Below are 126,999 nucleotides of genomic sequence, written 5' to 3'. Positions count from 1 at the left end.
GGCAACTTCTAGTAACACAGAACTGAGGTTGGAAGTGACTACATATCCTTAGGCTGGCTGATGTGCACCATTGATTTGGGCAATACATTGATCCCTCTTCATCAAGAAAGATAATACTGGCTGGAGTACTTGTATTTTTCACTGATCACCAATTTATGTCCCATTACTTTCAGGTCAGGGACTATGAAATGTTGTCTGGCATTTCTCAGTGTATTCTTACCTGTAGTATGGTTTCTCTAATACTTCCATTACATTGACATAAGGGCATAAATTACCTATGCCATGTTTATGTAAATACACAGAAGATGCTTCTTCTCTTCTGTCTCTTCTGCCTTAAACTCTGAGATTAAGATGAACCCCTACTTCACCTTTTTTTTTTTTTTTTTTTTTTTTTTTGCTTGCGTGGTTCTTTCCTGTAAAACTTAGAAGTATGTGTGCCAAAAATTGCCAAGCATTCTTTCTGTTTTACTATGATAGAGAAGTCCAGATAGGCTTTATTAATTAATTTCAAGCCTTACTCAAGAGCTTGAGTGATACAACTCACTCTCCAGAAGGGCAGCTCACAGGACATGTGTGCATGGAGAAATATTGCTGTGGGTGAAAAATGTGCTCTGCAAACAGGGGTGAACCACCCGTTGGACCGTGGCTCCTTGGCCTTCAGAAAGTTTGAAGACCTGTGGCCACTTTGTCCATTCTTGCCAGTTAGTTATTCACATGCTCTGGATATTTTATTTCTTTTGCTCCTCTGAATATTGTGAGCATAAAGCAGTTATTTCTGGTGTACTGTACTAAGTTGTTCAGTAGAAAAATTCCATTCCAGAACCACTAAAAGCAAACAGGAGACATGACTTGAAACTGCTTCAACCAAACAGCTCAGCAGCACCTGTCAAAACATATCGTGCAGGCATCTCATTTAATGCTGGATGACTAAGCCATGGAAAAGCAATTGCCTAAGCAGTGGTCCTCCATAGGAAGTACTGTGCTTTTTAAATAAAAATAAAAGCAAATCCTGGCTTCAGACCACTCTGTGGTAGAGCATGCACAGCTTGATATTTGGGGTGTTTAGTGTTTTTCAATTGCTCCTCTGCTCTTACTACAATTCAGTAACACTTGGCTGCATTTTAATGGGAGCTGATAAAGGAATACACTGCTCTGAGTATTTACTGCATGTCTAAGGACTGTTTTGTCAGCAGTTGCCATTTCTCTGACATGAATCATTACAAGAAGCTACCTCTGAAAGAGCCTCCCCTTCCTAATTTTCTAGATACTTCTCATGCAGAGAAGCTAGAATATATAAGAACAGAATTAAAAACATTTTTAGTTTGATGAAAAGCAATTTATTTTTGGGCTTCTTTTCTGCAGCAAAATGGTGGCTGGTTCAGAACTGTTTGACTAATTTGATGGAAGAAAGTCTCTACCACATCACCTCTCTTGCACAGTTCTAGGTTAACATAGGTCATTCCTCTGGGTAGTTCAGGGTTTGTTACTAATCATAGTTTGCTGCATTTCTGTTGTTTTATTCTGTTTCAAACAAGACCACAGTGCTGAAGTCCTGTTTATCCAGTATATTTGTACTTCAGGTTCAGAGGTTTTATGTATTTTATTTTATTAAACCAGGACAGATGTTGGTTAAGTATAAGATAGCACATCACAGTAACTGCCTCTGTATCAAGAACACGGCAGTAGCTCTATGAACACAAGTTACATGATGAAAGATATTTGGGGTAGGGTGGATGTGTGTAGGAATAAAAACAGAGGTAGAAGAAAATGCCATTTTGACATACAGGATCTGAGACTTGGACCCAATTCCCTGACACCAAGCTATGAAAGGCTAGTGGGATTTCTTGTAACAAAGACAAGAGCAATTTTTTTTGGAATTGCTGAGAGGAGCACAGAAAATTGGTGCTAACCTATAAAAATGTTTCAGTTTGAATTTCGTTAAACAAAGATGTCAGGTTTTAATTTTTTTTTTTGTACCTTTTAAATACAAACCAATTTTTTGTGTTCTCATGTTGGTTTCTTTTGAAAAAGCAAATGGCATATTTTAACAGCAGGGTTCTCTACACCAGCATGTTTTTAAATTTCAAGATACTGGGAAAAGGAAAGTGCTTTCCATTTAGCATAAATTATCTACTGAGGAATACAACTGACCTTCCCCCGTTACCAAGCCCCATGTCCTGCTGCAGACACAGAATTGTGCTATGGATTCATCCTACATAGCACCTTACTCATAATTAGGCTGCTTTTCCTATCTCATTTCAAAGATGAATTAAAATGCAGACAAAATTAAAGAGTAAATTCACAAGTGATTTCAAAAGTATGGGTGCTTCCATTTCTTTTTTGGAGCTCTAGATCCTTTTTCTAACAGATTTTCTGTTTTCCTTTCTAACAGGGCTCAAAAGTGCTAAAACTCATTACATCCATTCATTTTATCTTTTTAAAGTACAACATTTACATAGGGGTAATGTATGCCAATGACACAAAACCTATGTGTATTTCCTGAGTCTTGAGGCCAGAAGCTCTTTGGGTAGAGTCAGAGTAAGTGACCATAGTCTGTAACATTCCTCCAGCATTTCAGTTCTTGCTGAGCTAAATGACACACACTGTGTCTTGAAATCCCTTTATGTAACACTTAAGAGTAGAATTATTAGCAACCCACAGAAATATTTTGCCCTAATCTACAGATTAGGACCAAGAAAAACTAAACCAGCTTTACAAGTAGCATCTGGGGAGACATCTTAGAGATGATTCCAGCAACTGATGATGGAAGTTGCCCCACATGTCAGGGAATTCATCTGGTCTCTTCAAAATCTGAGCAGCACAGGGCCTGAGCCTTGGGTACATTCCCTGCAAAGGGCAGCAGCACCATGGGGCTTGTAGCCCTGAGCCCTCTGTGCCTCAGTCTTTTCAGCCAAGCACCAAGATGGGGATAAACCTCTGCCTTGCAGATAATGGAATTACAGAATGTCCTTAGAAAGGGAAACAAGAGTGCCAACGCCTCCCAAAATTCTATGAGATGCTTGGAGTAACTCATGTTACTGGCTTATTTCAAAATGATTGCCCAGTCCTGACTTAATGCATGGGGCGTTCAGATGTTACAATAAGTAACTATTTGCAAACCTCCAGCTGACAAGCAGAAGGTGTCTTTCATGGTTATCTTATTTTTCCTTGTTACCACATTAATTAACTTCCATAAACCTCCCTTAGACTGGCTCATTATTGAGGAGTATGTCCATTTATGGCATCCACATATGAAGAGCTTAAAAAAAGTAATAATCATGCTGTATAACAAGCTGGACACCTTCAAAAGCCTGTTAGACTGGCAGCTTTAGGAGCCTCATTACATAGTAATCAGTTGCATCTGGATATTCCTCACAAGCAAATTAACAAAGCATTTTAAAAAGTAGTGCTCAAGATGAATTCATCCCTTTTGGCAGCTGCATAATCATCATCTGTAAGGGATATAATCCTTTCCTTGCACCTCATGAATGGCATCCACTGAGCCAATGTTGAAACACATTGGCAGACCCATGAACATGACCAGGAGAAACTGATATTTCTGCATCAGCCATGATGTGCAGCTTGTGTGGTGGTTTTTAGTTTTGGTTTAGTGCTATTCTGTTTTTAAAAGAACAAGGCTTGTCATATTGCACACCCCAGGAGAGGCACAAAAGGCATAAGCAAGCTGAATTGATCAGCATGTGGCAGTTCTGCTCCAGTCAAAAAGCATAAATATACTGAAACGTACCTAGGATAAGTCAAATATATACCACAATTATATGGCTCATGGTAGGCAGGCTCCAGAAGTGTGTTTTTGCATTGTAACATTTCCTTTATTCTAAAAGCAAATTCTTTTCTTATGATTGCATTTTTGAGATGTAATTAGATGGCTTCAAATTTATTTTTTTCTGTAACAATCCTCTTTTGAAAGTCAGGTATCTTTTTTTTTTTTGTAATTGGCTTATGGAGGAACTGAGCAGTATTACCATCAAAATACAGTAACAACACTTGATATTCCCTGTCCAGTAGGTAAGGAAGCAGAAGGATAGGGAGACTGTACAATGAAATGAGATTCTAATACTATTAACAGGTGAATTTGGTGCAGTCTTGAGTAGTGCACATGGTTAATTTTGTCTTTTAAAATCTGTTTGCATTTTTAAAAAATAACATTTAATCAGTATTAGATAAACCACAACACCCCTGCTCACACACACACACACAAACCCTGCCTTTTTGTTCAAAACTGATGGCAAACCAAAAGTGAGACCAAGAGTGGGAGCCAAGTGCCTTGGCCATGCTGCCCTTGCAACTCTGCTCCCTCCACCTTTGGGGGTCCCTGCTGGCTGGAGAGAGCAGCACTGCTGCACAGCAGGAGCTTGGGAAGAAACACTTGAGATAAAATCTGCAGGTGACTCAAGTATACAAGGTGCTACAGGCAGTGACTGCAGGGCCACTTTCAGCTGCACAATCTGGTTTTTCAGTCCCAGAAGTCCTACAAATGCCCTTTTCCATGTATAGAAACAAAGCAACCACCTATCAACATAAGCTCTGGATCACAGAGGACTGGGGTTCCTGCAGCACCTCTGACAAATTATCACAGCTGGATGTTGTTGCAGATTAAATTTCAGTTGGTTTAAGGTGCAGTTACACAGCTCAGGAATCTCCTGGACAAGCAGATGCACAAACAGTAATTGTGTGACTATATGAGCCATGGATGGATATGCCACCTGATGCTTCAAATTCTACTGCACCATGTCCATTGCCACTTTCTACATGATTTCTGGATGCTGTTGGGAATCTTTTGGGTGAGATCCTGATGCTCCAGCCTTTGGGCTCAGTTGCCTCCCCAGGAAGCAGCTGCAGTGGCCAGCAGTGCCCCTGTCCTGTGGCTGGAGTGCCCAGGGTCAGAGGCATGAAGGGCACAGAGTGCCAGGGCTGTACCAGAAGAGCACAAGTGAAATGCAAACAGCTGAGTTGGCTGTTACTTGCTTCAAATAAGGATGGGGCTAAGAGTAATCTGACCTATGGAACAAGCTTCATGGCCTCTTTTTTCCCAGAAGGTACTATATTTTAAAAATCCTCTAGTGGTGCATTATAAGGGTCCGACACCAATGCAGACAGACCACAGTTCAACTTCAGAGAAGCCAGGTTGGCCTCAGAGTGTGCAGAGTAACAAAAAATAGAAATGAGAGCGTTGTGGCAAGATTCTGGAACTGTACCAACTGCTTGGAAAAAAAGAGATTCAGATTTCATCTAATGTCTAGAACAAGATTATCCCTCACCACAGCAATGTAAGCCTAGAGCAGATGTTGGAATTCAAAATTCTGCACCAGCTGAAAGCAGATCTAGGTCCCCAGCAGGTAAAATGCTGGACTTGCCAGCACTGTTTTCTTTTTCTGGCTTCTGCTGCTCCTGCCAGTAGCTGCAGTTGTGCTGAAAAGTTATTTTAAAAGGTCAGAGATAAAGATAGTTGGATATGGATTTGCAATCCTGAACACATGCGGTATCTGAGAAGATGATCTGATCTCATATTCTGGTTCAGTCCTTTTATAGTTAATCTCCCCATTTTCTAACTGTGTAGGAATTGTACATTTTGGCTAATCCTCGTATGCCTCTGGTGGTTGGAGTTTTTTCCATTGACAGCAGTTCATCAGTACAGCTAAACAAAATCACTGTAAGCTGTCAAACAGAAGACAAATGAGAGCTTAGAAAATAGAATACTCACTGAACTGAGACAACACTTCAGCACCGACAATGATGATGGCAGGGGAGCAGAGACTATCTAGTTATAATTGCCAATTTAGCAACAGCTGAGCCTGTACTTAACTGAATTAGAACTTCTGCTAAATTCATGATGTTTTTGTCCTGTGCTAAGCCTTGACGTTAGCAGACACAATGCAAATGCAGTGTTCCAGGGATAACCCCTCTCTCAAAAGCAGCAGGATGTTGTTAGTCTGATGACTGAGTCCTAAGTGAAGATCTTTTTTCCCTTATGTGGGTACCTGCTGTTGAGCTGAGATTTTTTGAATCTGCCTGAAAGCCTCAAGGTGATTAGGTTGCACTATTGTTTTTTTTCAGTATTAGTTTGTTCTAACCTTCATATTTTTCTATAAGCCCAAAATATGAATTAATTTTGTTTTAACTTGCATTTCAGGTTTGTGAAGTCTTGTCTCAGTAGCAGCTATCTTTGGATTGTATCTCATAAATCCAGCATTCTGTTCCATCATGAAGGGATTGCCACCAAACACTGGTGGCTTATTCTATGAAGGACAGGTGATTTGTGGGAGGTAATTACTGTTTAGCTTCTTGATATGCTCTCTCATCAAAAAATGCTTCAAATTAATGAAGTGTTAAAAGGATATATAAAAATATGCAAAGCCCATTTCTCAGAAATAAATTTTGCTCCAGTGCACCGAAGTGCAGATGAGTGGAGTAGCAAAACATGTGCCTGCCCTTTTAAATGAAGAACAGCATCTCAGGGAAATTTATACTGCAGCAATCATTCTCATAATTAAAAATAATCATCAACTATAATATTTGGTGCATTGATGATGTGAGTATATAACATGGCATATCTAAACCAGAAAGAATACAGAATCCTGAAATTAAAACTGGACTATTCAAGAACAGGAGATAGCAAGAAACTGTAAGAGAAAAATCTTTCCACTTTTCCTGTACAGACATCCATTTACTGCTACCCATTTTGGGACAAGAACCTTCTAAGAGTCTTCTAACTCCCATTACATACAAAAGGAACTGTGTCTTTTCTCCAAGCTGACAGTTACTTTAGTCTCATAAATAGCTTGCTGAAAATCATGCCACAGAACAATAAAATTGCACAGATGACACAAAAATTAGCTATATGATACAGAAAAACAACAGAGAAATTTGTCTTCAGCTGAAATTTGAATTGTTTCAAACCAATATACCACATCCCAAAAGGTTTTAACAGGCCTCTTACCAGCACAGCTGTAGTTTCCTTCCCTACCATGTATTGTCTAAGTCATGGCTGCAGGCCTTTCCTGTTTCAGTATGGGCAGCACGTTTGGTTTGCAGTGTGGATATGAGGCAGGTCATATGAAAGGGTCAGTGTGGTCTGAACAATGCCTGTGGTCTGAAGCATTAATATTTGATGCAGCTTGGACCAAATTTGCTGCACTGGAGCTACATGGTGGGTGTGAGGGGCAGGGGCTGGCAGCACAGTCTGTCTGTCAAAGGCCTGACTCAGGCAGCTGCCTAGTCCAGCTTCAAAAGCAGCTGTTTGTGTACAGATTTCACTCTCATATTGCTAAGTCATAGAAATCTTTACCATAATCATGTTCAGGATTGCAAATAGGGCTGTACATTCACAGCTAATGCTGTATGTAACTGCTACTTTAAAATTTAAAGGAGACTTTATATTTACAAGGTTGAATTTAAAAGTGAATGAAGAAAGATGCTGGAACAACAGAATCATCTACTCTTTTCATACTATGTGTAACATCATATTAGATTTCCAATATATCTGCATGGCAGGGGCATGGTTTAAGCTGAGCCAGGGTACTAATGGTTTGTACTGTCCTTCCTGGTAGGAGTTGTTTGAGTTGCCCATTCCCAACTCCTGAGGAATGTGAGGTGGGTGGCTGGAAAGGAGGATGGCAGATACAAACCTGATCCTCCCAATACAGCCATGAGACGGATGCAGTCACTCATGAAACCACCCTTCGGACTCGCCCCTTCTCACTTGTTCCTTTGCTGCCCCTTCGGACTCGCCCCTTCTCACTTGTTCCTTTGCTGCCAGATTTAGATTATTTATTACAGCTCTGTGAGTATGAATCTGACGTGTTTGCCATGACAGGCTGTAGCAGAGAAGGTCAGAACAAAGCTGAGCGAGGAAGCTTGAGCTTTCTCAGTCTTGCTCTTTAAGATGCAAGTAACTTCACTTCAGACTTGCATTTGGGTAGTCAGCGGGGATAAGCACAGGTCTAAGGCCATTCAAGCTGACAAATCTCTGACTCATCTCTCATCTCTACTGGGGTGATACACTTTGCCTATTACTGAGGCCTCTGAAATAAAAAGCGGACAAAGGAAAGACAAAAGGGAATTTAACAAAATGTCATAATTAATTCAACAACATTTTAAATCACCAACTTCAGTGTTATTCAATTTTGGTGAATGGAAAATTAAATAAGTAATTTTTTTTTTTCAAATCTCAAAGAGCAATTATTCAACTGAAAGCTCAAAAGTTCAGATCAATCTTCAGAGAGGTATATTTCTAATGGACAGGATTTCTCTCAAGCCAAGAACATTCATTATCTCTGCAATGTTCTTTTCAAGCTTACAGCTCTGGAGAGTGCAATTTATTCATCTGTCAGATTTTATGCACTTCTTGCCAGGGTATCATTTATATATTATTTCTCCAAACCAGAAAAAATATTTTTAGAAAGAGAGAGCAAGCAGAATAAAGCCTTTAAATACAAATCAGCTGATTCAAAGTCCCTTCTCCATTTTCTATCTCCTTCAACCACATTGCCTTGTATTTACCCTTAAGTTAAACCAGTCAGATGAGCTTTTGCTCCCTGTGACAGAATTACAGAAAACAGGATAAGCAGTTTATCCTTTCAATGTGCAAACCAGGCATCTCTTCCAAGCAGATGTATTAGCAAGTCACCACAGCAGGTGCAGCCCAGGGATGCTCACACCCAGCAGAAAAGTCTGACCCAGGGGGAAAAGGAAGGTCCTGCTGCATGGCAAAGCACAGAGGAAGGGGCCTGTGGCTCTGTAATTCTGTTCTTTGTTCACTGTGCAAAGTGTGCAGTTAATGAGATACTGCTGCCAGTTTCTCTTCTCGCACTCTGTCCTGAGGCTCATTCTGCTCCTCTTCCCTCAGCACTCACGTGCCTGCACACACCTACACGTTCTCACAGATCCCCCACTGAGCCAAGAGGAGGCTGTTCATACAGACTTTGGGAAGGCAGATGTGCAGGATCCATTCTATTCAACCCTTAAGTTACAGAGCTCTGCAAGGAGAGGTTTCCTCCTCCTCCTCTACTTCACCTGGCACAGGAATGCTGCTATCACCACCTGGTTGTCTGGTAATTCCTTTAAGACCATGTTTCCAATAGCTAAACTTCATAGTGAGCTTCAAACACCATGCTCTGTGGCCCCAGTGAGCAACTATGGAAGATTTCTTCTGTCATAGTTTGGACACTTGATGGGAAATGGTAGCAGATCTCTGACAGTCTTACAATTCTGAAGCAGGGAACTGAAAATGAGGTGGTAGGGAGGACTTGAGATTTACTGAGGTGGTGTGTTTTGTGAATTGTATGAGGAATATTCCAAACACCCTGAAAATTTGAATGGTGAAGCTGTTTAGCTGGGATTGGATGAAACTGAACTGCAATTTCCCAAGGGTTTGGGGTTTTTTTTTAAGGGCCACATTAAGATAAGATATTGATCTTAGCACCTTATCGCCACCTGCAGTGCTGTATGGCTGGATATGAAAGCAAAAAGGCTCTCGGTGACTTCCCTGCTTATCCTATCCTACTCCAAGGCAAAAGATAAAACGTGGCTTCAGCAACGTGTAATGAAGGAAGGACAAAGAGGTTGGGGACTGAGCAATCATTGAGAAAAGTGCATGAGAGGCGGTGGGCATTAATCTGTGACAGCCCGGAGCTGCAGGAGGGTGTGGGCTGGAGGGGCTGGAGATCACACATTCACACATGGGCTGAAGGAGGCAGGTGACAAATGGGTGAGGAGACGAGGACTGAGTCTGGCCAGAGGAGAAGGACGTGGGTCGGAGACGGGGAGGGGATGGTCGGGAAGAAAAGACACCATCCGAGCGGGGCTGGAGCGAATGCCCAGCCCTTTGCCTCGGCCCCTGGCTGCGCTCCCGCTTATCGCACGGCACACGCGTGACGCGCCCGCGCCTGGCCCAGCGAGATAACGCGCCTGGTGCCACCCGGTACCGGGAAAGAAACCTGTCCCGCACTGACCCTTTTCCCTTTCTCTCGCTCGAACACTGGGCAATTATCCATCCCAGTCTGTGCTACGAGCACGGTACCATCAAGGGTCCATTATGCCAAAGGCCGGGACAGACCAGAACAAACCTCCGACCCGCTCCGTAGGCAGAACTGCCGCTGTCCCATGCGTGTCCCTGCAGCGGCAGCTGTGGCAGTGCCCGGCACGGCCCCCTCGGGCGCCCTTAGGGGATGGCGGGGTCAGTCCTGCCCCCAGGGAAGGAGGCGCAGGGCAGAGCCGAGGCTGCGCTGCCTCACACGGCCCGGGAATTCCCGGGCACCCCGCACCCCTAAAGAGCAGCAGCCCCCGTAAGGAGAGAAGGCAGAGCCGGGGCTGGAAAACCCTGGAGAGCCCGGGCGGGGCGGGCACCCGCAGCGCCAGGTCCGGGGCTGGTGGAGACAAGGACGTCACCGGCTCCTTAGAAAATACACACCAGGACTAGTTCTGCCATTTAATTCTGTGATTTATTTTCTCTGATGAAGCATTTAAAGTTCCGTTTGGGATTTTTATCTGTAGAATCGTACAAACACGATTTTCCTCAGCGGAAGGAGGGAAATAATTTTCATGCATAACGGTGAGATGCACAACTATTCACATTGTTACAGGGAAGAACAGCAAACCTTGTATCGTATAGCACCAAGAATTTTAATTACAGTGTGAAAGAAAGGTACCACAAAAGCTTCTCGTTTCATGGTAGATCATTTAGGCTGACGTTTTTACTCTGAAGTGTATGCTGTTTTCCGAGCAAAGAAAATTAAGCTTCTCATTAAAAAATTAAAATATACCTGTTTAAAAACTTTACACTTTCTAAAAATTAAGATATTAAATTTTACTTATTATCTTGCATAGCGTATTTTGAACTTTGAAATGTATAAGAAAATCTAACAAAAAAACCTCCCAACGCCAAACAATTAACCCTTCCTTTCCTGGTCTTCCCTTACCCTCGCCTGGTCAAACAGCAGAAGTAATTATTGAATAAGTATGACTACATAATGAACGTGAACATTCCTCTGAAAATTTAAGCCTACAGTCCTGCTCCTTTATTACTATAAAAACGGCACTAAAGACTTCAAAATTTACTGTCCAGTAAGTCACTTCTACTTGACTTTCAAAAATATTTTCAGAAGTGCCAACTTTAAAGACTCAACAACCAACCCAAAAATTCATACTTCAGGTCTTTTCACTCTCTTGCATCACCATAAATAAAAGAGCCAGTTCTGTTGTTCATTTCAAAGATGAAGAACTAGATGTGACAAGCAATTTCAAATACTTACACACATCTGTTACCTGCAGGCACAGGTAACTGGCTGGAAACAGCACTAATTAATGCACTATAAGTATTGCAAAAGAGGAGAAATAATTAAACTACCTTTTAGACAAGAAAAAGGTAGTAACATGTAACATTAAATCAAACAAAACACCTGTTGAGTAAGGAGATTTAATGTGATGTAGTTGCTGCTCAAGAACAGAACTTTACACCTTGCTCAAAGCACCTGAGATGGCAAGGGGCCAATAAAGGCAGGATTGCTCTCCTCTCCTGATAGCTTTGGCCATTCTTACTTTCAGGACCAGGAACATCACAAATCTTGCTGAGCTGCTATGGATCTGTGGGCACTGTGGTGCTCTCCATTCTCAGTACAGCTCCCCAAAGTGGAGCTCCCCTGCAATACCAGAGCAGGGGGACTGTGCACGGTGTTGCCATTTCTGGTGTGGCTGCTGGGGACACCTTAGCATGTTCAGTGTACTAGAAATTACCACCTGCCTAAGTAGAATAGCTTTAGTGACTGTGCTATCCCTTACAGTCTTATTTATCATACACATAAATCGACACTCAGCTTTGATTTTGAGTTGCTGTCCATTTTCTAAACAATTGCTTGTGCTGAGCTGCTGGACAAGCAGATCTATTAAATCTTTCCACACAGTTCTGAGAAGGTATATATTATTTACTTGAGTTTAAGAAAAAGTGCCAGGTTCATTACACTACAAATGCATACTTCACAAAGGTAGACAGACATTATTGTTTTGCTTGCATGGTGTATGGTGGCTCTGGGGGATTAGCAAGGCAGCTCCTCTGGCATCTTTGTAACACATCTCTGTCACATATCTCTGTGACACCATCACCAAATTGAAGTCCAACAATCTATGAAACTATGGGACTCTGATTATTTCTATCCAATAAATAATGTGTCTATCTACATAGATATTTGTGTAATATTTCTATCCTGTATGGGGAGCTCAGATCAAAACAAAGACATCAATGTTCCAAGACTTCCAGGACTATTAGCTATTCCAAAAGTATTTAAGATTATTTTAAATGACTAGCCAAGAGTGTATGCCAAAACCATTGTTAAGATATATTCATTTCATAATCTAGGGCTATCAGTATTCTACAAGGCAATACATTTACTCCAGTTGTCAGGCCAGCTCAAGGATATAGTTATCAATAATCTCAACTGCCTTTATTTTTTTGGTGTCTGTTGGGTAGAGAATGCAGAGCTTATAAAGTCAATGAGAAATTCTGATAATTTTATTCTATTGCTTTCAAAGAAACTTAGGACTGTTTAGACACTACAAGTTGTCCTGAAATTAAGGTCTTCACACTAAATTACTCAATTCAACATTTAAAAAAGCCTAACACACATTATTAGCTGTACAGCACCACAGTTGTGCATTGGTAGTTCACACAGTAATACATGACCTCTTCCCAGGAATTTATACTTTTTATACAATGACGTGACAGACAGACATGATTATCAGACAAGAAGTGCAAAATGGCATGCAATTTATATGCATTATCTTCCATTTCAACATCATTTTTATGAAGTGGCTCACAGTGTGGGCCGGCACCCCAGCTCACACTTACACTTTGTATACATTGAGCTTAATACAATCTTTTGCATTTTCACATTCATAATACCTTTAAACCAACAATTACTGACATTTAAATTCAAGTGGACAATCCAAACTACAAGCATTCTTTATATATGCATTCTTCAAGTTACACAGATCCTATGAGCTATTCCACTCTTAAATATTGTACTCTTCCTATTCCAGGAAAAGGCTGCATAAGGTACATTTTTCTTAGCTTATTCACAGCAATAGAATCATGTTGTGCATACATCAGCAGATGTCTCCTGCTGCAGTTGAGTAGCACCTGGTTTCAAATTACTTCTGCAATAGTTTTACTTGCTTAAACTTCCCACTTTGCTGAGCTCCAGCAGCAGTCCAGGGTGGCTCTCCAGGCTTGGACATACTGTAGGTGCCATCTTTGTTTAATTTCATGGGCAAAGCTTTCCAGGATTAGAAGCTGAGCTCTAATCACAGAAAAAATATCCTAGGGCATATGTGTGCTGCCTGCACACAGTGTGTGCCAGTGCTAAAGGGACACCAAGTGACACTTTGGGCTGGTGTGACAATGGCAGGATCTGCTCACCTCACCTTGGCAAGGCAAAGTGAGCAGCCCTGTCTCTGCCTTTGAAGGTGACACACAGAGTAACAGAACTAAACAATCAGCTGTGGAGATGACAGACCCAGTTATACAGACAGACTCTCACGTTCCTAAAATACATTTAATTCCCCAGAACTGTCACTAGTACTTTCTCTTCCTACAATCTTATCTGGAAATAATCTGTGAACAGAATTATTTACATAGATTTTTTTTCAGACTCTTGAAACTTCTCCCTTAATAGGTATCTCCCAGTAAAACAAATAACTTCACTTGGAATAATGGGTTTTAAGAAATTTGTTGTCAAAAACACTTCTCTTCCTCTGGCCCTGCAGAACTGTTAGCAGGCTCAAAGTTACTGTAATGACAATGGGATAAAGTGAGGACGTGTTCAACTTTTTGACAGCTGACTGACTCCAGAGCACTGATGGGCACTGAGCTTGTGAACTTCCCTGGCTTTCACATACATGCATAAATAATCATTTGGGTTGAAATTTGTCCTGCTAAACTTACTTCATTCCAAAGCCAGTTAGAAAGTTTAAAAAAGACTAACTGAACCATTTTTGAGCACTATTACTGTGAAATGTTTACGTATTTCTGGTGTTTTAAACTAGTTCCAACACTGCCTTGTCAAGTGCACCACTTTTAATACTATTCAGGAAATTTCTAAGATCTCTGTACACTAAAAAGCTCCACATCTAAAATTTACATCTTCTAAGGGCTGCCCCAGTTTTCACTGACATTTGCACACCCAGATTTTCTACATTCAATACCCCACAATACCATTTTTGCACATGCTCTGAAATGACTCAGCCTTAACCATGTAAAATGCATTAGTATTGGTCTCCTACATCTGCCTGGAATTCACAAATAGCTCTTCTTCTTTCTCTCCCATCACAGCAGTTCATCCTTTACAACTTCATATAAAACATATGCTCTTCTGTAGTTGAAGTTACCAAAACATCAACCTCATTTCCATTTTCTATTAGAATCGTTCCTAGCCTGTTCTTCCCACTTTGCAGGTTACTAACATAGGCTGAGGACCTCCTCATTCCCCTCTGTGGAACCTGTGCTGGTTTTTTAAGTGTTCCCCCGGCAGAGCAGATGTGTGTTTGAGCCCACACATACTACAGGACACCTCATTCTGTATATGGATGAAGAGGAGGGCTGGAAAGGGTCCTGAGTTCCAGCTGCTGCTCCAGTGAAATTTTACATGCCTTTGGTAGTCACTGGACAAGTACCACAATTCTTTGTTTCCCTTTCTGAAAAGGAAGCTGAGCAGACAGTGAAAATCTGTACTAGAAATCTGATGCAGAAGGAAACACACCTAACACCCAGTAAAGTGGTGGCAAATCCTCAGAAAGATGTAGGATTTAAACTCGGATGCTTCTCTCTGGAGTTTCCCAAAGGCTAAGTCACTTTCTTATACTTGGAGCTATGGATCTTCCCCCATCCATTGCACAGTCAAGGAATTCAATTGGGAATTCTGCACTGCACCACTAAAGACAGTCTTAAAAATTAACAGTGGCAAATGCTCATCAGTGTGATACCTACATCCTTTAATGCTGCACTTGGGCTTCAAAATGTTAATTTAGAAAGCCATAAATATTTTCAGTCTTAAATTCTGTTTAGATGCTTGAGTTCAAATACATTGATTTAACTGTGACAATCTCCCGGGCTTTTGGCCTTACATACTTTGTTCCTTTGAACTGCAATTCAAATTTCACCCACTATTACCATTATATTCCACCCACAGCACATACTGTAACTTATATTCTTTGAATGGTAAATAGTAATGTTTCAAATAAAAGCCTACATAGGCCAGCCTTCCTTTAAAATTACAAGGTACAAAAGGGGCCTGACTTTCTGATCTCTTCTGCCCTTAAAATACTCAGAGGTGCCTTGTATTAGCAACAATATTAAAAACTGACTTGCAAACCAAGTATTTCAGAGCTGGATTTGAATATCACATTAGGTATGAGCTCAAGCAACAGCCCCAGTGTCACTGTGGATGACCATGTCAGCTTAATGGTCACATACTAAAAAAACATGGGAAAAATGTACTAAAATGTAGAAGATAATGGTTTTTCACTTTACAGCAGGCCTACAGTAAAAGCATACTAACCAGTTAAGTAGGAGAGAAAAGGTAAAGTAAAATTCTGCTGATCCTGCTTTAAAACAAGAGCTAGATAATAATAAATGAAGTTAAGGTGTGTAATGCTTTCCCCAGATGTTACAATTACACTGTGGAACACATTATCAATAAGGGCTGCCCACATCCAAGCACTTAAATAATCTGAACAAGGTCAACCATTTTTTTAATGGCTAATAGTATTAGTTAGAGTACATTTGGATAACTTGATTTTTTGCAAGACAGTAAAGTCAATAAGTCAAGATCTACACCAACCCCTAACACGTGGGAGTCAACAAAGCCCTGACGTTGGGGACAAGTAATTTTCCAGGTGGACTGTTGGCATTTTCTTTCTCCCCAAAGTACCAGCCACTCTTTCCAATGCCAAGGACAAAACCTCTCTCTTAATGCTGCTCACTGTCATGCATTACTTCAAGGAGCCCCCTCAGGAGAGCAGGAGGACCTGCTGACTTGTATCTTTATGCTGTCAGAACTGACATGATTTACTACTATAACAATCAAACACTCCTGACCTTTTGAAACGTAGTCTTTTGGTGTGCATAGAATAAAGAAAATGACCAGGCAAAGTAATTTCTCAAAAGCAACACTTTAAAGCTGCACTAGGCAAGATTCAGTCTGGCTGCAGCCACGCCCTAAATGTACAGTTTCAGATTTGATAATTAAAATTCTGTCTTGTGCAAATATTTCTACCTTTATATTCTAAGTTTTCATACACTTAGAGGGCAACAGAGGTGGATCTACCTAAGAGGTGTGGGATGCCACAGGGGGAAGTCCTCTGAAACTTCCTGAGAAGTGCCTGAGAGCACTTCTGCAGCAATGTTATTTGGCCTAACTAGTCCAGCTGGATAGCAGAAAATCACATTTAACATGTCTAATAAAAAACATGCACAGACTGATAGATGTAACATTACCAGTATGCAAAAATTAAAATGAAACAAATTAAGAACTCCAAACATTAAATTCAGATTGTTTATTGTAAACAGAATAACTCTAGCACTCTGTCATACTGGCTGTGTCACATGCACCCAATTCCACATCAACTGCTTAAAATAGCACTTGCAAAAATTACAGTTATGTAATAATAATTTATGGTTTCTTACATAAACTAATTAACAAGCACTAAAATTGAATTACAGTGTATTCTAGGTAGTTCTTTATTGCTTGTAGACACTGCAGCTTTGGATCCATTAAAATGAACCCATTAGTATGCCTGAGTTTATCAAAATTTACTGCTATATCAAACTCAGAAACTGTAAAATGCTGGAGAACACTTAAAAGCAATTAAGAGTTGTTGGAAAACTACATGGGTTTCCACATCCAGTCACAGAACTTTCAAGGTATACATTTTTCCCTCTGGAAAACATGATTTGTGAGCCTGTGTTAGATACACTGCTATTCCAATTTATTTATATAATCTGTTAAAAGTTGATAGTATTTCCATGAATATATATATATATATTTTTACACACAATAGGAGCCATTTCATTGTATTCACCGTAAGAGTGGTATGTTTAAATACTAAATCCCAAAAAATATATTTTTATAATATGTTGTCAAAACTTTTAATATATATAATACAAATACTTTTACTAAAGGAAAACTATAAACAAAAGTGAAATGCAAAAGGGCAAAAAGCCTCATGTGAAGGATCCATGAAAAATATGAGCATGGACATCTTGTCTGGTTTTGTTTAGACTGTATTTTTTTTTCTTCATCAGGCTAAAAAAGATGCTAGTGGCCTTCCTTGGCCACAGGTTACATCACAAACCCTCACCAAACTTATTAAAAAGATACTGAAACATGTACCATTAACCTTTAAAACAGCTTTTAAATGCACCATATTTATTCAGTTAGAAAAGACTCTCAAATAAACCCAACTTAAGGCCCTTGCCCTGTCAAGCATTCATTTAATTTGGCCTCAGAGCCAATGTAAGAACCAACATTGATTCAATCACAGAACAGCCCTATTGACTATACCAGGATTCTTATCTTTGACACACATGCCTGTCACATCAGGGCACTGCTGATTCTGATCTTTGACACACATGCCTGTCACATCAGGGCATTACTTTCAGGCTCTTTTAGTAAGAAGCAAATTCTTACTAACACCTGATGAGCAGATTTTATATCTTCAGTTCTTTACATATCCTCTCCTGTCTGGGTAAGTGCCATCTCCTTTATGTATTACAGAGGTAGAACTCAATGCTCCTTTGCCTTTTCCTATTTGGGTGCTGTCCCAAGCACAAGACCACTCTGCAGAAGTCAGTAAAACTGGTGAGGACGAGTCACCTTATACTGTTTTATCATTTTACTACATTATGGAATATATATATCTATATATATAAACATTATTATCAACATAGTTATTGATCCTTCTGAGTTCTGCACAGCCTTCTTCCCAGAAGTAGGAGCAAACCCTTTGTGATGTAACCTGAAGCACAGGCCATGCTGTAGCACTGCTACCCCAGCACTGCACCATCCCAAACACCTTCCTGAAGGACAAGAAGGACCCATACAAATATCAAAATAATGATGTATCTGACTCATTGGAGAGCCCCTATTTGACATGCACCTGCTCTTGAGTAAAGAACTAGTGTGTGTTTAGTTATTTGCACTAAGGAGTGCTTTGCTGGACTGAGACCCAACAGAACCGGTGAGGCAAAATAGACTGAGTTCTCCATTAGCATTTATGCAACTGAAAACAAAAAATGACACCAAATAAAGTATTTGATATACCAAATGGACATTTCACAGTAATGCTGTAAAACTGAACAGGGTGTTGACAGTATCAAGAGACTGGGACAACACTTTTGGTGACAAAAATAAGACGCACTAATAGAGTGTTTCCAGCATTTTACTAGTTTTAATATAAAATGTCCCCCAATTTGTATAAAGATTAAAATCATGCCCTTATCTTCAATTATTCTCATTAAGACAATTCTCTCACCTATTACTGTGTTGTCAAATTTCCTTTTTTTCAGCCCCACTGGTCTTCATAAAACTTAAATAGAAAATATGTTGGTTACATTAAGGAGCAATTAAAAAAGTATCATTCAACATGTCACTTCAAAAAAATGTGAAAGTCTCTATTTTTAAGAAAAATTGTTGACCCCATCCCAAAAAGGACTTACTTATCTCACCCCCTCCAATTCCCAATAAAACAATTACTGGGATACTAAACAGTGTTTTTCAGGAGTAACACGCACATTTCAAGCAACTTTGTTTGCTCTGGAGGGTTATTTCATCAAAATGAAAATCTGAAGGGATATGTTATTTTAAAAATATACTGCATCTACAAGTTTTTTATTATTATTGTTTCAGTTGATTTTGGTTTTTATCAGGTTGTCTGTAATATAAATGACACATGACCACAACTGATTTTTATATACTCTCTATCCCTAACACACAGCTAATGTCAAATGAACCAAGAAGGAATTCGGGACTTTCATAATGAACAGAACCATCTATCCCAATGATCTTTAATAATTTTGTTCATCACAAAGTCCCCTGAAACCATGTCAGTACTGATCATTTGCATTTCTTCATCCATTGGGGTTCTTCACAGTTTTGCAGCCATGAAATTGATATGTGGTTTCACCAGTGGGAAGAGCGGCAGACTGCGCTTGAATTCTGTCATGTTTTCAATCACACTTGGCTGCAAAGAAGTGCATGCAAGAAAAAGTCTGCTCAGTATCTTCAATCAGAAAAGTGACAAATTCCTTGCTTTTCATTTTAACTGTTGCTACAGCTACATATAAATATACCTGTCCTGCTCTTTTCTACAATATTAGTGATTCACACTTCATTATTACAGGAACCTCCAAAATGCAATGTTATTTCTTATGAAACAACTGGTTTCATATTTACATCATTTCAAACAGATAAAAGGCAGTAACTGCATTGGTAATAATGTCAGAATCTCCAATAAAAGCAGAGCTGACCTTTTAATTTTCATTCTACTTCAGAGCACCCCACCCGTCCTTTGAATATCAGAGTGAAATGATAAGCACAACAGCTATTCTATGCACTATTATTTTTAGATGTAGTAACAAAGTAAGCTTCTAATATTTCAGTCATCATGGCTCATATATCCCCCTACCATTCATACAGAAATTTCTACCCATTCTAAAGGCAATTATTTCACCTGGAAGGTTTGATGAAGAACACAGACCTACCACACTGTGTAAGGTTAATCACCTTTTGGGACAAACACTACAATCCTTCAAGAAAATTCACTGAAGGTCCAGTAAGGGCCCAGTGCTGTCCTATCTAACCACAGTGAAATCTGTAATAGCTGTATGAACAGAATTCACCAAATTGTTTCCTCCACAACTAAACACATTGACAGAAATGTACATCATTATTTTAAGCTTTAAGATAATGACCAAGTAGTTGGTTTCGTTGTTACTTTGGGGTTGGTGAGTTGCTTGGATATTTTAAATAAAGATGATGAATTTGTTGATGCATATGCATCTCTCTCAATACCCCATTTATCTGATCATATAGAATCAATACTTTCAGACAATAATCATCTGTATTTACTCCACAGTGCAGTTTACATACCCAATGCAGTTTACTACTACTAATTCAGTGAATTTTCATTTCAGAGAACGAAAAAAACCAGAGGTAAACGGACAAATTGATAAAAAGAAAAATCAGGAAAATCCCCACTGTTAGTGAGGACAAAAATACATGTAGAAAAGAGCTAAAACATCAGCCCCATGACAGCAGGAATTTCCAAAGGTCTGTTTCTCCCTATAAACTCGTATTTAATGATACAAAACCTCTAGATTAAGCAGGCTAGGATTTTTTTGTGTTGTTTCTTTTTACCTGTGGTAATGGTGGTGCTGGTGCCAGGTTCACATCGTTTTGGCATGGAAATTCTCCAACAACAGGGCCTATTCAATATCAGCAAAATTAATTTGAGACCATAATTTAATGACTATCTTTTACATAACTGATTAACTGTTTTCTCTTATATGACAGGTCTCTAAATAAAGCACCTTTATTTAAACATTTAAAATTAATTTTTTTAAATATTTAAAGTACCTCTAAATAAAGTTTTATAAACATATTGCTTTTATATTCCACATCTGTCTTTAGAAATACTGATATTAATCCATTATTTTATCTGAAACCATGAGCTGAGACAGAGGCTTTTATTTATTTTACTTACACATAAAGAGAATGTCGAAATAAAAATTGCTAATCTGTTGATCAATCAATACTTAAAATCACTTCTCAGTACCAATGATGAGAACAGCAGCAAATGCCAGTGGTACATACAAGAGCAGTGCAAAAACAGCACATCACTTGATGAAGACACGCCTATAGAAGTGTAGAGGTTTCTACAAGTACCAAAAATCTGGACAGCAACCCCAAGTATTCCCTGCCTATCACCATGCATGTCCTACTCCAATTACCCCAAAACTTATTTTTGCATTTCTAATATCTTCTTTTTTTAAATGGCAATTTCTACACTACAATAAAAATCAATCCTACTGAGGCAGAGGGGCGTTTCATGACATGCACACAGTATCTGCTTCTCTCTGTAATGCAGACAAGCCTTCAACGTTTTGATTTTGCAAACAAATGGATGTTGGAATTTAAGGCCAATATAAAATGGTGAAAGATTTGCAAATAAAACCTTAGAAGTTTTCCTCTCAGTTTACTCATATTAACCAGAAACACTTCTAGCCTTTTCCTTCCTGAATTCTAAAATGGAACAATACAGTTTAGAATGCACAACTGATCTATATTACTTCAAAATAAAACCTAAATAAAAGCTGATCTACTAAAGTTTGAATAAAATGTTTGACATTCCCAGAGGATTTGGGTTTTGTTTTCCCTTTTGAGAGTGCTTGACTACTATTGTGGACATTCATTGCTAGTCTGGCAAAAAAATGCTCACACTGGATTGATAACTGCAAATTCTAATTTTAGGCTGGCTGGGCTTCTTTTCCCCTGTAGGACTATCACAAAGTTTAATATTTGTTTTAAAATATCCTGTTAAAAACAGACGTGCTATTTTAGGATATACTGTTTTATTATCAATATACTTCAGAATATTGATAAGCTGAAAAACTTGTCTAAATATCAACAAAAAACGTGAAGCACCCATGTGAAGTAAACCTGAGAAAAACCACATCTTTTTCCTCTGAAAGGTCTACCAACTCCAAAGCTGAGTTTTTCTTACAGTGGATACATATGATATAACATGGCTATCTGTAACTATGACTTGTTGGAACAGGAATTGATTAAATATTATATTCAGCACAATACTTACAGGAATCCATTTCCCTTGCAAGGACATGTACTGATACCTTGTGTCTTCTGGGAGCATCTATTGCCAACAGCACCTACAGTAAAAAATATCAAGTCCTTCAGGTGTAGGAAATATTCCTTAGACATTATAAAATAGTAAAAAGAATGAGAGCATTTAAGTTTTAATTTAAGCCTTAAAATGAGTGATGAATTTTGGGATGTGCCTTCAAATATTACTAAGTCATCCATACAGTACTCCTGAATTTTTTTACAATCAAGTTAAGCAATTCATGTCTTGCTTGGAACTCAGAAAAACCGTAAGTAACAGAAATTCACCCACTATCATAGTATCAGGAATGCAACCTAAAATCTCTGCAGGATTTTCAATTCCTAGCAGCCTTCTGGAAGCACATCACCCTGAACACAATCATTAAATTCAGCTGGACTATCACACCAATCTAGCCTGTTATTTATGCTCTGGAATGTTGGATAATCATGTATTGAGCAATGGTGTAAGCAAAATAGTATTGATTCCTACCAACCCAGAATATGCATACTTGTTCAAGTTACCATTTATTAAACAACAGGTACTGAAATTCCATTTACTAACTTTGCATTTGCTGCGTAACTTCACATATGCTATCATACTATTAAAAAAATTACAAGTAAACAACTCCCTCTGCCCAAGAGAGGAAAAAAGAAGACAGACAGACACGTGCCATACTTCTTCATGGGCAGAAGTTTTTCCATCCAATAATAAATTCTGAAGACATTAAGTTGATCTTATTTTCCAAAGAACTCCCTGAGCTACCAGCTGCTCCGTAAGTAATAAAACTCCATGAGCACTTTGCAATATAGAGAAATACCACTGTCTATTACACATCACAAAACAGAAAGAATGACAGCCATTTTATTTTAATACTGGTTGGGGGTGACAGGGACAGGACAGGCACACATTTCAACCACTTATACTGGATATCCATCCGAGTTAAAAATGTACAATTACATCATTATGCTGTTCCTTTGCTCTGCCTAACCATTAGAAGAAGAAAAATCCCTATTGATTTACAGTGAACAAAGCTTTAAAAATATCTGTTTCATTCACAATTTATGCCCATAAAATAAACTGAATCACTGACTGGTTGAAGAAAAAGACAGAAGAACAAAGGTGCAATTTTGGCCAAGCTTGGTCATAGAGCAGCACATTTCATATCCATAAAGAAAAGATAAATGAAACAAGAAGAGCCAGCAAGGAAAAACCAACAAAAGCCCATCATTCTGTGCAATTTTTACAGCTGCTGTTAAACTAAGTAGTATTCAGAAAATAAAAGATACCTGCATCCACTTTATCATCTACCTAAAACAGGTGTCAGTATACCCCTTCAGAGCATGCACAATTAAGATCCAGTTGTACCTCCATCTCATTCTAAGTAACGTTTTAGCTGCATGAGTAACTTACCTTGTAGAATTGTATAATGTCATCCTTGGTCAGGGTCTTTAGATAAGCCACTTCAATGTTATCTGCACAACAATAGCACAAATTAGAGTAAGTCTGCAGATCACAGCTGGTTATTATTAGCACATTGCTTATACAAAGTATGCTTCTTTTCAATTCAGATGCTGTAACTGACTGCAAATGAAAAGCTTTTCATTGTTATCTTTCAAGTTAATACTCGCTTCACTAAAAGTGTCAGTAGAACCTTGGCAGAAAATTATACTTCAATAAGTCTATTTGATTTGACTTACTAAAAAATGCACGTTTGAAGAATACTGATTGCACAGTGGGATATTCAGTAGCTAAAATGGGTATGCCTACTCTTGTATATTATCTTCAAATCAGTTACACATTTCTAATGCAGACTAGTTATAGATGGCTTTTATTCAGAGTTAGGAAACAGGATGGCAGGACACACTTTTACAGAAATGTTAAGGAATGGTGCCTACATACCCCTTAAGAAGTAGTCACAGCTAAAAGATATCTGGGGACGTGTTTCAGTTGCTACATTCCTTCATATTAATTAAATTGTCATGGACTAATCACCTAATATCATTGCTGTTAAAGCAGAAAGGTTTCTTGTAGATGTGCTTGCTTTTCTCAGGATTAGCAAGAAGATGAAGGAAGAAACACATGCAAGAGAACAGGCAGTGAACAAGCCTGTGATGCAGGTGGTAAGTAACAGGAAGTTCTACAGGGATGAAATAAAAATCAACAATACAGCTCGGAAAACTAGGTAAGATTTCGGAGAAAACAGTAAAAGTAGTAATATTAAATATGCACAAACAAAAAAAATCCTTCCACTTCTTAAGGCTAGAATATGAATTTCTGATTTTGACAATTCTAGTCATATTAAAACCATTAATGACAAAGTTACTAGTGGGCAGAGGGGAATTAAAGATATAAAAGTCAAGGGAAATAATAAGTGGGATTTAGATATGAAAAATAGGGCTACACTTAGCAGTAAGAAATTCCAGAGAGATAATATTGATCCAATTATGGTATAAACAGAACCACTTAAGGCAGAGAAAAATCAGCCTATTTCATCAGACACAAATAAAAAGTACTTGAAGTGGTAAGTTTCCATGCCATTTCTTATGCTCAGGCACGAAACCTCGTAAACAGCTCTTATTCTCTCTAGACCAAGCTAGAAGACAAGTCAAAACTCTTCATTATTAAACAGCTCAGTGAGTCATCATGAAGCAAGACTGTATTTGCTATCATGGAAAGCCAATACAGTGCACATAAAGCAGAAGAGAAGTCACAGAATACAGAATGAGTTTTATGGAGGAAGCATATTACGCATGAAGACAGAAAATTACAGCTGTGAATAAGAGTCGAGACATGAAAATGTCAGGAAAAACTGATCTGTAATTAAACTGATTTTTTTAATGCTAGAAACTGTATTATTTATGTGTTTAACTGTATTAGTCATGTATCTCAGTATTTTTAAAAAAAAATTGAAATACATTTTAAAAGTATTTTAAGAAATACAATTTAAATATTATGTAGGACCACACAGTAAATAACTGTCAGTCCATTTTCAGTAATAACACTAGAAGCTGGATCTCATTTGGTCTCCTACAAACCTATAACCTTCAAAGCATCATAGATGAAAAACACACAAAAAAATTAGTGTTTCTTCAAATCTAAGCTGAGACAGATTGCACATTAGTTAAGATACCTGCTGTTGCCTCTGCTAGCACTCCCTCAAAACAACTGCTCAATGCAAAGAGAAACAGGGTTCATATGAATGTGTGCCCTGTCAGGAATGTCAGCGTGTATCTAACTGCATCTCAGGGAAACAGACAGTAAATTATGGATAGGCTATGTAAAAGTTTAAGTTGTTCCCAAACGAATATGACACTCAACAGTCACAAATGCAGCCAAACTAGAGCATTCAGTTTGAAAGGAATTACCATTTGTCTTACCTCTGTCAAAGTTATACTGCTGGGAAATGATTTCTCCCCAGTATTTAGCACATTCCGCAGACAGCTTCTTTGGTTTGTCTAGACGACGAATTGCTAAAGCTTGGATGTGTTTTTGGAAGGCCTCTTCTGTCATGTCTTCTATGCATTTCTCCATGGTTTTTAAGAATGCTTCAACTCTGCTCTCTAAATAGTGTGGTGGCTTTTCAGATTGGATAATAAATCGCAGTCCTTGGATGCCATTAGCCCGACGTGGGCCACTGAACACAATGTAACCTTGGCAAAACAAGAAGAGCCACAAATTAAAAGAAATCCTTTGTCATAGCATTGAATTTTGCCAAATGTGGCATGTTTGGCAAGAATGCAATACTGTGCTAACTTAATTCTGTGTTATAAATAAAATAATGCAGGTTTTCAAAATGTGTCACTGCATTTTTTTAGAACATCTTTATTTCATTGAAGTGAGTATCAGTTTAGGGAAGGGGCAAGGAGGAGATGAGGCACAGTAAGACAAAACAAAAGTAATTCTGTCATCAAGATCAGGCTACCAGAAATGAAGCTGTACTCTAGTGTTTCATTAGACTCAGCATTAGAAACTATTTATTTTTTCCTAACATCTAATCTGAATTCTCTTCGCTGCAATATAAGACCACTATTTCCCATTTTATCGGTTAGAGAAAAAAGTATTATTCCCCTCCTTTTTGTTGCAGGATTTTCTAATCTGAACAACTAATCCTTTCTTCAGTCTTCCTCTATCTTTTTAATAATAATTCTACCACATTTCAGTCTTTTAAATGTTGTTTTGTAGTTTTTCTATAGTTTCATGAAATACTGGTCACAGTATTTCAGAGTTTTTATCTGAACAATTTAGGAATATTACTGTGAGTCCATCTTGAACGCTTCCATTTATATATCCCAGCATTTTACACAGCAGCATGACACTGCTGATTTATGTCCTACTTCTGATCCACTGTACCCTGCAGAGTTTTCAACAAAATTGCTACCTAGCCAGTTGCTTCCTGGCTTGTATCTGTGCCATTAGTTGTTCCTGCCAAACTGTTCCTAACAAATTGCATCTTATCTTCATTCAAGTCATGTTTCCAAAATGTCAAACTAATTTTAAATTCTAACTCCATCTTCCCACATACTTGCAGCCTCTCTCAAATTAGTATTATCTGAAGATTCAGTGAGTATCCTCACCCTTCTATCATCTAGAATTTTGATGAATATACCATGGAACACTGGATCACAGCAGAGCTCTGTAGAACAGTTTTCTAAATGAATTATTCTCTATTCTCCAATCATGACCTTCCCACGTCCTGTACCCAAATGTGTGTTTCTTCCACCTAGGTACTTCAGTAAAAGTCTATCAGTTACCTTCTATGAATTTAGAACAAGCTTGAAAATTTATTCCACATTTTCCTGGAATTGGAATTAAACTAACTGATCTGTATTTCCCCTTTTTCTCTTTCCTTTTATTTTTTAAGGAAAGACGTAACATTTAACTGTGTCTATCCTTCCAATACCCTATGATGCACAAATTTTCTATTATAGGACTTCTAATTTCAGGATTTCCTAATTTCATTCTTTGGAATGAATTCCAATCACACCTGGAACCCTTTAAAAGCTTCTAATTTAATCCAATTAATCTGTTATTTTCCTGTTCAAAGGTAAGACATGAACTTTGATCACCAGTGTTTATTTTGGAAGTCATCTGGCCACAGCTGAAGTTTAAGTGAAAACTAACTAAGCCATCCTGAATTTTCTGATGATTTGAACATTCTGATTTTAATGATTTGAACAGTGTTTTTCTCCATCATTGCCAACTTTTCTCCTCCACTTTCTCATACTGCTTAACCATTCATTAAAAGAATTCTTGTTACTACTTCTACTGTTTAGCAAACTTCTAATTCTTGAACTTCTTCCTCCTTAAGCTTTCTCAGAAATCTTACTAACGATTCCATGAAGTTTACTGGATTTTGATGGTATTTGTACTGTCTCCCCTCCTATGTCTTGTGAGCTCTATTATTTGGCAATTACGAAGTGCTGGACTAAACCAGTTCTCCCACAGTTTCCCCTTCTCTCTTTAGCTGTTACTTCCAACTTCTATACAAAACCTGCCACCAGCCCACTTCAAAAACCTGTTAAATAACTTGGGTTCTATCCTATTTTCAGCAGGTATACAGATAGCTGAAATCCCTCTGATGAATATTGTATGGTTGGTTCTGCCAGTTGCTCACGAAAAGCCTAATCTTGCCTGACATCCTTGGCAGCCATCACACTGAAATATTTGTCTGCTTCTCACTTTTGGAAAAACCTTACTCCCCCTCACCAGTATTTCAATCATGTGAGCTGTCATGCAGAGTCTCTGTCTCTCCTTTTTACTCTGTTTGGAATTCATTCGGTTCAGGTAACAATTATTTGTACTTATTGGTGAACAGGTATAGTCTTAAAAAGCCTGACATGTATTTAGGTTTTCACCAACACGTTATCTTACCATTATCCACACAGCAATATTTCTAAAATAGGGCTTATAATTTAACAGTTGGACTCAGTGATCTTAGAGGTCTTTTCCAACCTAAATGATTCTGTGATCCAATGAATCATGAAGTGCACCTAGAAGTAGGATCACAAGCAGGAAACATCAAATTCCTGATTCTTTAAGAAGATCTAGAAATATAGGGAACCGATCCAATCTCCTTTTGGTAAATTCTAATATGAAGTTTTCTGTAGAGTGATTACACTTTTTTGAGTTGATTTCACATATTTCAGACATCTTAAAAATCATGACTGCTTGTTCTTATTTTAGACTCTGTGCACAGTAAAATTTCTTTGAGTCATCAGCAGTTAGGATGATTTACATTCACCAAGTGCCCTTTAAATGGCATTCACTGAGCAGGGAGAGAAACACCTCCCCGGGTCTCGTGCGAGCGCGTGACTGTGACGGCTCCGCGTGTGCACAGACACAGCCACTTGCAGAACTCACCCAACTGCTCCTGCGTGCGCAGCGTGTTGAAGCACGGCTCCGAGATAATCTGGCAAAACAGCTCCAAAAACATATTCTCAGAAGTGCTCTGCATGTCTGTCTGGTAATATATTTCAATGCCACAGTTGTTATGAACTTCATTTCTCTGTTGATATACAAACCAACCTCCTAAAAGACAAAGTTAAAACACTGAAGTTCATGAGAGTGTACATTCTTACTGTCCACAATTAAAAGAATAATGGTCTAAGGTTTGTGGAATGGAATTATAGTAAGTGGTTTAGGACTGTTAAAGCAGAATTTCCACTAAAAGCTTACTTTTCATGAGACAAGAAAAGAATGTATTATTTCACCATCAAAATGTTGCCGCTTGGAAATATCAGCAAGTAAATTGAAACTGGCTGCTTCTCTTCAAACAAGTGTTTTTGGAACTGCACTGAAATTCTGCATTGCCTCTACTGTGTAAACAGTTTCTAAAGACAATCTGCCAGAAATTATGAACTTAAAAATAATTCAGCATTTAATACCAACAACTCCTTTTGTAGCTTCCACAGACAATCAACTACGGGTAATTTATTTTGTCTGTATAACTACATATGTCACCACTCCCAGGAATACCTTGAACCTCCTTTCTTATCAAAAACACTTTTTTCACCATGGAAGTAAAAGCATACAAGCTACAAGACCAAAAGAATTTGTGTAAGGAAAAAAAAAAGTTATTTCTGTAAGAGCTTTTCATTTTTTCAAAGAGTCATTACATGCAATTGTTAATGGTCAGTTAATATTCAGAAATGCTCAAAGAATGGTGTTTATTCAAATGTAAATACTATCTGTAGCAGAGAGTGGGACAGGGTTCTTATTTCCATGAATTATGACCAGTGACTTAGAACTGAAGTGCAGAATCCTATGATCATAGAAACGCTTTGGGTTGGCAGTCACCAAAAGATCATCCAAGTCATCCCAAAAAGTCCAATTTACACATAAAAATTAAAAATGAAGTCAAATTAATTATCAAGTATCCTAGAAAGGTCATGTATTAGTACATAATTTTATTAGTAAAACCACACTCTAACTATATTTCTGAATTTTATACTGAAAATAACTTGAAGTAAGATTGACTTCAAAACACACTCCTAGCAACACAGTAATATACATTTTAAAATGCTGTTAGCTAGGAGAATCTCAGTTTAATGTGCCTTAAATATCATAAATAAATGATTTAACTTACTGTCAGGAAGCTGCACTTCTCTGTACCTCACTAGCTGACTGGGAAGGAGTGGTTTTGTATGTGCATGCTCAATGAGAGTGTCCTCAACCATCTGTGTAATTCCTAATGCAGCCTGGGAAAGAAAACATAACATGATTTTAATGATCATTAGTTATTCTGTATTTAAAAGCAGCGTAAGACTTTCCAATTATTGACGGTGCTGTGAGAGAAAAGAAAAAAATCAGAAATAGGAAGTAGGGATATTGTAAAAAGAAAACACTTCTCTGACATAACTGCATCATCATGAAAATCTAAAAAAATCTGGGCATTCAGTTCTATTTCCAGAAGCAATTGACTTTTGTATACAAGCACATAAGACATAAGGAAAGGAAGAAGAGACGATTCTTTAATTTTTCAGCCAGAAGGACATTTTTTAAAGTATTTTTGATTTTTTATTTATAAATTTTTAACAAGTACTTTAGAGACATTCTTGACAAAGAAAAGTTTGTCTCTCCATGCTCTTAGCTCCTTCCAATCTTATTTTTTCCTTACAAATTAAATTTCTCCTCCATACATTCAGCAGTCAGTAGCACTGTCTAGAACAGCTCCTGCTAGTAAACTACCCCAGAGCTGTTCTAACCCAAAATACTGTGAATAAGCCTTACAATAAAAGAATGAAAAAGCACATAAGAATTTGTGTTGGTATACATATTCAAGTATTTCCTAAGATTTCATATGGAAATGCAAAATCTTACTATTTTAATGGAAGATAAAACAAATGTTTTCTGAGCTCTACTCTCCTGAGGGTTGACACTTGGCTTTTTATGGTCCACCATTTCCTGTTTAGCTATGTACAAACTACTTAATTTGGAAGAATACTGAATTCTTAATTCTTTGCTAGTTATTCTGAAAGTTTCCAATGGAAAAATGCAAGATCTGCAGCACATCATTCCTTCTGCAGCTTGATCACAGTAATGATATGCAACTTAGACTTTCAAATACTTAGATCCTAAGTTGTTTTTATTACATTTCCAAGAACAATATAGAGGCAGCACTTAGCCTAATAAAGCTAAAGTGGAAAAAATTACACTCTCCTACTCCTATAAAGATAAAAAAAGTACAAAGTTAAATTATGAAATCACATTTGGCAAAACTGCTTCAAGATCTGCAAAGATTAAACTAGTGCTCAATTTTCATGCTGTTTTTAAATGAAAAATGTTTTATTAAGAAAGTATCAGACCAACCTGTTTTGTTATATTGCCATGGAGAAGAGCTTCAATGTGTAACCGTGACAACAGCTGGGCTATGAAGGCCTTGAGACGGGGAAGGGTGACATCTACAATAGATATTTAGACAGTTAAATCACTCAAATGCATTTTTAAATTATGAAGGACCTAAGCCTAAGTCATCCTTAGATACAGTGCACTTCTCAGAGGAGAAGAAATTTGTCATTATGAAGAAGTGAATCTCTCCTTAAAAACGCAAGATTGGAATGCTTCCAGGTCTAAATAGCAGTACTCATCATACAGCTTATTTCACTTAGAATTCACATGCTGTCTTGACCCAGATTTAAAAAAAAAAAAAAAAAGCTGCTGCGTTTCCAATCATGCTGAACAAACACTCATCCTCCAGAGAAAACACTTGCAATCATTCAGGTGGTGTTCCAAGGAAAAGCCTTAGTTATTTACTAAACAAGCAGCATGTTGTTTATATTGCTCCAGAAAGACTCTACGCATTTACCATCCAGACTAAAACAAAGAACTTCAACTCAAATACAGTGTTTTGATATTAACTTTGGAACAAAGATACACAAGAAGAGTATTTTGGCAATATATGCTAGAGGACACATGCACAACACCTACACACACATTCTATCCAGCCTGTCCGTGCAAAGTAGTTTTCATACATATATATGCAAAATATACTTTAATATATAGAATCAATGGAGTAAGAGGAAGGATGGTTGGATGAGGTGTTCATGGATACAAGTTCACAATCAAACCCCTCAAATAAATACAAAAGCCAGGTATTCTTCTTCAAAAATGTCAGTGTATTCCAAGAAGATATCACAAGACATTGTGCAAACTGTCCTAGGAACCGACTTTTAATACAACACAGTAAAATGCAGGTAGGGAAAAGTTCTTCAGCTATTATTACAAACACAGAATTACCACAGAATGGCTTGGGTTGAAAGGGATCTTAACCATCATCTAGTTCTGACACCTCTGCCATGGGCAGGGACACCCTTCATTAGGCTGGCTGCTCAGAACCCCACTCCACCTAGACTTGAAAAATCACTTAAATCTCTTAATTTGAAACTTCTTTTTCCTTTAAATATACTGGGGTGCTTACTTTGTGTTAAAAGCTACAATGTTCTTTATTATTGTTGTCGTTATCTACAGAAAGAATTACCTACAGAAACATAGGCTAGGATTCCCCAATAATTGTAAAAAACCAAAATATTTTGCACATTGGGAAGCACAATGCAGATACACTCCAATCTGCCTGTAAGATGTCAAGGAGAGCCAAATGATTTTACTGATGTTGATTAAGTATTGGATTCACCATATCCAGGTTCATTTACCCCCAAAGTTAGTCAAGTTTTGCCAGAACTTTTACCTGCAAGTTTTGCTATTTGAGGCCTTTTCCATGAACTACTACTCTACTTTCTTGAAACTGGAGGGCAAGTGCAGCATGACCAGCATCAGCTCAGGCCTGGCACTGCAGGGGCTTCCCTTGAATAGTGACCAGAGTTCAACACACATACCCTCACTAGTTAAGTGACATAATTTAAAAAATAATAAAGTGGCAGAACATTACCATCTAGAGCTTCTTTTAATTCATCTTTGGTCCAAGCAACTTCTGTCATCAGGAGTCGGAGATAATACATTGCATGCTGGTGAGGCTGTTCAGCCCTGAAGTTGTTAAGTGATCTCATGTACTAAACCAAAATAATCATGTTCAAGTTAGAAATTTAGAAATAGAGTTCTGAACATATTATTAACATTGTAGTCTCAACTTTGTATCAATAAGATACAGTTCAGATATTGAGAACATTCTCTTGACTGTTAGAACTTTTATTGTGTTATATGTATGACCTCAGTACTAATGTGGGCCTCTGAGCTTTTGGATTAAGCAGAAACCATTAAGATGGTTGAAATGGGCATGAAATCAAACACGCTGATTAATGCCTAGAAATTAAATTATTGCAGTTAAAAAAGAGTTTAGATCAAGTTGCTCTACCCAGGAAATTTGCATTCTGTGATGACTGACCAGGGGTGAGGGAACACTGCTACGAGAAAATGTATTTTTCTGCCTCTTGACTCCTATGGCTGACTTGGTGAGACAAAATCTGGAGCATCTGGAAAATTCTCTGCATGTTTTGCATGGATGAAGGAGGTTTGTGAGAAGAACCAGAGAGCTCCTGCAAAAAACTTTCTTCTAGTCCAGCTGCACTTTTACAAAATAAGCAAAACCATTCTCTTCTACCAGAGAAATTGGAAAGTGCAAACTAATAGTTTTGGCAAGCTGGAAGCATTTCCAGTGCAGGGAAAAAGTAACTCATTTCAGGGCATGTGAGTGATCAACAGTGAGCCTCAGGCTGCTGAGGATATATCTCCTTCTGTCTGCTCCAAACAGAAGCCAGAAGTATCTGGCTTATCTGTTGGTATCTCCCTTATCTGTTTGGCATAGACATGGGGAAAAAAACGCAATTTCCCCAGCTGATGTAGCTTCTAGAAATCAGCACGTATAAACCACGTGGTTGCCTTTGCACCAAAGGAGCAGAGCCCAGGAGCGAATACAAATCTGGGGAAAAGAAATGTTGCAAACTTTTTCAACACTTCCTTTCCCCCCCTTCATCCATTTCCCACTTCTTCTATGGCTAGTCCTACTGAAGCCTTTCCAATTTGCAAAACAGGATATAAATTTAGGATTTTCCCCTCCATTCCCCTACTTAGATTTCTACTCCTACCAAAGCAAGCTGTGCTTCCTTGATACATCATAAGAAAGACTGACTAAAAAAAGATTCCAGGACCAATTACTTTTAACCAAAGAATGTTATATACACAGCTCTGAGGAACTCACAGCCACAAAAAAGAAAAAAGCATCTGAAGTCCCACTAACCCAGAATTTCACTCTTTATTTCCATGGACAGACAGCCCTCTGATCTCCTATCAGGTCAATGCATTCAATTTTCAATTACTCCAAAATGTGAGTTTCTCACGCAGCTTACCGCTTCCTTGATAATTTCAAATCGCTTTTCATCGATCTCAAAAGTTGCCATTTTCTCAATGATCTTCTTGAGCAAGATGTGCTGCTTGTCATTATAACCTTTTACGGAGAGCTACGGGAAAAGTGCATAAGTTGCTTTAAATGTGGAAGATAAACGAATAAAGCCATTACCAAGTCTTGTACAATTCAATGAGCAATGCACTTTTCAATACTTACGGAACTCACCATTAGGGAACATTTAATCATTCTTAAGTTAAATCCCTTTACCCATCAAAAGGTAACTGACTGACAAATACAATATTGCATATTTGCACAAGAGTTCTAAATGCACAGAATTAATGTTATTTCATGTTGGTGTGAGTAAACTGTACTCAGAACACAGATTTTTAATGATTACGGTGTTGAGTCTTGGAGTACTGAAACGGTTTTAATCTAGGTTTCTAACTTTATTAATGAAGTTTGGATTCACAACCCTCTAAAATACTCTCTCCAATTTACTTTTACCCTTGATTCATATCTATGTTGTTGATCAAAGAATATTTAAGTGGAAGTAAGCAAAACTAAAAAAGAAAGGTGCTATAAACAGAAGCACACTTTATAACCAGGATGCTGCTGAGCTGAAACATCAAGGGAGTCATCCTGGAACCATAATGATGTATTGATCTGATCATACATATTTTTGAAAGTATAAATGAAATAGACTTACTCATTTAAAAAATAACATGAAACTTAAAAATTACTGTATGAATTCATCAAGCTACAGAAAATTTCTCTGGCAAAAAAAGGCTTTAGAAGGTCTTTTTTGCAGGGAAAAACTTCAAAATTTGGTCTCTTGAACCAGGAATTTGATTGGACTTGTGCAGTTTAATTAGGAGTAAAACTAAACTATAGAACTCAAACCAACATACAGAATTCTTGCTTTTCAGCAGGAAGAATTTTTTTGTTCTGTAGTTGCTGAAACATAGCTGAACAACGAATTTGAAGAAAAACTTATCATAAATGGGTTTATGACAAAGGCTAGTATCCTAAATTAGCACAGGGACCTGAAGTGCTCAACAAGCACCACGGGTGACTTCTCAGAGTAGCATCTGCCCTTGCTCAAAGCATCACTATAGTCATTAATAAGTCACACTTATTAATTATAAAACTTCTCACAATATGGAAAATAATATTACAAAGTCTCAAGTAATATTTAAAATAACTGACTAAAAATGAAGAAAATTACACACTTTTTTTTTAAAAGAATTAACCCTGATCACACAAACACCAGCAAGCTCTGAAACTGAGGACAACCATGTTTGCAGTAAGTCAGGTGAATGCAACCAGGAAATTAGATTTGTGTTGGATAAAAAAAAAAAATGCAGCACTCTCTCACACAGAAAACATTAAGAAAATATACAGTACATTCTTCTACTTCGGAAAGTAACACTTCGGAAAGTAACACTTCCACAGGAAATTTCAAAACACATTCTGGCATATAAGGGTGGCTAATAAAAGCTTTTAACCAAACTTCAAGAGAGACTATTAAAATCTCCTATCATTAATCTCACAGGAGAAGCTGAATAAGAAATAAGCATTTATAACAATATCAAAATTTATCAAGTTAGCTCTTTATAACAGATTATAAAACACGTGTTAGAAACAAAAGAAAAAGCCATAAATATCCAGCACTGCATTCTAGTGAACACATGCACAATCCATCTCCACAGCTCACTACAGTAGAATTAGAGAATTATAACAAAATTTGTAAAGCTGAGGGTTCATTCAACAGAAAAGTTAATCTTTTTATATAGAAACCAGCAATAGTACTTTGCAGATTATCATGCAAGCAAGTAAAAATGTGAACCAGAATGCATCAATTGCACTACACGCATGTTCACAAGACACTGCAATCTTAAACAGGTCACTCAGTACTGATTAAAATACAGTCTTGCATTGTCTTTAATTCACGAGATATATGCAAGGAAAAATAAACATTAACCATCTCATTTAGAAATGCAGAAGTCAAATGTTTTCTCCAAGCTCAACAACTCCCAAGCTGTTTCATTTCCTCCTGCGTTCTTTTCTTACTTACAAGTATTGCATTCATTCCTGATGCAATGCCATAGACCAAACCTGAGAGGCGTGCTGCATATGTATACTCTTTTAAATCATCCTTCAATAACCTGATAAACAGGTATGTCATGTTGCAATGGAGAGGATCAGCATAAATGTAGCGACTAACAAAAAGAAAAACAAAAGAAATGCTTTGATACCTCAGGCAGTGACAAGGTAATGGATGAAGAAACATGACTGAAGAGTATGTATATGCAGCCTCATGATCAGTAGTTCTTGAACAGGAAAGCAGAAGTATACTATTTATTTAATAGCATGAAAAGGGGGTCTCTTACCCCACCAGTCAGAAAGTTTTTAGTAGATATCTGACCAATAAATACGTAAGCTTGGATTAGGGTTGCATTTTTTTTTAATGGAGGAAGAAATCTTACAAACTAATTAATTTCACGAATGATAAAAAAAAGAAGTAAATTTGCTTAATGAGAACTAAAAGACTGTTGAAGACTTTTAACAAAATTCAACTTAAAATTCAAATCAAAGAAAGGATGGCTAATAACCAAGATCAAAAGGACTAACAGCCTTTATTTTTTATTTGAAAGTCCTTCCATCAAATCAATATAAAAATGTTGATGAGTGGAAGTAGTTTTAAGGCTCTAAGCTTTTCCTTGATTTGGGTACTTACATACATCCCATAGATGGTATTTTGGAGATCATAGTTCAAGCCAGCTAGTTCTGCTGCATATGCATACTCGTTGAGGGAGTCTTTGAGTAGTTCAAGGTACAAATAGGCCATGTTACAATGCAAGGGATCCACGTAAGCAAATGGGCTGGAAGAAAATGTTGAAAGTAAAATATGCAGTTTAAAATTATTTCTATGTTTCTTTTGGCCTTTTAAGTTTGATCTGAAGGAAACAGTATTTTCAGTTTTTATGCTGATGGATCCCATTCTGAAGGACTCCTATTATGAAGACAAATATGAACACATCTGAAAAGAGTTATTTAGCTTGCATATGGTTTGACTAAACATACTCAAGATCCCAGAGATATTCTATGCGTGCTCATAAATCAAGACATGTTTTATTTACTTGGCTGCACAGTCAGAATACACCAGGAGTAAAAGCAACTAAATATACCAACATAATTTAACAGACCAAATTGAAAGTCCGTGTACTGAACATTAAAGTAATTAATACTCATACGCTATCAGTTTCTACTTCAAAAATTAGGAGATCAACAATTGGTGGTATGACAATTTGCAGTACATGCCACGGTCAGCTCAAGAGAGAAGTCTGGCATATCCATTTTCTCACTACCACAGTTGTGTTATATTTTAATGGCAACAACTCTCCAAAACCTACTGTTGCATTAGGAGCGCATGATCACACACAACACCATTGCAAATTTCTCAAAAAGAGAAATGCAACTCAAAGACTCAAGCCATGTTTCAACCATGCTAATTGTTAAACACCTGTTTGTTTTAAAGACTTGAGAAGACAAGTTTTCTGTACTATATGTATTGCTAAAATCTCTGAAGTGCATGTAAATTCATTACCAATTTCACAGAAATGATCAGCAGTATCTGAAGCATTTGCCGTCAGGATACGGCTTACAACTCAAACCTGACTTTTTCCTGAAGCAGTCAGATATTCAGGCTATTACTCATGTTTACACCTATACAGCAAGGTATTTCACTGTAGTAAAACATGACCACAACACACAGACTGATAACTAAAACACATCGCAAAGATATTTTTAAGAAAGTTCCTTGTAGGTTTTAACTTCTCCTTCCTTTTAGATTAAGAAAAGGAAGCACAGAACATATTTTAACAAACTAAATTAATAGTTTCAAATATACATATTTGAGAAGCAGAGGCTGCTATAGTCTGAAATCTTAGCCCAGATTAAACAAACAGGTCAGTAAAAAAGACAAAAGAATTGGTATTTGCATTTCTCCCTACAATGAGAATTTCCCAAACTGAGCAACTTCAATACACCAAACTATATAAATCCAATTACTGTTGTATTTTTAAATTAAGAGCAAATTCAAATCAAGATGTAGGTCAATCCCACAAACCTTCCTCCAAACTCATTATATTCTTTCCCATTTTGATACTAGAATACAGACTTAATCAGTTTTAGTGATTACTATGTCTGTATCAGTTTTAAATTCTGTATTCTCACATAGCTGGCAAAGGCCAACTGGGAGTTTTGAAAAAAAATCACAACTACTAGATCATTAATCCCCAAGTGAAAAATAACAGAAAACAATTATTACAACACTGTTCTGGGAGTTGCTTCCTATTACTGACAGTTTTGTAAACAAATGCTTATTTCTAGAATTAAAAAAGCTTATTTTTCAACTAAACTTGAAGAAGTAGAACAACTCAATCATCAATGGTGCATTAAAAAAAATTGTCAAGTCTAGTATTCTCCCCTTTCAAACACCTGTAAGTGACATAGCTGGAATCCAACGCTGAAGTTCTGAGTTGCTAACTACCTTGAAAGAACTTTCAAGGCATCATCACACTACATGGTTGTTTTACTTCCTTTTAAAAAAGGATACTTTTTGAGTTCTTAAGTTGCAATTCATACAAATGCAAAAGCTTATCATCCTCTTTTAGGCTGAGCAGTAAGTCAGATGTTTTTACTGTGATGTTTCTTTAACACAAGGATTCATAAGGATTTTCAGTTTTGGAACAAGGTGATTTCAAGAGGTTCACACACATATTGTTCCTGTGCAATTTGTATATTTAAGGGAGAAACCAACCTCAGCAATTTCCTCTTAATTTATCTACACATCAATTGCTGCTGTAACATCTGGACCAGAATTCTTTCTATGCTTCATGTTGATCAGGGCTGCAGGCAGAAGAAATCCTCCCAGTTTTTTTTTTTTTTATCAAACTGAAGCAGCCTGTAGTGTGAACAAACTTGTAATCCACTAAAAGGTAGTGCAGGCTTCATACTCTGATCTAGAACTGAGGCTTAGACTCTTTATGAACACCCCTGTCATAAAGACGGCTTTATTCAACAATTCACTTGGTCCCATGAGATATGAGTGATTCCATCAACTCTCATGAATAAACACTCCACATTCCACCATTTTCTTCGATGACCATCAGCACGATCAAATAGAGACAGATTCTCCAAGAACCTTTTTAAAGTATCAAAACTAGACAAACCTGCTTACATCTTTTAGAGATGATGCACCCAGTATTGTCAGAATTTCCTTGCTCCTGCTCACACACAATTACCATGTCATTTTTGAGGAAAAAGGAAAGAACCCTTGCTCCCAACCCTAAGAAAAAAGCCAGCTCTCACCTGGAACTGTTCCTAGGAAGAAAGAGGCAAATCATTCCACCACAATGGTCAGCAAAGCTCAACTACTTCTGGCTTTTTATAAGGGCTCACTGAGATGAAAACATAAATCTAACTGGGAAATACCATCCCCACAGATCTAGGTAAGATATCCCAGCTTGTTGCAGGAGAGCTGGACTAGATCTTTAAAGGTCGCTTCCAACACAAACAATTCTGTGATATTGTGTGTATTGCATACACATACACCTTTGTGTGCTCTGCCATCCTAGGGGGACTTTATGATGCTTGTATCCCCAATCACCTGTTCTGTTTGTGCTGGATATTAAATTCTGCACCTTTAAGACTGGTTCCAAGCAAAGAGGGGGAGAAGAAGCAGAAACTGCACTTGCTCCCCTGCATTCCTTCTCTTGGACTGATTTGTCTCCAGCAGGGACAGTGAGAGAGAGCTCTCCTTTCAGATAGTTTTTTAGTAAGCTGCACTGCCGGGACACCAGACCCGAGCCCCTGAGAGAATGAGAGAAAGTCGAGGACACACTCACGAAAAGGACTCAACTACAAGAGGACTTTCTGAAATTGCCATCTCGTCAGAACAACAAAAGATTTCATTGTTTAATATTATTTTTTTTTCTTTTCACATTTGTGAGTACTGTGCTTGTTAAATGAACAGGCTTCTTCCACTTTTCTCAAATGAGATTTATATCTCCCAAACTGGTGGGGGGAGGGGCCTCTTCAGAAGTTTTCTCCCGAAATCTGCCCTAAACCAGGACATCTACATAAATCCAATTATCTTTTATTCACTCACAAACTCTTAGAGATTGAACCACTTATAGTTCACCTGAATTGATTTTAAAAACCACCACAACTGTAAGCTCAGTGTCCATCAGTAAAATCCTATTTTGGATTTTGGCCAAACATAGTACAAGGGAAAGCCACCAAGAATGAAAAAGAAGGCAAAGCACTGCAATTGTGTTCTCTGAATAAGAGATGGAGAGTTCCCGTTTTGATCCTCCATTTCCTGACACATCCAAGTTGAAACAGTTGTAACATCTGGCCTGTGGTTTCAAAAAGCAAAGAGAAAATGCCCAGGTAACCAGTACCAAGACACAACACACACTGAAAAAAACCCCTGTATTATAATATCTTGCAAGAAAAATTTCAAGTGGTCTCCCAAAACAAGAATTCAACACTGCATCTATGCAAGCTCCTACAATGGCCCTTCCACAAATATCACCAAATAATTTAATTAGGCAAAAGGAGAGTCCCTGAATTTTTTCTAGCCTTCAATAGTTCAACACAGAAACAGCTGCACTTTAAAAACAGCAGTTTTTTTCATTCAAAAGCTAGAAATGTATTACTTGAAAGGAACATTATTAAGAAGGTCCATCATTGTCATGCTCACTTAAAAAATAAAGATTATCTTCCTACGATGAAAGTCATGCAAGACCAGAATTAACATTACATCATTTTATCATACATCTTGAGGTCAGAATCAAAGTTCATTGTTAATATAGACAATGCTCTTCTAAAAGAAGAGTACAATCAGTTATGGGCGTCAGTTAAGTAAAATCCCAAAATTTTAAGCACTTTTAAAACTAATTTGCATTACGCAAATGAAAAGAGAATTTGAGCCTAGAATTACTATCAGAAAAGCATTTCATAAAGAAAACACATCTTAAAATAGCTGTAATTTAGTAATTAATTTAAAAACACATAATTACTGTTAGAGACGGATATTTCAATATCTAGTGGGTTCTGTTGGCAGGTATATTTCAAGTATAGCAAATAAAATATCAAAGGAAATTTGGTTTAAGAGTATTGTTCAGTAAACTGTTCCTGTTAATAGAGAAGGAGCACATCAAATTTCTTGATACTAAATAACTGCATATTTTAGATGTGCCTTCCTGCATCTAAGCCTTATTATATATTCAAAGTAAGGACAAAGATTCTAAAGTGTCAATACATGCAAGAAAGCGTTTGCCACACAAACGCAGATTCCCAATAAAGTTTTGGAGCTGACTTTATGTGATATACTTAACATTGCATACCTGAAAAATTCAAAGTTGAGACAAGCTTTTGGCAAAAAAAATTTGTCATCTTGCTTGAACCATAGTTTGCTCATAGCAGTGTCCTGTGTCAAGAAAAGAGGTTTCATTAAGTCATCTAAATATGCTACTACTTTAAAAAAAAGTCTCTTCACCACTTAGAATTATCCCCTTAAATTCATATTGCATGAATTGCTATATTCAATACATACAGTGAATACAGATATATTCACTATGTTTAATATATATTCACTAGATTTTGAAATCACTGAATGACACTTCTCTTACTTTTTCCATGCAATCACAGGCATTTTCTATACACAGTTACAAAACAATAGCCTTGCCTATTGCCTACCCTTGACTTACTCAACAGTGATCAAAAAAATCTAAGTGGCAGTCACCCTTCTGCTGAATAAACAGCTTTACTGCTATTTTTATCAATTGTTGACACACTTTCAAAAGGGCAGAGAAAGTTCAAGCTGTATCTAGATTCACTTTCCTAGGAACACAAACTGTCATAATCCAAAGTTCAGCAAGAATTAACTCTTTACTCTCTTTGTAGCAAAATATTGAAGTTCTATACTTTTCTGTTAACTATACTTTGGAATATGAGATGATCTGTATTGTAAAAACCAGACGAATTAAATTCTAACTTCCCAGAAGGTTAGGCAGCAAACAGGACAAATACAGACAGTTTACCTTGATAAGGGCAGGGTACTGTGTCGCATCTTTTTCCAGTGGCAAAATCTCAAAGTTTGTAGGAATAAACTCATTCTTCATTGGAAGCTTGAATTTCCCATTCAGGTCAGCATTTTGCCATTTCTAGATCAATAGGAGAAACAATCAAGCTATGCCAGTTTCTGCTTAATTAAAGCATATATGGGCTTATTCATTTTACACTGAAACAAAAGATCTGAAAATGCATTCCACTACCTTATGTGTAAATATTATTAAGATAACAGGGCAAGAGAGAAATACCTGGGAAAACAAGCCAAAGTAGGCTATCAGCAGGATGAATCGCTCTTAGGAGGATGACAGATAAATAATTTTGGAAAGCTTATAGCAGAGAGAAGGGTGGGTTTATATCTTATATTTTCTGCAACCATGAACTGTAAATTAAGTATTAAACTAAACATTTAACCAAGAATTCTAATCAAGAACATGGGTATGGTCAAGCTAAAGGAAGTGTTCCTATGTAATGTCTGTCCAGAGCACTCTTAGAAGGTTCAATTTGGCCCTAAGGTAAATTTTACAGCCATCTCCTCTCAGAAGATTAGAACTATAATAACTTTCAGCAAGGACTTGCCTCCCTCCTTTTTTGGAATTTTGATTTTTACAATTTCATTTAACTGGCAAAACATACTTGCTTTCTATATTGAAAAAATCAACTTCAGAAACAGTTACACGTAACAGTTTTTAAAATTTCCTTTTTTAAGTACTGATCAATTCATTAACATATAATAGAGAGTTTAAATTTCATACAAGTTAATGCTTACATTTTTAGGCAGTCACTGCATATTAGGGATCTTCTACAGAAAAAATAGTGTAACATTCCCTGTACTTAACATGGTTTATAACCATTAAAATATATCCATCATATGTAATAAATATTTGAAATCTAAAAACTAACATAACATTTTTGCTTCCTTTAACATTAAACAGACTGATTGTATGATTTTCACGCTATGAAGAACATCTGATTTAAGTGCCCCTTTCAACTGCAGGGAAAATTACTACCAACTTTCATTTGCAGATATTAGAATGTTATAAATTTTAACATGCCTTAATAACTTCATCAGAAATTGCTTCTTGCTTGTACTGTGTTCCATACCATTCTTCTGTTCGATCAGTTTTTCCTTCAAAAGACTTGGAAACTATTGCAACTCTGAAAACAGAGAGACAAAGCACTTTGGCATGATTATGTCTGAGAAAAGACTGAGACACTATTCCAAGCACTGTTTCTGCTCCATCACCAGAATACCTTTATTTCTACACACAGTCCATAGATAGTTACAGGGTACAAGAGCACATATAAGTCCACTGAACTACATACTAAGGTTAAGCATGAAATCAGGTTGCCACAGTCATTTAATGTCACAGCTTTTCCTAAAGTGTTACAACCTGGGGTTACACCAGTAGTGTTGCATGCAATTTCTATTTTTAAGACTCTGTTTTTGTTCCAGGAAACAGAAAGCAGTTCTTGCAATCTTCTAGAAAACTGATGAAGCAATTATGTTTTATACACCACCTATATGAACATCCAAATACATGAAAATACTGATTATAGGAATCTTATTCCAGTCTTATCAAAGAATTGTAGATAACCTCAATTTGAAAGGGACTCAATGATCATCTCATGTTCAACTCTGTGCTTCTTGCAGGACAACCTAAAACTAAACCATGTGACTAAGAGAATCATTCAGGTGCTGCCTGTACTAAAGAACACACCTTAAAAAGAAGAAATCCAGAAAAAAGAAAATTACAAACTTATCAGTATTTTGTTAGTAGCCTAAGTGATAGGTATCAAGAAAATTCCTTTAATTCTGTTGAACAGTGTGCAACACAAGAGACTATTCAATGGAAGTGATTAGGTTTAAGAGTAATTAGATGTTTCTACGAAATCTGAAATGGTCAAAAAAAGGCAGCACAATCACCTGCTCTCCTGGACATGGCTGAATGCCTGCGTGCCCTCTGGAAGCAGCAAATTGATTCCTTGCTTTGCCTTTTTTTTTTTTTCTTTTGCTTTCCCTATTAAACTGTCTGTATCTCAACTCATGAGTTTTCCAGCTTTTACCCTTGTGATTCTCTCCATGACCCCACTGGTAGGTGGGTGAGCAAGAGGCTGTGTGGGGCTTGGCTGCTGGCTGGGGTTAAACCACAACACAGGTACAAAGTTGCGAAGAGACTACAAAAACAATAAAGTCTCCTAGAATTTCAGAGAAGCCTACCAGGTCTTTTTGTGCAGTAAATAAAGAAGAAAAAGAAGTAAGAGTCTTAAGCGAAAAAATTATCCTAATAAAATTCCAATAATCATATGGTTAGGGCAGCAAGACAAAGATCTATTATGCTAGAATATACTGTTAGGATATGTCTGTTATTCAACATTTCCTCCTCCTACCCTTCTCAAACATACTGATGCTCAAACAGTAGTCACAATCCAAGCACCCAAACATTTCCTGCAGGAACATACTAAAATTCAAGAGCTAAAAATAATCATCTACTCACTGTACAGGAAACAAAACTGTGGAAATCAACATTGTAATTCTTCAAGCAGTTCTCTTCCAAGAGATCCTCCTGCCTTCCTTTTATCTCAAATCACTACTGGAATGATTACTGACATTTTGAGCTGTCAGAAACATACCCACAACAATATAAAAAATCAAAAGGCATTTTGTCTGCCCAAGAATTACAACTTAAGACCAACAGGAAAGAAGATCAGGACAGAAAAAAAGAGAAGCACTGCAAGTAGAAATACTATGCTATGCAGGTATTTCAATATATTGTAATCCATCTCTAAAGTCACCAATTATATAACATTACTTCTGCTTTTATTTCTCTGTTGTGCTGTATTGCACTAGAACATCCATATGTTTTAAGACAGTGTGGGAATGCACTGGGAAAGCAAGACTGGCAATCAGCTGATCTTCAATAGGACTTGCTTGAAGTGTATTTAGGCTTGAGCCATTTATGGATATGGAACACAACAAACTATAAATGCTCTTTACTTCTGCATATACATTCTTGTACATGCAAACTGCTGTTTTCCCCAATTTCATTAACAACCACAGTTTTTATAATGTGATATATATTTATTAAACACTATCTTGTTTTTCACTCTCCTGAAATCAAAATTGAAGCTACAAGTGAGAAATCCACATGACAGTGTTACTTGGGAAGAGAATGTGTGCTTTAAAATGAATGTACTTCCACAAAAGATTATCAACTATTATACTCCAGATTTCCATAACAAAACTCAAGGTTCTAAAGGTGGAAAAGTAATAGGCTTAGAAAACTTAATCAGTATTTGTGACATTAGTAACAAACGTGTCAAAGCAAATTTATTCTTATAAAGGATTGATTTTTTTGGACCTAATTTAACCTTTGTCTTCCAAATTATGATATTGTCAAGCAATGGAAGAAATTACTTTTATCTCAAATGCATAACACAACATGCCTGAGACAAAAATAACAAAAGCCTATACTTACTCATAAGTTCCCTCACAACCATAAGTAAAACTTTACTCAAAGCCCCTCACATACAAATCCCCTCAGAAACCAGAGAAGGGGAAACTACACACAGAGATGCTGCTGGGGTGCAGCACTCTCATCACTGCAGAAACACAAGTTATTTCTTAGGGTTCAGTAAAACTAAGTTGCTACCAAGGATTTGTGGGGGGAAATAAGTGAACAAATTGTGATTTTAAAAATTGTTTGCTCAGATCCAAAAAAAACAAACACAAACATTTCTAGACTGTTTACCTTCAGGGTGAGCATCACTAACTGCACTGAGATAACTTCGTTGAGAGTCTGTGAAATTCCAGTAGTTAGAAATTTCTCTATCTATATTTTTGGCATTTATTTTATTTCTCTTCCCTCTAGGAAAGTACTAGTGCTGCACTTCTGCTACCAATAGACAAAAAAATCGCACTTACTATCCAGGGGAAAATGTTCTTTAGCTGCTTAATCTGGTGAGTCACTATCTTCTCAAATTTTAGTAAGAGCATTTATTCTGCAGATGTTGAAGGGAAAAAAATGCCTTGGAAATGATAGGAAAATTACATTTTTCAGCTAAGATTGTGACACATGCCAAGTCTATTCCCTTACCTTCACAGATGGCTGGTAAAACCCAATACAGTTTGAACAAGTAAAAATGAGACTTAAATTTTAAAAAGTTTCTCTCTCAGGGAAATTAAGGCACTAAATGCAACAAGTAGTGTGCGGGGGTGGGAGGGGAATATGAACACTTTCTGTTATGGCTCAATCAAATGGAAGCACATGCATACCTCCTACCATCTGTGAGTATGAATTTTTTTTCATGCTTTTTAAACTCAAAAGTTTGTTAAGAAAATAATAATTGAAAAACTATACTTATGAAAGAGACAATGAATGCAGTTACTAAAATACAGCTATGCCAAGAGTCCTTAGTATAGGTGAATGAAAAAGAAATTATAAACAAAACCACAATACAAAGAAAAAATTCAAATCAATGCCAACTAAAGCACCTCAAGACAGAATGTATGCAAGACATAAAATGAAAAAAAAAATCAATAAAAACAAGAAAACAATGCCAAACAACAGCCAAAGTTAGGATGTGGCACAAAATTCTTTGATGAAAAGGGGGAACAGAAAGGTAAATATGAGCATACGTATCACATGAGCATACACAGTAAATGGTGGACAACCAAACAACACAGATATTTAAAGCCAATGTGCAAAGGTTTTTTTATTAGTATATAAAATTGCTCAAGAAAAGACAAAAGGGAGCAGGCTACTGAATTGGTAATTCATTAAATTCACGTAGGTACAGATGCAATTTTAAAAAAATGTAACACAAAGGGACCCTTTTATTAACATCTGTAATCTCAAATCATTCTTTCAAGAGAGCCCACTAAAAATAAAATCCACAGTGGCTTTCTTGAATCTTTGTAATGTACCATGAAATCACTCTGAGTAATACTTCAGTTTCCCCTTCCCAAGAAAATGTATCCTGCCAACAATTTAAAATGAAAGATACTATAAATTATATTCCCTGTTATATTATACTATACTTTGATGGATCTTAGTTAAGTAAAAGATTTTTTTAAATTGCAGTTCATTTCATTCTACTTATTTCACAGGATAAATGCTTAAAATGTATCTAAAAGGAATCTAGTACTATACACAAGTATTTTCTTTCAGTCAAATGGAAGTAGGAAAGTGTGATTAGCTCAGGTCTTTAACCATCTGATGCGAAATTGACTTATACTTTTAAATCTAAGAAAAAAGAAATTGACTTATACTTTTAAATCTAAGAAAAATCAGATTCCAGTATTATTACAGAAAGTATATGGAAGCATAACCATGACTTTTTAGTCTAAACTGAAAAAAAGGCATCATCTAGGGCAGTAGGAAAAAGCTACATGACATCTGGGAACCCTAAATTCGGGTTGATGTTTTGCATTTATTTTTGTAAGTTATACTTTTTGAGAATACAAACAGTCAGAACGTGGAGAGAACTAAGATGTACAGTTGTTGTGGCAAATACAAACACTGTCTTAGTCCACACGTAATAAGCAATACAGTTCCCATTATTCTGCTCCAAACTCAAAGCATGCCTGCTGCTACATCACTACAGACCTCCTGCAGGCCTCATTCCACCCATGTTAGAATAGCACTGCTTTGCTGAATTTGGCTGCTAGAGCTGCATTTAATCAGCCTCTGGACAGTCTCTAGTTCCTGTGTATTAACATTTAAGCCTTAGTGGGACAGCTGTCAGCATAGCTATGGGCACTTAAACTTCAGAGAAGTAACCCGCTTGTATTTATTATCTTGAAGCCCTACTAAAATGCCTGCAACAAAGACAACATATCATTTCTTTAACAGTTAACTGAAGAGGCCATAAAACCAGGTTTATTCCAGTTCTGAAAGTAATTTTTTTCTCCCGATATTTAGCATCTTTTTAATACAAAATTTTAAAATGGCACATTTCTTCATCTATTAAATGACATCTCTTTCTTAAGTCACGTAAAGAGATAATAAAATTAGTCCTGAAGGAACATTAAACATAACATCCAAAAAGCACCAGCTAGAAGAAAGCAAGATGAAACACATGACATTTAAAGCCTATAATTATAGAGACCCACAGAGGTTACTAATGACCAATTCTGAAACATCTATCTCCACTATCTGAAGGCTCAAACTATTATTAGTTGCTTAATATAATGAAGTTAATCTTCAGTTCATGTCTGTTTTAGACATATTCCATCTTGCAAAAAAAAAAAAAATCTAGTTTTTATTTCAAATTAATCCCCAATTACCAACTGTGGAGAAAATGTCCATTTACCAGAAGTCACTTTGTCAAATGAGAAAAGACTGATGCAACCCTTCAAAACTACTATATGAAGACATATACCTTAGAAAGCTATTGTCTTCTTTGATTACTCATGTTTCAAGCATGCTACACCTAAATTCTGTATCTTTTTAGAATTACTTTTTCCTCTTTAATTAAATTCTTGCTCATCTTGCTCTTTTCTTGTCCCACCCCCTTTATTCCAGCAAGGGACAAAGAGGAATGCAGAATTGCAAAGTGCAGATGTGAGCCTACATTACAAAAGAACATTGTGAAATAAATGTTTTCTATGTAACTGAAAAAAACACACCACCTTCTTCTAAAAACCATCACCACTTTCTTATGCTTCTGGCCACATTCTATAGGCTTGAACTTTCTCCCTCTACCAGTACTCTCTAATTTTTGAACTGGGTTCATTATGGCTGTCTTATGCTGAAGTACTGACAGCTGGAAAAAATGTCAGAAGACTGGCACAGCCAGCAACAGGAGCAACACAGAAAAGTGGTGAGTGGTCTGTAGCATCCAAGAGCACTTGACAAGATAAAGAATCTATGCTTGTATGTACCTGCATTCATTTCCTCTAGCAATTTTTCAATGCTTGAGTAAGAAGATGCATTGGAAGTTCTCTGGGTAGTAACAAAGACCCAATTTACATTATGAATCAGGTAATATTGACTGTTTTCTTGCAATGCTAAGAGCTATGCCTCAAAGCTATGTGCAGCTCTAATAAACATCAGATCTCATTGACACCTGCAGCTTCTTTACTAAATCACATCAGCTCAGGTTTACTTATTGCTTGTAAGCAACTCTAAAACCAGTTAAAAGTTCACATTCACGTGGAATGTGGTTAAGCTTGCCTTCTACAGAGAGCAAGTAATTACACATTCTAAAAACAATGCTTATATGTTAGAAGTATCAAATTTAAGAACTTGGGTGGTAGAGTAACATGAAAATACATTCAAAATATAGAAGTATTAAATATTTTAGGAAAGAGAACTGGAGATTTTCATTAAAGTATTGTTTGTTCAAAATATGATCTCTTGACATAGTCAAGCTTCAGTCGAAGCATCCCACACACATTACACACAGATGCACACCCACATACCAAGATATAGGCCCTTCTTTAAAGGGCATTAATTACTATGGCAACTACTGTTACTGATAAAGGCAACTCCATTTATTGTATCCTTACTTGCATATCACTGGAAACACCAGGACCCCATGACATTTGCAAACACAGTTCATAATTCAAGTTTACCTGACTTTATCCAATAATTGTTTGAGATACATGAACCTTTGGAAATAAATTAGCATATATCTAAGACCTTCTCATACTAAGAAGCATAGTGAAGATTTTTCAATCACATTTACTCTGGAGCTGCAAGAGACATCTAAGATTTTGTGTTTCCATTAGTTCATCTGCTTTCTTATAATGTTTGTGTTAAAATACAGTTTAACTTACCGAACGTTTTCTGGTCTCAGTTTATCCAGTACCATCTCTATTAAATCAGGCCTGAATTCTTCAAGCAAATATTCAGCAGCTAATACTTCTTCTATAGGATAATACTAAAAAACAAAGCCAAGAATGAAGATGTAGATGAATTAAACAAAACTAAGCATGAAAAAGCTATGGTTCAGTAGAGGAAACAAAAGCAAACACTTCTGGTCACTAAATCTGTATTACCTTGGTAGTTTCAAATTAGGAGTGTGTAGGATGCTTTAAAATCTCTCTCAAAACTAAACAAGAGGGAGTAGCATTCTAACTGTGTCATCATGTTTTTCAAGTATTAGGCAATTTTACATACTGTATATTTACCATTCTTCTCTCAAAATATTTTATGTCTCAATATAAAAGTCACCCACCTTTAAATGGTATTTTGATTAAAGTAAAAATAACATGGTAAATGCTGACCCCTGCAGGATATTTCTGAAGATAAAAGAATACCAAATACTAGAGTGCATTTGGGGAAAACAAAACATAAATAAGCAAAATAAAACAAAGAAACAAAAAAGCTAGGGTTTTTTAGACCTCTCTAATAATTCAATTCTTATTTACAATAAGTTAGAGGAAATTATATTTCAATATCTAAAAGCATAATAAAATTTTAAGCACTTTTAATGCTAACACGTTTTGTTTAGGGTCAAACTGAAAATCTCTTAAGGTACATGGCTACATTAGGAAAAAAAAGCTAAAACTCATCTGAAAATGATTAATATGGTTGACATGAAAACTTCCTTGATAAACACCTGTTTACCAAGGGAAAACTACCAGGTGACATAAGCACTGAGGACTTGCACTCTGCCATACAAGTGTATGTGTATTTTTTCAACCAGAATTATTACAAAATGGCTTTCTGAATTATCTACATTATACAAAAAAAATCACAGTGGAATGACTTCCAGAACAGAGAGTAAGTCACAAAAAGCATTTTGCAAAAGAGAAAGGACGGTGGGGGGTGGAGACCAAGGACAATGAACCAAATCTGTGTTATTAAAAATTCTAATGTGAATGCTAAAGATCCAGAATTTGATTCTCATTTAACTACTAGAGCAGAAAATTACCATTCATACTGCAAAGCAAAGCAAAAGAAAGACAGTTTAAAAAAAAATAGAGCCTTGATTCAATACCCTGCTCTTTGGAACACTGCTGGCAACTTCCTGGCCTGATTTTTGGACACAGCATTTGTAATCAGAAATGATCCAATAAATAGAAGCCACTGAAAGACTGTTAGAGATTTAAGTCATTTAACAGAAAAAAGTAAGAGACAGCCTGCCAAGCAGGAGCTCTTTAAATATCCATTTACATGCTTTCAGCCAAGTCTAATGCTTTTTAGCAAACAGAAAGAGAATTTGAAAATTAAGCATTATTTTAAACTTTACAGATTAAAGGTCTACAACCAGTAACAGTAATTCCTGAAAAGAAACCAAAAATTTCTCTGAATAGATGCAGACATTAGCTATGCAATAAAGAATTGCTGCAATGTATAAAAGCTGCATAATTTCACTAGACAAAAAAAATCTCAGCAATCCCCCCTAAATCTCTCATTAGCACGAAATGAGGGAAATTTTGCATTAAATAATTAAGACCAAGTAAAAGCTACATGAGTACCAATATGCAATCACATCAGTATAGTCAAGCATTTGTAATTTGCAATCTTAATACAAACATTTCTGCTTACTGCAGTATTTCAACACTGTGAACTAAGGAACATATTGTTTATGATAAAATATTATTTGTCTAGTATTTCCCTAGAGAACACTTAGCTACCAGACAAACACAATGGCAAGGTACATATGTCCTAAGAAACACTGAAAGAGATCAAATAGCACCTCCAGTTACCATACAATCAGTTCTATCAAGTACAAAAGCATAAAATGGTAGAGTGAACAGAATGTAACTTACTGACTGCCAAAACTAAGGCCTATGCAGTGTACAAAAAGTGCAAAGGAGCTTCACATATGCCTGTATTTATTAACTGGATAATCAAACACACTGTTAAAATATTATTAGAAAAAACAACAACCAAACAAAAACAACCCCCTCCACTTACATGCAACATTCCTCCAAGCTTTGATGTGTAACCTCGTGGTCGCTCCTTATCTTTAAATCTGAATGCCACAGCATTTAGATCCTATAAAACAATGTATCAATGATTAAAGAGCATAAATGAAAGCCTATTTTAAGAATAATTACTGGCTACTTAATTCCTTTCTATAATGAAAGAAAAGGAAGTACTTTTGTTGTATCCACTTTATAGCAGAGAAGTATCTAACATAAGTTTTCAGTAATATTCAAGTTGCATCAAACTCACAAGCAATTTGTGATAGTCTCGTAATGTGAAGTGTTATACAAGTCTTATAAGTCGTTTTCACACAGCCTCATCACTCATACATTCAAATTTCCTGCTAATTTGGAAACACACCAACTCTGATCCAACCAGTACACAGTGTTCCAGTGCAATGCTTGTCATATGTTAACGAACTGAAGCCTCTCTCTCTTCCTTTTCCCTTCCTTTTGTTCAGTCAGCCAAGAGTAAGTTTAGAGACAGAAAAAGTGTGTTTCTTTTTGCTGTCTCAGCCACAGAAATAAAACACATCATTCTTAGGATACAATGGCAAGGGTGAATTAAAGAGATCTGACTTTTAAGGCAGTGAAAAGGACAGTCCATCCTTCCATGAAACCATGCAGACTGATTAACCCAACAATTCAGCTGAAAGTAAACTCAGAAAGGTTCTTTTCCTACTCGTTTGCCAGCTCTCTGACTCACCCCACAGTCTCAGGAGTGCTGGGGCTGAGAGGAGAGGAGCAAGGGAAAGGCACCAGGGTGAGACAGATGGAATTACCTTTTCCAAACCCTGTATTTGCTTACTCTGACAGGGAAACGAATTCATTGGGACTTTTAGCAGAGGATAACAAGACCTTAGACTCCTTTCAGAGGTATACAGTGTCAAAGTGTATGAGACAAGGCTAACTCAGCTGCAGAATTTCTACTTTCAGAAATACTCAACAGTCTGGATCAAAGAAAGCTGAGATAGGAAAAGAAATCTTTACCCCAAGCATATGTACTGAACCAATGAGACTATACATAAAACTGGGTTTGCTTAACACTGACACTGAGAAGAGCAATGCTATCTAATAGGACACTTTACATTTTTGCTCTTGTGTATACAGAACTATCCAGGCTTGTAAGAAGCATGAACAGTTCAGCAAAGACTGATATGCACTGCCAAAGTACTTCATGGAAAGCCTTTAGTTGACTTTTAAAAGATGAGGGTAACAAACAATGTCCTATTGCCTCTACAATCTCAACTATACAATTTAACACATGAAAGAAGGAAGGGGTAGAATAGCAACCATTTCAATTTCCAGTTCAATGTTGCTCCTCACAGTAAATGTTTCCCCCTTTTTCAGTGAAGACTAAGCAAAGTTACGTAAAATCCTTGTGGACAGAGCATGATCCCTCTTCCTTCACCTCCATTATGCTATTTTAACTCCCAGCTCTACAAGAGCATTTTCCACTAAATGTACTTGTCATTTGTGTCATGTTACATTCTAAAAATTAATGAATTTAATTACCATGTGATTATTAAATGCTAGTTACAAAGTCAAATAATCTAATAATAAAAAAATAATAAAAGTTTGTAAAAAGAAAAGAGCTGCTGATGCCACCACATGTTACAGCCCCAATTACCTTGCACTCTTGGAAAACCCATTCTTGAGGTCCTTCTATACGTAGCTTTTGAATATACTGAAACATGTGCAAAATAATGTCTTCAACATGCACTGAAAAGAAAAAAATACTTAATAATTCACTCAGTTTTGCACAAAAAAGAAATGTAATGAACACAAATATGATTTTTTTAAATTATACTTTGATACATCAAGATCTTTAATCTGTGGATCTGCAATCCCACCAACAAAGTTAAATTTTCCTTTCTCAGACATGAATTTAAGGTAAATGTTCATGTCCCCAGCTAATTCCAAGAACTGCACTGAACACGTCTTTATATAAAAGTACTGATTTACAATATAATTTAACTCGGGTCTAAATAGTATTAATAAATAGCACAGAAAGGCATTAACAGCTCTTCTTTTAAAGAAGTTTATTTAAGGTATTCAACTAACTAATTTAATATAACCTTAAATAAGTTGATTTTGTTAGGTGAAGTGTGTTAGCATACTTAGAGGAACTAAACACAGAATAATAACAAGTTAATTAAAATAAACTGGCTTTCAAGCTATAGTAAGAATTAGTCTCTTTAGATACAAACACAAAACCATCACATCAACAATAACACAGAATACAGACGGTGCTTCACTTACAAAGCCCTTCTTCTGTCAAGTCCACGTTAATGATGAAAAACATGAAACCTCTAGCACCTTCCTTCTGGCCTCCGACAAGAGTATTTACCCATCCTATGTCATTAAAAAGAAACTATATTACATAAACAAATCTATAACAATTTATACAACTTTTTGCATGCTTCAGCAACATAATTTTTTAAAAACCCATTTTGATTCATTTACGTGTTTTCCTTTACTTCCTTAATGCAACAGTGCAAGTTAAACATAACACAAGTCAGACCTCTCTGATTTCGTACTCAGATATGGATCTATCTGATTTTGTACTCAGGATCATTTGATTACTGGATAATTTACTTCTGTTTGGAACAGAATGATATAAAGTAAAATAGCAAAATGTCCACCATTGTAATCTTCCAGACATTAAGGGACCTGACAGTAATCTCAAAGTTAGTGACAAGATAATTGTGCTGAAGTTCTTTTAACTCTCTAAAGAAGGCACATAAAGTGGAGTCCACGAAATAATAGCCTCAGCAGCCTGAGTGACTGTTACCTATTTATTCCTACCTGCTGCAGAAACAAAAATAAAGCACAACATGACTTATTACTCAAATAGATGAAGGCTTTAACATATAGAGGTCTGTTTTAAGTGAAACGTAACTAAACTTTAAAATACTGTGCAATCAAATATTTTTCAATTCTCTATCCTCAAAGGACTTACCTTTGGCCTTAAGCTCTGATAGAAGACTCCCTGGGCCTTCATGCCCAATCAGATGGCCAAGGTAATGGCCAGGGTTTGATTTATAGTATTTCTGAAGGTCTGGTATAGGAAATGTGACATAAAGATTTCTAATGTCCTTAATGGGTACCACTTTGTAAAGTTGCTGAGGGGAAAAATAAACAAGGAAACCCATAAACAAAGGGAAACTCATTTACTTTATTCATATCAGCAGCATGTATCATGTTCCCTTTACACACACACACACATTACAAACACATCTCCCAAATCTCCAAAGTATCTAAAACTTAGGTCAACACTTCAGCCATTCATGATACAAACAAGGAAAATTAATTATCTCACAGTTGCTTATAGCTGGAACCAAATGTCCAACCTCTTACTATAAACTATACAAAACTATACTCAGCATGTAAAAGTGAGTAGGGAAAACAGTAAAGAAATATGGAACTTAACAGGGACATTGATAAAAGAGTAGTGAAGTGCACAGTGTATTACTGAAACATAAAAAAATAACATTTAAAATATACACTCTGGATGGAAGACATATCTCTATACACACCCGGAGATGCTCTTCTTGGAAAGGATGTTCAGGAAACTCTGGTATAGGGACATTTTTATTCTCTACTTCTGAAAATAACTTTACCACTAAGCAAGTCAGCTCATCCAAGGATTCTAGAATAAAGAAACATTAGGAAAAACACAGTCATTGTATAAGGATTCTGACAATTTTTTTTCTTTAATATTGTTTGGAAGAGTCATGAATTATACAGAAAAATAGCTTTAATGGTGTTAGGAGTTTTAATTTCAGACAAAAAAAAATCATATTTAAATTTTGAACTGTAACATGCTAGAAGCACCATGCTTATTGAAGGAAGGCTTCAATCATGATTGAAATAAATCCTGTAACTGAAAACATATCTTTATGTTTTACAGATTAAACTAAGCTAGAACTGAAAGATACATCAGATACTGAACACTTATAAAAATAAACACTTCACAAGAAGTTCAAGGGATACAGAATTACAGCTGCAAATTTTCTAGAGTGAAAGCAGCTTTGCCAAAACTTGAACTTTCTTTAGTCTCAGCTCATGTCCAGTACTTCAGGTACACTGTGAGCCAAGTCTATCCTTAGCGCCCAAAACACGCATACCTGTGACCTGTTCAAGCACTTCTAATTTTACATCCATTCTAATTTCAGTCTGGGACTGCAGTACTTTGCAAGAATGAGAGAAGACCTTTTGCAGAAAGAATACAACGATGTGCATTAACCTAAACTGACCTAGACCATTTCTGTTCGACTTCTGCCTTCAAAGTTACCTTCTGCCTCAAGAAATGCATTTTGGAGCATTCTCAAAGTGAGCATAAGGTAAGATAACTGTCAGATTCATAACTGTCAGATTCTTCTGGCAGTTTTTTAGTGAAAGACTTCCAAGGGTGGGCATTGAAAGAAACAAAACATCAGTTTCTTGGATGTCTCAAAGTACAATCTTAATCCTTGAAAGATTTCTAAAAGCAGTTAACCTTGTTATCAAAACAATTCCTGTTAGATTGAGAAAGTAGAATCTTTTCGGCCCAATATATGCATGCTCCTACACTACACTAACAGAACTGTGCAGGGGAAGAAAACTAACAAAACAGTGTAAACCAAGAGGGTTCACTATATTAAAATTTTGTGAACTGCATGTTATTCTATTAAAAAAAACCACCAGTTTTTATGTGTATCAGCAAAATAAACATTCATTTAATCTTGCAGGGACAGTTCTCTTTAGTACAGATTTACAGTTGCCAAGGTGACTCTGAAAAAGTTTCCATGTACAATTCCTCAGTGCAGTTGCTTTTGATGAGATAAAAAGCATTTTCCTCCATTTGTACTCACCATCTGAGCATTACTGTGAAGCACCATACAAATACCAGTCTGTCAGTGCATTTTCAAAAAGCAAATAGTTTTCAACACACCGTTATTAAGCTTTTGGCAAACCTATGTAAAATATCACCTCAGCTGTTGAAGGTTCTAAGCAGTTGGAACCTCTAATTTTTTGTTTCAAGTATATACATAAAGTCTTACCCAACCAACAGAACAAACTCACCTCTTCCTAAGACACAAATAGCCATTAAATTTGATGAATAGTAAGTAGAATGGAACTTCAGTAGCTCTTGCCTTACATCTATTCCTTCTTGGGTTGGTCTAGTTTCCAGAGTGAATTTGTTCCCTGTAACATAAAAACAATTAATAATATTTGATGTTTAATAATATTTAATGTTTATGAACTTAGAGATCAAAAAGAAATAAATAAACTTATCAGTCTAGTTTCCTTTGGATGGATAGTAATTTTAAAAATAATCAACATGCACAATAAGAAAACTGGATCAATACTGTCTTAAGCTTTAAATATTTTGTTCATATTCCTCACCAATTGCAGACAAATTAAATGGTGAAGTTCCAGACAACCTACTCTGTTTATTCCCACAGCATCAGTGGACAAGATAAAATAAAATAACATAGTTAAAGCTTCAGTCAGTAACTGTGCTGTTACAGTACTGGAGGAAATCAGGAAGCAGCAGTCAGAAGACACCTCACAGATGTGGAAAATGGACACTAGCCAGTGCAGAAGTGCCTGGAAAATTACTTGACACTGACGGTAATGATGGAGAAGAATCACCATCACAAGCATTAATTCTGGGAGATAAGTGAATGGTATCTGGGAAAAAATGCACACCCTTAAAAAGAAACCTGGAAGGTGCATTTCTTTCTATGGACAGACAAGGAATAATAAGTTTGCTGACCAAACAGGGTGCACAGCAATGAGGAGTGACCTGAAGCACCAAATGGAATAATTCCCATACTCTGCTGGATTAACAACATCTCAGCTGACCAAAAGGAAACAGTTTAGGATGCCAAATGCATCAGTTGTCATCTCTTTGGGCAAATAAAAACCATCAAAGCTGAGCTCTACTTCTGGGAAGTCATACCTACTGAAAGGCTGTGTGCTGTAATTTAATTTCAGAATCAGAACCTAATCTAAGGAGAAAGGAATATGACTATTACTGTTGAATTTGAGCATATTTTGGGTATTCTCCCCAAGAAAAGATGTCACTTGTGTGAGCTAAACATTCCTAAACTGTACCAAACTATTTCTGCAATTTCCACTTATGTTTTCTGGGTGCTAATTAAAAATTAATTAATGTCTTCAGTAACAGAGATTACAGAATGTTCTTTGAACACCTGCCTACTAATTCACAGCTTTCAAAGCATTATTTTAAAATTTACCTGTTTGGAGAATGGAGTTACAGTTTCACTTTTACAGACAGCCAGTCTTTACAGGTCAACAGAGCAATACCTGCTCTTGTGGCAGGTGGATAGCAGACCCATAAATATGCTCTCCATCAACAGATGTAAAGGCACATCCTGTCTTTTTAGAGACAGAGGAAGAAACCACTGCCTTAAAGCCCATTATCTGCTCTCCCATCATCCTACTGTACCCAGCATTTGAGTCAATTATTCATAAAGCAAACTGACCCATCCACAAAACACATTTTTGAGCACATTATACTCAATGATTAAACAGTGTAGTCCTGTTACTTTAGAGGTTTCAAAAAGAAATTCATGTAGAAAATAATGCCTATCAAAAAAACCACCCAACATTAAAACTTCTACCAAAGCATCAAACATTTGTGGTTTTGTCCAGAACTATGGTATCTTAATGCTTTTTGAATTGAGGTTTTGTGGTGGTTATTTTAAATTGTTACTAAGCATTCTGTGAATACTTTAGCCTGAACAAAAAACAAAAACACAGCCATAGGATTGGGATTTGTCCAAGATCATTTTGTCTACCTGTCTCCTACTGTTGGTGCTCTAGGGTTCAGATTTTGTTTCTATATTCCTACTCAGTAATTTTCACAGTATTTGGCTGATCTTTCTGATACGACCTAGTCACTGTCATCTAGTCAAAATGCAGTATTAAATAACAAAAAGCACTGTGGCTAACAACAATTTAAACACAATTAGTTCACTTTGTTATACACAAAGACTTAACAGAACCAAATTACGACAAATCCGGTAACTGGAAAACAGCACTCACTGCAGTAATTATCAGAATGTAAGAGTTGCTTCATTGTATTCAAAGTATTGGATCTCTCTTTTTCCTATGCTTTTTGTCTATCTCTGTTTAGTCTATGATGTGAAAAATGTGATAAAGCACCATAATAAACATGCATAGAGAGGAAAAAAAGAGAATTGTTATAGTCTGTCTTTAGCAATTTTATATAAACAATAATACCATGTATGTTATACAGAGCTCCACTGAATAATTATATTCTGACAAACCTGTTCCAAATTTACTGAAGGGATGGTTAGGGTTTCCAGTAGCCTTCTCCAATTGAAACAACCTCCAGGCATCATTCATCAGATTCTTCTCATGCTCAGAATCAACAGCATTCACCTCCCTATCTTTGCAGCTTTCATCAAACAGGGGGCACAGAAAAAACTGGGCAAATCTAAAGAGAAAATATTTAATTCAAGTAAAGAGTACTGTACATAAACTGTAACAGATGACTGTAAAGCTTAGTACCTCTTGAAAACAGCTGAATACATTATTTTTTAATGCAGAATTTATGAATTCTGTATGTTTTGATACTGATTTAGTATCCTTATTTCTCAATTTCTTTGTTTATAAATGCAGACAACGTGTTCATCATACAAAAGAATCCAGGACCTTACGTCACAATTCTCACAGTGAAAATTTCTCCTATTCTGAGGTTTAGCTGCAAGAGACTCTTAATTTCACCAATCAAATAAGTCTTGTCAGACATCCAGGGAGAAGCCAAAGAGAAAACTCACTCTACCTCACTGACTACACACCTTTCAATCTCTGTCCCCTCCCACAAAACACTAAGATTTCAACAAGTTCCCTCTACTAAGAGCATCCTTAAATATTTCTAGACTTCCCCCTTGTTTTGCTGTCAATAAGGATCCCATGGGAAGCACAGCATTTGATTGCACCATCCCAGTATTTGCACAATGTGTAAATTCATGATCATATTCTGTGCCCCACATTTCCAAAAATATTCAGTGTAAACACAACATTTAAACTTCAAAAGTTCTGTCTCGATGAAGAACTCTCCTAGATGAAAAAAGTCTAAGTAAGACTTTCAAACTGAAAAATATCTCGTTATCAATTTTAACAAAAGACAGTTTTTACCTTTTTTAATATCATAATGATAGAACTATCAAAAAGCTTTTAGACTTTTAAATTTAAGTAGAACCTCTGTAACAAAAATTTAAATACTAAAAAAATGTGTTTACCTGTCCAGTGCACCTTCTAGATGTTCATGTGACACATCAAAGTAATAGTTGGTATGTTCACCACTCGTGAAAGCATTTGAGCTCCCAGCATGCTCACTTAGAAACTGGCTGTACTCATTTTCTTTTGGATATTTCTTGGTTCCCAGGAACAACATATGCTCACAAAAATGACTAAGCCCAGCAATGTTGGGGGGATCAGACAAGGATCCTGCAAGAGGAAAAAAATTATGTAACCAGTCACAAAAACTAATACTAAAACATTAAGTCTTTTAAAGTACTCTGTATTACAGTATGTTGCTTCAGGCAATTACATCCAAACTTAATCTTTAAAGAAAAAAATTAAAATTAGTAACTGAACCAATTAGTATCTCAAACTGCCTCTCCAGATCAGCTTGCACTTCCTTATACAGATGATTTTCAATTGAAGTCCATGACTCATAATCTGTAAAGACCTGGCAAATCACACTGTTCTGAAATCTACACCTTGACTTTAATAAATGCTTTGTGTTAAGAGGCAGCAATTGCCAACCATAATTAAAGAGGTACTTATCCTATGGTTTATAGGATGCGTGATAACCTGCACTTGCCTGAACACAAGCAGCTATGGATGACCAGCTAGTAGGTGTGAAGACAAACAGATTAAAAGACAACAATGATTTGGAAGAATGGAGGACAAAGGCAGAAGCCTGAGTGGCAGTCCTGCCTCGGAGTGATGTGCAGTGGGAGAGAGAAAGGCAACAGATACATCTCCTCCAGCACAAGTGCAGAACTGGATGCTGCAGGTGGCTGTCACTGTCACAGGACCCAAACAAAACCACATTTGGGATGCTCTGAACTAGATAATGATCTGGGACAGCCATCCCCATAACAAATAAGGCCAGAAGTTTTTGAAGTCCCCCTATTACTTCTGCCCTAACACAAACAGCAGCAGAAGCTCTCAATTACAGACATGGCAAGAGGGTGTTTAGGTTATGCACACATGCATGGTACTTTCCAATCAACTGAAAAAATACACAAGCTTGAGGTATACCTCAGATAGAAGAAAAGGCTTCCATTATTCCAAAGAGTCAAAGTAATCGCCTTCCCCTCCTCTATTTGCCATAGTTCTGTTTGCACACATAAGCACCACTGAAGTCAGGGAGTGCCTCTCTAACTTCTCTAGCACTACAGCATTTTCTCACCTCTACACATCAACAACTCTGTATGAAAAAAAAAGAGTCTAACATGACAGATGGAGCTGTCTGAAATAATTGCACTTGCACCTGCCCCTCTTCTGCTTACAAAACATCTTTCATAACATGAAACTTAATGGTTAAAAGCAGTCTTTCGACTGACTGAGCTACACTTGAGTAAACACAAAGTACAGTAAGAGCATTTAGCTCTAGTAATTTTCAACTTGATGTGTCAATGAATTAAATAAACTATAAATTAAAATAAAAGGCAGGGCTGCCAACTGCATACCACTCCTGTCGTTTATTTGCATCAAGATACCAAAACCTGAAGCATTTTTATTAATGACATAATGAACACAACATGGATTGAATACCTATGTGGACATCAAGTGCTGCTGAGGACTTATCTGTGGTGGGGTCACTAATGAGAAGAGCTTTAATGCCATTTGCCAATTCCAGTCCACGATATTCTCGTTTATCCTCAGGTGATTTGATAATTTCATTTGTTATTCTCTTAATAGCTGGATTGTTCATCTTGTTGTTTGTCTCCTTCTGAAACCTTAAAGAAAATGGAAGAAATTTCTTATTATTTTCACTTAAGCCTTGTTAACGTTTTAATATTATGTTAGACAATACAGGGCAATACCAAGAGCTAGAAATTCTTTCAGGCGCAAAATTCACTGAACTTGCCTAAAATTCAGATCCTGAAAGATACTGCTGCTAAAACAAAAAGAAACACTGAAGATGAAGAAATACAATAAAGGTGTAGATCACTTAATCAATTGCTTCAATTATGATATTAACCGCAATTGAAACAACCCAAATTTAATGTCTGTCATTCCTTTATTCAATTATGATAAAAATTAAATAAAATGAAGCATATACTGCTATCTCAAGTATACTCTCAAACTTCAGGAAAGAATTTAATATATCTGAATTGCTGATTATATTACGAGTGTTGTAACTCTGATTGTCAAGTAAACAAAATTTTACTAACAGACCACTGGATTTGTACACTCAAGCAAGAAATGGTGAAACTGTTTGCAATAGTGCCATAAAAATACAGAGACTGCAGAACTGCCATGATAAACAGGAATAGATTGTCTCACATATTTAAACTTCTACCAGTAGTTTAACAGATGCTACAACAAACCCTTCTTCAAAGGTACAATTCTGAAATGCTAAGAAACTAAATGTTGATGATTCAGAATCTGAATGTCTCCAAGCAAAAGATACAAACAATATGAAGTAACTTCCTAAAATTGCAGTTCAATGCTTTTTAGAAGGAAACCCATAAACTAATAAAACATTGTTTTCTCACTATGAAATACTTTAAAAAACAAAAGTGCAGTCAAATGTATTCACTAAACAGTAGCTAAAATATTGAATTTAAATTTAAATGTGTACACTCTCATTTAAACTGGTCATTTATCCACTAGCTTACCCTGTGCTCAGGCTAATCCTGCTTGGAATATCTATGGGCTCTCTTCAACCAAAAAAATGCAGATACCATTGAAATATGAAGATTACTTGAAGCACCACAACATCTCTTTCTCTGCATCAACAGCACTGATACAAACCATGCTAACAATTAAAAGGTGCCTCCATGTTCAAAGTGCAGAGTTTTAAGAAACACTCTACTAAACTTAAGATACTGTGTAGAATTTTTGAAGTGAGAATAGATACTTTACATATATGAAAACCAGTAACTAAACTGTTCTCAATTGTTTTTCACTTGCACACAAGTTGGATTGACAAATCTAAGTATGTGGGAGAACAAGGATGTCCCTTAAGCTCCCGATTCCGTATCTGCTAAAGAACACCTATACCTTGGTTCTCAGCTAGAATATTCTATCTCAGTAAGATGTTAGTTGCTTGTCAGAAGACACATATATACTATAAACTACTCGAGTTGTGGGTTTTTTCTTTTTCATGTTATACAATTTCCTTGTCATCTGATATCTCCTTGTTATTTCTACACCACATCACTAAGCCACAGAACTTTACTGTTTGTTCAGATGACTCATCTTTCCAATGTGATTCATCAAATTACACAGCTATGAAACCTTATGAGATTTCAATTGATGTCTTGTGAAGCTGCACACCTCCACTTTATTATGATTCCCTACTTCGGCCTCCTTCAGAGGCTACTTCCAGCTTGGTAGTGAAATTCCAGTACAGGAAAAACCTACAATTTTCTAAAGGATGACATCAGTAATTAAGCCTTCAAACCAAGGACTGGAATCTGTATCTCCACCTTCACTGTTATTTCAATGGGCATTGGGAATACAACATCCTCTCACTTCAAATGGGTTTGCACGATTACCTATGATTGTTTTGCTGTGAAGTGAATCATAGTACCAGACAACTAAAATAAAGGCAAGGGCTGATCAACTACGCAATACTCCAGGAAGGCAAATACGTCAAAAGGACAAGACCAACACCTTCCTGCTTAATTACTGTTCCTCCTGCTGATAGGTTACTACAATACAGAAGTGAGAAGAAAAAAATTCATTTCAGAGACAACTTCTATACCATTACGTTTTCCTAAGGAGTAAACTGTCATACCCAATACTAAACATTCCTTCATATGACTGTTTTCTTGTGCAACTTTTAAGCAAGTGCAATTGCTTTATAAAAATACCACATTCCGTTCTTTCACACCAGAATCCTAAAACCCTATAAATCACTTTTTGACAATAGAACTGCTTTTAACCACAGGCAAAAAAAAAAAAAAAAAAAAAAACAAACAAAACAACAACAACAACAAAACAACCAAAAAAAAAAAAAAAAAAAAAAACCACCAGAAATCCTGTACTTATTTTTTGAGAAGTAGCTTAATTTCTAAACCCATGTTCAGAGGCTGTCCTAAAGTCCATGTGCTATAGCTACTTGCTGTACTGTCATTACAGTGAGCACTGGATGTTGCTGGTCAGTAGTGAAAACAACTCTTCCACAAAGGAGGTGTTGTATTTATTGCAGAGCTAATAGCTTAACAAAAACATTAAAAGAAATATTGCCATATTACTTTCACAAAACAGAAGCAATAGATAAATTTGATAAAGCCAAAACAGCAGGAACAATAAGAAGCATTACTGTGGCAGTGGAAATTCTTCCACTGGCTCAAGAATTACAGGTGGAAAGATGACAAAAGTAGAAAGAAAGAACAGGGATGTCTAAACTGAGAACAGTGTTCCTACTCAATGAATAGGACACATTCTTCCTCCTCATCAAAACTGCTTCATTTGTACAAGAAAAGTATCAGTTAAAACCAACACTGAATTTTCAATTACAGCACTTCTAGTGAAATTATATTCTACTCTTTGAGGTTTCATTTTTGTAATCATTTCCAGGCAGGCAGTCCCTTGAAACCAGCAAGGCTCTCTGGGGATGCCAGGTTTCACCTGCAAACAGAGTATTACAGAGTGGGATTAAGTGATATATGATTCTGCTTCACTATTTTAATCTCTCAGAGTTATTTTAGTGAAGTTACTTTAATTAAAAATTAGCCTGTGTAGTCAAATCTAAGTCCAGTGTTTGAACAATTAAAGGACCATATTTGAAAACCAATTAACAGAAACTCCTGAGGGTTGCTTCAATGCAAGAATGTGACTAGCTAATAAAAATATGACCCCCAAGGCACAAACTCCAAAGTGCTTTTTTTTGTCATGACAGTATGCACATACTGAAGTCAAGTGCTAGCAGACAGGTCTGCTCCAGATGAAAGGCAGGCTACCATCTCACCAGGTTTTGATGCTTGCTTTCTATCAGTTGCCTTAAAACTCACATTTGCTTAAAGTTTTTATATAACTAATTGCTTACCATTTACTGGGGTGAAGTGAAACCTGCACAGAGTGCGAACCTCTGTCCTGTCCTGCAAGGGAGCTACCACTGGTAATATGTTCTCTGTGTTGTTTACTAATCCATCTTGGTGTACAGGGAAGATTTCTCCAGATGCCAATACGTGGAGTGAAAGAAGTGCTGTGTGCTTTGGCAGGAGGCCCAGCGCTGCAGAACTTCCAGCCAGAGCTTTCTCACCTCTTACAAGGATGACAGCACCAAGCTGAGCTCTCTGGAGGAGTCATGAACTTCTTCAGTTGCAAGCTCATGGCTCTGCAACAACCAAGTAAATCTGCATTCTTGCACAGCTCTGCACCCCTCCTCTTTGCCTCTTGCACCTACTTCTGATTATCACAGCAGTAGAATTATGTTATCAGTAAAACAATCAAGAATCTACCTAATCTCTTAACGTTTCCATTCACTTGTATGTTATAATAAAAATGGGGGGGTGGGACAGGGGGTGTTAAGACTAAACTGTGGGCAGGAAAGTTAAATCAATTCAGGTGAACATTACCAAAAGGGATTCCTCAGGAGACTATCCATACTCTTTCAGGTTACACATTCATCAGTCATTCTTTTAGATACTTAGAGATTAAAATACCTCATGATTCAACATCCATATAGCATCAATCTTGTGTGAATTTGCTTGTCATGAAGCTAGAGAATGTATGAGATCTCAACACATTCCTGATGCTGATCTAAATAATTCTGATTGCATGCACAGGCAGACAGACTGCATAAGTAAACTGCTCAAAATGTTAACATGTTTTATCACTTTTAAACTCATCAGGAATTCAGCCTACTACTCCATACACAAAAGATCCAACTACAAAGCCCCACAATGATTTAATCAGTGCTCCCAAGTTATTAAGAACAACTAATCATGCCAAATCAGGCAAGTTTGAAGATGATGAATATTTATAAGGTTTTGTTCTGTAGTTCATTTTGAAGAAATTCTAAGGTCTCGCTACAATTAAAGCATTTTCAGAACCTCAGTCTGCAGCTTTTTGCCAAGTCTGTAATTGACTCAGAAAATTCCCTCCTAATGATGGTGGCCAGGGCAGATGCCTGCCATGCTCTTGTTTCCCAGAGTCCAGCTTCTGTAACTTCCAGATCACGGCAGTAAAACTTGGTGTGCCACTGGCTGCACTGCCAACGTGACAGCAGAAACCCTGGTGTGCAACCCCGGTGTACAGGAATTACCAGGAGCATTAATGAGACCACACCACGTGTGACCTTGGCAAAAACAAGGGCCCTGGTGGTTTCACACGTGAGATCAGGCCCCAGCTGAGTAACTGGCCTGAGAAGAACAATGATGTGCTGGCCAAATGAGATGGGATATACAATCAACACACCATAAACCTGATTCACTGCCCTAAATCTACAGTCCTTAACTTGACTACTCCAGAGTTTCCAAAGCACTGATTAAAAAGTCAAACAAAAAGCCAGGACCTTATACAATTTGATGTTACACAGAGCAATAAAGGATAAGGCTTTTTAATCTTTCAATACTTGAGCTTACTTTTCCTATGTCCTCAAAAATTGCCCCAACAATTCATCCACACACAACCTCCAAGATAAACAAGCTCTAACCACATTCACCAGAAATAAAACAATTAACCTTTCCCTAACAATTCTTTGCTTCAATATTTTACAGAATTCCAAAAGGGTTTTGAAGCTTTGATCATGTGGAAGACCTGGGGAAGGGGGGTTTAAGTAAAATTATTTGGTTTTAATATATAGATGTCACTAAAATATAGCATCTGTAAAATTTTCATCAATTTCTGGTATAGTAATTTGGCTTACAGCACTATCTTCAAATAGCATGTTAGGAACATGACTGATCAGACTAGTTTCTGTGCTATGTGACTAACTGCTTCAAAGCATATTTTACACATTTTCTTAAGAAATTTACTCATTCATTCAATTAATTGCTTTATTCATTGAATACTTGCAGACCAGTGGTTCTCATTCTCTCCTCCTCCTCCCTGATATTTTTTCTTCCATCACCCTACAGCTGCAGGGTTGCTTCACAACCCCAGGACACAACACAGGGGGAAATGTTAAACTGGATGCTACAGGAGAGACCTCTGTGCTTTATCCTGAGTTTTGATGTGTATTTCATAGATTTTATGTGCAAGTAGCACATCAGATTGCCCAAAACTCTTTGTAAAGCCAACTCACTTAATGCTTTATGCTACCATCTGTCTTATACCCTCAAAAAGAAAAACTTGTGAGGTTTGAATTTAAAAAAACCCAAAAAACAAGATGAGACTAAAAACTTTAGTTATACTGCATAACAACAAGAAATTCACAGAAAGATGAGAGAACTGGCAAGAAAATCTGATCTAGCAACAAAAACAGAACTTTAGAATTCTGAATCATTAAAAGCAGAGTAATCCCACATTCAAAGCAACTGTTTATCTAACACCAGAGCTTTGACATGAGCAACAAACCCGTAACAATGAGCAGTTGACAGGAGTCAGCGGTGTGCTTCAACAAATGAAGTCCTGGCTGTTCACCTATTCTGTAGTTTAGTCTTTACAATTTTGGACAATTCAGTCCTGGTTCTACTGTTAAAATTATAAATAAACTCTCAGCCCTACAGCATTCTTTCCCATATGGTCAGGCAAGCTATAGTTCTGACTCATCCTAAAAACAAGATGCAGAACGTAAGTTTTCAACAGAAAGCTGTAGTGAAGCAACTTTCAAACAACATCCATCAAAACTCACCTTATCATATATATGCAGTGCTATCTCATAAGAATATTTTAGCAACATATGGGTATCATAAAAGCTGAAAGCAAACATACTCACTGACAGATCATACATATACAAATACACAACCAGACACAAAACTAATTAAAGCAATTTCTCTAGACTTTTATTACAAACTTTTTGATTTCTATGCTGTTAAAAGAACAGACACCAAAGTTACTATAAAAGCATCTAATACAATCAAATAGTTATATCAAAAATATCAACCTCAGATGCCATTTCTCAAATGGCCTGACTGCATTTTTAGTAAATTACTTCTACAATAACCAGCAATGACCCCTATTGCTAGCAACCTAATACCTCCCAGTACAGTGAAACACTCGAGGTAATGAACTTCTTGTCCTTTCCCTCTTTCTTCTGGATCTAACAGGGGAGGGGAGTACTTCTGTGTTCATGTGCAAAATAAGTTACATACTTGACACTCCAACAAATTCCCAAAGGCACCGTTTCATCCACGGGATTAAACCACAGCCTTACACTGACTGAAGACAGAAAGGAGAAAGTGAACAAAAAAAAGCAGGCAAACATAGAATTCCCAATTAGAATAGACAATTTTAATGCTATACACCAGATGAAAAGGAGGTAAGCTGCAACTGAGAAATTATCTTGGCTACTTGACACAGAGATGAAGGTTAAAAATGATATGAAAAGAAAAAGTTCAAGCATGAACAAAATACAGAGATGGAAACAGGGAACACGTAAGTGAAAAAAAGATTCTTAGTTTTCACATCTTAAAAAAAAATCATCACATGCCTGCTCTCATTTCATTATCATTTATGCAAATCCTAATTCACAATTAAAATCAAACGGATGATTAAATCATGGTTGTAGGCAGTATGAAAACATACCAGGCCTACTCACATACGTTAAGTCAAGTCCAAATACTGCATATATTCACATGCATAAAGAGGAGTAATCCAGCAGGAGAAACTACAGCCTGAGAAAAGCATTGGCTCCGAATTTACACTGTGGATTACCTTTACAATTCTGAAGCATAAATAGCAATAATGAACAGTAGCAGAGCATCCGAATTTTGACACACGAGCGCCGACAGTATGAGTCATCATAACTCACTTTTTTCCCCCGGAAAGATGCTACTTTTGACGTCTCTAACTTGTGCAGTATTAAAAATAGGTTTGGCTACTAAGGTAACAGATACAGTGTCAATGAAAGAAAGAAAACAACTTAGCCTTTGTCCCTTACCCCACCTTCCTTCCCGGACAAACTTTGCCGAGTTGTTACGCAGTTTAAATTGCCTCTAAAAGCGAGTTACGCCAAACCTCCCGCCCGCTCCTCCCCTGACCGAGGTTAGCTGCGCTCTCCCCACTGGAGCTGGAGACACGGGTGACACAAACACTCAATAACTAACCCCGCACAATGCCACTGCCAGATAACTCCTCGGGAACCGAACAGGCCACTCCCATCAACTCTGGGTAAACGATAGCAGTCCCTTCTTAAAAGCTTTTAAACTTTTTTTTCTTTCTTTTTTTTTTTTTTTTTTTCATAATTATGCCTTAGGAAGACACGGCAAGTTAAGTAACACGACAATTCACGGAGGTTTTTTTTTGAGAGGGAAGGAGAACAACAAAGCAAGCCCCCGGGCGACGAAAGCCACACGGCTGATGACCAAGCCTGCTTTGTCAAAGGAGGTACAGCTGCAAACACCGGAGCGCGTCAGCCCGGACTCTCCGGGGCCGTAGTGCGGGACACAAGGCAGGGCTCAGGGCAGGACACACGGCAGGGCTCAGGGCAGGACACACGGCAGGGCTCAGGGCAGGACACAGGCAGGGCTCAGGGCAGGACACAGGCAGGGCTCAGGGCAGGGCTCAGGGCAGGACACAGGGCAGGGCTCAGGGCAGGGCTCAGGGCAGGACACAGGCAGGGCTCAGGGCAGGACACAGGCAGGGCTCAGGGCAGGACACAAGGCAGGGCTCAGGGCAGGACACAAGGCAGGGCTCAGGGCAGGACACAAGGCAGGGCTCAGGGCAGGACACAAGGCAGGGCTCAGGGCAGGACACAAGGCAGGGCACAAGGCAGGGCTCAGGCCTCCCCGGCAGACACGGCCCCATCTCGCCCCCCGCCTCCCGGAAGGCTCCGGCGCCAGCCCCGCTCGGCGGCCCGAGCTCCCCCGGCTCCCCGCCGGGCTCGGGGCAGGGCGGGCACTGCCCTGGACCCGCAAGGTGCCCCCGCCCGGCCGCGCCGCCGCCTCTTACACAACCCCGCGGGGCTCTCCGGCCTCAGGGCCCCGGGTCACCCTGCCCCGCGACCCGCGGCCCTGCCCCGGCCCCGCCGCGCTCGCACCGTACCCGAGAGAGCTGCGCCGCCGGCCCTGAGGAAAAGAGCGCGGGGCCGGGACGGCCCAGGGGCGCGTCCAGCCCGGCAGAGCCCGGCTGAGCACAGGGAACAGCCGCTGCCGCATATCCCTGGCGGCCCCGCCGCCAGCACCGGCCTTTCCCCGCCGCCGCCCGGCCCGGCCCGCTCAGCACGCGCCGCTCCCCGGCGCCATGTTCTCCGCCCGCCTCCCCCGCCGCACGGCCAACCCCTCCCGCCGCCCGCGGGGTCCCGTCCGCCCGCCCGCCGCGCCCGGGCCTGGCGGGACCCGTACCTGCGGGCGCCGGGAGTGCCGCCTCTGCCGCCGGGAGGGCCGGGGCCGCGGCTGGGGAGGGGGCCGGGGGCCTCTGGGAGGAGGCGGAGGCGGTGGAGGGGGTGGGTGTCTGGGCGGGGAGCCGGGGCGACACTGGCGGCGGCGGGGGGGCCGCGCCCGGCGGAGGGAGGCGGACGGGGCTGCGGCGCGAAGGGCGGCCCGGGCTGTGCCCGCCGAGGGACCGTGTGGCGGCCCGCCCGCTTCCTGCCGGCCGCCCGGCCGTGTCCGCCAGGACAAAAGGTAATTAGACTCCTCGTAATTTGAGCGCAGTGGGTGCAGCGCCGTCCTGAGAGGCAGAGATTTCGGGTGTCAGAGTCCTCGTCCCGCGGGGAGAGGTGACTCTGCAGCTCTCCCTCCTCGGGGCGCTCCCCATGGGGCCCGCGGGCCGCCGCTCACCTGCCGCGGAGCTCTGCCCCCGCCGCGCCGGGCGCAGCCCCGCAGGGTGGGTGTACCAGGTGTAACTGCTGGGTAAGGTTGAACTTCAGTTATAAAGCCGTATATTTGGGGTTCTAGGGCGATTTTATTTTTTTTTTCCTTGGTAAATTTTCTTACGGGAAAGTCGTGGATGTGGCTGGTTGCTTTAATTCCTTTTTAGGAAAAAAACAAACCCCCAAATTAAAAAAAAAAAAAAAAAAAAAAAAAAAAGACCCCCACACAACAACAGAAACCAAAGCAAACACACACACACACAAAACAAACAAAAAACCCTACAAGAAACAACCAATATGTTGTCCCCCCCAAAAAAAAAAAAAAAACAAATCACCAAAACAAACCCGCTGTTTGAAGGTCTGGTAATATGCTTTCTTCATGTGTATCTATTTTTCGTGTCTTATCTTTCACAGTTATGAAGGGGGAAAAAAAAGTAAGACAAAAACAATGTGCTACATTTAATGCCTGATTTTAGCTTCCCGACTGCTTGCCTTTTATAAGTGATGGAATATCTCACAGCTGGAAATCCACAGAACCCTCCTATCATAAAAAGGTAGAAAGACCTGGTAAGACGAGTTATCTAAGGTTAATTCTGTACTCAAAGATGGAATTGAAGAGGTATCAGAAGTAACTTTAAACTTTAGTCAGCTTTGGTTAAAATTACTGTAAAGAAGTGGCAGCATACTGCTTCGTATGGTCAGCAGAATCAACAGGGAATCAAGAAAATCTGTCAGGGAATTTGGGTAGATGTTCATCTCTGGTTTCCAGGGAGGTCTGTGCTGCTATAGAGATGCTTTTACCCCTACCTGAGCTCCCAGTTTAAAACATTTGTGCCTACATCAAGTACACCCACACTTCTGGCCTCAGTTTAGACACGGAACTCTTAACTCATCCTGGTTGGAGCAAGGCATTTGGTAGTTTTCACCTCAATCAACTGTTTGGATTTAGAAATGTGTGGGTGCCTAATTTTAACACAGTATCTTAACTCCTGTGAAAATGTCCTCATGGGATTCTTGTTTGAGGCAGTGTGGGTTTTTTCCAGTTCCTAGTACATGTAAAAGTGAAGACCAAGCTGGACAGAAAGAGGACAGGATAAATGGTGAGCAGTAAATCTGAATTCCACCCTGCTGCTGTTGCCAGTGCGTCAGAGAGGCTCATCCCATGGTGTCTGACAGAAGGACTGCCGGGTTATGCCCCTTCACAATCTGTCTCCTCCCCTTCAGGAGCAGCTGGGGGATTAAGAGGTTGTGAATTCGAGTCGTTCTGTTAAATTGAATGCACAGTAGAAATACTTCTGCCTTTGGTGTTAATACAGTTATCACGTAGGGGTGAATGCTATAGAATTATACAGTTTCAGGCAATTTACTCTTTCCTCGGGTCCCGACAGCGAGTTTGTTAGCCTAATGTAGTATATATTTAGCTAATGCTGGCCTGATCTATATTTAGCTGCTCTAATAAATCCTGCCTTTTGCTATAAATCTTGCCTAGTATTTACAGGGGCAATCCTGGCGAAGCAAGGTGGACTGTGCCAGCAAGAAGACACTGGTGGTCTGCTAAAACGTGAATCTAAAACAAGCCCTTCTGTTTCTGTGGTGTGATGAAAGATCACACCTCCTCACGCATCTAACATAGGTATTGCAGCAGAGGTATGCAATAGAGGTCACGCCTACTGTACTTTACACCTATTTTATCCATTGTAAGCTTATTTAGCGGCTGTTCAAAGTCACTGGTGTGTCCTGGTTTAACCCCAGCCGGCAAGAAAGGATCAGGCAGCCGTTTCCTGCCCTCCACCCATCCCGGTGTCATGGGGAGGAGAATCAAAAGTAGAACTTGACGGTTGAAACAAAAACAGTTTAGTAACTGAAACAAAATAAATTATGATAATTATACTAAATAATGATGGTAATGATTATAAAAAGATAAGTGATGCACAATACAAATGCTCCCCACCTGTTAACCAATGCCAGACCCTGCCCTCAGGCCCTTCTGGGTAACTGGTATTATAAATCCCTAGTTTATATTCTGGGAATGACATTTTATGGTGTGGAATATCCCTTTGGCCAGTTCAAGTCACCTGTCCTGGCTATGCTCCCTCCCAGTTTTTGGGTTTTTTTCCGTGCACCTCCTCACTGGCGGAGAATGAGACACAAGAAAGTCCTTGATGCAGGATAAACATGACTTGGCAACAACCAAGACATGAGTGTGTTACCAACATTATTCTTATGTTGAATCCACAACACAGCATTGTGCCAGCCACTGAGAAGAAATTAACTCTGTTCCAACCAAAACCAGAACACACTGGTGTTTATTCAAATCAGATTGTGTTCTTATACTCTGACCCCTCTCTATGTCCATTTATACTAGCCAAAATTACAGTCATACACTGTTTTGGAAATCTTTTCCGTGTTTTGAAGATCTTCTTAATAGGACACCCTCAGCAAAATAAAGGGAACTTGTGAAATGCCTTTCTCAGTCTGGTCCTGCAACTAAGATTTCTTCCCCATGAAACTTTAATTGCTTGTAGACAATTGGTGCTTTTGGTCCTGCCCTCTTCATCTGCCCTAGTAGAAAAATAGGCGTTGCCTAAAAGACCAAATGAGCCTAAGTATAATTAAGAGTAAATGTGGAAATTATTCAAATACTCCCATGAAAAAACCTTATGAAGTAGCAGTGTAGAGATCCCTCCTCAGCATATATGACATAAATGTACAGTGAGGGAAAGTGATCTTAAAAATAGGTAGTTTAAAAATAATTTAGAATAAAACAGTATTTTATCTCAGCCTGAAAACTGAGAGACAGTAAGTGTGAAACTCTTAAGTACAGTCTCGTTAGGCTTCTAATGGAAGTATATATTTTCTAAATAGCCAAAATTCTGGCCTAAATTCAAATTGTAATTGTATATAATAGACCTTTGTAGCAAACTGGCCTCGGGCTGAAAAAAAAAGGCATAACTTATGATTGTTATTTCCACTCCAAAATAAATAGTGGCAATTTCATGACAAGACACATATGAAAAAAGAACTGTCTATTGGCCGTTCCCAGTATAAAAATACTGAATGAATAAAACTAAATTAATAAAATAATTAAGTTAAAAGATAGTGAGGTAAAAGAGATGTTTCCTGTTGACTACAGTCAGTGCTGTCAAATCTGTGTGTTTCCAATTTTCCTCTTCATTGTTTCTTTTTTTGTTACCTAAAGGATGTCATCCAGCTGCATGTCTTAACTCAAAATAGGTAACTGTATGGAAAATTACTTGCTTAACTCTGAGCTAATCACACAAATACATACATGCCCCTATGTTACCACTGATTTTTTATTACAGTGACTATAAAAAGATGTAAAAGTGCTACCATCTGTGTCGGACAGTGATCTGGCACACATGCCTAAAAAAGAACTCTTCTATTCTGTGTATTTTCCTGGTTAGTTGAAACCAGTTCAGGTTTTAATCCTGTATATGCATTGAGTCCTTAATTTTTAACAAAAAGTTGGTTATTTTATTGCATTTTCTCTTTTCTTTTAACAGTGACATAGCTATCCTTTTATCTTGACTGAAAGAGAGCCCTCTCCTCAGCTGAGAATATACCAGTACTCTCTGTGTGCATGTCCTTGTTGTTTAACTTACTGTATGTGTAAAAGAGAATTTAGAATATTACTGGCCAACTGGTCAGGCTGTTCAAAGACTAGAATTTGCTTTATGTTTATCTGAGGTGCAGGTGACTTCCCCTTTAACGTGAATATGCAATTAATCAGCAATTTTTTTACTATGTCACTGATAGTATTAAATATTAAACTCTCCACATGCTCAATACCGTTGATACATTGTGTAGCAATGTATCAATCGAATCAGGTGTTACTAAGCCTTGAAGAAGTCTCACCCAGCCTTATAATTTGTATTAATTATATCTCTCCATTATTATATCTTATATAACCTTTCTTTATTCGTAAGTAATCATGTTCTGTGTAAACAATTTTATTACTTTTCAGGCCTCCATACCTACAATTCCCCAAGTGATCTGATACAGGCCTTAGGAAAACAGTGTTTTGTCTGTGAATATCATTGTAATTCAATGACGTTTTGTTTGCAAGCCTTAGTTTAAAATTCTTGATTCATACTTGGGGATTAATACCATCTTCTGAAACTGTTACATTTGCTGTTATGTGTATTATTATATAATCTAGGTTTCTGTAATGTTTTTGCCTCTCTTTAAACAAAATAAAACATTTGTCACAGATGAAGTACCTGTCTTCTTAAAGGTCATTCTCTCAACGAGAGATACTCTTGTTTCCTTTTTCTCACATTTATTTTTATTGCTTGTGGAATGCTAGCTCCATCTTGCTCAGATTGTGTTTATAGTGTATTAATATAATTTCTTCTACCTAGTCAAAGAAAATGTACAACCTATGCTATAAACTGACCTTGTAAGACAGACTTGCAGCCATTAAACTGTATGCTTTTTTTAAGCTAACTTGATTACCAGAAATATGTTTTCCACTTACCACAGCTATAGCAAAGGTAGCTATTGGCCAAATTTAACTTTCAGTTAAATCAAATAAATTCTTATTGTTTCAATGCAGATTTGAATGATTCCTTCTGTGTCTGTAGGAGATGTTACATTTTGAGGAAAAATATGACATACTAGGAAAGAACAAAAAAGCAGAAGTTGAAGAATTTTGTGTTGTGGTGTGTTCCTTCTTTTATGTGATCCATATGAAGGAGTATAGAGCAAAAGGTAAATATTTAGATTATTTGCATACCTGCATTTGACTTTTCAGTCTAGCAGTAGCTACTACACAATTGTCAGTACCAGTGATTTTTGCTGTTAGCATAGATGGAACACAAAAAAGCAAATAATAAAGGTGGTCTCAATATGTTTGCCATGGATTATATTTATTTTCCTGCTTGGTTAAATCTTTACTTAGCTGAAGCAAAATGTGTTATTGTGATTATTAGTGTTTATTGTTTGTTCTTTGTACCTAATGTAAGATTGATTGGCTCTGACATTGTTCTAACTCTTCAGATAAATGGTAGAGGAGCATAATGGGATGTTGCTTCATGTCACTGTCAGGAAAATTACTGCAAGCTTTATGGGTTAGAATTCATTTGTTATTAAATTTAAAAACTCATGGAGGAGAGAAGTATCATAAGATTCAAAGCAGCTAACTTTAGGGGGGGGAAAGTGTGTGGACACCTGCAAAATTATAGATGGGCAATCTAAATTTCAGAAATTGCAGAGGCCCTAGATCAAGAGCAAAGCACTGTAGTAGCACTGTGGGCCGTAACAGGTAGATGACAGTCTGTCGGAGCCAGTACAGGTTTAACAACAAAAGCACATCAGACAAGTTGAATCTCCTCTAACATCTGCTTCTTCCCCTCTACCCGTAAGACCTGCTATCCTGTCACAGATCTCAGCCTAGCAAAGCATTTCATAGTGCCTCAGAGGAAGCTCTCACAGGGAAGCCAGGGTGACATAAATGCCAGAGTGGTTCGGTGGTTCATGGTGATGTAGTTTTGCAGTAAAAGGGTGTGGTGCACTAGCAGTGCTTTGTCCTGAGCCTGTAACTATTTATTTTCATTCTTACATAGGATTTTCGCACTACTCCATAAGGCAATACCAACCTGTAAACACGTGGAAGGTTAGATGTGGAATTCAGATTGACATAGACAAGTTGTGCTGAAGAGCTGGCTGAGCTTGCAGGAGGCACAGAGGGAGCAGAGCAGAGCTCTGCAGGGATGAGCAGAAGTGCCCAGCCGGGGGTCGGGTCTGCCTGGCCACCTGCCCTGGGCCCCTCCGGCCGAGGGGACAGCAGGTGCTTTGTTGGGAATGGGGAGCGCTGTGCCCCCCTGTGTAAATAGAAACCTGAGCCTTATTTTAAACAGGCCAAGCAACGATTCAGTTCCACAAGGCATTGGTGAGGTGTGCTTATTTGCCGTGATATTTAAAGAAATCGTGGGCCAGCTGGAGAGCTGGGCGGGACGGATGGCCGGGGGGCTTCACCTGGGAGAAAGGGTTATGTGGATGGTGTGACCATTGAAAACCGATAGTGGGTGAGGAGTCTGGCTGCCCTCAGAGCAGTAGGTGTCAGCGGCAGCCGCAGGGGAGGCCAGGCATCGTTCTGGTGGCCCCTCGCGGTACCGGCGGCGGGATGGGCAGCACCGGAGCCCAGCCCGGCCCGGTCTCACCCGCCTCCCTCATGGTACCGGCGGTGAGATGGGGCGGGGCTGTACTGCCGTTCGCGGCGCGCGCGCCGCCCGCAGGATTTGAAATGCCGTCCCGTGGTGCCCCGGGGCCGCCGCTGATTGGCCGGGCCGCGCGGTGCGCGATTCAAAGCGGCGGCGGCGGCGGCCCCGCGGTAGCATTTCTGTCTCGTCTCGTCTCTGCTCCCGTCCCGCCATGGCTTCCCAGGGCGGCGGCGCCGCCAAGAAGGAGGAGAAGGGCAAGAACATCCAGGTGGTGGTGCGGTGCAGGTAGGTGCGGCGGCTCTTTTCTGGGCGGGCGTTGGGGGCCGGTCCGCGGGCAAGCCCCGGGGTGGTCCCGCAGCGGTGCCTCCGGGACTGGGGCCCAGGCGTTGTCCGCAGTGCCCGCCCCGGACAGCCCGCGGGGCTGGGGCTGCTGCTGTGGGACAGGCGCTGTGTAACTGCGGCTCTGCCGGGCTGCTGTGTGCGGCTGCGGATACCTGTTCGGGGGATCGCTGGCTCTGTCCGGAGGGGTCACTGCGGGGGAGCCGCCCGTGCCCCTGAGCGGCCTCGGCCCCGCTCTGGGAACTGCCCGTCCCGGGCTCGGGTGTGCGGCCGGGGCGGCCCCGGGCGCCTCTCGGGGAAGCGGCTCTTCCGCAGAAATAAGGCTCTTATGAGCGGTTTCTTATAGCCTAAAACGGCCAAAAGCTGCGCTTTCCGGACTTGATTCAGCGCACACCTAGTATGAAGCTGTGTAGAAAGCTCAAGGAGAGCTTCAAAGAATTATGATATCCGAGACATAAAAACCCCGGGTGAATTTTGCCCTTCTGTGAGCTCCTGTGGGATGTCGCTAAGCTCTAACAGCTAAAACTGTTGCTATGTCCGCTAGGGTATATCTGCCGCATAACTTCATTGATGCTGACTTTCCAGGGGACAAGCAATGGGATGGGGTTCTAGAACTGAAGTAAAAATGACCAAATGTCTTGGTTGATGAGGTTAATTTACTTTTTGGTATGCAGTGATAAATTTCGTGTGTCATGAAATTAGGTTCTCTTTGTAATTCTGAGGTGGCTTTAAGGAATGGCTTATTTAAATAATCTTAAAGCATTGTATTTTACAACTGTAATACTGGTAAGACATTATGTATAGTGTTTGAAACACCTTTAGAGATTGTGTTACACCTCCTGCCATGGACTGGTTCAATGTTACATGATTACACAACAGAATATGTTCGTTGTTCTGTTCCTTTAAAAGTCATGGAACTGAAGCTGTAACTTGCTCCTGTGAACAAGATTTGGGTGATCTGCTGTCATCAGTCTATCTTGCACCCTGGTGTCCCATGGTCTGTTCAGAATCTGACACTTCAGCCTCAGTGATGTACTGAGGGAGAAACCTTAGCCACAAGGTTCAGGAAACTTGAGATGTCAAGTGCTTGTGGTTTTCTTGTGTTGTTTTTTGGCTTGGGTTTTTTGGGGTTTGTTTGTTTGTTTTTAATGTTATAATTTAAAGAGCACCTGAAGTATCTCTAGTGTCAAGATATTTTACAGAGTACAAGACTGTGGAAGTTATGTTTTCAAGCTGACTGCCCAGGTCAACTGTATAGGTAGCATAGAGACATTCAGTGCAGTAGCACTACTGAATAGGAGTATGGATTAATATACTAAAATAGGGTTTTGTGCTTTTTAAGGCATTTCCATACATTTCAGGAGAAATAGTGGCAAATGTCCCTTTAAGGAAAATGATGTGCACCAAATTTGAATTCACTCAGTGGTAAAACAAGGTGCTCACCATAAAGTTCAAAAATTTTATTGTCCCTCTAATTAAACCTTTTTATTATGACTGACTTTAATGTAGACTTTCCCTCCCCAGATCTGCTGTTTTGTCTGTCTTACTATTCAGGTGCATCAGTGTTATAAAGGTTCTGGTATTGCTGCTTACTGTCCTGCAGTTAGTAGGGTCTGTTGGTATTTTTGGTGCTTTAGAGCGTCGTGTCATCAGCATTTGATTCACTATTGCATTAACTTGCATGTATAAAATTTTTTGAAGGCTCTGATTTAAAGACTTGTTTGGTATGTTTCATCTTCTACCCCTTGCAATTGAGCATGTTCTGATGCTTGTTAGCTGGGTTCACATCTATAGGATCTTCCAAGTGGTTATAGGCTTGTTAAAAATACGCCTATAACAAAGAAAAAGCTATAGATGCCTGAGTTGTCTCACAGTGGATGAAAGGAGAAACAGGGTCTATAAATTGCCTGATTGTGGTATTTTTTCTTAAACAATTATTAAACTGATAAAGTTAAAAACTTGGTTCTTTTTGCCCAGTTATACTATTCCAGATCCTTAAACTGAGTGATATTGCTGCTTCATCTGTTTGTGTTCTTGCTGGCAATGATTTCAATCTGATATTCCTGACTCCTGTCGTTTTAGGCCTTTTAATGCCTCAGAACTGAGAGCAAGCTCCTATGCTGTCGTGGACTGTGATCAAGCAAAAAAGGAAGTCAGTGTCCGCACCGGAGGAGTGACAGACAAGTCATCGAGAAAGACTTACACGTTTGATATGGTTGGTAACTGCTTGTCAAGTTGGGGACTTGTACAAACAAGCTGATACTTAGTGTGATGTTGTACATTATTGTATGGATAAATGGGATGTGTTGTCTTTGTGTCAATAGGTTTTTGGAGCTCAGGCAAAGCAGATTGATGTATACCGGAGTGTTGTGTGTCCCATTTTGGACGAAGTTATTATGGGCTACAACTGTACAGTGTTTGCGTAAGTAAGCCAATAATTATTATTAGGACATTTTATTTGTATTTGTATTTTTTGTTTACGTTTTTCTTTTTATTCTTACAGTTATGGCCAAACTGGTACTGGTAAGACCTTCACAATGGAAGGGGAGCGGTCACCCAATGAAGAATATACTTGGGAAGAGGTATATTTCACTCCTGAGATTTCTCTTGTCTGTACTGTAGCTCAAAGTTAGAAACTGCAGAAAGGCTAAAGAAAAGGAAATGCCTTACAAATTCTGAAGCTGACTTTCCTTAAATGTTTGTAGATCAACAAATAATCTCACGCATTTATATAAAAAGGACAACTTTACGGTTTTAATGTGTTGCATTAAAGTTGCATTCAACTCTTGGCAACTTTTATATGGAAGGTAACTTTATTCTTGTTTATATCTAGTCGGACTGTTTAGTTGAAACTCTACCCCCTAGCGGCAAATCTCTTTCAGTACATTCATAAATTAAATATTTCTTTTTAATTTATAGGATCCGCTAGCAGGTATCATACCCCGTACACTGCATCAAATATTTGAAAAACTCACAGAGAATGGTACTGAATTTTCAGTGAAAGTCTCTCTTCTGGAAATCTATAATGAGGAGCTTTTTGATCTTCTGAATCCTACTCCTGATGTCGGAGAAAGATTGCAGATGTTTGATGATCCTCGAAATAAGGTTAGTGCTACAAAATTTGTTATCTTGAGGCTTTCGGAATTGTTGAGAGACGTATAATAAACATGTATTACTTTCTGACAGAGGGGTGTAATTATTAAAGGCTTGGAAGAAGTAACTGTACACAACAAAAATCAAGTTTACCAAATCCTGGAAAGGGGTGCAGCCAAAAGAACAACTGCAGCTACTTACATGAACGCATATTCCAGGTACAAATCTTCCCCATTTCAGAAACCTTGTTTTGTTCTTTCTTAAATAAAATCTTACTGAAGAAGTAAGAAGCTAGTGCAAACGTGACATCATCTTGAGATTGTCTATCACAGTGCAGACTGTCAAGCATGGGTTGGAAAACCAGAGTTACAATTCCTTCCTTATCATGTGCTGTGGGATGATTGCAATAGGTGTACGAAGGAATATCACGGTGTAACCTCAGCCAGCAACCAAGCCTACCCAGCCACTCACTCACCCCCCCTACCTGCAGGATTTGGGGAGAAAATTGGAAGTGTGAAAGCTGGAAAACTCAAGGGTTGAGATAAAGACAGTTTAATAGGGACAGCAAAAGCTGTGCACACAAGCAAAGCAAGAAATTAATTCACTGCTTCTCACGGTTAATCCATCTCCGTGAGAGCAGGGCCCCATCATCTGTAACAGTGACTTGGGAAGACAAATGCCATCACTTCAGATGTCCCCTCCCCTTTTCCTCCCTCTTCCCCCCCATTTTATATACTGTGCTTGATGCCATTCAGTCTGGAAGAGCCCTTTGGTAATTTGGGGTCGCCTGTCTTGGCTGTGTCTCCTCCCAACTTCCCATGCAGTCTGAACCTCCTTGCCAGTGTCACAGGATGCAAAGCCCTGACAACATTATCTCTCTATTATCAACCCTGTGTGCAGCACAAATCCAAAATACAGTCCCATAGCAGCCACTGTGAAGAAAACTAGCTTCACCCCCCAAAAAAACCAAAACAGTACAAAGCACCATAAAAATCTGAATGTTTCTCAAGTTAAGAATGGACAAGCTATTTCTCCCTGCATTGTTTTCAACCTAAGCTTCTCCTCTTGTTTAGAGTTTGCCAGCTTTGTAAATAATATATCCTTTGTAAATCTGCAGCGTCTATTTGGAACAGTAGCCCTGGGATTCCACTTAATTCCAGCTGAGATCATCAAAACGTTCTTAATTAGACATCTAGAATATTGAAGTTTAACTCAAAGTTACAAAGTTAACTTTTTCAAAGCTTTCTATGCCTATGAAAACAAAAGACCTAAATCTGACAAATACATAAGTGAAATATATTGCATATACTAGCATGAGATAAATATTCCTTGTGGTAGATACTGTACACCTTTTAAAAGTAGGTTCCTTTCAGTTTTGGAAGATGTTTAGTTGATACACCTGTATCAGAGGGATGGGTTGTCTTTATTCTGGCTGTTCTAGGTGGTTGGGTGTTTTGCCCAGTCCCATTTACTAACTAAACTTGGTGTAAGGGTTGAGTGTCCTTTCCTCTCTGCTCCAGCAGTAGGAAATGATACATTATGATTTATTACTGAAGTTTAGAATTTCAAAATACTGTTAAGATCTGCTTTTTATAGATCAACACAAGACCTTCGTTTCAAAATCTGGCTTCTGTAAAATTTGCAGACTAGGTTGTGGAAGTTGGGGATAAGATTGTATGGCAATAAAGGACTCTTTCATATGGCTGCAGGTCATAGAAGGTAGTAGAGGCACCTGGGTCAGAAATAGCATTCTTTTTATTACTGCCTTCACATTCTTGAGCTGCAGATGTGACATCTATATCACTGTGAACAAGTAGTGATCCAGTGTTGGAGTGGTAAAGAATGTACCCCGCCTGTATTGTATTTTAATTTCAAGATATACTGAACATGTCTGCCTACTGGTGGAAGGAAATGGATATTTTCTACCACTGATTAGAACACAGAACTCATTTTGCCTGAGATTCCGTGGAATTTTGAGAATTTACTGTGCCTGAAGTGTTGTTTTATGTATGGTCAAACTGGTGTAATTTGACGTCTATGGCTTTCTATATATGTCAGCTTCCTGTAGTAAAAGCTTATTAAAGGAATAAACTCAACCTAAAATCATTTTTACTATGAGAGTGGCGAAACACTGCAACAGGTTGCCTGGAGAAATTGTGAATGCTCCATCCCTAGAAGTATCCAAGGCCATGTTGGATGGGGCTTTGAGCAGCCTGGTCTAGTGGAAGATATCCTTGCCCATGGCAGGGGGTTGGAGCTAGATTAAACCATTCCATGATTCTATGATCTTAAACTGTATTACTATTTTTGATTGAAAAATTAATTGAAATTCTAAATTTTTAGTATTGGATTCAGCTAGTTGCTGAATTTTATTAGCCTGCATAAGGAAAATTATGTTCTTTAATCTCCCATTCTGTGAAACTGTTCTTAGCTTAAGAACTGAAAAAATCTGCAAATCAGTTTTCATGAGATGCTTTTGAGTTGAAAATACACAAATGTAAGGAAAACCAAGACATTTCCCTTGCTTGACCTTGAAATAAGATAAATTTTATGGGATTGAATGAGTCAAATGTCAACCAGTTGCTTCATCACTGGTTTTAAATACCATATTCATATGTACACAGACAAAATTTTACTTAGCAGAATAACACCGTGTATTGAAAATGCAATATGTAGTTCATGTGCTAAATGTATTCTCTATAAAGCCCACAGAACTTGCAGCAGTCATACAACAAGTAGATATTTGGCTTTAATGGAACATCTTAAACTGGTTTCTTTTGCAGCCGTTCCCACTCTGTGTTTTCAATTACTATCCATATGAAAGAAACAACAGTAGATGGAGAAGAACTTGTTAAAATTGGAAAGCTAAACTTGGTAAGTATTTGAACTAAGTGTTATTGGTTGAATTTTTAGCCATGTACTAGATTTTGTTAGAGTTTTTTCCTGATAAGGGGAGAAATTGCCATTTTCATAAAGTGCTATGAAGTATGTTTATCACTCTGAAAAATATCAGTCCCATTTATCACCCCAGTGTCTCTGAAAAACTGGTAAGCTCTTTTATGTGTTTTGCAAGACTTTGGGGCAAGCATTCTTTAGGGTGATTGAGACAATAACATAACCTGCCTTTCAGGTTGATCTTGCAGGAAGTGAAAACATTGGTCGGTCTGGGGCTGTTGACAAAAGAGCTCGTGAAGCTGGAAATATCAACCAATCTCTGCTGACACTAGGAAGAGTTATTACTGCTCTAGTGGAAAGAACCCCTCATATTCCGTACAGGGAGTCTAAACTCACAAGAATCCTTCAAGACTCTCTTGGAGGACGGACAAAAACATCAATAATTGCCACAATTTCACCTGCATCTGTAAATCTTGAGGTAAATTTAAAGTCTGAAAACCTATACCTAAAATAAATAATATATTTTGCTAATGATACAAAAACATGAGTTAATTTCTCAGCTTGACCTAGTGTGACATCTGTTATTTCACAGGAAACATTGAGTACACTGGAATATGCCCATAGAGCAAAGAACATAATGAACAAGCCTGAAGTTAATCAGAAGCTAACAAAGAAAGCTCTTATTAAGGTAACTAGACATATAGCTTAAAAAATCAAGTTACATGTTAGGGTTGATGTTTTGTTGGTGTAGCCTTTGCTGTGCAGGAGTTCTGAGTATGGGAGAAGCTGTAACTAGTAGTAGTGCTTTTCTAAAGTGATTTTAATTACAGAGCTAATGCTTTTAAACTAGAGCTGCACTGATATAGCAATGGTCCCTGCAGTTATTGGAGCTGTTGGTAAGACTAAAGTTGAACACAGGGCCATTGCTACCAGCTGTGACCATGGGTATTACATGTTTGCAGTTTTGCACTTTTCCTTAGAAGATGCCTGAATTAAAGAGAACTTGACAATAAGTACAAGTGAAAAGACAGTGTAAAGTAGCTCTGCCCCTAAGGAAGCTGTTATTCCCCTTGTGAGCTGCTAAATGCAGCAGAGTATGACCTTCAAATTGGAAGGTTTCAATGCTCTATGTATAGCCAATATATATCCAATGATATGAATTTACATGGTGCTATACTGAACTTAGAATAGAGGTGAAGTGCTTTGGTCTTGTGCTTATGCAAAACTTCTGTAGAGCACTACCTTTGTAAAGTATCTGTTAAGCTGGATATTGAAAACAAAACAGAAGTTTTTAGGTTTGTGTGATTGTTTCTTTATGCAGGAATACACTGAAGAGATTGAGCGTCTGAAGCGAGACCTTGCTGCTGCTCGAGAGAAAAATGGAATCTATATTTCTGTCGAAAACTATGAGTATGTCTGAAAAATTTCTATAAAATAACTAGCAACAATCTCAGATACTGGTACCTATCCTTATAGAGAAAAACTTTCAGATCTATTTTTAATCCGGGAAGTTGAAGATAATTAATTTTGAAAGAACAAGTTGACCAAACAGTGACATCTCCTAAATATTATACAGATCAAATCTAATAGATTTACACTGTGAGAAATAGATATATGTGTGGAACTTACCATAAGCATTAGGTAGCATGCAGATTTACACATGCAACTTTTTTTTTTTTCAGTGGAAGCTAATACTGGAAAGTAAACTTGAGCTTCACTTCTAATAGGGCTGGTTGCACAGAAAGTTTACAATGGAAAATTGTCTTAAATCTTTTCTGCCTTAAGTGAAAATTACCTGCTATTCATATATCATTTAGCAATACTTATTTTTTAAAATTACTGAAAATGCAGTGTAAAATCTTGATATGGCCTCTTACTTGACTAATTGGTTTGTTTATTTTAATCTTTCCTTGAGAGCCCTTAATGGAAAGCTGACAGTTCAGGAAGAACAAATTACAGAGTATATTGACAAAATCAGTGCCATGGAGGAAGAAGTGAAAAGGGTAAGTGATGTTTTTCAGCTGTGGGTTAAATCTGCCAAAAATTGCAAGGATTTAATTCCTCCTTTCAAAAGGAGGTAAAAAGTTTGAGGAAAGAACAGTGAGAAGATTCTTGTTGTTGTTGGTCTTAAAGTTCCCCAGTTAGTTAAGAATGGAAGCTTCCTAGTCCTTGAAGTTAGGAATTTGAAATAATGTATACAAAGTTGCAATTTCCAATACTTATTTCTAAAGCTGTTTTTATGTCTACTACTATAATTTGCTTTGCTGAATTTTCAGCAAAAAGATCTGCTCATAAAATTATATCATCTCAGTTGATAGGTGTCTTCTTAGGAGCAGAGAGTGAGGGGGGAGAGGTCATGAGCTTCCTTTTAGCAAATTGCATGAAAATTGGAGCTCGTTGCTTAAGAGAAGTGTAGATACTAATTTGCTGGTATATGTAACTCCTCTATGTAATCAGCTTTACTGATTCTTTTCAGTCTATCTGATTATGTTTATTCAGTGAGATTCTTTTCCTTGTGCTATAACAGTAGTTTGCCCTTGTATTTTGAGAAGGGAAGCAAATGATTTTTACAGTAAGAATGGTGTTGGCGTGATATTTTCAGTGATTACAAAGACTATACAAACCTGTAGTTTAGGTTTAAGACCTGAGTCCCACAGGTGAAATTCCATTGCTGGATGACAATTTGCCTTCTGTCATTGTCATGTAACTTGAGAGATGTGAAATGAGACTGTCAAATTCATAAAAAGTTGTCTTGCCTTTTTTGATAATTGTCTTCCTATTTAGGTCAATGAACTATTCAGAGTCAGTAAAAGTGAACTTGAACAGTGTAAAACAGATTTGCAAATCAAGGAGAAAGAACTGGAAGAAACACAAAAAGATCTGCAAGAAACCAAGGTTCAACTAGCTGAAGAAGAATATGTGGTTTCAGTTTTGGAAAATACTGAACAAAAACTTCATGGCACAGCTAGCAAGGTTGTCACAGTTCTTGTACCTACTGTAAAACAACTTCCTGTGTTTGGGAGTTTCATGGGCTGTTCAAGGAAACGAATTGTTGCTAAAGCATTATGTGAGTGGGACAAGACCTGAATTTAAGATAGAAAACTAGGATTAGATTGCAAGACTTTCCCTGTCGTAGTATTGACAGTTGACTGCTAAACACTCTGGTTGGTCTGCAACTGACTTTCCCTCATGCCAGTTTGTCATGGAAGTTCCAGTGCTTTGCAGGATCTATTACCATGAGTTTTTTTGCAGAATAAGTAGTTTTCTTTCAAAATCTTCAAAACAGTAAATTGTACACACCTGAAAGACCTGGTCCAGGGGAACATGTCCCTGCCCATGGTAGGAGGCTTGGAACTAAATATCTTTAATGTCCCTTCCAACCTAAACCATTTTATGAACTGGGGTAGAAAAATAGCACAAGGCTTTGAGTAATGTTGTCCTGTCCCCTCTGTGTTTTAGGGTGTGGCTTTGATGTGTTTGTAGATTAGTCATAATAATCAAAACAGACTTGAGGTAGGGAGAGAAAGCGTGGTGCTATTTAAACTGCAAAGTGATGAAACTCGCATTTTCAGACACAATGACAATTTCTTTCCATTTGGATTCCTGTAAGATTAGGAGGGAATGCCTGGGTTTTATGTGTGGCTTATCGAGTGCTTGAGGCAAATAGGTACAGAAATTACTTATGATCACTACAAACCAGGATTCCACTATTTATATGAATTCTAAATTATTTATCACAGGACTAGTACTAGAAACCTCTTCCTTAAGCACTATATTAAAGAATATATTTACTGTTAGATTGTTCAGAAAAAAGTTAAAGTCCTCAGGTATTTTTCAATTGCTATTCTGGGATAAATGATGCCTTTATTCCTTAAATACTGAGGGAATTATTAATGCTTTGGTTTTAAAGCCAGAACAAATGATCTCTAGGAGGTAACTTTTTCCCGTGTTCTAAAAGCATAAATGACATTCCAGGGTCTAGAACAGTTATTTGATGATGTGAAGGGAAATACCTGTCTTCATAGAGGGATAACTTCTTTAAATCAGAACTGTTTTTGCTTTTCCTTCTGTTATATGTGCTCGACTTCTTGTTTAAAGACTTATTTTAATAACTTTAATTCTAGTTACTAAGTACAGTTGAAGAAACTACAAGAGATGTATCTGGGCTCCATGCGAAACTGGACCGTAAGAAGGCTGTTGATCAGCACAATGCTGTCATCCAAGATACATTTGCAGGACAAATGAATACTTTGTTCAGCAAAATACAAGATTCAATTACCGAAAACAGTTTGAAGCAGAAACAGATGTTGACATCTTACACAAATTTTATAGGTAAGTGTCATACCTGTATTAGTAGTCATCCTGTAGTAATCTCAAAGACCACTTCCTAAAATGTATCTGCTTTAGGAAAGAAATGGCTTTATTTAAGTGACATAATGATTACAGTTGGAATAATAATTATTGGAATAATTATTATTATTCCAATAATAAAGTGTTTGGAATGATCCACAGCTTTCCTGTAAGGGGCAGTAGGGTGATGAGTAATAAAAAGAGTTCTTGTCTTACAGGAGAACCCTAAGAAAATTTGTAACTCTGGATTTCTTTTGTAGGTGATCTCCTGTCTACCAGTTCTTCTACAGCAGATATTCTTGCATCAGTTGTATCAACATCTTTTGCCTCTCTTAAAGAAGTGATGTCTACTAAAATTTCTCACATGTCTGAGAAAATAACACAGCATGAGAATCTATCACTTGACTGTAAAGCGGAGCTGCTGAGATTAATTGTTAGTACATTTGCTTACTCTTACTTAAATATTTGAAACTGGTTTTGATCAAAAGGGGTTCTGTAAATGTATAGAATTTTTTCTGATGCTCTTTACCTGTATCTGCTTCACCACCTGACCATGATTGTCCCTCCCATGTCACCCCACAAGCTGTAATGTGCAGCTATACATATATGTATCTAGCATATATGGTCATGATAGAGCACATGCATGTGTACACAATAATGTCTTACAAATGCAGATGAAGGAACAGCCATGTTCTGATTTAATTTTTTTTTTCTTTTCTTAGAAGGAGCATGAAACTGGATTAGGAAGAGCAGTAAACAGCTTGACACCAATGGTAGAATTTGTCTTGGGGTTAAACTGTCAGTTCCAGAGTAACATGAAGAAATATTCTGATATGGCTGACCAGGTAATGTACATAACCTGCCTCTTTGCCTTGTGCTCTTCTATTTTATTTAATTTAGAGATTGTTATTTGTTTTCCTGCAGTATGTCAGAGTGTTTCCACTTCTTGTCTGGCCTTTCCCCCCTTATCTTGTCCCATCTTCTAACTTTTTTTCAGAGTTTTTTCCTCTCTTGAGTGGCAAATTTGTTTGTTTTCTACATTGGCACAACTGCTTGCCCAAGTGCCATAGCAGAATGGCAAAACATGGATGCCTTAAATCTTTACGTAACAAATATTTGATGATTCATTTAATATACTCTTCCCCTGTATTTTAGAAATCTGAAGAAGAAAAAAGTCAACCTAGGCAAGTCCTTTGACTTCAAAATTTTTCAATATTGATTCCTGTGGTGCTTTACCTTGTTAACAGCCATAAGTGCAAAGAATACTGCACTTATTGAAGTTCTTTGTTTCAAGTTATAATTCTAGCCTATCTTGGGATACTTCTGCAGAACTGCAGCCTCTTTAATTTTTTTCTATTTTGTCAAAAACAAGTCTTTTTTTCTCTTACTGAAACATTTTCCCCTCCTGTCAATTACAGCACATGAGAAATCAACTCCTCTTGTCTGGAAGCTTTTTATTGGTTTTCAGACTTAGACAGCAGGTGGTCCATTGCCCATGAGCTCTTGCTGTTCCTTGCCTACTTTTCTATTTTGTTTACCTTACGTGTCAAATTTTGTGTTTGGAATAGCCTCCACACTAAGTTCCAGTCTCAAACTTCAGATTGTTTCAAGCGTGACTTTCTGCCTTTTACTCACAATATTTCATTAATGCCTTTTGACAACTTCCTTGGGGCAGAATTTATTTCGATTTCAGTTATGCTAAGGAAAAATATCAGTTTCTTAAATAAAGATATAAAAATCCAACTGTGAGTAAAACTTTTTTTTGTTTTGTTTTGTTTTTGTTTTTTTTTAAGATGGAGAGTCATAAAAATGAAATGGATACCTTCTTTGGAGATCTTTCTCTCACTCTGAAAAAAATACAGGAAGAAACAGCCAATGGCTTTGCTCAGCTCCAGCTTAATTGTGACAATTTAAAAGAAGAAGTGGAAATGATGAGGTTGGCACATAAAAAGGTATCCTTATAGCAAGAAAACATCCTAACACCAAGTGTGATTGTTTGCTTTGATTTAAACTCTTACATGATAGTAAAACCATTATACTTGCTTCAGTAAAAATGTTAGGAGGACAGTAACTTGATCCTAATTTTATTCAGCTTTTGCTAGGCTGTTTTAAGTAGTTTATGTAGGAATGTAGCAAAAATTTCCCCTTGCTGGAAGTATATCCAGTATATGTGCATTTACATATGTCTCCAAAAGCAAAATGTTTGTATCTTCACTACACAAAAATTGTACTGTCTGCTTTAGAATTGCAAAACTCTGCTTTTTTTAATTCAGGCATTCAAGTACCCTTTAAGACTGTTGAAAAGTGCAGAATAACAGTGAAACTTGTGGTAATTTTCTTGATAGAGTGGAGCCAAATTGATGTCTTTACTGCAAAGCCAGCTTGACCTGTTTGCTCAGGAGACTCAGAAGAACTTAACTGATGTACTCACAAAAAATGGAAGCCTGAAGACCACCATCACTGCTATGCAAGAAAGTGTTCACCTGTAAGGAGCAGATTCTTTTTGCTGTACATTTACTCAAGATAAACTATATATAAAGAGAACTTCAAAATTGGATGCTCTTCATATTTATGTGCTTATAAAGCCTGCTGGGCTTGGCCTGTGTGTTAGAGCTGGGTCCTGCCACAGAGTGTAGATCATAGTTGGCCTTTCCCCAGAGTAAACAGTAGTTCTAAAAGGCTTGCCCTTGAACTTGTCTCCTGAGCATGTTGCAATAAGAAAGTATCATTTTGGGAGCAATATGCTGAGGAGTGTCCCTCAGTGTCTGCACTTCAGAACTCCATATTATAAAGGTTTAGCTTGAAGCGTAATAGCGTATCTGTGGCAGTAAGTTTCATTCAATTGCAGATTGAATAACTGAGGTCTTGCTGAGGTTGTCTTTAGTTTGTGGTTAGGGTCCCTTGGTTCTCTTTTGGGTTTTTTGGTTGGTGGGGATTTTTCTTGGTTTGTTTAGCAAATCTATTGCTGCAAGTGCTGTGAATTTACTTAGTAGAAAACAGTATTATAATTAACTGGTTTGATAGAACCGTGCTATTTCACTGGCTTGGGTCTCATTTCTAAAAGTATACTGTGTTAAAATCTACCTTGCAAAATCTCTGAACTCTTACAAATATATTGTTGCAGGAAAACTACAGACCTAGTCAGCAGTACAAATTCCAATCACAGCAAATTTGTTGCATCTCTGGATAATTTCTCTCAAGAGCTCAGGAGCATAAATGCTGAAAACAAGACAATGCTGGAAGATTCCATTGACCACTGTCAATGTCTTCTCAACAATCTCAAAAATGTGTGTCAGGATACCAATACGTGGCGTGAATTAACAACTGCTCAGATGATCAACTTTACTAATCAGCAGCTATCCTCTTTCGAGGACGAGAAACAGCAATTTCAGTATTTACAAAAGGTACCTATAGTCATTTGTAGTCTAATGCAACATCCTGAGACAAACTTTATTGTAGAATTTGTAGAGGGGAGAAAAAGTTCTCTGTTATAGTCAAAACGAAACTATGGGGTTTTTTGATAGCAGACTCATGTTACTGAGCTCAAGAAGATGTAGTTAGAGGAAATCAAAAGCCTAAATTAAGAGGAAGACTTTGAACTTCAAGTGCCCATAGCATCAAAAAATGGTGTCATGACTAATGCCATACAGCTAACTTGTAATCTGTTTATCTTTAAATCTGTACTGTCAGTACTGTCTTTGGGAGATGCATTGTGATCAAATAGAGGCTATTTCCTGGAGGATGCAAATTACTTTATTAGTCAGATTGAATCAATGTGGGAGAAAGCATTCCTTTTAAGTATATACAAGTTCTGGTCTCTTATTTAAGAGTCTCATGGGGTTTTTTTGTTTCCATCACAAATTTCACATCCCACCCTTGTTTTATTGTTGTAATAGGCAATAAAACAGGCAAATCCGATATTTTGCAAACTTTCAGACGGAAAAACTCAACTAGAAACTTCCTTCACACAGAATATTCTGAGTTGGAATGGATCTCCAAGGATCAAGTCCAACTCTAAACTAAAAGCATGTGTGGTCTCAAGACATCTGTGTCTGCTGTACCTGCTGAACACTTCAGGAGTTTCATTTCAATGGGAATGGCTGAAAACAACATTTTCCTTTTCCCCTGCAAATGCATAAAAGTTCTAGTGCTTGTAGGATGTTTGTGTTCAGCTGAATATCCTAATTCTGTGCAAGGTTTGTGCATAGAAGCATGAGGACTCTGGTCTGATCCAGATGGCATCATCTTTATTCTTGTGACAAGCTTTCTAAAATGATCATACTTTCTAAGAAACTGACTCTGTTCTGAAGATAGCTCTCAAAATGAGAGTGTAAAACTGGCACTGAAACTTCTCAATTTGAGGTCTCAGTTGTTTCGTTTCAGGTCATGTCACTAATCATGCACCACATCTTAGAAAAGAGGCCATAGTCTTGCCTTTCCTGTTAACTTGGTGTTTTTAGTTGGGTTGTTTTTCTGTTTCATTTTCAGAAAAATGAAGAGAACTGTGATAAAGCAGTAGCTGAAATCACTGACCACATTGGCAGACAAAAGGCTGCTGAGGGGAAGGTGCTAAATGGCCTTCTGGATCAGATAAAGGTGGATCAGGAGATACTTGTGGAGCAGAAGCTGGCACTTCAGGAGGAAGTACAGCATGGACTCGCTCAGGTTAATGGTTTCCTGCAAGAGGATCTCAAAGTGGATGTTTCAACAGGTATTTAAACAGGTTGGGGACAGAATGCTTAGAGAAAAGAGTTTGAGTTCCAGGATTCATAAGGGAAGGTTAATGGTGACATAACTGGCAGCCTTGCGCCTTTTTTAAGCTGTATGCAAATAATGGTGACTGAGAAAAGCATGATTTCTATAATGATTTGGTGTAAAATTGAGGATTTGAAATGAAAGCAAACACTGAAAAGTGTATAATCTTCATTAAAGGGACAACTCCACAGAGAAAAGACTACTTCTATCCAGTCACACTCGTGAGAACAGAGCCCCGGGAGCTACTTCTGGAGCAATTAAGGCAAAGGCAACCAAATCTTGAAGCTATGCTAAGAAGTGTGGTAAAGGAAGTAGAGGATAATGCAGGTCAGGTATGTATATAAATGGCAAATGACGCTCTTGAATGCAAATTTCACATCTTTGAGGTTTTTTTTCTATGCTTTGTGGAGAGTTGACTGGAACCTCAAGGCTGTTGTAGCCTTTTACAGTGCACTTGGACTCAAGTGCGCTGAGCTTTTGACAAAAATAATATCTTGAAAAATAAGCAATGATATTAATAATGTAGGTTTCATCCCTGTTTTTCAAACATGGAAGTTCCATGTCTTTTATAGATCTGATTGTGGTTAATACATTCATTGAGAAAATTCAAATATTAAATACATCTTTCTGAAAAACTTCTGTTTTAGGACCTGTTGGAAGAGGAAGGAGAGTTGCAAGAACCCAATGAAGGCCTTGCTAGTGACAAATACCTAATGGATACAAACGTGTATTGCCACACAAATGGTGGCATTCCTTTCTTCCAGGTAATTGCTGCAGATAAATAAAACAGCTGTTTATCTGAGAGAAGAAATATTATTGTTCCATAACAGTGCTGTAGTTTCAAGTCACTTATATTTTCAGGTAGTCTCACAACTTGTTCAAATCCTGTAAATAATGCTTTGTTAACTTCAGATTCTGATAGCAGTTAATAGTGGATAAAATAATGCAGATTTTTGCATGGACAGACAGTTGAAAACTCCTCAGCAAATAATCCTGCATAAAGAAAAATTGTCCTAATTTGCTGGACATGTGTTAATGGAAGAGTTGAAAGTACATGGAGTATTTTCTTAGAGGTCTGACATAAATATTGGCACTCTTCATGGGGTTGGGGTTTTTTTACTTACTTGCTTCTGACCCTTTTGCTCTACCAATGCATCAGTAAACATCTTGGTGTATTAGTCTAGGGGTTTTCTGGCTGGGGAGAGCATATTTTCTTGTTGTGGACTTTTTAAGAATAGCTGCTGAGCTTCTGTATCCTACAGTCAATCTCTTGAGTAAATGCAATATATTAGGAACCTTTTTCAGGAATTATGTCAACTTTTTTCTTAGAACACTATGTACTGCATTGCACGTGAACAGGACCTCTTAATTTCTTTGTATTCTCTTAACATGGGGTGTTTTCTTTAAATCCCAGCACAAAAGAAGTCTTAAAAAGGGTAAAGAGAACAAATCTGCAGCTCCAGTGGAGAACAAAATGGAGGATATGACAGAAGAGTTTCTTCAGAAATCTAAGCATCCTTTGAGATTGCTGAACTAAGATACATCCTCTGCAGATCCCTGTTCTTAAACATTTCTTTCTTACTGAGCCATAACTTTCTTTGGTTGTTCTCAGTGTCTCGATGCGAAGTTGAATCAAAAGATTTCCCTGCTTAATCTCATGCCTTGGTCCCATTTTTATATTTTGCAGCTTGTGAAGTTTTAAAAAAAAAAAACAAAAACAAAAACAAACAAATCTGCAGATTATGGTGCTTTTATGTTAAATACATATATATGTTGTCAAGTAAGAAATTTTCTGTTTCTCAGTAGATATTAAATACCAGAAAAGGATGTGGAAATATGCTTTGTCAGCATTATGAGTTACCATTTTATTATGTGTTAATTAGCTGTAAATAAAGTCTTCTGGATTTATACCTGCTTTTAACCCCAGTTCCTCTCTTTTTACTGTGATACTTCAAATAAATTAATATATGGAAAGCAAATGTACAAGCATCTCACTCAGAGTAAAATTAACTTACTGGACTTTCCTATGATCCCAGGTTTAAATTAGCTAAAACATTATTGGCTTTGTCATAAGTCTTGTGCTTATGACACACAGGGAGGATGGTTCTCTCCCTTGTTTTACAAAAGACAGTAGCTTTATTTCAGTTCTTCATTCTGTGAAATCTTACTGCTGCATCTTGGTCTTTTTGTGTTTGAACCCCAGTGTTCTTCATCTTAACTTACAGATGTGAGATGATAGTTGGGACACAATTTCTGTCAGGTTCTGTATCATAAACTGGCAGCATTTCTTTAAGAGCTAGGGTTCTTAATATTAAAACATGCAAACTTGCATGCAGCCTCTGTGTTGTATAATAAGTCAATTTACAGTCATCTACAGGAGCATTTGACCAGCTGTTCTTTTCATGCTTCTCCCCTGGAAATTTGAAGAAAACTTTGAGCCTGCCACAAGCCAAAGTAGACAAATAGGATTATGATGGGAATAGGGAGGGACACTGGAAATCAACCTTAATTACATTGAAGTGCTGTTCTTAGATAATTGTCCAAACATGATTTGGGAGATTGTTCACTTTTCTGTGTTGAACTTGCAGGCTTAGCATTGATGTTTCTTCAAAGAGGTGATCCTTGTAATTTGTCTTTGACCAAATATTAATGGTTATACCCTCAACACCCTTCGGACAACACTTGGCAGTCCTGCTAGAGCCAGAAGGACATCATTTGAAGTCACCCTTGCACTGATTCTCTGAACTTTAGCATGAGGGAGATCATTAATCAGCCTGAACACCTGTCTTGCCTCTTATTATTCATGCTCTTTCACAGCTGTGGGTGGGCAAAGCTAATTGCGTTCTGATAGTCCAGTAGCAGGAGGAACAGCATCAGTTCCCTTTCGAACGACTAAGATCAAATATAGCTTTGTTTAGGGTTTCTTGGGTTAAGTGGGAGGCAGCTTAGTATCATCTTGGTGCCTACCTTATATACTGAGTCTTTCTCCTGCTGTAAGGGACTTGAAACACTGGACACTGCAAGACTTGTTTCAGCGTGTTTGGAGTATTGTCAAATTCTGGTACCTACAACTTAATGGGCTTAATTCCCCAGGCTCTAGGATCCATTTTCTTGCACCACATGCCTATTGCCACTGACTAGATATTAGCATAATCTTCCACAATGGTTCAAGAAATCCTTTATTAACTAAAAAGCAACCCCAGGGGTTGGTCCCGCAGTTGTTTTGAATAGTCTAAACAAGGTGAGAGGCTTGCACAAACAAGCAAGTTGTCCTCTGTGGGCTTGACAGGATTAGTATGAACAAACAAACTGGAAGAGCCAGTAACTGAGCAGGCTTGCATCCACGAAATCATTGCCATATTTTGTGCTCCCTGTCTTTATCCTCTTTGAACCTCTCTGTCTTGACTGGTTCCTGCAGTGCAGGCACAGCCTCCTTTCTTTAACAGCTCTATGAATTTCAGGGGCTGCTTCACACTTTCTCTTTTTCTGAAGTAGCCCTCAAAGTCGTGTTGTGCTTAGTTTGCAATACTGGCAGTGATCTACTGGTCGCTGTTCCCTTGGCCGGGTATCCGGAGGCCACACCAAAGCTGAATAGGATGAAGAATCCGGATGCAGAACGTCTCCCAGCCTCCCTGTCCGTGCCTCCTCTCCCACTAGATGGCCCTAACACTAAAGGTTGGTCTGAGCCTTGGTACTGGTTGCTAACCAGGACTTGGAAATACGGGTTTTGCTAAGCTTTTCCTCAAGCATCTGTCAAAAAAAGTTTCAAAACCTAATATTAAATTTATGCTTCCATGTAGCAAGTTCTGTACTCAAGCTCGAGTAAGGGGTTGCTTTAGGAAGAGCCACATTTGTGTAAAAGATGATCTAGTGCGTGTCTTGGGCTTTATTGCAGGACCAGTAGACTCTCTTGGTAACTAAATTCTTGTCCTGGCCTGCTCTCTGTTCCCTGCTCTCATTGCCCAAAGCAGAAAGCAACACTAATTTGTTTTAGTGTATTGTATGATGTATGACAAAAGGAAAAGAAGGGTAAGAAAAATAAAACAACAGCTATTTTTTGTGTGCACTCATTGTAATCACAGATCTAACGCAGAGGGAAGAAATGGCACTGTCCAGACTAACTCACCTGGTGGTTTGATTTTATCCTGTGTAAGGCACCCTTTCCAAGAAGGGTACAAAGCCATTTCCACAGAATAATTATCCAGGTCACACCCAGGCTGCCTCAAGCCAGCTGAGCATGAGGGAGAGTTGAAGTGACTGGGGCTGTAGTGTGTGGCCATGTTCTAAATTAGCTGATGAGTACTGCTTGGATTCTAGATTAATGGCTGAGTGAGACAGCTCTTGATTTAACAACAAAGTTAGAACAATGAATACAATGTGGGAAAATGAAATAAGGAAAAATAACTTTAAATGCATGTCAAGGGTGAAATGCAGACAACAGTAAGAGGGTCACAAGAAGCACAGACAATTAAGTGCCACGAGCTTCCTTTTCAAGTGAAAAATGAGCAGCCAGGAGGAAAGCAAGGAAAGGAAACTTCCTGCTTCCTCCTGGAAATCAGGAAGCTGCAGCACTTGCTACATCAGAGTTGTTGGGAGATGCAATGTTTATTTGAAGAGAGAAAAAAAGACTGAGCTGACTGGATGCTATTGATGACTGCCTTTATTTTGGGTATCAAACAATTGCATGGGGCTAGAGAGGAGTGAGGAGACGGGGCAGGGTTGCTAGACTGCTTTTCTTTTTTCTGTTAGGTGTCAGTCAGCATTGCAATTAGCTGTTAAAAGGGTTGAGGAAACAAGAGGAAGCCTTAACTCCTTGGAGTGATAAAAGAAAAAAAATTAAACCAGGAAGAACTGGAAAAATAAAGTTAATATTATTTTCTCATCAAAATGAGATGTAAGAGGAAAAAAGAAAGTTCTAATATTTGAGAGCATTAAAAACAGGAAAAGAAGTATATTCGCTAACTATGTTTTAAAACTTATGCATTTTAAACAACTGTTTACAACCATTTGATGACTATTTCTTTTCTTTCCCTGTTACAAACTATGGTAGAGGGCAGTGCTCTATAAACAGCATGCCCACCCATGCAGTTACTTTATAAAGTTAAACAACAATAAATCATGCTTATGCTTTGCATTCATAGGCTTTAGGTGACAGGGTTCTGTAGGTGAGCTGCAGACCACCTAGCAAAGCAGGCTGTCCTTGGAGGGTGAGCACAAGCTCCATCCAAGCACCACTGCTGTGCTCAGTCTTGAAATCATTAAAAATACGAGCACAGCGAATGCAGTGAAGTGAATGTTTGCATTTCTATGTTTCTATGTTATATTTCTATACTACTAACATACTCTTTGGCTCCCTAGAGAAGGGTCTAGCTACCAATAGGAGGGCATGGTTAGAGAGCTACACAAGTGCTCTTCAGACAGATAAAAAGGAGCAAACACTGGGTCTGGCAGTCTCTCATCAGGGAAGAGGTTAAAAACAAGCTGCCTCTTTTCTATTAGGTCTGAAGATTGTTCCATTTTACAGCTTTCTCCAGCTTTATGAGATGATTGTCAGTTTCCAGGTAGCACAAAGTTAAAATTTGTAAAATAATGGAAGTTAACTGGATTGATTACTTTCTTTTTCTCCAAAATATTAAACCTATATAAATATTCCCTTGAATTCCTTGAAATGCTTTTGTTACTCTTGGTCTGTTTATAACCTAATCATTGTACTTCAGAGAATGAGGCACAATGACCAAAATTTTGAGCTTGGTGAGTGCATTTCCTTTATTAAAAAGGTCAAGTAAAGGCATAAAATCAACAGAAATATCACATAAAAGTACACTTGATTTTTTCAGAGCTTCCCAGTTCTTGTCAACACATATATATACATATAAAATATAATTTTATTCTGAGAATGTCCAGAGCACTAAAGCTACTTTTTTTTGTGTGTGATGAAGAATTTTCTTTTCATTGCTAGAGATTAATTTAAAATATTTTTTCCTAATTAACATGGAAGTTTTGTAAAGTAAAAAAAAACAACTAGTGGGAATTAATACATGCTTTTTTGGCATTTTAAAAACAGATTAAATACACAGTAAGATACTTCTCTTCCTCCAGTGAAGTAATAATGACTGGTGCTTCTCCAAGGACTGATTTCTCACTGCTCAAGTTCAGTCTTGCTAATTCTGCTACAATCACTTGACTTACAGTAAAGTACTAAGATGAAGGATCAGAATCTCCATTTTTCAAAGTACACACTGAGACTGAAAATGATGCCTAAAAACCCCACAATCAAAGCCCCTGTTAGATCCCTATGGCCAAAAGATTCCATGGTATTTGGAAGGGTTTGTCTGGGAAGGGGGGAAGTTGTTTTCATGCTTAGTTCTGTATGGTCTTTTACAGGTACTTCAAGCGTATCTACTTCCCCGACTTTGTAAAATGACTTTGGGATCTTTCAGGATAGATGTGAGGTTATTGCTCTGTTCTTAAAAACTAGAGCCAAATTCACCTGAAGCTCAGCACCGCCTGCAGTGGCCACTGGATCATGCCAGTCCTTAGGCAAAGTGTGTATCACAGGAAGGGCAGAGAGATCCTCTGTCTTGTGGTGCATAACTTCATGCTGAATCTGAGCACCACTGCACTGCTCCCACTTTGGAAGTAGAAATTCGTGAACATGTTTCTAAGGGAGTAAATTTGGGAGTTGTGGGGTTTTTGGGTTTGGCAGTTGGTTGTTTTTTTTTTTAATGTGTTTTTTTGTTGGTTTGGGTTTTTTGTTGGTTGGGTTTGGTGGTGGGGAGTGGTACTTTTGTTGTTGGTTTGGGGGTATTTTTGGTGACACAGAAGAGCTTAAGTAATCCTCGTCATATGTAAAGATTGTTTTGGGAAATTGGTTTTTCATATTTCAATTAGCTTCCTCTAATGGTCAAACTAAAACCTAAGCAGCATTGTCATTATGTTCAGAAGGTAAAGGAAACAAAGAAGTGAATCACTTATCATTTGCTATAGCCACCATCTTCTCTGACTTAATTAAAATATGACATTAATTTGGAAACCATTCAGCTATAGATATATATTTAAATGGTTATAATATAATAATGATAGGTGCCAAAATTTTGTTCATTCACTCTAACAGTTTATTTTAGGAAACTCAGTCCAGCAGGATGAACCTTGAATATACAAATTATTGCAAGGAAGAAAATTTTATGATGTCTGTTAGTTAATACAGAAGCCAATCTTATTAATCATGGATTTACAGAGGGCTGTTTTATTAGATGTTAACCATAGCTTATGTTGACAATTGATTTTCATTGTAGGACAACTAAATTTATTATTTGTAAAAAGATAAAGATAATTAAATTTACTTTATAAAGGTTACTATCATAAATGTTAGTACCTGAGAATAGCAAACATGAAACTGCCTTAGCAGCAAAACTTCATTTAAGTGATAGGTGGGTTTTTTTTCCATTACATTTAATAGTCCCTGAACATTTTTAGCCTTCATTTTATTTTCCAGACTTTATGCCTACTGCTGTGAAAAACAGTTTGGGTTGAAGCCTCCCTTTTAGTTTATTTTCTTTCCAATAAAATAGGGTCAAAACATAATTTTTAAAGTTATAGAAGTAAAATAAAACAAAACTTTCAGTACAAATGTATTATGTCATTCTCTCATTTCTCATATTTGTCATGAAATGATTCAGACTCTGTTGAAAAAGATGTTGGATCTACAATAAATTTGACACCTAGGGGGTTTTAAGAATTAAAAAGCGTATTATTAAGGAAGTTAATTTGGACCTTTGCTTCCTGCTCAAAGGGAAAGAACAAATCTTGCACAGCCAGGATCCAAGTATTACAGAGAAGTTCCTCCTCTCTGTGATATTCCTGCTGTGTGAACAGCCCCTGACAAGTGAGTACCCACTCCTGGTGAAAGTGAGAAGGGTGAGAACACAGGAGTGCTGGCAATTCATGCTGCCATGCTTTGAGAGCTGCCTCCCTGGCCTGCCAACAAAAGCTACTCTCAAAGCACAGCCCATATTCCTCTTCCCATGCCACAGTTTGGTCTTGTATTCATGGAGCTGCAAACATTTCCTTTGGTGTTTGGTGTGTTGAAGGGTCCAATCTTAAACCCACACAGAGGTTTAAGGTGTGATAGAGGATGGAATTCAGCCCTCACCACCCCTTCAACAGCTGTGGTTGATTTTGATGGAGATCAGCAGCCCAGGTGAGGCTTTGTTGGACATTGTCCTCTCATGGTCAAGCCACCTCTTGGTCCCCAGTTCTCCTCCCAAAGCAAGGTATGGCCTGAATTCAGCTTTTCTGTGTTCATTGTGTTCATGGCACTTGTATGGAGGGACCCAAGTCAGAACCTTCGATACCCTGATCTCCCCAGCACCAGGGGACACAGGCAGGGACCTCAACAGATGGTTCATTGCTGGGTGCCCTGGGTGTTCTCCTCATCAACTACATGGGAACCTAAGGAGGCAGTGATTTTAACTTGGATCTACAAGTATATTGCTGAATCTGGGATAAGCATCACTCCCCTCAATTTTCCTATTGTGATTTTTTTTTTAATGTTAAAGGCATTTATTGAAACATAAAATACAGATGCCTTGGCTGAATCTTAACTCTTCACAGCTACCTCACACTGTCCTGTCAGCCACCTTCAGGTCATTATTAGTAGCACTTTCTGACTCTCTGTGTGCACATTTGCAGTGAAGGTGCTGAAGCCATTGCAAGAAACTGATATTGTCTGGTTTTAATACATTACTTAATCCGCTCAGGACTAAGCCAAGGCAGACTTACTCTTCAGGCAGTTTCCATTTTGATTCAGTATTTACTTTAAATGAAAGGCCATGATCCTGTTCAAAGACATGATTTCCCCTCTCTCCTCTGCTGTCATTATAGTCAGATAACAGGAAGAGACAGTAAGATAACTGCCACTTATTTAGATTTCACTGAAGCTTTCAGGTAGAAACAGGGACGCCAGCCAGAGCCAAATCAATTCATTTGAATGATTTGCTGATTATCCATGTTAGTTATTCCCTGATTATCTTGCCTGTTGTCCAGGACTAGCTCTTTGCTTTTGGGCTTGGGTTGGCTGTTTATTTTAACCTATTATTTCTAGGGAATATGCTGCAGCATGAGCAGTGCACCCCAGTCTGCAGATACCAGAATAATTGGCACTGGAAAAAACTCAGGACTGCTATTTTAATAACTAATTGACAGAAATAAAGTGTGATCATAGTTTTTCACAGGGCATCTTGTTAGCAAAGCAAGGTTAATAAATACTTTAATAATTTTTTCAAGACTTTGGCTTGAACATTTAGATTGCTGCTTTTGTGTTTTAATTAGTGCTTAAATTATGGACATTCCAAAAGCTTCCCATCAAGATACATGAAAGGCAACCATATCTGTAGAAGAATTTAGTCTAAAATTTGGGGAGCAGGTGAACATGCACAAACAGGCATGGATGCGGTGACATGAACTCCAGCAGCAGGATAATGTGACAAAGGCAGGTGTCCAGGCCCCCAGTTTCCAGTCCAGAGTTGCTGAACCACAGTCCTCTCCCTCTCATTTGGCAGCACAGTGCTGCTGTAGTCACTGCTGCCTCCCTCCAGGGAGTTCATGCTCTCCATCTCAGTACCACTTAGATGAAAAAAGAGAATCAGTGCTGCTCCTAAGACTTTGCTTGAATGTAAGATTTCTTTCCATAGAGTCTACAAGTTCATACTTCCAGGAGTCATACAAGATGATGAACTGTAGCAAAGTTTAGGAAATTTGAGTCTGTAACTTTGAGATGCTAAAGTACTATGGGATGGAGCTACAGTAGCAGGTGGATAATTCAGTCAGATTGTGCAGTCTGACCTCCTTCCTTCAACTAAAGGATCTGAAATATTCTTCAAAATCAAAGGTAATGTTTTGTACTTTGGGGCTTCTGGTGACAAAGAGAAAATTAAGCCCCTGAATTTGATTCTCTTGCATTGTCATTACTTTCCAAGTGAGGCAGGCCCTCTGCCAACAGACTGTTCTCTGGGTTTTAACTATGTGCATTTTGACAACATAATGTAGATAAACACATACAGTTTTCTCAACAATAGAAATAAATCACTTCAGTCTATTCATTACCATGCCTAAGTGAATTTTTCTGCAGTAACTAAGGCAGTTACACATAGTCTGAGCTAATGCAGGAGACATTTGGAAACAAAGCTGTAACCAAAATGAGATATTGTCATTCTAAATGATGAAAGAAAGACACCTCCATGACAAAGCAATGCAGATGAAATCAGACAACATGTTTTGCAGCCAAACCCAGAATGAGAAATTAAAGCAACTCATGATGCTATCAAAATTATGGGCCAGTTTTCCCTCCCTCACGGACTGGTGCAACAGGTGCAGCCTGTGGGGTGAAGCTCTTTGCCCAGACAAGGGTGGCAGCCACGGGGCCAGGGCTCGCTCCCTGTCTCACCAGCCTGCCCTCCTCTCCTTCCTCACCAGCCTGTCTTCCTGTCCTTCCTGTGTGTGCATACACAACCGTTCATTTTGCTTGTCAGGACAAACTGAGAAGTCTGAGGAGGGACTGATAAACCAGCAATTACAGAGCAAAGTCAACAAGAAGAGATGGCACCACAATGGCCAGTGAGAGCATTTGTTCAGTGAGAGGGGAGAGCTTCAGGAGCAGATACAACTTTCACAGCACAGATAACAGGTTTCCTCTTGACATCAGTCCCCAGTGAAGTTGATCCAACCTCTAAAATCTGCAAAATCAAACTTTTGGCTGGGCCAAAAAATCTAGCCCTTCTGAAACCTTAAAATTCCTCATTTCAGTCATACACTTTGCTGTAAAATAAACAGCATGTATTAAAGTCAGCTCAATCAGATCTGATAAAAATGTCCAAAGAGAAGTCAAATTTTGGCTTAAAGATTGTATTTTTTAATCTTACAGGCATCAGTTGACATCTGTGTGTCTTGTTAGGAGAGGAGCACTAAAACTGCTTTACTAAGACCATTAACTCCAATGTTTTCTTCCTGCCAGTGACCAGAAGAGGCTACTGAGGGGAGCTGTGGGAGTAACAGGCACCAGCAGAAAAATCCTTTCCTGCTTTCATCAAACAGCTCTGAAAGGGCTTCCTGAGCCAAACACTGTGAGCAAGCTACTATGTTTAATTCTCATCAATGTACCTATCCTCCATTAATTTCTCTTCTCTTTCTCTGAACCCATTTAGATTTTTGGCATCCAGCGCTTCCCATGGTAGCAAGTTTCATAATTTAATTATGCGCTGTGTGAAAAAGTACTTCCTTTTGTTTGTTTTAAACCTACTAAAAGAGAATTACAGGATGCACAACAGAATTGCATGAGCAGACTTAAATGGGAAGATAATGTGGAACGACAATGGAAAATCAGTTTCAGCGCAGAGAACTGGAAACCAGCTTTGTTTTTGCTTTGCCCTGACCACCAGTACAGGGTTAGTTAATACTTCGTATCGTTCCTCTCCCTGTCATAAATAAGCCAATTCATGTGATTAGTGTGAAAAGTTAAAAAACAATCTGAGGTCTCTACAGAAATAGCAATGTTTATTAGAAAGATGAGGTCCAAGGTCTTCTTTTCTCTTAGGGCAGAAAAGATATGGTGACTGCTGCGCTGAACAAGGAGGGCCTCTGAATTTGCATTTGAATTTTCTCAGTGATGCGACAGTTAAAAATGTCAATATGATTTGGGGCTCTCATGGAGACACACCACAGGGAAAGAGCAAGTGACTCTCTTCTTGGAACTGACATGCGATAATATCTGGAAAAGGTGAGTGCAGTTCTCTGCACCTCGTTACCGGGAAGCCAAGCTGGAGGAAGTTCAGAGAAGAAGAGCCAACTGTAGCTATATGCTTGGAAGAACTGCCTGATGAGAAAAAGTACAAAGAGCTGACAGCATTGTTTGCTAACCAACGCTTAGGGAGTAAGATGACATAATAACTGTCAAGTAATGTTTTAAGTGTAAACCTGCAGGAATGAGAGGAACTAAGTTAGTGTGGGACAAGAGAGCAGCATAAGTAGTGACAGGCATAACAGAAAGAAAATGTAATAACAAGGCTTTATCATCCCTGGCCTTGCTCCATGTGTGGGTTTGACCTGGGTGTTCCTGGTCTCAACATGTGATGTTTGCCAGGAGCACACAGGTTGTGATGCTCTTGCCCAGCAGAGAGAACTGTGGCCACAAACTCGGCAGTGCCATTGCCCACATTGTGAAGAGAGGCTCAAGTGTTGCTTGCATGTCCCAAAAGCAAGAGAAGCACAGCTCATGTCCCCTTCACGTTCCTGTCTCTGGCAATGCTGGCAGAACTTTGGTTCAGGTGTTCTCTGGAGAAAGCACATCCCTGGGTCTGAGTTTCTGTCTATAGGCAGACATGGAAAGACTGATCCTCTTCGGGCTTTATCGATAGTCTCTAAGAAACTATTCACATCATGAAACCTCCAGACAGCGAGACTTAAGTATTCAAAGCCCATACGTGAACTAAATAAGAAGAAAACTCTAGAAAACACGATAGGCAAAACTGAAAGTGCATTGTATTGCAACAGTTTGAACTGCAGCAGGGTTGGAGGAGCGTGCACTGCAGGTGACATGACTTTCTTCTGCTGCTTTCTGTGATTTAATGGTTATCTACTGCATCCTGACTCTTTAGGAATTTACCCTTCAGTGATACAGACAGAGGCTGTGGTGCTCTCTCCCAAACAAACCCATTTATCTGTAGAACACACTTATCCTGGCCAACTGACTTTAACACACATTCTTACAGTTTAATATTTTACAGGTGTCAGATGGGTGCTATGAAGACTACATAAGAGCAATGTCATTACATTGCATTTCCCCTCAGGACTGAATCCAATAGATTCGGTAATGTAATGTGAAAGAGACAAAACCAATAGAAAAACAGCTTGGCAAGCCACAGAAATTAAATTATACAGAGGGCTTAGTTTAGACACTTTTTAATATTAAATTGCTTGTTTGTCTTCAAAAGTAGAGTACTCTGACTTGATTCTGTCATCACGATGCAATTAAATCTGTTTTTATTTATGGCTAGTATATCTGAGACTGAAGACCTCTTTTTTTCAAGAACAAATCTCTTAGAAGGTAATGTAATTGTTCCTCCAAGGCTGGCAGATGTTCTTCAAAGGACAGATGTGAGCTACCTCTACCTTCAGTTTTAATTGGTTCTATCATGTTAATTAATCCTAAAACTTTAATTTGCACTACCTTCTTAAGAAAATTGTTGGAAATTTATAGATTTCCCAAAGATTACACAAAATCAAAACACACAGCAACACAGAGAGCAGTGTAGAAAATGAAGATATTTTTCTCCAGTGAATTTCTAGTACATGTTGGCAATATTATAAAAGTAATAATATTGGTTGATTATGATGCTGTAATTAGTGGGTCTCTCCCACTATCTACAGGATCTCTGAAGTCTGTCCTGGTGAGCAGTCTGTTCTCTGTATCTCCTTTCCAAATGTTCTATGAGTCTAAACAGACATTTAAAAGCCCGTTTTTGTACAGATTATATCTTTGGCTGTACCTTGATATGCAAAAGCTGTGTGGATTGGGATTGGCATGTGAGCCATGTGCACAACATTTCTCATTGCTCTTTGTACAAATGACCCCCACAGCCTGCACTGTCTGCGGCTGCCTTGGAGTCCTTGGAAGCAGACATGCTCTGGAATGGTGGGGATTCACTGACAGTGCTGGGCAAGAGGACCCCCAGTGTAGTGCAGGATCCTTCTCCTGCACTCTCCAGGCATTTCCTGCACGTGTCTGCTCCAGCAGAGTTAGGTGCAGAAGTGTGGACTGTAGATCTGCCTCTGAATTACAATGCAGCAGCTGAGCTTCACAGGTACAAGCTGTTCATCTTTGAGGATGTAGCACTAAGCTCTGGGTTGAAGTCCACCTGCCTCTTCTCAGCAGCTGTATGTCACCTGCCTGTCTGCTGAGGATACTATTCAGGCACCTATTTATATCTTTTCATATTAGTTTTGCTGTAAGGTTTTAAAGTAAACATTTTAAAATAAACAGAGTATGGTTAGAGATCAAGATTTTGATTACCATCTCTATCAGGTTTGCCTCTGATGTCATGGTTTGACTTCAAGGGAACATCTGGGCTATGGTTTAAATTCTACTAAACACAAACTTCTAGGTCCACACCTAGAACTTCCAACCCCAGTACTGAGATGAGGTAAATTTATGAGATGGACAAACTAAGGAAGGATTAAGTAGGAGCAGCTGTTCCAAAAAGTTAGTCAAGTCCAATCCTTAAAGTATTTGGAAAGTACTGTAATGTTTTGAATACACATTTTAGATATATACAGATTTTATATTGGCATATTTATGTTCATGTCAAGTGCAACTTATTTTTTCTTTGTTTTTATGAGATGTAGTATAATAAATGGAAGATGTGTTGTGTACCTCTCCTGACACCTCTGGCATGAATTAGCAGTGTGATTGAAATTATTAAGTCTCTGGACTCAGAGACTTGAGGCTGTCTGTGACTGATGCTGCTGAGTTTTGTCAGTTGATTCTGGGCTAAGCAGTTGCCATTATAGGGACACCTCAGCTCAGGGGCAGGAGCAAGAAAGGGAGACATCTGCCTTAGGGAAAAATTATTCTTCCTTTCCTTTCTGCTATTTAATATTGTATTTTATGAGATATTTCTCTGTGCAGCCATTGAGGTGTATTCTCCCAGTCTGTTATAAAAAATAAATTATTTGCCTATGAAAATCATCAGCTTCAATGGACTCCAAATCCACTCCAGGAGTTCTGAATTTGTCTCTAAGGCAATTCCTTCAGCCTTCTAGAGCCAATTCTACCCAAGTATTTTGGCTCCTACCTGTGAAAATTAAGCCTTTTGAAGAGTTTCTGCACCTGGGAGTCAAGCAATCCATTTTTCAGATGAAGACAGATTTCAGATCCATCCTTCTAACCCCACTGTTAAACAACCATTAATAGTTAGCTAGATGGTTATTTTAAGCTTCTGTATTTGACTGTTAACAGCAACTGCATATGTGTGTCTGCTCCATATAGAACAAACCTATCTAGGGATTGATTTTATGATGCCAAAATGATAAAGTTTGCTAAAAAATGTAGACTGAATGTGTAAGCTCTGGAAAACATTAACAAAAATAACTAAGTAACACTCCCTATTCATACCTAATTCCTACTGACATCAAATTTAGCTATGTGTACTTTGGACTCATTGGAACAGTTACCGTGAAAAATCTTGCTGCACAAGTCCTCTTTGAAACATATAATATTTGTGTTCTGATTGCTCTGTTAAAAAAAAAAAAAAAAAAAAAAAAAAAAAAAGGAAAAAAAAGTTTTGTCATCACTGTAGTTTAGGCAGATTCTCCATTGTCTGGTGTCTTGTTATAGTCATTTATATCAACACAGAGTGGGTGTACAGTAGCCAGCAGTCTGTGTTAGCAGCATTTTAGATTCAGTTTGCACTTACGTAAATGATTGTGCAAGATGTGAGAGGCAATCTAGCCCCTGGGAATTATATATGGTTTTGGGCGTAATCTTTATGTGTGTAGCCAACACATAAAAATATAGAGGAGTTTTAACTTGTTACTGTTGCCATCACCCCAAATAAATATAATTAAACAAGCAGCTTTCAGTTGCACTTATAGGCAGGATCCAGAACAGCTCATGTTTTTGGTGGCAGATATATATGAAATATGAGCCTATAAGGAACAATATATTGCTTTGTTTTTCATAGCATTGTTCACTGCATGCTCATAATGGTCAGATAAGAAAGTTTTCAGACCAAGGAAGGGTTAGAAAAGTGCATTTCAAAAAACATTACAATCTATGTAGTTTAATAGGATGCCTCTTTGCAATTCAGAAGAAAACTCTGGTGAATTATGTCACACTTCAGGTGAATTAAACTGGTTTAGAGATACTGTGTCACGATAATCACTGAGACAGCCCAGCCCAGAAAGAAAGTGGTATTAAACTGTGTTTATAATGTGGGGCCATGTGTTCCTTCCTTTTACCACAGAGCCATAAATGTTGCATATTCCACTTTGCAAGTCAAGGTATCCCAGAAGAGATATTAATGCTATTGGGGGCTACAGGAAATGGAAGCACCTTAACAATGTGTTCCCCTGAGGGTCTGGCATGTGCTGCCTTGGAAATCCTTGACAAGACTCAAAAGCACCATTAAAGCTTTTCTGTAACTTGCTTTTCTTTTTTTTTCCATCAGAGCTGGTGACGACATAGGTGAAAAGTGCCCTTGCTGGTGGCAGCACATCTCTCATACTCACAAATATTCATTTAACATTAATGAATTGCTTAAACATTCCTGATGTGTCTGTGTCTCTGCAGAGATGTGGGATTTTTATTTTGCCTGACTCTAAACCACAACTCCAAGTAAAAGAGCAAAGGAGGAACTGAAGAGACAACCCCTGGCTGACTTTTTGCTGGTTGCTTTCATCTCTTGAAGTTTTTCCTGTGATGGGCCTCTGCAGGTTTTCAGGGCAAGGCAATGATGTCTAAATGTCAGGGAAAAAGGTCTGCTTTCCTCTAACCCAATGCTCAGAAACAGCTGAACCCATTTTGCTGTAACCTTAAATGTACTCAGCATGATGGAGATTCCCTCAGAACAGAATTTTTTTCACTTGGATGATTTAAATTTGGCAAAATCATAGTGATATAGACCAAAACCCGATAAGCTCCTGCTAGCTCTGCCTAGAATAATAGTTTATATATTGTCCACCCCTTTTTAGACCAAGATTTGTCTTGTTCTGCTATATCTATATGAATTCCTTCAAGACTGGCTTGCCTTAATGTTTATTATAGTCATAACTCATTTATTAAATCAAATCATGATGGTGAGGAGGAGGAAGTTGTAAGAAGTGAATATCTAACAGATGAGTTATCTGGAAGAAGGCAGCACCTACTGACATCACCCTGCAACGTGCAGTGCCTCTGTCTGCAGCAGTCTGCCTTCCATGATGCTAGGAAAATCAGAGAGGTGAACTCCCTCCTATTTCCTCCTTGGAAGGTGTTCAAGGCTGTGGCCTCACCTCTCTTGGAAGAGTCTTGAAATATTTTCAGTAATGAGAAGGGGTGGAATAGCTTTGAGCTGGTTCCTCTTGGAAAGTGCCCTGTAGCATGAGGGAATGATGCTGCTGTTAAAAAGATGGAGTTTTGCTGATTTGCTCACCAATTCTGTATACAGCCAAACGCAGTTATTGCAGCTAGGAATGATCCATCTCTGGTGTAAGGCTGTCGTGTCACAGAGGGTGCGACTGGGAGTGAAAGTCCCAGTCTGGGGAGCAGAAACCGGCCGGGTACCTGTGAGTGACAACAATCCGGGAGGCAAAGGAAAGCGTTCTGTGATTCCAGACACACTCACCTATAAATCGCTGACCGGTTTATGTATTGCCCGGTATAACCACCCCAGGGATCAGGACTATTCTGTTTATCGGGGCGTTTATCACAGATAATCACGGGTGCGGTGGAAACACCGCCTGGCGTGCCTCGCTGCTTTTGGAAGCTTTCATTTCCTGATTTTTCTGACACTGGGTGAGGGGGGGGGGGAGTATTGTGAGTTTGATTTTTTTTTTTTTTTTTCGTTATTCTGATTTTATTTTAACAGGCGGGGAGAGCTCAGCGGTGCCGCCGTCCAGGTGCTCCGCGTTCCTGCCGCCCGTAAGAGCCGCTCACGGGCACGGCGACACAAAAACGCCAAATTAAAGCGGGGCCGGGGCAAAGGGAGAGCCGACCACCCGCAGCCGGGCCCCGAGAGGGACGGGATGGGATGGGATGGGACGGGGATGCCGACTCCCCGCAGCATCGGAGGGACGGAGGTGACCGGCGGGAGGCTCCAGAGCCCCACCGGAGCCCCTGGTGCCGCTTCCCCCGGCAAAGGCTTCCCCCGGGGCCACTCGAGGCACCTGTGGAGCCTTGGGGAAAGCTGCCTTTGCAGGACAAGAGCTGGAAGGGGAGGGAAACAGGCTGGGCTGGACCGTCCTGCGAGCCCCGAGTGACAACATCCCTGCTGGGGCGGGCGGTGACCCCGCTGCTTTACCCGGGGAGCCCGTCCCACCCTTCCCCACCACCCCCGGAGCTCAGGGGACACACGGAGCAGCACATGGGCACCGGCTCCTCCGGGCAGAGCCGCCCTTTCTGTCCTCCCCGCCCGGCGCGGCCCTGGGGTCCGGCAGCGGGGCCGCCACTGGGGGCCTTCGTTTTTGTTATTTTATTATTTTTCCTTGAGCTCAGAAGTCCTCGAAGGCGGGTGATTTCACGGAAAAGTGAAGGGGAAGACAGGGCCCCGAAGTTATTACACAAAATAATGAGTTCTCCAGCCGATCCCTCCGGGCTGAGCCCGTGCCAGTGCGGGGATGGATGGACGGACGGACGGACGGACGGATGGATGGATGGATGGATGGACGGACGGATGGATGGATGGATGGATGGATGCTCGCATCCCGCCCCGCCGCCCTCCAGAAATCCCCAGATTAGCAGGAAAACTTGGTGGTGTTTCAAGTGCATATCGAGAAAATTAATATGAAAGCATTCCTTTTTTTTTTTTTTTTTTTTTTTTTTTTTTTTTTTTTTTTTTTTTATCGGGAAAGGCGTATATTTTCTCTCTCTCTCTCTCTCTCTCCCCCAAGGCTTCTCTCTCTATTCGCCCCCACCCCGCTCAGGGTTTTCCAGATAAATTGGAGAGCTTTCCAGAGGGAAACTGGAGAAGAAATAATAGAAATACTCAAGCACCGTCTTGGTTGCCCTGATCTACGGCACCTTACTTTAAATGCCCGTTAGACTGTAAAATCCGGTCAAAAGTGTATTCATTGCAACAATATTGGTAATAATGTATTTTGTCCGAAGTTGCGTTATCTCCCTCACGACAGAAACTACAAACAAAATGTATGTTCCAAGCGAAAAGGGAAAGGTTTTATTTAATCCAGAAAATAATTAAAATCTCATGTATTTTTATTGGTTTTAGTATCCAGCAGAGTGAAAATATTGAAACTCCGAGACCTCTTGCATTAAAAAGTCACAACTGTTCTATTTTATTAGTTCTGACTGTGTGAAAAAAATTATAAGGACAACATTGAAAAAATCCGGGGTTTAGAGCCCCGAATGGCCATAAAAACAATAAAATCAACTATAAAACCTGCACTAGTGATATTAAAAAATTATGTAGTTCAATAAATGTGACATTTCATGAATGCGGATTTAATAGTCTCCAACCCGTGGAAGGAGGAAGGCTGAGGTCTAACAATTGAATTTGAAAGGGGTGGTTCTGTGGAACTGCAAAATTAAGTGCTTCATTTTTCTTGTTAGGGATTATGCAGTGGTAGTGGAATGTAATAAGTGTGTCATTAAAACTTCCTTTTAACAAGGCCTATTGCTTGTATAAAAGTCAGAAAGGAATAATCTCTTCCTCTATTTATTTGTTTTCCAATAATACAGCAAAAAACATTTTTTTTTTTCATTTTCGCGTAAACTTCTCAAGGTTTTGAATCGACAGCTTGTAAAATATTGTGGGGGCCTCCCTTCTGCTGCCTCATATCAGGCACGTCGTTATTGCAGAGGGCAGCGGGTCATCCCTTTACTGTACATTTATTAAGTAAATCAAGCTGCAAATCCAACACTTCCAGATGAAAACATTAACCAAACCCCTTGGAAAGAGCAATGCCTGGGAGACTGAGCACAGAGAAAAAATAATCAAAACTGTCAGCTCGCTTTACGTGTACCTGATATTTACAAGACACAAGACCGCGCTTTAAAGGTGAGTTTTGGCGTTTGCTAACAACGTAAAGAAAAGAAAATCCAACCTCTCTGTATTATTAAAATATATATTTTCTTTTTTGTTTTTCATTTCACCAACACCCTTTTGTCTCGCTCTGAGCCTCTTAGTTATTAAGATATTCGTGGGTTTGAACTGAAGACATTTTTTTCTTTTAAAAAAAGGAAAAAAAGGGGAAAAAAAGAAAAAAAAGAAAAAAGAAAAAAAAAGAAAAAAAAGAAAAAAGGGAAAAAAAAAGAAAAAAGAAAAAGAAGGGGGGAAAAAAAAGAAAAAAAGAAAAAAGAAAAAAGAAAGAAAAAAGGAAAAAAAAAAAAAAAAAAAGAAAAAAAAAATCAGACCTTTACCAGCACCTGCTATTCCTTAAGAGCTCTCGGTGCTGTCTGTGGGCACGGGGTGTGTGTGAGGCACGGGGGCACGGCGGGCCGGGACACTCGGGGCGCACCTGCCGCCTCTGCCCGCACAGACGGGGCGAGGCCGCGCCGGGCGCTGCCGTCGGGGCGAGGCCCCGGGGGCCTGAGGGGCGCGGGCAGAGCAGAGCGGGGCTCGCTGCCCCTCCCTCACACCTCCCACCGCCCCTCGCCCAAGCCCGGCCGGGGGCAGCCCCGCCGGGGGGACTCGGCGAGGCCCGGACGGAGCGGGTGTCCCCCGCCGGGGACAGCGAGAATCACCCGGCGGGATCTTAAAAATGTAACCGCCGGAGCCCAGGTGGCGCTGCTCGGGCCGTCCCGCCGCGTTCCCTGCCCGCGCTGTGGGGCACCGGGTCCCCAGCCCCGCGCAGCCCCCGCCGCCCCATCGCCCCCGGTGCCTCCCGGTGCGGGCGGGACACGAACAGCGCCGTGAGACTTCCTGCTCGGCCCCGACGGCTCCAGGGCCTGTCCTGGGCTCGGGGCAGGAGCCGTGCGGCCCCGCCGCCCCCGCACTCCCCGGTGCCCGCAGCCCGGCGGAGCGCCCGCCAGGACTGTCCCAAAACAGGCTCCCCGGGCCGGGCGGGGGGTGCCCGTCCGCCTCTCCCCTCCCCGCTCGGGCCGCGCTGCGGGGCTCAGGGGCACACCCTGCGGGGCTCAGGGGCACACCCTGCGGGGCTCAGCGGGCACACCCTGCGGGGCTCAGGGGCACACCCTGCGGGGCTCAGGGGCACACCCTGCGGGGCTCAGGGGCACACCCTGCGGGGCTCAGCGGGCACACCCTGCGGGGCTCAGGCACACCCCGGGGACCCCGAGAGCCGAGTGTGTGACACCGCGCCGGGCGGGCAGAGCGGCGGGGACCCGGTGCCGTCGGGGCCCGGCGGGCGGCAGATCGGCCCCGCTGCCCCGGGGGCTGACAGGAGCCGCGGGGAGCTCGCCGGGGAGGCGGGGGAGCGTTCGCCGGCGGGGGGTGGTTTCCCCCTTCCCTGGCCGGGCTCATTGGCCAGACGGCGCCGTGGCAGGAAGGGGACAGAGACCACGCGGGCTCCGCCCCGCGCCAATAGAAACCTATCGAAGGGTAACCCGAGCCCAGAGAAACCCGCGGCGGCGGTGCCAGCACCCATCGGCCGCGGTCGGGGCCGGCGTTCCGCAGGGGCGGCCGGGGCCGCGGGGGTGCGCGGGCGGGACGGGCCATGCAGTACCAGCCGCCGGGCGCGGCGCCGGCCGCCCTGGGCGTCCCGCTGTACGCGCCCACGCCGCTGCTCCAGCCCGCGCACCCCACGCCCTTCTACATCGAGGACATCCTGGGCCGCGGCCCCGCCGCCGCCCCAGCCCCGCACGCCCTGCCCGCCCCGCCGCCGCCGACGCTGCCCTCGCCCAACTCCTCCTTCACCAGCCTGGTGTCCCCGTACCGGACCCCCATCTACGAGCCGACCCCCGTGCACCCGGCCTTCTCACACCCCCTCGCCGCCACCTACAGCACCGGCGCCTACGCCGGGCCCCTCTACTCCTTCCCCCGCGCCGTCGGCGACTACGCGCACGCCCTGATCCGGCAGGACCCCCTGGGTAAGCCACGAACCCCCCTCTCCGCTCTCCCCGCTCGTGGTCCCGGCCCCATCCCGCCGTCGGGGCAGGGGCGAATGGGAAGTGCCCAGGCTGTCCCCTTTCCCGCCTCTCTGTGCTCCCCCGGCTCCCTCCGGCTGATTTACAGTAAATTCAGGACGTGCCGCGCTCCGGGTCTGTCTGCGAGACCACAGTGCGCGGCCGCGGTGACTCAGATTTGTTTTCCTTCAAACCCAGTGACTCTGAGAGTGTCCTTAGTAATGTCGCGTGTGGTTTTGGTGGGGAGTTTTAATTGCGCTTGGAGATCGCATGGCAGATCTCGGTCTTTTCCTGCGGATGACTCGAGAAGCAGCCGGGAGGGCGGCGGGGCTCCCCGGGGCTCCCGCGGGGTCGGGCCGGGCCCCGGGCCGGGGGAAGCGACCCCAGTGCGGGGGCTGAGCCCCGAGCCCGGCCCGCGGCACTTGTTCCCGCTGATTGCAAAACTGGACCTGACTCACCGCATTTGTGCAGTGAAAGAGGCTGACCCTTTCCGTTCATACAGGAAACCTTGAGCTCTCGATAGGAGTAAATCTGGTTTCAGAAGCTGTTAAGTGTTTTCCTGGCCGCCTGAAGCAGGCTCTTCCCCGGGAGTCGTGCACATTGCTGATTACTTTATCGACATCCTCAATACAGACAAATTCAGGAAACACTCGACTTCTGATAGCCGGGATCCGTTTTTCTGATATTGTTCATTTCCTCTGTGTGGGATGTGACTTTATGACAGCTAAAATAACCAGTTGCTTCCTATTTTTTTTTTTTTTTTTTTGAGTCTGTTTTGCACCAGAATTACTAAAGCCTGACGCAAGCAAAATCTCGAAAAACAATGCAGCAAATTGCAAAGGGTGCAGGCGGAGAGACAAACAGCGTGACTCAGTGGCACTGGCCGGAGCCTCCTGCCCGGGACGCGGTTCCCCGGCGTGTCTCTGCCTGCAGCCCTCGCCCCTCACCCGGGCTGGGGCTGAGCCTGGCGGGCACCCCGAGGCCTCTGCAGGGCAAACCCCGGCCGAGGGTGGGGACAGGGGGGCTCTTTTTCCTATAAACCCACTGCCCTCCTGTTGGCGCATCACCCCTGCCCGGCCCCGCCATGTCCCTGTCTCACAGAAAGGGAGACAGTTTCTTTAGTTTCTTTAGTTTCTTTAGGGCATCGCGGTGAAAGAGCAGAAGGAAGCAAAGGTCTTTTTTTTTTTTTTTTTTTTTTTTTCTCTTTCTTTGCGAGATAGACCAACAGGAAACACATTGACGGAAATGTTGCCAAAGCCCGTAGAGTGACTTTTAACTGGTCTCTCTCTCTGTTTGGCGGAGGGGGAAAAAATCAGAGAGGGGAAAGATCAGAGTAGGAACTGGGAGAAATAAAATCAGGCGAAGGAAATTAGCGAGGCCCGGAGCCGGCAGGGCACCAGGCCTGGGCCCGGGCAGGGTTGGGCTCCCCGGTCCCTGGTGTCCCTGGCCGCTGACCCCGGGCTGTGCCTCTCTCTGTAGGGAAGCCGCTGCTCTGGAGCCCCTTCATCCAGCGGCCGCTGCACAAGAGGAAAGGGGGGCAGGTCCGCTTCTCCAACGACCAGACCATCGAGCTGGAAAAGAAGTTCGAGACGCAGAAATACCTCTCCCCGCCCGAGAGGAAGCGCCTGGCCAAGATGCTGCAGCTCAGCGAGAGGCAGGTGAGGCTGTGCCCGCAGCCCCTTCCCGGCCGCCCCAGGCCTTGCCCATCGCTCCCGGGAATGTGCCGGCTCCAGGTCGGCAGGGAAGGGGTGCTTGGCTTTTTCACTCGTGGCTTGGGTAGGGCTCCGGGCACTGAGTGGCTCCAAGACTACCCCGCACCTTTTCTCGTTGTCGTTGCTCAGGTCAAAACCTGGTTTCAGAATCGCAGAGCCAAATGGAGGCGTCTAAAGCAGGTAGGTAGATGTTTCTGTTTCTATAGAAATAAGTATTTTAATTGTCTTATCTTACGCCGTGCTCGCCTATTCCAGGTTGTATGCAGAAGTCATCTGAAAGGCTGTTTAACCTCTTCACCTTGATTAAAAAGACAAATAGTCATGCTGGAATCCATGAGGGCTCGTTCAGGCAGCACTAACGTTAAAAGCTTCTAATGCAGTTCCTATATCAATTATGCCTGTCTTTCACACACCACCTATTAAAACTCCACGCTAATTGTTTTGTAAACCCATATGTTGTTTAGCCAATTAACGTGGAGAAGATAAGTAATTGCCAGTAAATTACTTAGGCAGTTTTTTTTGAGAATGTTAACTGGTGTTTTAAAACGCCCTCTCTTAATAAACACAAGTTCGATGTATTTTGCTAACATGGGGAGAAGGCAGGTACAAACACCTTGTTTGTTTTGAGGAGCCACATGGAAAATTGAGCAGCTTTTACTTTCCTTTCACAGCAGTTACAGCATATGAGGCTAAGATTTTAAAGCAGTTTCCCTTCCTGTAGAAACCATGCTCAAGCAGATAATTATTTAAGGATTTTTATGGCATGTAGGGACTGCTCCTGGCTCAGCAAAACTCAGGTCCCTTGGCTCAAATATTTTTGAAAAATTCCAGCATTTTGGCCCGAGTCTGGCTTCAGTAACTGTGACACGGGCGCACGTGTTTTACTGGCAAATTAGCCTTTAATATAAAAACAAAAAGAAGAGAAAACTAATCACAGTACCACACTCTAGATGAGTCACCTGAGTTTAACTCAATCTTCAGTTGATTTTTTAATAAAGTCCTATTACTCTGGCAAGAGGCCGGCTAGGGCCCAGCCCATGCCACGGTGTCCGGAGAGCTCGCTTGGGATCTCGTCCATTTTAGGTCATTTCCTCCTTTTCATTCAGTCACATCCATTTCTCCAGGCTTGCAAGGTTATATCATGGGTACGTGTCTCTGCCTGCTTTTTCTTTAGAGTAGCATTTCATGCCCCCTTAGGGGATGAGGTGCCAACACAGGGCTACTCTTGCCTTCACAAATAGGGTTTTAGTCTGGTTTTAGTGGTGAGTGTTTTAATGTTGAATTTTAGCTTAATTAGTAATTTATTTCCATTTGCTTTTGGGCCACTGATAGATTCAACCTCCCTCCACTTGCTGCTGGGTGTAATTAAGGAAAGATCAGGGCAGGAGGAAGCTGTGTGTCGGTGTTTGTAGACTCATAATAAACATTTGCTTTGCTAAAGACAAAAGTTCAGAGGTTCCTGGGCTCCAGCAGCTCCTGACTCTTTTGAAGTGGCTGTGATAACCATCGCCAAGGAGCCTTATTCAGCAGCAGCCCCTGTGGCTGTGAGGGAGTGGGATCAGAGCCCTTGCCCAGCCCTGTCCCACTCGGGCAGGTTTATAGGCAGGAGGCCCAGGGAGGTAGCAGGACACCTGCTTTTTTCTGCAAGAAAAAGGGAGGTGGTTTTCCTACACAGCACAGCTGGAATTCCTGGGCCTGCTGTCTCTGTGGCCTGTAGTTCTGTACCAAGCAGGATTCTTTCATTGCAGGAGAACCCCCAGGCCACCAAAAAAGAAGAAGTAGAAGGTGCTGACAGTCACAGTGAGCAAAGGCCGGAGAGCTGCCAGAGCCCTGAGCAGAAGGGTAAGGAGGTCTCTCTGGATGGCTCACAGTACACCCCCTCACCAGCCTCACAGGAGGACCTGGAGTCAGATGTCTCTGATGACTCTGATCAAGAAGTGGACATTGAAGGCGATAAAGGCTATTTCACTGCTGCCCACTAACAGTCCCATGAAGAGCAGACCCTAACTCGGCTTGCACTTTACCAGGGGCTGGTTTGAAAGAATATTGTGCTACAGGAGAAAACTTGCACCGTTACACTGAAAGGAAAAAGTGCCATCAAATAGACTAATTTTATAATGAGCAGAGAAAGAAAGAAAGATGTATTTTCTGCCAACAGTTCAGTTTTGGCATCTCTAATTTAGTTAAAGGACCATGGTTTGTATTTAATTATTTGTAAGATATGTTTGTACAATAATCAGTGTTCTAACTGGAATATAATTCTGCACTGTGTCCTTACTCATAGTGGTGGAGAGGGTCTGAATCAGCTGCTGTCAGTGATCAGACAAAACTCTAACTAGTGTGGAAATGAGTATGGATTGCAGGAATAAGCCCTTTATATGTGTAAACAAACGTAGTTTAAATAGATTAATTTAAACGCCCTTTGTAAGCAGAGAAACATGTTCTGTGAAATAGGGAGGGATTTGACCATCCCGAGAAGTGCCTTATGCTCACACCCTTTTATGTGCCGTGGTGCTCTCTACTGAGACATCCCTCCATTTGTCAGGTAGAGTTGTCGGACAGATTCCTTTTTCCTCTTGTGCGAGATGAAATGTGCCTTCTCGTATTTTTGAGAATTTTGCCTCACAGTTTGGATGGTTCCATTTGCAGAAAAAAAAAATAATTCTCCTTTAAAACCTCTAGGACTGTTTTTTATGGATTTCATATTTTAGAATAAAATGCAGGGAGCAATAGGGCTCTGCTGCAGGACAGAAACTGGTATCAACTGCAAGGGCATAAGTGAGGCACACATGACAATGCCTATTGTACACGTATCTGCTTCTGTACATACTAGTTTTCTTTAAAAGTCTTGTGGTTTTTATACCTCACGTTGTTGATATTTTGTACATATTTGTTCAGTGTTAAAAAAAAAAAAAAAGACAAAACCTGGTATTTAATTTTTGATGGACATATCTGTGAAATAAACCTAAACTCTGCAACACTCGCCACTTTGGCTGTCCAGTTACCTGCAGGAGAAAACCCAAACCTCTCCTCTGCCAGGTGTGTGTGTTGTAAGCAGCTTTTCCCTCTGTACTGTGCCAGTCACCGGCTTTCTGGGCGCCTTTGGTTGCAGGAGTCTCATGTGGGTTTTTTGCTGTATTTTTGTGCTGTGTTCCAGCCTCCCACCCCGAGTTTTGGTTTTGCCCACACGGAACGGGCTCTGGCAGGAGGAGGAAAAGCTGGCTGGCAAGCCGAGGCTGACAGCAGTGTGGGTGTTTGGGTGTTTGCCTCCGAGTCGCCCTGACCTTGGGGGCCGGAGGAGAGAGGGGTGGGGGCTGGTGGAGGAGCGGCGCCGGCAGGGCCGGGCATCGACCCCAGCCGGGGCAGACGCTGACCCACCTGAGTCAACAGTGGTTATTCATCGGCCTTTCTCCGAAATTACGTCGGCCCGGGGAAGGAGCGGGGAGCCCGCGGTACGAGAATCGCTCCCAGGAGGGGCGTCCTGGGCGGGACCCGCCTGGGTGTTCAGCCCCTCCAGTGCCACAGTGACCCCCAGGGAACGGGGATTTACACCTGGCCAAGTGTCACAGAGGCTTTTAGCGCCAAGAAATGTTTTTAGAAAGCAACAAGTGACTATTGTGACTGGCGAGGGAGGATGGATGGCCCTTAGAGCAGACGAGATGTTGCTTTTAGTTCATTCTTTGAGAAACATCAGCTGAGTTTTCCGAATAAGTGGCTTTAACTTTGGTTTATTCGCAAGCCGCTCTCCTGCGCGGGGCCCGAGCAGACGAAGTGATGGGGAGGGTCTGTGCCGGGGCAGGTCCCGCTGCCCGTGGCAAAGGGAGTTTCGGGGCTCTCCGGCTTGTCCTGGGGCTCCTCTTTCTCCGCCTTTGCCCCGGGACGGAGCCCAGCGCCTCGGGAGGAAGCGCTGCCGGGCACAGACAGCTCATGGGGGGCTGCGCTGGGGAGGAGAGCTCTTCTCCATCCTCCCTTTGCCCTCGCTCGGGTTGTGTCGCGGGTCTCAGCGCGGGTCCCACGGGGAAAACCCTCCGTGAGTCCTGGGAACTGCACGGGGGAGGGCGATGGGGTTGTGAGGGCTGGGAGCAGAGCAGGGAGCGCTCGGGACGATTCCCCCTCCGCGTGTGTTGATGTGTTTATCTGTCCTGACCGGTATCAAGGTGACTGAAACCGGCGTTGCCTCTTCAACGCGACTCGGTGCTATGGCCGTGCTTTCGGTGGGGATGGGACACGCCTGGAGCGGAGCGGCCGGGACAGGGGGGCGGCCGCGGGTCTGTGAGAGTGGCAAACCCCGGGCAAACCCCATTTCCACCGGGGCTGGTGCCGGTGTTCCCCGGCCGGGACCAGCCGGGGGCCAGCCGGGCCCGGGGCGATGGGCAGGGAGAGGGCTCTGCCCGAGGGACTCCCAGGGGTCGCGTCCCGGGCGGTGAAAAGGGGTCCAGGGAAGCCCAACCCAGGCGCTTTCCCCGCCGTGGGGGGATCTGGCGGCTCCCTGCCCTGGGGAGCTCCCTGCGGTCTGCAGCCGGGGATGTGCATTTCCAGGGTGACAAACAGCGCTGTGCTGTAACCCAGGCTGGGCAGTCGATACTCTGGATCCTGGCTCACCCGCCCACCCTGAGAGGGGCTTTAGGGGGGTAAAACCCACCGGCAGGTGACAAGTGACACCCCACAGCCGTCCCGAATCCCCCAGCTCGTTCCCACGCGGGGGCACCGAGGTGGGGGTGGGCACAGGGGGGCGGGCGGGTGTCCCTCCCCGGGCGGTCTCCTCTCTTTGGCAGGAGAAAAACAGCCAAAGCACTTTACACCGTTCGGGAAAACCTTCGAGCCCCTTCCGTGCCACCCCGCTCTGCCCTGTTTGTTTGCCCCTTGGCTATTCCATGCCCAGCTGGCACGTATGACCTTTCCAGCACAACTCCCGTCTTGTTTTCGACTTTTTTATCAGCCGATTCAACTTGAAAATGGTTATCATTTAGCAGAAAAACAAACAGAAAAGCACATTTTTGTAAGCAAAACGTTAATGATTGGAAGAATTGCACCAATTTCAGCTTGACAGTGTGTGATTAATCCTCCGGGTCAGGTACTTATATTTTTAGTCATTAGGTTCGTCGGCCTTTGATATGCAGGACTGTTTCCAGCCTAATAGGCGATCCACCCAGGCGCTGTGTACTTTGACTCGGTGCGCGGCGCGGGATGATGCGCGGGATGATGCGCGGGATACAGCGCGGGATGATGCGCAGGATGCGCGGGCGCGTCCCGGGACACGCGTGGGGCCCCGCCTGAGAAGGAGGGGGGGGATGAGGAGGAGGAGGAGGGAGGATGCGCGATGTTTGCAAAGCAGGTCGCTTTAATCCTTCGCGCTGAAATGTCCAGAGCCTCTTCTATTGCACAATAATAGGAAATAATAACTCAGGGCTGCTAATTGTTTGCTTTCGCTGGAAAAGGACCTTCCTCTGGCCATGTCGGATAAAAGGGGTTTGTTTTATCCATCCACTCAGCTGAGTGGATGACGAGAAATGGTATTAGGCCTGGAAGACATCTGCTATTAATGTCTCCTGAAAGCACATAAAAAAGAATAAATCAGACAATAATATCTGTGCATGAGTATTGTCTTTTAGCTATGTATGTATGTATGTATGTATATATATAAGTATGTATGTATGTATGTGTGTGTGTGTATATATATATGTGCAATATGTTGTTTTGAAGTCATCACTTTAGCACGTGAGAAAGTTTCAAAAACCTGAACTTTTCAAACCTGAAAGAGGCATGAACAGCAGGTCAGAGCGTGCTGATCTGATTCAGATCAACTTCCCAGTAAGGTTTAGCAGTGGTTTGGGCTTAGTAAGGACTTTGTCCAGGTCTTTGGTGACAACAGGTTACCAAAAAGCCTTTGCTGACAGTTGAGTCTCTGTCTTATTTTCAAACGTGGACTAGCTCCAGGCCTCCTGAGCATAGGAGGTTTGTTTATTCCTATTTATCCAAAACAGGAAATCAATGTGTATTTCTAAAATATTTCAGATGGTGCAGGTCAAGGCCAAAAAAACTTTACACAATCGTGTAAAAGGCTTATCATGTTAACTTAAGTGGCTCCGTTTCACAGCTCCATTGTCTGAGAGCTATTGACAAATGACTACTAAACCCCGGGAACCACAAGCACATCCAGACTTGTGTTACTTTGGTCACTTCGAGCTATACCAGCAAATTATTATTTGGTGGAGTCTTTCAATTGAGTTGGTGACTTGTGAGTTTTCCCCTGGATGTTAGATACCCACCCATGTTATAAAGACATAATCTCTAATGGGACTAATAGAAAGGTAGGTCTTTTTTCCTATCAGTTTGATAACCACCTATGTCATTGAGCCTTAATAATAAATAGAACTAAAAGTTTGGTGGTTTTTTTTTTTTTTGGTTTTTTTTTTTTTTTTTTTTTTATTTGGTTTTGTTTCTGTTTTGGTTTGTTGTTGTTGTTGAGGTTTTTTTTTTACATAGCAAAACAGAGCCTGATATTAAACAGTCTGAGAGGCTGTGCCTATGCTTGGTTTAGAATTGTCATAGTGACTTTTTCATTTTTCATTCTTATTTTTTGTCTTTCCTGAGAGTATTATTCAAGATGTCAAAGATACTAGCACAAGTCTGGGAAAGAGATATTCTGATTTTTTCACTCTTCAGTAAGCTTGGTAAGAGCAAACTAGTGTAAGGATATTAAGTATTAATGACTAAGAATTTATCTGCTGACTTTTTACAAGACAATTGTTAGGGTGGGTATATGTTCAAGCATGTGGGCCAGACATTTTCAAGCAACTGTTTAAAGGAGCAGATTTGATCAAGGGTTTTGTCCGAGTACATTTTGGGGAAAACGAAGTCAAAACAAATTGCTGTGGTGGCCTGTAGGAAATAGATTGGTGCTCACAGTCAGCTAGAAATACTGACACTAAAGACAAATTGAACTTTGCATTTGTTGGTACAGTTTAGGGAAATTATTTGGGTTAAAAGATTGAATGGGCATGAAAAATGAGCTGCCATCTCATCAGCCTTAGGGAAGAGGTCATTTCCAGGAGACTTAATTCAATCAAGCTTATTTAAGGACTAAGAATCCCACCTGACAGACACATAGACCTCAAAACTTTTAACATGATTTTAGCAGGCTGAGTTGCAGTCAGCGAGGAGCCCAGAATATGACCTGCTAAACCTGGGCAGATTATATCAGTAGACTCCTAGTAGGTCTTGCTTTTGAAAAAAGAGTTCCTGACTGAACTAAATCTACTGAAAAAAGAGAATCCTTTTTACCTTGTCGTCTAGACAGACCCTTCAGGGTTTCCCTGCTCTTCAATCTGTGCCATTGCTTTGAAGACCCATGTGGAGAAAATTCTTACAGATCATTTCCTATGCCATTATACTCCTTGGCTGTAGCAGGGGCCATGCCACTGTAAGGAGTATTCTGTCATTGTCTAGACAAGTATAAAAGTTGTATCTTTAGAATGACTTAGCAAACACTTTTAAACACCTTTTAGCATTTGACTTGTCCTGTCTATGCAAGGTTTCAAATCATGTTAGTCAAACCTTGTTAGTTAGTGTCTTTAAAAATATAACTTTTATCGCAGTCTAGCCATACTGAGAGTTTTTGTCCTAGAATACACCCACATGAGGGTAGAGCCATCTTAAAATGAGTCAAGACTGCCCACTACCCTGCAATTGTATCTCAATGACTTACTGCAGCTATCAGGATAAAAATCACAGGTTAAAAGGGGAAGAAGTAACTTTTTTTATCCACATGAGTTCTTCCACTTCCTTCTTTGTATAATAAGGAACCCTCTTACACAGCCAAAAGCCTAATCTAGCACACAAAGTCAATCAGAGAGACATGTTATAGTCCTAAGGTACAGAAGGACCCATTTCTGCAAAAGGATGGAACAGTGGCTGAGGTAACTTTCCAGGGACTTATCCTGGAAGTTCTTCTCAAACGTACCTTGAAAATAGCCCAAGTTGGTGTCAGGAGTTTAGAGAAGATAACCCTTTAAGGAAAAGTTCTGCACTAATTTTTGGCTGGTGGGTGTTGAAGCCCCGCCAGCACTTCAGAGAAAGCTTGGCTCATTGAGGGAGTTTCGTTGGTCCATTCTGGGCTCCCTGGTAGTAAGACACCAGATTAAATTTATCTCTGAGCATGTCAGTGCCAGTGAGATGTGGGCAGGAACTGCGAATGAGTTGCTCTGTTGGCTGAAAACAAACACAGGGCTGTACAAGTCAGGGTGAGAACAGCCAAAGGAGTTGAGCTGTAGTAATAGAGGCTTCAGAGGCAAAAATAATGGGATGGGACAGTAGCTCTGCAGCCCCATGGCATCCTGATGTAGGCACTGGAGCAAACCAAAAATTTCACCTGAAGTTTGTCAGATAATGGAAAATTGCTGTTTGGGGTAAAGGGCAGAGACTGATCTGACAGTCTGTCAGGGACCAGACTAAAGTTTTCCATCCAAGTAAGATTTTGGGATAAACTAGTGGTCAGTACAATCCCTAGGAGATGGATCAGGTCTGCCCTGCAGAGCTAAACCCTGTTCTGTGGCTTTGGCCCTGAAGGCTCACACAGACATTGGCTTGGTCACCAGTAATGCACCAGCTACAATATTGTCTCCTTGGTGCAATACCCCTGCAACTTAATGAACATTTTACTCCAAGTGAAGCATTCTAATTTGATTCAGTGGAATAGCAGCAATAGTGGCAGCAGCAAAGATGGCAGCTCCTGGCAGTCTCTGCCACCTTGGCTCACCTCTGTGAGCAGGCAGGACATGTACAGCGCTTCCCCAAATCATTTCTCATTATGGTAACTCTTTCCAACATCAGATCACTAGTTGCTTTTGAAAATCTCAGTCAGAACTGTATGCAGATAGTCTTTGTGTTGTTCACTGCTTCCTATACTGTGGTAGGGGAAGAGAATGCTGACACTGCAGTAGCTGAATAAAAGACACCCGTTTTCTGCCCGTGTTACTCTCATAATGAATAGTCTTCATGCTCAGTGCTGGTTTGCTCCACCATCTATCCCTGCCCCACAGCCTTTGGGAGTGTCTGGGTGGTCAGGGTATACTCACTGAGAGTGCAGATGATAAATATCAACATACATCATAATATATTTATATCTTAATTAAAAAAACAAAACAAAACAAAACAAACCCAACCAACCAACCAAAAAAAAAAAAAAAAAAAAAACAAACCACAAACCCACAAAACAAAACAAAAACAAACAAACAAAAAAACCCCCACAAAAACACCAAAAAACTTTATATGAAAAGTACAATGTTTTTATCCCTTTTTAACCTTCACCTGACATTTTTGCTGTAGCAAAATATATGCTACTTGCATATGGAAACAAATGTTTTTCCTGGAGAAGAGAATTATGCCACAGAGGCCTGTGGGTGATGTGACACCAGAACTCTTCTGAGAGTAATGTGTGGTAGGATGAAACTGGCCAACTTCAGAGTCTTTTGCAAGACAGCAGAAGTTCCCTGTGCTTGAAGTAATGAATATCTTACATGCACAGTTGTGGTTGGAGAGGGCGGTTTATATTGATTCATCATCAACCACTCCAAAATGAGATTACTGTGTTGTAATATAACCCTTGGAAAGGGGTTTCCTGACAAAATTATTTTCTGTTATTTTGTATTTTCTTTTTCAAAGATGATGCTTTTGCCTCATGACTGTCTCCTGAGCTATCAGTCACAGGATTCATTAGCACAACCTGTACAATTTGATTTCCTCTGTGTATGAGGAATAATCTCACACTGGCAAATGAGGCACACACGATGATACTTTAAAATGTATGTAAGGTATTATTTGTTGGTTGTACCAGAAAAAAATGTAGGACAAATAATGCCATTAAGCAACAAATGAATTAAGGCCTTATTTTTTCTTAGTTGATTACGGAATCTGCATTACTACATACTTTCCATTATTTGCAAATTACACCAGACAGATTGAATAAATGCTTTAAAATGGGTCCTGAACACTGGTTTAGAAACACAGAGGAAGTGGTTTCTTAGACAACTGCTACCCACATATTGATTTAATAACAGAGAGGTGGAGGGGCAAAGATGATTATGTTGATGTACTGAGCTGTTGATTGTTTAATTGAAGGTAAAATTTTTAGCTTCACTAGTCAATTACCTGATCTCATTAAGTTCTTAAAAATCACTAAAATACCATTCGGGCTGAAGCAGCTGCACTTTGCTACTATATTGTCTAAAGCATTAGGAAAATCATTTGCTAATGGGGATTTACAAGTGTAAACATATGATATTTTTAGCATCTGAATGTGCTTTCTCCATGCGAGAGATTTTGAGCAACTACCATGCACCAGGTATGTAAGTGCAAAGAAGGACTTGGTTTTTGTTTGCTTAAATGAACTTTAAACTTCTAAATATTTTAAGTTTTTTTCTACTCTATTTTAAGGCTTTTTCTATTCAAACCTTATCAACAGGGTGGTAAATAGAAGTAGAAAATAACGTGTTTTTTTAATATTAAAGCTGTTTCAAATATAAATGCAAGAAATTATGCAGTGCCTGTCACGTAACAGAAGTTGTTTTAAGGATGAATGTAAACTAAGACAGCATTTGGCATCCTGTGGAGGAAGAAGCCCCATGCTGTGAAGATGCTGAAGATACCAGCATGGCAGCACAAGGTGATGGTGCTCTGAGGACTCCAGAGCAGCAAGGACAACTCATCCTGGGGCTCACCTTGGTACTTTGGAAGTTGCTGAGAGAGGACTTTGCACAGCACCTCCTGGATTCTATATGGCACAGTGTGCACAGTACTGATGTGAGCAATGCTAGCAGTCAGTGGCACTTTTTGTATGTTCAAACATCATAGGAACACATTGTTTCAGGTTAACACATTTTCATTTTGCTGGATGCCTGTCCCAGAAAAGGTAAGTGTTCAGTCAGAGGTCATACAGTTATGTGTGAGCCTTTTTCAAAACCTGTGTGTCAAAGGTTCTGTCCTTGTGTACTTTGGTGGGTTTTTAAATCAGTTC

General features: G+C 39.7%; 3 protein-coding genes across 7 annotated transcripts; 2 read left to right on the top strand and 1 right to left on the bottom strand.

Moving 5' to 3' along the window:
* Nucleotides 1–16,551: 16,551 nt before the first annotated feature.
* Nucleotides 16,552–70,512, bottom strand: IDE (insulin degrading enzyme). Of its 5 annotated transcripts, none has more exons than XM_083866509.1 (25): nucleotides 70,406–70,512; nucleotides 61,557–61,741; nucleotides 60,011–60,218; nucleotides 59,033–59,202; nucleotides 56,796–56,918; nucleotides 55,268–55,380; nucleotides 54,691–54,853; nucleotides 53,991–54,083; nucleotides 53,359–53,450; nucleotides 51,718–51,798; nucleotides 49,629–49,732; nucleotides 42,901–43,003; nucleotides 41,818–41,940; nucleotides 41,122–41,204; nucleotides 36,444–36,588; nucleotides 33,708–33,818; nucleotides 32,294–32,414; nucleotides 30,718–30,809; nucleotides 29,495–29,606; nucleotides 28,270–28,437; nucleotides 25,287–25,559; nucleotides 23,320–23,381; nucleotides 21,883–21,955; nucleotides 20,427–20,494; nucleotides 16,552–19,251 (listed from the first exon to the last, which is right to left on the bottom strand). In XM_083866509.1, the coding sequence occupies exons 2-25, from the start codon at nucleotides 61,714–61,716 to the stop codon at nucleotides 19,156–19,158; spliced, it is 2,937 nt and encodes a 978-aa protein (XP_083722635.1). In that variant the 5' UTR covers nucleotides 61,717–61,741; nucleotides 70,406–70,512; the 3' UTR covers nucleotides 16,552–19,155. The 5 variants fall into 5 exon arrangements, with proteins under 5 accessions (XP_083722635.1, XP_083722632.1, XP_083722634.1 ...); XM_083866506.1 differs by lacking the exon at nucleotides 70,406–70,512 and adding an exon at nucleotides 70,107–70,204; XM_083866508.1 differs by lacking the exon at nucleotides 70,406–70,512 and adding an exon at nucleotides 69,004–69,104.
* A 6,711-nt stretch (nucleotides 70,513–77,223) lies between these two features.
* On the top strand, nucleotides 77,224–94,517 carry KIF11 (kinesin family member 11). Its single transcript, XM_083866510.1, has 22 exons — nucleotides 77,224–77,339; nucleotides 79,476–79,608; nucleotides 79,718–79,815; nucleotides 79,897–79,975; nucleotides 80,313–80,498; nucleotides 80,580–80,704; nucleotides 83,270–83,360; nucleotides 83,617–83,859; nucleotides 83,974–84,069; nucleotides 84,703–84,791; nucleotides 85,297–85,384; nucleotides 86,166–86,354; nucleotides 87,506–87,713; nucleotides 87,992–88,164; nucleotides 88,454–88,576; nucleotides 89,525–89,683; nucleotides 90,077–90,216; nucleotides 90,856–91,135; nucleotides 92,220–92,442; nucleotides 92,664–92,818; nucleotides 93,134–93,250; nucleotides 93,901–94,517. Exons 1-22 carry the CDS (start codon nucleotides 77,266–77,268, stop codon nucleotides 94,021–94,023), a joined length of 3,192 nt encoding a protein of 1,063 aa, XP_083722636.1. The 5' UTR covers nucleotides 77,224–77,265; the 3' UTR covers nucleotides 94,024–94,517.
* Nucleotides 94,518–113,767: 19,250 nt separating this feature from the next.
* HHEX (hematopoietically expressed homeobox) lies at nucleotides 113,768–119,035 on the top strand. Its single transcript, XM_083865846.1, has 4 exons — nucleotides 113,768–114,237; nucleotides 115,753–115,931; nucleotides 116,115–116,165; nucleotides 117,734–119,035. Exons 1-4 carry the CDS (start codon nucleotides 113,865–113,867, stop codon nucleotides 117,965–117,967), a joined length of 837 nt encoding a protein of 278 aa, XP_083721972.1. The 5' UTR covers nucleotides 113,768–113,864; the 3' UTR covers nucleotides 117,968–119,035.
* Nucleotides 119,036–126,999: the final 7,964 nt, after the last annotated feature.

The sequence above is a fragment of the Zosterops lateralis genome (assembly GCF_965231275.1).
Source record: "Zosterops lateralis genome assembly, chromosome: 8".
In the NCBI taxonomy this organism is placed as follows: domain Eukaryota; kingdom Metazoa; phylum Chordata; class Aves; order Passeriformes; family Zosteropidae; genus Zosterops; species Zosterops lateralis.
Note: the sequence above shows the minus strand (reverse complement) of the source record. Positions and strands in the feature narration are given on the sequence as shown.

Excerpts from the sequence above, each read along its gene's own strand:
- IDE (XM_083866509.1), bottom strand. The coding sequence starts at position 61,716 with ATGAACAATCCAGCTATTAAGAGAATAACAAATGAAATTATCAAATCA. Across the intron at positions 41,941-42,900 it reads TTTCTGATGAAGTTATTAAG|AAATGGCAAAATGCTGACCT; the intron begins GCATGTTAAAAT and ends CTATTGATCTAG. Across the intron at positions 19,252-20,426 it reads CAGCACCACCATTACCACAG|CCAAGTGTGATTGAAAACAT; the intron begins GTAAAAAGAAAC and ends ACTTCTTTGCAG.
- HHEX (XM_083865846.1), top strand. The coding sequence starts at position 113,865 with ATGCAGTACCAGCCGCCGGGCGCGGCGCCGGCCGCCCTGGGCGTCCCG. Across the intron at positions 114,238-115,752 it reads GATCCGGCAGGACCCCCTGG|GGAAGCCGCTGCTCTGGAGC; the intron begins GTAAGCCACGAA and ends CTCTCTCTGTAG. Across the intron at positions 115,932-116,114 it reads TGCAGCTCAGCGAGAGGCAG|GTCAAAACCTGGTTTCAGAA; the intron begins GTGAGGCTGTGC and ends GTCGTTGCTCAG.
- KIF11 (XM_083866510.1), top strand. The coding sequence starts at position 77,266 with ATGGCTTCCCAGGGCGGCGGCGCCGCCAAGAAGGAGGAGAAGGGCAAG. Across the intron at positions 84,792-85,296 it reads ATTTCTGTCGAAAACTATGA|AGCCCTTAATGGAAAGCTGA; the intron begins GTATGTCTGAAA and ends TCTTTCCTTGAG. Across the intron at positions 85,385-86,165 it reads TGGAGGAAGAAGTGAAAAGG|GTCAATGAACTATTCAGAGT; the intron begins GTAAGTGATGTT and ends CTTCCTATTTAG.